Source organism: Lupinus angustifolius, chromosome LG05, assembly GCF_001865875.1.
Source record: "Lupinus angustifolius cultivar Tanjil chromosome LG05, LupAngTanjil_v1.0, whole genome shotgun sequence".
In the NCBI taxonomy this organism is placed as follows: Eukaryota; Viridiplantae; Streptophyta; class Magnoliopsida; order Fabales; family Fabaceae; genus Lupinus; species Lupinus angustifolius.
In genome coordinates this window covers 18,907,440-19,051,618 of record NC_032013.1, presented here as the reverse complement: position 1 = coordinate 19,051,618, position 144,179 = coordinate 18,907,440, and the positions used below count along the sequence as shown (strand labels likewise).

The 144,179-nt window shown below is 33.4% G+C and overlaps 4 protein-coding genes across 11 annotated transcripts; 2 read left to right on the top strand and 2 right to left on the bottom strand.

Moving 5' to 3' along the window:
- Positions 19,608-24,118, bottom strand: LOC109347974 (50S ribosomal protein L15-like). 2 transcript variants are annotated; one of them, XM_019588135.1, is made up of 5 exons: positions 23,986-24,118; positions 22,625-23,091; positions 21,050-21,133; positions 20,880-20,969; positions 19,608-20,295 (listed from the first exon to the last, which is right to left on the bottom strand). In XM_019588135.1, the coding sequence occupies exons 2-5, from the start codon at positions 23,024-23,026 to the stop codon at positions 20,029-20,031; spliced, it is 843 nt and encodes a 280-aa protein (XP_019443680.1). In that variant the 5' UTR covers positions 23,027-23,091; positions 23,986-24,118; the 3' UTR covers positions 19,608-20,028. The 2 variants fall into 2 exon arrangements, with proteins under 2 accessions (XP_019443680.1, XP_019443681.1); XM_019588136.1 differs by having other exon boundaries at positions 22,625-23,040.
- LOC109347973 lies at positions 45,705-48,727 on the top strand. Of its 2 annotated transcripts, XM_019588134.1 has the most exons (6): positions 45,705-46,568; positions 47,056-47,113; positions 47,219-47,302; positions 47,387-47,522; positions 48,236-48,573; positions 48,604-48,727. In XM_019588134.1, the coding sequence occupies exons 1-5, from the start codon at positions 45,911-45,913 to the stop codon at positions 48,524-48,526; spliced, it is 1,227 nt and encodes a 408-aa protein (XP_019443679.1). In that variant the 5' UTR covers positions 45,705-45,910; the 3' UTR covers positions 48,527-48,573; positions 48,604-48,727. The 2 variants fall into 2 exon arrangements, with proteins under 2 accessions (XP_019443679.1, XP_019443678.1); XM_019588133.1 differs by having other exon boundaries at positions 45,706-46,568; positions 48,236-48,727.
- LOC109347972 (nuclear-pore anchor-like) lies at positions 62,095-98,878 on the top strand. Of its 2 annotated transcripts, XM_019588131.1 has the most exons (48): positions 62,095-62,539; positions 63,394-63,540; positions 63,654-63,752; positions 64,293-64,421; positions 64,523-64,615; positions 64,707-64,772; positions 68,268-68,357; positions 68,449-68,526; positions 68,794-68,903; positions 69,888-70,008; positions 70,104-70,196; positions 71,164-71,212; positions 77,997-78,100; positions 78,181-78,249; positions 80,601-80,741; positions 80,825-80,929; positions 81,025-81,138; positions 82,299-82,374; positions 82,964-83,016; positions 83,746-83,819; positions 85,032-85,134; positions 85,225-85,359; positions 85,469-85,567; positions 85,636-85,677; positions 85,761-85,814; positions 85,942-86,121; positions 86,204-86,254; positions 86,938-86,988; positions 87,753-87,836; positions 87,916-87,990; positions 88,073-88,257; positions 88,342-88,444; positions 91,527-91,643; positions 92,390-92,482; positions 92,829-92,987; positions 93,073-93,126; positions 93,610-93,723; positions 93,862-93,939; positions 94,228-94,377; positions 94,477-94,548; positions 95,031-95,186; positions 95,264-95,317; positions 95,437-95,524; positions 95,648-95,715; positions 95,809-95,937; positions 96,310-96,414; positions 96,545-96,719; positions 97,449-98,878. In XM_019588131.1, exons 1-48 carry the CDS (start codon positions 62,234-62,236, stop codon positions 98,753-98,755), a joined length of 6,198 nt encoding a protein of 2,065 aa, XP_019443676.1. In that variant the 5' UTR covers positions 62,095-62,233; the 3' UTR covers positions 98,756-98,878. The 2 variants fall into 2 exon arrangements, with proteins under 2 accessions (XP_019443676.1, XP_019443677.1); XM_019588132.1 differs by lacking the exons at positions 62,095-62,539; positions 63,394-63,540; positions 63,654-63,752; ... (2 more) ...; positions 64,707-64,772; positions 68,268-68,357 and having other exon boundaries at positions 68,508-68,526; positions 71,151-71,212.
- On the bottom strand, positions 108,589-113,022 carry LOC109347971. 5 transcript variants are annotated; one of them, XM_019588126.1, is made up of 10 exons: positions 112,659-113,021; positions 112,539-112,613; positions 112,304-112,374; positions 111,962-112,127; positions 111,783-111,859; positions 110,773-111,210; positions 110,178-110,696; positions 109,877-110,089; positions 109,643-109,795; positions 108,735-108,978 (listed from the first exon to the last, which is right to left on the bottom strand). In XM_019588126.1, the coding sequence occupies exons 2-10, from the start codon at positions 112,558-112,560 to the stop codon at positions 108,883-108,885; spliced, it is 1,755 nt and encodes a 584-aa protein (XP_019443671.1). In that variant the 5' UTR covers positions 112,561-112,613; positions 112,659-113,021; the 3' UTR covers positions 108,735-108,882. The 5 variants fall into 5 exon arrangements, with proteins under 5 accessions (XP_019443672.1, XP_019443671.1, XP_019443673.1 ...); XM_019588127.1 differs by having other exon boundaries at positions 108,589-108,978; positions 109,676-109,795; positions 112,539-113,022; XM_019588128.1 differs by having other exon boundaries at positions 109,694-109,795; positions 112,539-113,022.

Here is a 144,179-nt window from a genome sequence, read left to right as displayed (position 1 = left end):
CTTCTTTATCTTATCAATATCTTCAATGGTTTGATCTTCCATGAACTTCACATCACGTCTTATAATAAACTTTTTCTCAACATGATCATACAACCTGTAGCTAAATTCATCTTTACCATAACTGATAAACATGCACTGCCTTGTCTTTGCTTCCAACTTGGACCTTTCATCCTTGGGGACATGCACAAATGTCTTGCAACCGAAGACTCGCAAAAGATCATACTTGACATTCTTGCCAAACCAAATCTTGTCTAGCACCTTAGCATTCAGAGCAACTACAAGACTAAGATTAATATCGTGCACTATCGTGTACAAAGCCTCACCCTAGAAATGTTTAGGTAATTTTGCTTCAGAAAGCATGCACCTAACTCTTGGAACCAGAGTTTTTTTCATCCTCTCCGGTAAGCCATTAAGCTGAGGAGTCTTACGAGGAGTATTTTCATGTCTAATACATTGCTGCTTGTAGTAAATAACAAACGGTCCATAATACTCATCATCGTTGTCATTACAAATGCATTTCAGCTTCTTGCCAGAGTGTCTCTCAACCAAAACATAGAATTATTTGAACTTTTCAAGCACTTGGTCCTTTGTCTTCAAAGCATAGACTCAAAGCTTTCTTGAATAATCATCAATAAAAGTAACAAAGTAAAGTGCACCACCAAATGACTTTACCTTCAATGGACAACAAACATCATAATGCACCAATTCAAGCAACTCTGACTTCCTTGAGGGAGGATGTTTCTTAAAGGATACTCTAGTTGGCTTACCAGCCATGCAATGAGAACATTTCTCCAACTCTACACTCTTCAATCCTAGAAGTACATCCTTTTTGGCTAAATAATTCAATCTTTTTTCACTAATATGATTGAGTTTGTGGTGCCACAAAGAAGCCTCCATATCCATGGCATTCTTTACCAACCAAAGCTTTTGTCCTATACAGTTTATAAATTTTCTCCCCTCTAGCCACAACCATGTTACCTCTAGTGAGTTTCCATTTTCCAGAACCAAAATGATTATCATAACCACCATCATCAAGCATCTTCACAAAGATCAAATTGAAACAAACATCTAGAGCATGTTTAACTCCTCCCAGCAACAACTACACTCTCATGTTGGTATGCAAACAAATATCACCAATACCAACTACCTTTGACACACCATCATTACCCATCTTCAACACTCCAAAATCACCAGAAGTGTAAGATGTGAAGAACTCTTTCCTTAGTGTAACATGCAGTGTAGCACCACGATCAATTATCCGCATACTCTCATGAGATACAAGATTAACCGAATCACGGTCACAGGAAATAATAAGATCGTCACAAGTGGCAGTAGTAACACGATTATCATTACCATGATTCTTCTCGTTCTGCCTGCCCTTCTTGTCTTTGTTCTCCCTTTCTATTGAAAATGATTCTTATGTATGTGACCTGTTTTGTGACAATAGTGACACTCCACATTCTTGTATATGGACTTGGACTTACTTCTTTCCTTTTCTCTATCACCTTTCAGTTCCTTTCTATGAATTTTCCCTCTGTTTTCAGTGACAAACACCTCGGAATAAGATGAAGTACCATGTGCCTTCCTTCTCATCTCCATATTCAGAATACTTCCCTTTATACTCTCCAAAGAGACAACACCATCAGAGGTTGAATTTGTAATTGAAACTCGAAATGTTTCCCAAGAATCTGGTAGACTATTCAGTAGCCATAGTCCCAACACTTCATCATCAAACTTGATACCCATTCCTGATAATTGATCAAGGAGGTATCTATTTTGACTAGAAATAATATTTTGAAGCCAACGACGAAATCAGAAATTGATTCCGAGTTACAGAACTCAAAAACTGGGCGAACAATCGATAAAACGACCTGAAATTGTCTCGGAAACTTTTATTCTCCAAAAATCTTGAAAAAATAGGAAAAACAAGAATGTTATATCTAATTACTTAATTAAACGTGGTTGGAAAAACACAGTGTTATATATCCAAATCATGTATAGGCATCCAAAATGGATCAATATCAGACAATCTACTATCTTCCTCGGGTGTAGTCTTCTTTATCTTATCAATATCTTCAATGGTTTGATCTTCCATGAACTTCACATCACGTCTTATAATAAACTTTTTCTCAACATGATCATACAACCTGTAGCTAAATTCATCTTTACCATAACTGATAAACATGCACTGCCTTGTCTTTGCTTCCAACTTGGACCTTTCATCCTTGGGGACATGCACAAATGTCTTGCAACCGAAGACTCGCAAAAGATCATACTTGACATTCTTGCCAAACCAAATCTTGTCTAGCACCTTAGCATTCAGAGCAACTACAAGACTAAGATTAATATCGTGCACTATCGTGTACAAAGCCTCACCCTAGAAATGTTTAGGTAATTTTGCTTCAGAAAGCATGCACCTAACTCTTGGAACCAGAGTTTTTTTCATCCTCTCCGGTAAGCCATTAAGCTGAGGAGTCTTACGAGGAGTATTTTCATGTCTAATACATTGCTGCTTGTAGTAAATAACAAACGGTCCATAATACTCATCATCGTTGTCATTACAAATGCATTTCAGCTTCTTGCCAGAGTGTCTCTCAACCAAAACATAGAATTATTTGAACTTTTCAAGCACTTGGTCCTTTGTCTTCAAAGCATAGACTCAAAGCTTTCTTGAATAATCATCAATAAAAGTAACAAAGTAAAGTGCACCACCAAATGACTTTACCTTCAATGGACAACAAACATCATAATGCACCAATTCAAGCAACTCTGACTTCCTTGAGGGAGGATGTTTCTTAAAGGATACTCTAGTTGGCTTACCAGCCATGCAATGAGAACATTTCTCCAACTCTACACTCTTCAATCCTAGAAGTACATCCTTTTTGGCTAAATAATTCAATCTTTTTTCACTAATATGATTGAGTTTGTGGTGCCACAAAGAAGCCTCCATATCCATGGCATTCTTTACCAACCAAAGCTTTTGTCCTATACAGTTTATAAATTTTCTCCCCTCTAGCCACAACCATGTTACCTCTAGTGAGTTTCCATTTTCCAGAACCAAAATGATTATCATAACCACCATCATCAAGCATCTTCACAAAGATCAAATTGAAACAAACATCTAGAGCATGTTTAACTCCTCCCAGCAACAACTACACTCTCATGTTGGTATGCAAACAAATATCACCAATACCAACTACCTTTGACACACCATCATTACCCATCTTCAACACTCCAAAATCACCAGAAGTGTAAGATGTGAAGAACTCTTTCCTTAGTGTAACATGCAGTGTAGCACCACGATCAATTATCCGCATACTCTCATGAGATACAAGATTAACCGAATCACGGTCACAGGAAATAATAAGATCGTCACAAGTGGCAGTAGTAACACGATTATCATTACCATGATTCTTCTCGTTCTGCCTGCCCTTCTTGTCTTTGTTCTCCCTTTCTATTGAAAATGATTCTTATGTATGTGACCTGTTTTGTGACAATAGTGACACTCCACATTCTTGTATATGGACTTGGACTTACTTCTTTCCTTTTCTCTATCACCTTTCAGTTCCTTTCTATGAATTTTCCCTCTGTTTTCAGTGACAAACACCTCGGAATAAGATGAAGTACCATGTGCCTTCCTTCTCATCTCCATATTCAGAATACTTCCCTTTATACTCTCCAAAGAGACAACACCATCAGAGGTTGAATTTGTAATTGAAACTCGAAATGTTTCCCAAGAATCTGGTAGACTATTCAGTAGCCATAGTCCCAACACTTCATCATCAAACTTGATACCCATTCCTGATAATTGATCAAGGACACCTTGAAAATCATTCAAGTGATCTGAAATAGAGGCTCGTTCCTTGTACCTCAAAATCATCAAGGAATTCAACAAGTATAATTTATTATTCCCTGATTTAGAAGCATACAAGGATTCAATTTTCTTCCATAAAGATTTTGCATTTTCCTCATTAGCAATGTGATTGTAGACATTGTCTTCTACATATTGCAAATGAAACAACAAACTTGTTGATGTTGATAACTCCAATCCTCATCAGACTTGGACTCTCACTTCTCAATAGCAAACACAGGAATATGCAAATTCTTCACAAATAATAATTCTTTCATTTTTTCTTTCCACAAGTGATAATTAGTGTCATTCAAACATATTATTCTATGTGTATTTATCTCCATCATTCAAGCAAGTCAAATAACTTCAAATCCCAAAATGCTTTGATACCACTCTAATGGGAAATTCAACACAATAATAATGAAAACTCTAATAGAGTATATGCAGCGGATAGTAATTTCCCCAACTTGGTAGAATCTATGAGGAACAATAACAAATAATGCACTAACTAAGAACACACAAGGGATACCATAATTTTAACGTGGAAAACATTTCCAATGTGAGAAGTAAAAACCATGGGCATATGCCAGTCAATCAAGCTCCACTATGATCAAAATAGGAATATAAGAGTATCTTCAAAATACAGCACAAACATGCTCAACAATACGGCATACAATAGAGCAAGAAGCTTGAAAATGAGAACAAGAAAAACCATAAAAACAGCTGCTATAATTCTACCACCTCGGATGTCATCTGGCCGATCCAACTGTCCAGAATGAAGTATTATAAGCTGTGAACATGCTGTCCAAATTTCAGCTGGATCCAACGGTGAACAAAGATGCAGTCACGAATTTCTCACAGTTGCTCGGAGTTCTTGCGGGTTGAGTTTTCTTATCTTTTCTCACACTTTTCAATTGTCTCTTTTTGCATAAATAGCCTTCATACCCTTGCCACATCTGACCCCTGTCTATTAAATTAAGTGGGACAAGTGAGCTATGCCCAACTGGGTCTTTCTCCATATAGGAAGGGAGCCCAAACCCAACACATTTCACATGTACATGTCAACACTTCTTATTAAGTAATTGAACTTTTTACTATTATAGTTATCATCTTGTTAGGAAAATTCGAATTTGATAGTTTCTTATGCAGAATAGTCTTATACATAAACTTATTCAAAATAAACAAAAGCATTTTAACATGAATTTTTTTCCTAGTGGAGCATTGATATATCATATGAATCCTGTTATTTGAATATAAAGTTTTGAATTTGGGGTACAAAAAAAGGCTAAAACACACTATATTGTGTCCTTGTTTTGATATCCAAGAAACATAATTCATTTTATATGGTACTTATAACTGTTAGATATTTCTTGAAGATTGGTAAAATACCAATTCTAGAATTTTGAATCTCATGATGCTCACACATAATATAAAACAATGATACAAAGTTATACCTGAATTCATGTTCTTTGGTCTCCTTTGATATACCTTTTGAGAGAGTTTTGGTATGATGGTCTTCCTCAACCAAATCCTTAATTTCTTTTGGGACCTTCGTTTTCTCTCTAATAGGGAGAGGTGAAAAATATGTGTAATTTGGTGTATTGGGGACCGTTCCTTATGTGTTAATTTATAAGGTTCCCATTATCCCCTATAGGTCAACCGTTTGGATATCCACTCATTAAACCCATATATGTTATGAGTTTCATAAGTCTTTTAGGATGTCATTAATTAGATCAATTGTTTTATAACCCAAAATAAATAGTCAATATAATTGTATTAAATATATGATGCTCACCTTAATTAGAAATTATGAATTTCTAACAATCTCCCACTTGGGCTTCATATTTTTCTTGGAACAATTATATCACATATTCTTTAGGCGCGCATCTGTATGCTATTTATATTTAGACTTCTCCTTAATACAATCTAGTTAATCTCATATATCAACTATGGAACCACCGCAACCTTCATGACATTCAAACATTACTCGACCACGATGATCACCATACCAATATACTAAATGACATAGATCAAATATGGATGAGTGACATGGAAATTTCATGCAATGTGATCTTAAACATGTCTATTTCCAACTGGTTTTTCTTTATTCTTTAATGAGATCAATCCAAAGTCTTTAATTACAACACAATAGTGATAATACACAAGTTAAAAATATAACAATAAACCATCAACTTTATTATACATAAAACTATATATGACATCCAAAGTAAATCATAAAACATACAGATTCTCACTGAACTAAGGTATCCTAAGGACTGGAAAATCTCAAGTGATAGGGCAAATCTCAAGTGCACGATTATGCCGTCAAGTAATAAAATATCGATCCCACAAGGACTGGAAAATTCCTTTAATTATAACAACTAATTTATACTTAACTCAAAGATGTATTAAAAGTGAATTTAGAACAATTGAGCAATTGACAAGAATAATAATGAAAATATTAAAAAGGGTTGAAATCTAATTCAGGAAGAGTTCCCAGGATAAGGGTTACCTCCTTTACACTCGCAAATCCTTGTTTTGCTCCTTTTCACGAACTTTAAGTTGTGAGAGTGAATTGCTCTCTGATATGTGTCATCCTCTCTCGAGCTCCAACATGTGTACTCAATTGAAGTCGCACATACTCTCGTGGCACGGTTATCAATCAAATTCTTTAATTGGATCTTTCTATCCAATCACTTTGTAGCAACCCAAAGTGAATTCCAGAAACCCCCGAGAATCCTAATACTACTCTCGTGAATTAGGATTCTAGTTTGAAAAACTTAATGATCAAATAGTTGGGTTCACCTCTCCGTCCTTCCCCAATGTATCTAAGAGGTATAATTTGTTAGTCAGACAACTCACACGAATAAAACTCAGTTTAATGATTCAAATCACAATACTCAATAAAAGAGAAGGAAGAACAAGTGTTTATTGAATGTAAAAGGGCATAGCCCCAATCCTAGAAACAAAAGGAATTACTCACTCATAATGAAGAAGAGAATACCAAAATCTAAATTAGAGAATTCTAATGTAAAATGTAAAGTCCTTGAGGGAGAACCCTCATTTATCCTATTACAAAATATTGGGCTAAGTCCAACAAAACAAATCTAAAAAATAGGAATATAATATAACATCTATGACTTCGTTTGGCCCTTCAATTAGTCTTCACATAGCCTCAACAGAGAATTTCATCTTCTTGCACCCAATCTCTACTCTTTTTGGCTTTAATCTATTCAAACTACACAACATAACCAAAAACACCCGCTCAACCCGAACAAAGAGAAATAAAAGCTAAAAACAATCATAAAGTCCTAATTATGTCAAAAAATGCAAGTTAAATGCAATGCAAATTTAGCATAATTTCACACTCATCAGACACCTAAAAATCGCATTCAAAGTACCCAACGATCTCTAAATTCTCCGACATCCGATGAGTGGACATGTACTCATTTTTTCTCTTTAAGTAATGCATAACACGTTTGAATGCCTTTCAGTGTTGCATTACAGGATTGCTCAAATATCTTTTCAAAACTCTCATAACAAACGCTATATCAGGATGTACACAAACTTAAGCTTACATTAGACTTCCTACTACATATGTATAAGGAATCTTTTCCTCTTTTATCTTTCAAGGTTATTTTTGGAGCATTGTTCGAGACTAAACTTGTCTCTCTTAGCTATAGGGGTATCCACTAGTTTACTATCTTTAATGCTAAATCTATTAGGACTTGATCTATATAACTTTCTTGTGACAACCTTAGGATACCTTGAGAGCAATCTCTTAGTATCTGAATCCCTAATACAAAAGAAGCTTCCACAAGATCTTTCATTTCGAAATTATTCATTAGAAATCTCTTGGTCTAATGCAATAATCCTATATCACTGCTAGCAAGTAGTATACCATCAACATATAATACCAGGAATATAAGTTTACTCCCACTGAACCTATGGTACACACAACCATCAATTTTATTTACCTCAAAACCATATGAGGTAATAACTTGATGAAACTTGTGATTCCATTGACGAGAAGTTTGTTTAAGGCCATAAATGGATTTCTTTAACTTGCATACCATAGACTTTGAGCCAATTGACACAAAGTTTCCAAGTTGCACCATATAGATCGTTTCTTTAATGTTACCATTTAGAAACACAGTCTTAACATCCATCTGATATAACTCTAAATAAAAATGAGCTACTAGTGTCAATATTAGTCAAAAAGAATCATTCGAAGATACTAGAGAGAAAGTTTCTTTATAATCAATATCTTCTTTATGAGTGTAGCCTTTAGCAACTAGGCGAGATTTATATCTGTCAATATTACTCAATGAATCCCTCTTGGTTTTAAATATCCATTTGTAACCAACATGTTTCACACCTTTAGGTAATTCGACAAGATCTCAAACATCATTATCATGCATAGACTTCATCTCATCCTTCATGGCATCAATTCACTTTTAAGAGTTAGAACTTTTTATGGCTTGACAGAAGTTCAATGGATCATCCTCTGTTAACCTGATGTCATCCTCATGTTCTTGAAAAAGTACAATATAATCATCATAAATTGCACTTCTCCTCTCTCTAGTAGATCTCCTTAATGACACTTCTACTTCTTGAGGTTGTTGAAATTGTTCTATAGGTACTTGGGGGAGAACCTCATTGTTGTCTTGCTCTGGAATATTGTCAAGGACAATATTCTGAATATTATCTTCTATTACCGAATTTATTCCTTGAATGGTAATAGGCACAAGAATTTGTTCACCATTAGTAGTGACATGTTCTTCCTCAAAGACCACATTCCTTATGTTCTCTTCCTTCCCAAAATCAACTTCCTCAAAAAATCTTGTATTTCCTGTCTCAAAAAAAATCTTGAAGTGGGATCATAAAAATATAGCCCCGAGAACGTTCAACATAGCCAACAAAATAGCATCTAACTGTTCTTGAGTCCAGGTTTCTTTCATGCGGCCTATAAGATCGCACCTCAGTTGGACAACCCCAAATGTGCATGTGTTTTAAGCTTGGACTTTTATTAGTTCAAAGCTCACATGAGATTTTGTTAACTGCTTTACTTGGCACCCTATTAAGGATGTAAACTGAGGTCTTTAATGCTCTCCCCCAAAGAGACTTTGGCAAGGAAGAATGACTAATCATACTTCTCACCATATCATTAAGAGTTCGGTTTAAGCTCTCAACAACACCCTTCATGCTAGGTTTGCATGACATAGTATATTGTAGAAAAAATTCAACATTCTCTAAGGAAAAACACAAATAGCCCTTTCACAACATCCTTATTATTCTTTTTTTTTCTTATTCTGAGAGGTCATAGTCAAATGAGTACTTTCAGTCTTATATCTCTACAATCTTTCTATCTCTTGCACACAATGCGATATAAACTCTTTGAGAGACCATTTTTCCTTATGATTGTTATAGCTCACATTGGACTGATTTATCATTCACATATACAACTTTATAATAATCACATGTATACCATCACATGCGTGTATATAATCCGGCCAAATAATAATCTTCCTTTGGGCTGATTAATAGTCGCATGGATACATATATGCACTAGCATTTGACATTTATTATGAATAATTCACAACAATAACAAAAAGATGTCACTTTGGCAACTTCTTGTTTAATAGGTTCACTTAAAATGTCAAGTAATTTTATTTTCTAAAAGAAAAATCATTTAGTTGAGTTTGATTCAACATAACCTTAATCGAAAACATATATTATTTATATCCACATATAAATACATATATACATTATAGCGTATTGGTAGCATTGCATCATTCTCATCACAAGAACTACATTTCGAATTCTAGTGATGATCCTTTTGAATTTTCCATAAAAAAAGATACTACCATTTTATACATGACTAAACATTTTAGGACACACTATGCAAATGGAAATAGTGCTTCAACAATAGCAACACCTTAATAATGCAATCAGCTACCATACAATGCAACAAACCATAAGTGTTACAACCATTTAAATAAACAAGTCAAGTAATATATATAAAACAAGACATGTTATAGTGCTTCAACAATAGCAACACCTTAATAATGCAATCAGCCACCATCCAATGTAACAAACAATAAGTGTTACAACCATTTAAACAAACAAGTCAAGTAATATATACAAAAACAAGACATGTTCACATAATAGACCTATCACAAGATACATAGCACACCATCAATTTCTAGTCTTTGGACAGAGAAATTAATTGTAAGTGGTACTCTCAATGTAATGATCAAATATTAACAATTATTTCTGTCAAACAATAGCCTTTCTTTGGACCGACTATTATTCACATGAAAAAAACATCATAATTATTACTTATTTATCATTACATGTATGTTATTACTTGACCAAATTGTGTCTTCATTTGAGACGAACACAATTCGCATAAATAATCTCATACTCATTTGTGTAATCCTAATGAATTTCCACAGTAGAGGTTAATTTGGCAACATATTGCATCAATTAATTCAAAAATAATTACCAGACAAAAGGAAAACAATATAGGTCCACTATAAAAAAATTATGATCTTGGAATTAAAACCTTCATATTTGATATCTTTTATGATTAACAAATCTAGTCTAATAATATAGTTCCAAATCAAAAAAAGATATATTACATATATATCAATACATAAAAATGGATGTGATCTTAATCAAATACAATATACATCGAGAGTAAAAAAACATAAAAAAAAAAGATGCAAATCATTATAAAAAATTACAAATTGAATATGATCATGCATATCTTAAAACATATATGTAACACTATATATACACTTTCACACACTAACATAGTAAAGTGTATATAATTTTAAGCATTAACCATAACCATTATATATATATATATATATATAATACACTTTACAATTTTGCAATTTGTTAAACTATATGTATAAGGTATATATATATATATATATATATATATATATACCTTATACATATAGTTTAACAAATTGCAAAATTGTAAAGTGACAAAAGTCAATGTCCAACAGTAAGGCATTAGTACACATATAATATACATATTGCATAACAAAGTCATAAAAGTTAATACAATGTTCATGCACAGATCTGAATATCAACAAATGTTGCAAGAATTCATAAACAAATTTCTCATAATTCAATAAGCATAAGGGGATAAAAGTTATCTTCATTATTCATAAATACCTAATTTCCATAACCAATAGCGGAAGCATAAAAAACCCCAAATTGAAAAAAACTAGGGTTCATAAAAAAAAATTGGGGAAAAAACATCTTTAAGAGATAACCATAAAATTCAGAACCTAAAGCTCTGATACCACTTGTTAGATATTTCCTGATGATTGGTGAAATATCAATCCTAGAATCTTGAATCTTATGATTCCCACACATAATATAAAACAAGATGGTCTACTTCTTTGATATACCTTTTGATAGAGTTTTGGTATGATGGTCTTCCTCAACCAAATCCTTAATTCCTTTTGGGACCTTCGTTTTCTCTCTGATGGGGAGATGTGAAAACTATGTGTGATTTGGTGTATTTGGGACCATAATCATTCTTTATGTGTTAACTTATAGGGTTCACATTATCCCCTATATGTCAATCGTTTGGGTATCCACTCATTAAGCTCATATATATTATGAGTTTCTGAAGTCATTTAGGTTATCCTAACGCAAAATAAATAGTCAATGTAATTGTATTAAATATATGATGTCCACCTTAATTAGAAATTATGAATTTCTAACAATAACAACAAAAAATTTGTTTAATTAAGGGTATGATAAGGAATTAATTCATTTTAAGGTGCATGATTGTCCATCTCAACAAGTGTAACTGCCAAAAATCAAACATTTGACCTTTGGTCTACCTAGAGATCTAGTGGGGCCTTATACTACTAGACCAACATATTATTGGTTATAACAATTCATAATGATGCATGAACCATTTGGAAAACTTAACTTTACCTTATTTCAATATAAACTAAGAAAAACATGAACATTACATTATAATTAGCACATTATTGTCAAATTAGAGAGAGATAAGGAGAGAATGAATAATGTGGTTACTCTAATGGCACAATCATGAAAATGAAGGCGTATAATGGAAGGTGCCAAGGTAAGATCTTTCTTAACCCAAACAGCAGTAATTTGTCAAATAATAGCTTCAGCATTTGGGCATGTCCATGATAGTGATCAACAGAAAACAATGCTTCAGAGGATAATAAGGAATTTCTAGAAGAGAAGCCAAAATGGTGCTCAAGTTCAAGATAACCAAAACAAGGAACAAAGAAAAGTAGTGGAACTTCATGTTTTGTTTAGTTGCTTAGTTAATTCTAGCATATTATTGTGTTGCAATATTTGATGCATTATGTGAGTCATGCATGTGTATATAAACAAGGGAGTGAGAAAACATGGTAGATATTAGATATTTAAATTTATCATTTTGTCATCAATTGTACCATAACATAGATATTTTATTATCTTTCCTTTTTTGGCAAATATGTTAAGTAACTACCATAACTGTTTTTCCTCTTTTAGCAAAACAGTTAGCTCTTGTATATAACTAGCTTTCATAAGCTTGGAGATTCATTGAATGAATTCAGAAAACATGAATCATGCCAAATCCAATGTGGTATAAGAGCAAATTTTGCTCTGAATACCGCTGCGAAAACCATCCAAATTCATCCTTCAATCTTCTTCTTTTCTTCCTACGATTTCTTCTTCACCTCTAATTCTTCTTCTTTCAAATCTTCTTCTCTTCTTATTAATCTCTTTCTTAATCATAACAATGGGATATTATGGATCAGATTCATAAAATACCTCACACAATAATGAAATACAGAACCCTATAAATCATTTCTTTCTGCATCCAGGAGATAATCCAGGATCAATTCTTATTTTAACGCCTTTAGATGGAACAAATTACAATTCATGGAGTAGAAGCATAAAGTGTGCATTACTTTCAAAGAACAAGTACAAATTTGCTGATGGAACAATTTCAGTACCAAAATTTGATGATCTTGTGTTTGATGATTGTGAATGGTGTAATACCATGGTGATTTCATGGATTACAAGATGCTCGACAAAGCAAATAGCACAAAGCACAATTTATATTGAAAATGCACAATTGCTATGAGAAGATTTGAAAGAGAGATTCTCTAAAGGTGATTACTTCCGCATTTTAGATTTATTGCAAGAACTTCATTCAATTAAGCAAGGTGAGAGAGATATTTCTAATTACTTTACTGATTTGAAGATAATTTGGGAAGATTTAGAAGATCTAAGACCTATACCTTCATGTACTTGTGTTGTAAGATGCAAATGCAATATGATAAAATATGTGAAAGAGCAAAGAGAGCTTGAATATGTGATTTGGTTTTTGAAAGGATTGAATGATGATTTTAGCAATACTAGATCTTAGATCTTATTACTTGAACCTTTACCAACAATCAATAAGGCTTTCGCATTGTTGCAACAGCAAGATAGGCAATTAGCTAGCGTTAATACAAAGATTATGTTCAACTCTAATGAAACAGAATCCGTTGAAAGTAACAAAACATCAAACAACAATGCACAATGGAGAGGTGCCCTTGGTAGAGGAAACACATATGGAAGAAATGGTATGCATTCAAATAGAGGTAGAGGATTTGGCAGAAGTTATGGTTCAAATAGAATTAATAACATTAAAGTATGCACTTATTGTGGAAGAGAGAGGCATATAACTAATATTTGCTATAACAAACATGGTTTTCCTCCTAATTTTGGCAAACAAAGAACAAATAATAGTGTTGTTAATAATATTGAAAGCACTGATTCAGTTTTGTCTAACAAAGTGCATGATTCTTTGAGTACATAAACTAACACAAAGGCTTCCTTGAGTTTTAGTCCTGCACAGTATGTTGAAATTGCATCTTTGCTGAGCAATGTTGGTATGAACAACTCTGCTGAACACAAGGTGAACCAACTTAGCATAATGCCACTTGATCAATCAGATGCTTATAAGGATTCAGGTAACATCAATCCACGGATACTTGATATTGGTGCTACTGATTATGTATGCCCACATTTGTCTAGTTTTACAACATATCAATCCATTAAACCAATAGTTATTAAGTTACCTAATGGATCGGTTGTTACAGCTAGACATTCTAGCATGGTTATGTTTACTAAGAATTTGATGTTGCACAATGTTCTGTTTGTTCCTGAGTTCAATACAATCTGATCTCTATTCATAAGCTTGTAGTTACATTACATTGCAGAGTAATTTTTTATGGTTATCAATGTATGATCCAGGATATGCGTACCTTGAAGATGATTGGACATGCTAAGGTGCACAACAATCTCTATATTCTTGGGACACCTTCAAGACCTTGCATACCAAATATCTGTCTAACTAATTATGTTTCCAATGTCTCTCCTTTTGATTTGTGGCATTTTCGATTAGGACACCCACCCATCCATTGATATTTTACATCATATTTGTAAAGATTTCTCCTATGTACATTTTGATGCAAAAATAATTTGTGAATTTTGTCATATGGCAAAACAAACAAAGCTGTTATTCTCAAACAGTGTGAATAAAACTTTGGCACCATTTGATCTAGTTCATATGGATATTTGGGGTCCTATAGTTGTTCCATCTATTCATGGATTCAAGTATTTCCTTATTGTAGTTGATGATTATAGCAAACACACATGGCTATACCTCATGAAAGCTAAATCTGAAGCAAAAACTTTAATGCAAAATTTTGTTGCTCTTATTCATACACAATTTCTTAAAGTGATTAAAATCATTCGCACTAATAATGGGGTTGAATTTCACTTTCCTGTTTTCTTTGATAAATTGGGCATCATTCATCAAACATCATGTGTTGAAACTCTGCAAACAAACTCTATTGTGGAGAGGAAGCATCAACATTTACTCAATGTCACTAGATCATTGCTATTTCATTCACACCTTCCTAAAGCTTTTTGGTCTTATGCTGCACAACATGCCACATTCTTCATCAACAGAATTCCTAGTCCAACTATTCAACACAAGTCACCTTATGACATGTTGCACTAATGTAAACCTAACCTCACTAAAGTCAAGGTGTTTGGATATTTGTGTTATACCTACATTGTTGAATCATCAATCTAAGCTAGATGCACGAGCCGAGAAATGTGTTTTTCTAGGATTCAAATCAGGGGTGAAAGGCTATCTGTTCTTTGACTTGCAATCTAGAGACATTTTTCTCTTCAGGGAATGTTCAATTTTATGAAAACCAGTTCCCTTATTCATCTGCTGCTCACATCCCTACTACTGAAATTCTATCCCCTGATACATCTCTTGATTTTCTCCTTTATGATATCCCTTCTCAACCACTTATATCATCTGCCCCTTCCCAAACACCAACCTCTAAATACATCCCACCTCCACATTCTTCTACTAAACTTCATACACATACTTGTGCACCTAACCCAAACACAACCACAAACATAAATCCACCTATAGTCCATACGTTTCTACAAACACATAACTCACCTCCTATTAGAAAGTCCACTAGGAATCGTTATCCACCTCATACCTTCATGATTTTCACTGCAATCTTCTCACACAAACTACAGCTTCTACTCCCCATGTTGTTCATCCTCTATATTATGTCTTATCCTACTCATCTATTTATTCTCACCATCTCTCCCATATACTTTCTATTTCCACACACATTGAGCCAAAAACATATCATCAAGCCATAAAGTCCCCTGATTGGATTGCTGCTATGCAAACTGAACTTACAACATTAGAATTGAACAACACATGGAGCGTTGTTGATTTAACAAAGGACAAGGTTCATATTGGCTCTAAATGGGTTTACATAATTAAATATAAGTCTGATGGTATTGTTGAAAGGTACAAGGTCAGGTTAGTAGCTAAAGGCTATGACCAAACTAAAGGTATTGATTTATTGGATACATTTGCCCCTATAAAATTAACCACTATGAGACTTGTGTTAGCCATTGCTACCTCTGAAAATTGGCTTTTGCATCAGCTGGATATTAATAATGCATTTTTGCATGGGGATTTGACAGAAGATGTGTATATGCTTATTCCTCAAGGAGTCATTAGTTCCAAGCCTAATCAAGTTTGCAAACTCCATAAATCCTTTTATAGATTGAAACAAGCTAGTAGGCAGTGGTACAACAAGCTCTCCACCACTCTGATGCAGATGGGTTATTCTCAATCTACTCATGATCATTCTTTGTTCACCAAGAAAAATGGTACTCAATTCACTGTTTGCTCATCTATGTGGATGATCTTATATTAGCTGGAAATAGTGATACTGAAATTGCATTTGTCAAATAGCATCTTCATGATCTCTTCAAAATTAAAGACCTTGGATCCTTGAAGTATTTTCTTGGACTTGAGGTGGCTAGGTCCAACACAGGTATCAATATATCTCAATGAAAATATGCTTTAGACATTTTGGCTGACACATGTTTTTTGGCATCCAAACCTGCCACTACTCCCATTACTAAAAGCACTGTCCTATTTCAAGACTCATTTGGTCCATATTCAGATCTTGCTGCTTATAGAAGGTTGGTTGGAAGGTTGATTTACCTCACCAATAACAGGCCTGATCTCAGCTTTTCTATCCAGCAATTAAGTCAGTTTATGAATCATCCTACTAATACTCATCATCCGGCTCTCACACGCATACTCAGATACATTAAAGGCACACATGGGCAAGGCCTTTTTTATCCATCCAACTCTGCATTGCAACTGAAAGCATTTAGTGACTCTGATTGGGCCACATGTATTGATTCAAGACGCTCTATTTCTGGTCTCTGCATCTTCCTTGGAACTTCTTTAATTTCCTGGAAATCTAAGAAGCAAACTACAGTGGCTAGATCTTCCACTAAAGCAAAATATTGAGCTCTAGCTGCTACCTCTTATGAACTTCAATGGTTAATTTTTCTACTTGATAATTTCCCCATTGCATTCACCAAGCCTTCTCTTCTCTTTTGTGACAACAATTCAGCTCGATACATTGCAGCTAATTCCATGTTTCATGAACATACTAAACATATAGACATTGATTGTCACATTGTGCGGGAAAGACTCAAGGCTCATCTCTTCCACTTACTTCCAATTCCTACAAAAGAGCAACCTGCCGATTTATTCACCAGAGCCTTGGATTCTGTCACCTTTTCCTATCTTCTTGCCAAGCTGGGTGTTTTGAATATTTACTCCCCAGCTTGAGGGGGGTATTAGATATTTAAATTTATCATTTGATCATCAATTGTACCACAGTATAGATATTTTATTATTTTTCCTTTTTTGGCAAGTCTGTTAAGTAACTGCCATAACTGTTTTTCCTCTTTTAGCAAAACAGTTAGCTCTTATATATAACTAGCTTTCATAAGCTTGGAGATTCATTGAATGAATTCAGAAAACATGAATCATGCAAAATCCAATAGTGGGCACTAGGTTGAAATGCAAACGTGTAGATTTGGCCCTTGGTGCTATCAAGTATTTTTCTAGGCTTATGAAATGGTTCTATTTGGTGAAGAACTAAGCAGAGATGTGAAATCTTATGTGAGAACTGGCTTGAGTTTGGAATTATTGAAGTCAATCAAATGTAATATTAAATTCAGAATCTGCAGTTTTTATTTTTGGTGTAGTAATTTGAGTGTAAGTCTCATGCACAAATAGTGGATTGTGTGAAACATCCAAAAAGGTTGTGCTTTTGTAGTTCTAAGTTAATAACATGCGCTTTTGTACAGAGGAATAAATATATGTTCTCTTAAAACATGTCTCAAATCATATCTTACACTAATAATAATAAAAAAACAGACAAAAAATAATGAATATTTTAATTTTTCAATTGACATGATATATTTTTATTAATGTGGACAACAAATCTCTATTCGATACGGAGATCTAATGGTAAGGGACTTGGTTTTATTAAAAAAAGATTTTGGATTCTAGTCTTAAAGCCTATTAGAAAAAGTGGTATGAGAGTTTTGGATGGGGATCACTTGTCTTCAACGGTGTCTCGTTCCATGTCCTAAGTCAATCATATATTAACGCGTGAATAAATGAAGCACTCTGATTAGTTTGGGACATAGAGTGAGACACCGTATGGGACGTGTGATCTCCATACGAGAGTTTTATCCTCTTAAATGTTGTTCTCCACATACTAAGATTATTTAATGTCTAATGTAACTTTTGTATAAAAGAAAAGAAAAATAGTATAATTAGCTAAATGTACAGAATGTGAGTAAATAACTAAAATAGTTTAGAAGTGATGCTCCTATAATGTTTATAATTATCTCCTTTTCATTTAAGAAAGCTAGGGTAAATGTGGATATAATATAGAGGTAAATGTTGATGATGTATAAGGAGATTAGTAAAGGGAGCCTTGGAACTATTGCTTGCAATTGTGACAGAAAGGTGCTAAGGTGGAGTGAGAATGGAGAGGGAACTGCCGTAAAAAGTAAAGGAAAAGCAACATATATTGAAATCACTTCCCTCTCCATTACTTGAAAGGAGTCTCACTCGCTATGGTGTTGTTACTTAAAAAAGCCAAATTAAAGTAAGAGGCCTTAGCCATTGCAATGCACTTTGGGCTGTGTGAAGATGCATTGGAACAAAATGATTGCAAGAAGTTAGTGGACGAATTAACTCGTTGCTACTTGTTAGTAACTCTTACACTTCAGATTTTGTGCTAAAAATTACCTAAAATAATGAATTTCTTAAAAAAATTATAAAAGTGTGGCTGAGATTGTTGACTTTTTATAAAAGCAACATATATGCAACAAAAATAATGCATTAATGTTATGGTTGTGGGCCAACCATTGTGGTTCACCTCACCAGACCCAACCTTTGTAACCTTAGTGCATAGTTGAAATAACACAAGAAGCAGCAGGAGCAACAACCACTGAAGTAAATCATGTATCAAGGAGAAAGTGAAGGAGATCACAAGAATAAAGGACCAAATCACAGTTGATGAATGAAGCTGCCACTCGATACTGCTACCTATTCCTTTTTTAATTAAAAAGTAAAACGGACCGGAAAACCGAGTTATTCCGGTTTTTACCAGTCCAACCATTTTTTTTGCCCGTTACACCATCTGGGTAGTGGTTGGACTGCCTTCATATCATTGATAATAGGATTCGAAGTAAAAAAAGTGACTATTTTTTATAGAAAATTATGTCAATATTAATACTACAGAGTTTTAGACAAATACAAGAATATGAAAATAAGAAAATTATGATATGATTTATGGCTAATTGACCTAGGCTAGTTTTTAAAAGTAATTATTAAATAGGTCTGTTTTGGAACAATGTACCACCTATAGACTGTTTAAAAAAATAATATTTACCACCTATAGGTTGTTTAAAAATAAGACTTATTTGGCATAATTAGCTAAAAAGCTAAGAGTTAAAATCTCATGTATAAGCTAGCTAATCAACTAGCTTATAACACTTTCTAGAAGTAAAAAGTGTTCTATACTATACACACACATATAAGAGAACAGTTCTGTTGATATAAAAAGTATAGCATTCTCATAATAACATTCCGACTTTCTAATGTTTGATTGAGCCACGTTAACCTTAAATTATTACTCATGCATAATAAATGGAGAAAAAATACCTATAAATACAATGATCACCAAATAGGCCAAAAACATCATACTCAATATGGGAGAAAAGTGAAATATTGAATTGAACATAGTTCTTGCAATTTTCCCTTAATAAAGAAGCTTGGGAATGGAATGAAAAGACAAAGAATGGAATAGAAGAAAACATGCCACTACATTGTTTGATAGTTTCAAAAGTTTTAAGACAAATCATTGACATTCTACCCCTTCCCAAACATACTATCAACTTTCAATAGATTTTGGAATGACATTCCTTATTGATCCTTCAAATGCTGAGATACACCTACTCTAAGCAAATATTCAAGTAAACATAGATGTGATCACTTCATTGACCAACACCAGTTCTTAAAAAGAAAAGATGTTGAAACATAAAATAAACGATTTTTCATTCCATTTGTCCCAATGGAAATTCATTTATCCCATTCTGAACTAATTGTCTGTGCATTGCAAGAGACTGCATAAAAAAACTTGAAAGAGGGCATCATAAATGATTAGAAATTCATATAAATGCTAACCAAACATCTCCCATGGTTAAGTAAGAGGCTGAACTTGAAGATCCTGGCTTCCTTCAACTAAAAATGGAATTGGCTTGGTTGGGGCAGGCAGCCGACCGATGCTATCAACTTTATCCTTTTGTTTTGGAGGAGGTCTGGCTGCTTTGGGCAACAATCTGCCCTTCTTTTCAAACCACTCAGGTTTCAGCAGTGCCCGGAAGCCCAACTTATTGTAATACACCCTTCTGACAGAACCACCAGCTGCTTCAACTGCCGCCTTAGCCCTAACAGTGACCCTTGATACCTGTAAACTCACTATGTTAAAACAAATTCTTTTATAGGAATACAGAGTTAACAACTTTTTTCTGTCCTTGCACAATACAGAGCCATAATCCCATATTATAAGAGTAAGTGTACAACGCAGAATGGGCACATCTCTCAGATGCCTTGTTTGAAACTTGAAAGTACAACAAGAAACCAAGGCTAAAGAAAATTAGCATATAAACTTCAAAGATATAAGGAGAATACCAACTATGTTGCTAAAAAAATCCAAGTTTGATCCAATCTCAAGCCAAAACTTTGTTCTTGAATCTTTAGACACCCTACACCCTCCTTATACTATTCTAGTCGCAATGGTCAGAATCTGAAATTCTCCACCTTCGATGGCTTATCAGGCAAATAGAAAAAAGATACTGTGGGCTCTCAAGCCAGCATCATAGATATCATGATTTATTCCACGAGGGCAATAATGATGAATTGTAATGACCAACAGTCTTATGACATAAGGAAAAAACACAGAATAAAAATAAAACCGGTATTTGAGATTTAAGAATCAAGAAGCATGATTATGATCCTCAAAACAAGAATACCCTTTGAATCAAGGTCTACCTCTAGATGAATTGGCCACTCGATCTGCTCAGCACCACGCCCCATCAATCTCACTCCATCTTTTATTTGCTTCCCTATTGCCCCAGTATCCTATGGTAACAACAACAACCAAGATGAGAGGAAGCACATGATGCGAAAAATAACATTTTAAGTGAGGCAAGTCACAAAACCTTGAGTGTCTTCATTGTAATCAGTTCAGAAGAATCTATCTTCCCTGCATTGATAAGCCACGCAATTTTTCCTAAACCTACTGGCTGCGAGGAAAGATATAAAAGAAGTTTAAGACTATAGGCTACATAACACAGCTGGGAGCAGGATAATATATTGAGGTCGAGAAACTCATAAAATAACATTTTATATGAAACTTCAACAAAAATTAGTAGGTTATTTGAAGTTTGTCAATGCTCAGACACCCAAAAGCTGAAATCTATCAACAAGAGTGCACTCCAAAAATGGCAGTGTCTTGCTATAACAACAGTCACAGACAAACAGTTAAAATACACTAGGGAATAGTCCCTTGGATACAATAAACCTTGACATGCATCCATGGTGATCAGCATTCACAATATTTCTAGTGCAGATCAAGGTAGCAATATGGAAAGGGNNNNATACGGGGGGGGCATTAGAAAGTGGTAATAAACATGCACTGAATGCTCTAATTTTATTGAATAACCACATAGAAATTCCTCTAGTTACTGATCACAGTGAGAAACCAATACCTCAGAACCATTACATCAGAAAGAGAGAACTCGGAAACTGAAAAAGAAAGCCAAGATAGTAACACTTTTTTTTTATAAGAGACAAGATACTACACTTGACTACAAGTCTCAACCTTCCTCCCAAATCCTCACACTAATTGCTTACCTCTCCCTTTTGCCTCCTCTCATATAAACCCATGTCTATTGGTAAAAAGGGCGGCCCAATGCACAAGGCTCTTACCTAGTGGGGACTAGGGAAGGTAGATGTATGCAGTCTTACCCTCACAAGAGAAGAGCTTGTTTTCAATATTTGAACTCATGTCTATTGGTAGTGCAAACTATTTTGAGCCTTGAAACAAAGCTGGTCCTAGACAGCTAAAGGACATATAGTATTCAAGGTGGCAAAAGTATTAATTCAGACACGTTATCTGCTCTAGTTAAATACTCTAACAAAATGGTTGGCAAATGGACCAAAATAGGTATTTTTCTCTTTTCCCACAGTTAGTGTGCAACTAAAGCATAATAGAACTAAACCATGAAATGGTAAAAGAATGTGCACAACAGTAGGAATTCTATTAAAAAATGGTTCTATGACCAATGTGATAAGTGACAACAGAACAAAGATATAAAGACAGAAAGACCATGATAAAAGGATAGAACCCTGCAGGATATTCAAGAGATCCTACTCCTCTCCAACATCACCTAAAAATCCATATAACATCTTAAAAGACCCCCTATTTATATTCAACAATTTCCCCAATTAAAGTTAGTATTGTCTTAAAATCAGACAATTATTAATAACAGAATACTAATCCTATGTTCTTATTAGCAACATAATACTAATCCTATGTTCTTATTAACAACAGAATCCTAATCCCCATGCTCAGGTATATAACAAGGAATACAAATAATTTCATGCCAAAAGAAAGTCTACAAATCTACAAATTTGATTTTCCCTATATCCTGAGGTTTTAAACAAAAATAAAATAAAAAATAAAAAATAAAAAATAAAAAATAAAAAATAAAAAATAAAACATAAAAACATACCTGAAATGTAAGGCTAAATGGGTTCTTGAAGCCACGTTTGGGCATTCTTCGACGAAGCGGAGTCTGGCCACCTTCAAACCCCAATTTTGAACCTTTTCTGGCTCTCTGGCCCTTGTGACCCCTCCCAGCAGTCTTACCCTTTCCAGACCCAATACCACGGCCCTTCCTCGTCGGCTTTTTTCTGGGAATATTATCTCTCAGATCATTCAAGCTCAAAAGACTGTAAGCTCTAAAACCTAGAAAATCCACTGCGCCATTGGGGTTAAATGTTGCACAAGGGTTGGATGAATGAGGAAGCTGCAAGGGATGAAATCGGGCTAATGGGGATGTCAGAATGGGTTTGCTACAAATTGAGCTTCTGATGGCGAACGTTGAGAGAGCAGCGAGCCTTCTGCTAAGCATTTTTCTTCTCTAATCTTTTGCCAACAAAAAGGGTGTACCAACTTCAGATGGAAACAGTTTTAAACCTTGGGCCAATCAAAATAGAACAAAGTAATGTCACAAAATCAAATAAATAGAACTGCTTTTTTGAAGCACTAAACCAAATTTCTGATTAATTGAAACAAAGTCATAAAATCACAACATATATCCCTGATACAGAATGGGGTTTGTCACACTGTGTAAGCAAGGCTACTAAGCCATTACAATTCCCAACCAAAAAAATATAAAAAAAACAAATTGTTTAACGTCCAAGTTGCCTAATGTGCGTAACCGTTAAATGCTCAAAACAAGGATATGACCTAAATAACACCCAATAATGAAATCAATAACCCCTAACATGAAATATGAGTTATAAACTCAAAAAAAAACACAGGGCCACAAGGAAAAGTATCAGCTCACTTGGGCAATAAAACAAACACTGCATTACATCCAACAATGAAATCAATAACCCCTAACATAGAACACAAGCTAAACTAAAATAAAAAAGACCTACATAATTAAACAAACCATAAGGCATCAAGGAAAAGAGTCATCTCACTTAGGCAATAAAACAAACACTACATGAGCATCATAGCTAAACATTTTATCCACCAACAAACCCCCACCTATGATATTTGAATGCAAAAAAAACTAAAATTATAATGGAGATGATCCTTCTTCCCACCGACTACCAATAAGCCAATGCACATGAACACTCAAGCATTTTATCAAACAACTGGTGATCAAAACACTAAGCCTCAAAACTGTTCTCCTTAGAGCATACAAAAAATACCCATTTGGTCCCTGGATCAAGTATGAACTATGTAACCCGAATAAACACTACAAGCACTAAACCAATGTATAAGGGTCATATCAGAATCTCGAAGAGAAACGTACTAATGGAAAGAGAAGATGAAGCAAAACTGCTATAACCCTTTTACCTTGTTTCTTAAGGAATGATAAGTGCTCTTGAAGGTTGGTGGTCAGAAACGGAGGCTGAGGGTGGCGGGGTTGCTCTATAGAGGTTTAGAGTTTAGAGAATACGGTGGAAATGAAAATTCTTAATGGAAGAAATGAAAAGGTTTATTTAACAAAAATAAAATAAAATGATTTTCTCAATCTCAAAACTTAAAACAAAAAAGTATATTTAATACTAACTATTCTGATATATTTTTTATCTTACTATATTAATCTCTAATAATTTTAAATTATCAATTTAGTCTCAACAATTTTAATATAAGAAACGTAATATTCTTTCCATCCATATCTATTAATTAATGTTAACAATTTAACCTACATGTATCCTTAAATGCTAATATGACCATATGTCTTCAATTCATGTTAATGAGTCATTATATAACATTTAATTTTTTATAACAAAAACTATATTTTAAAATAACATCATTTTAGATTTCTTCTTTCAACTCCACTTCTCTCTTCCATTTTGAACACACTTCTCTCAAATCTCAAATGTTTATTAATGTAAGTGTTTAATAGAATTATAAAATTAAAAGAAAGCTTATGGAAATTATGGAAATCAATAAGATCTTATAAAAAGATTATAATTCATTTTCATAATTTGTTCAATCACAAGTAAGTTTTTCTGATATTACTTGAAAATGTTAAATATGAAAGTAGGAGTAGCCATACATATTTGCTTGTTGTAAATTTGGAGTCCAATATGTTTTTAGAATATGGATTTAAATCCAGAAAGCAGTATATTTATTTGTGAAGATAACCTTAATATATATCTCCTCATTATATATTAGGTGAGAGCTTGTTCATTTAGTTACCTTTTTTATTATTACTTCTATTTTTCAAAGTCTATATTTATCTTACGGGTTATTGAAGTAACTACTAAAAATATATAGATAAATGTTGTTAGGTGTGAGATGGAAAATAGAGATATATTTGTAAAGATCCAACTCCTACATTATCCTGCCAAACTCATAGAAATATTAAAAGTAATGATGGTGGTTGTTTTTAAGGTTGTTTTTAATGGAACAAAAATAATTTTATTTTGTTCTTCGTTGTGTCATTCTTATTTTCTATTTTTTGTTTTTAAATAAGAATGAATATTGATTGTTCTTAGTAAAGAGAATGTGTTATAAATGTTGTGAGAAAAATGTAAATGTTATCATACCTAATTAAAAATAAGAATAATATGTACTATTGTGTTATTCTTATTTAATAGAGAATTGTACTAAATTATAAAATAATGTGTGAGACCTAAATAAGATTTAACATATTATTTGTCAATGTGTTCTAATGTCATGTTCTATTTTTTTAATGATGTCAAATTATATAGTCATATTTAGAGGGAGTGCTTGGCTCCACTAATAGTTGTATATCCATTCCGAATAACAATACACCCAAATTAAACGACCAAGCATTTAGTGCCCACCCACAAGTGTATGCTACCAAACATAATGACCAATTTGGATGAACATGCTATTGTTTCCACTTACTTCTTGTTTGTCTGTCTATTTATCACTTAATGAATGAGAGGATAATTCCACACAAAGACTTAAATGAAGCTCCTACTTGCTTCTTACCCTATTTTCAAACAAACCTCCCCCTCATTTATCAAGAAAATGATATTTAACAAGTACAAGGGGTCACATCCATCATTTACATATAGATATCTACTAACATTAGTAACATATGTACGACCAATAATAATGTTATCATATATATATATATATTAGCTACTCAAGGTTGAACAATTTTCATATAAAATTTGTGAGAACAATAAATCTAGGTCTTACAAACAATCATGAATGGTTATAATTAAAAGTTAATAATAATCATTCAATCAAGATGTAGTGGTCCATTCTAAGTATTCTCATATCTCACAATAGCACATTGTTCAGTAGTTCCCTATATATATAAGGAGTTACTCAAGTGAGAACAGTTCTCATATAAAAATTGCGAGAACAATAAATCTGGACCTTACAACCAATCATGCGGGTTATGATTAAAAGTTAGTTATTGATCACATGATAGTCATGTACATCTATCTTTTGATGTTAACTGTTCAATCAAGATCCAATTGTATATATTAAGTGTTCTCATTTCTCACAATAGCACATTGTTTTCACATGAGTAGCTCCATATATAAGGAGTTACTCAAGTGAAAACATTTTTCGTATAAAAATTATGAGAACAATAGATCTGGGTCTTACAAACAATCATGAATGATTAGGAATAAAAGTTAGTAATTAGTCACATGATAGTCATGTGCATGCATCTTTTAATCTTAATCACGCAATCAAGATGTAGTGGTTCATACTCAGCGTTCTCATTTCTCAGAATAGCGCATTGTTCTTACGTGAGTAGCTCCATATATATATATATATGAGGGAATAACTTACATGAGAATATTTTGCTATTGTGATAAATGAGAACAATGAATATGGATCATTGAATTTTATTTGAATGGTCAAGATTAAAATATGCATGCACATGACTATCATGTGACCAATAATTAATTTTTAATTCTAACCATTCATGATTGGTTGTAAGGCCCATATTTATTGTTCTCACAATTTTTATATGCGAAATGTTCTCACTTGAGTCAAAATATATATATATATATATATATATATAATATATATATAAATTGCTTAAATTTAACATGACAATAAAGTCTAACACTTAAAAAAAGTCCCAAATATTTGTTTATAGGCTTATATTTGAGGTATTAGAAGGGTTGTTTTTTATCAACTATAAGATTTATTAATAAAGAGATAAATAAAATTTAGCAGAACAAATGATACTCATATTCACTAAATCCCTACAATAAACAAAGAAGAAGACAATTTGAAGGGTTCATCAACCAATCAATTAGAGAAAAAGAAAAGAAATGGAAGTGGACATTGATAAGACTCCAAGAATGTAGTAAAATAAGTTTCACCATTTCATCAAGGTGAAAACACATGTTTTCAAAAATACATTTGTTACTAATATTCCAAAGAGTCCAAATTGTGACAAACCAAAGTCTTAGAAATGGTACCTCCATGATTCGTGCATAAACTTGCAAGATGACACAAAGAGGTGAAAAACAAGTAAGGCATAAGGATTTTATTGGAGGAAAAATGATTTCAACGATTTATTTATAAAATACAAAGACAAACTATTTATAGTAAAGAATCCAACTACCCAACTAACTAAACCATAACCAACTATTAAAAAATAGAATGACCCAAAAATAACAGAAAAATAATATACAAACAGATTGCTTGAAACTTAAGCAATACATGCGCAAATTTGGCTACGTTGGCCTAAACATGGAAGCCAATATGGCTCATTGGCTGATCAAGAAGATTAGACTCATTGAGGCTGGATGAATGTAATCGAGAGGATTCAATCTGATGAGCATCAGACCCATTAAGATTGGATGAATGAGTTTGGTGCATCAAGGGTTGGATTTTGACCGAGGCTTCTGTTCCTTGGTGCATCTGCTTGACTGCTTGGTCTGTCGGAGCATGTTGCATACTCTGCATTATGGCCAAAAGTTGTTAGAACATACTTCACAAATGAAGCAACAACTGACTGGTCCTTGAATTGCAACCTGCCAAGGTGAATTAGTTTGTTAGAATGCATCATATTTAAAAAAAGAGTCATCCACAAATGGTTTTTCTTGTTGTCCATCCATAAAAAAGATGCATGAATTGAGAAATGGGTCTTTACTTCACTATGAATAATAGAGATAAGACCAAAGTAAGAATATAGATTTTGCCAAATGATATAGGATGTTGGGAAAGAAAAAACAAGTGACTAGTGGATTCCTCCAACTCACCATAAAGAACACACAAAAAGGAGTCTTGTACTCCTAAACCCCCTCTATGAGCTAGGTTGAATTTAGTTGGTATTTCATCCAAAACAATTTTCCACACTAGGCACTTCATTTTTTATGGGACATTACTCGCCCAAAGCTTCTTGATGAAAATGAGATTGTGGCTTCCTTCCTCTTTTTTCAAAAATTGGTATGCGCTCTTGGTCGAATACTTCCCACATTTGTGATGTAACCAAGTCAAGTATCTTTACTGTGTTGTTTAGGTTTAAAATTATGGATGATTCAATTGTTGCATCTTTATCCAAAACCAACTGAAACAATCTTGCAAAATAGCAAAACAACAACACTTATTGGGTATTAGTCCAGAATTTACACTAGTCCAGAATCTCATTTTCATCAACAACAACAACATCTTTATTCAATTGTTGCATCTTTATCCACTCCCCACCCAAACGTTAGTCCAGAATTTACACTACGTCAAAATAGCAAAATAACAACACTTAAAATTGTCATTCAACAATGCTTATTTGACGTTGTCAATGTGAGTGCAATAGAATATAGGGTTATAATCAACAATGCTTTTGAAACGGTGTAGAAAATAAATATTTAACCATACTCACTGAAGCAAGCGTTGTTAAATGTCTACTTTTAAATAAGGCAAAATCTTTCTCGGACATTATACCAAATATGTAACAAGCATCCATATTCCACCACATTTATCAGAGATTTGACAATATAAACATCATTATGAAAATCCAATTCATAAACCATTGCATGAAGTAATCTCCTTTAGTTCAAACTCATTAACCCATAAGATTATTTGCACTAATGAAAGGGACGAATGTGATGAAGATGTAAATGACAAATCTATGAATTTCTTATCTCCTTTAACTGAAGAAATAAGAAGACATAAATGCATAGTTTAGATTCAACATAATAAGAATCAAATTAAAATTTGCATAGAAAATAATAGTCAAATGCAATAAATACATACAAAGATTGTAAGTTTGGTAAATCACCAATAGCTTCACCTAGTTTCAACATTGACATTTCTTATATTATAAAATAAATAGTTAACATAGATGTAAATGCAAGCAACAACAGTGAATCAAAGAAAAATAAATAAGGTAAAATAAGATAATGATTCACATTGTATTCGAAAATAGAAACCAAAAGCTAATAACTTGCTTGAAGAGAGAAACTAAAAGGAGAAGAAGAGTAAGAGAAATAAAATACTGAATAATAAGTATATTATTGTATGGGGAGTTTTGTTTTTAAATATGCAAAGATTCGTGCTCACTAAAACAAACACTTTTTGAATATATGTTTTTTAATACTGCTTATTGTAATGAACATTGTTGATATGTCACCTTTAATGACACTAATTTAAGCAAACGATGTTAAATAGATTCAAATCAGGAGTGCTTGCTTAAAAAATAGCTGTAAAATATCAAAATTCTTTAAAATTATTTAGTTGTCATATTATGTTCAAATTTTGATAATGGAATGACTAATAACATAACATTCTATTTTAATAATATTGGTTGGTGATTTAGAATATTTTTGAAATAATAAACAATTGAATTTTTCGTATAACCAAGTTGTGTTATATATGAAAAATTAGCATATGAGTCTCTATTAACAATTTAGATTATTTTCGTGTAATATTTACTCGAGTTATATCTTTCAAAATAAAATTAAATATTTTCATAAATACATATTAAATGATAACTAAAACAAACATTTTTTGAACATATGACTTTTAATAGCTCTTATTAAAGCAAACATTGTTAAATGTGTGACTTTTAAGAGCACTTATTGTAATGAATTGTGTTGATATGTCACCTTTAACAACACTTATTTAAGCAAACGATCTTAAATAGATTCAAATCAACCGTGTTTGCTTAAAAAATGTTATTGAATATCTTAGGCAAATATACAAAAACACTTCTTGAAGAAAGCGGTGTTAAAACTATATCCACCTATCAAATTTAATAGCGTTTGTTTAAAGAGCGTTGTTAATTACTTTCTATATTGTATTTAACAATATTGTGCTAGAAAATGTTGTTGAAGGACAATTATTAAACGCGAATTTTGGCGAAGTGTTAATAGAGGATCCACATCCTAAAGACCTATGGAAACCACCATCTATCCATCCACAACCAATCCCTTCCCTATTTTGACTAAGATTTCCTAATTCTTTCCACCAAGAAGAACCTCTCCTGTAACATCAAAAACAACGTCTCCTCTACTTCTTAAAAACTCATCCCCATATCTAGATCTTAAGACTTTCACCCAAAGAGACTATCTCTCGATTAATAATCTCCACCTCCATTTACCTAAAAGAACTAAGTTGAACACAAGCAAATTTTTAACCCCTAGACCCCCTTCTTCTTTTGGCTTACAAACATTCTTCCACTTTACCCAAGGAATGCATTTTCTCTCTTACCGCTCCCCAAAGAAAATGTCTGTGTATCTTATCAATCATATTAATAACATAAATTAGGGCTTAAAAAGGAGAAATAATATATAGATAAGGAGCATAATACTGATTTAAGGAAAGTTACCCAACCACCAAAGGATATGAGCTTATGCTTCCACAAAGATAGTTTCTTTTTGAATATATCAATGGTTGGAGACCAAGTGGAGAGCCTTTTAAAATTAGTACCAACAGGAGTCCCCATAAATTTGAAGGGAATAAAGCTAACAACACAATTTAACATTTCAACCGCCTTCATAACAAAGTCTTGATTTGACTTAAGATCCATGAAGCTACTCTTGTGGAAATTAATTTTCAACCCGGAAGCCAATTCAAAACATTTTAAAATACTTTTTAATACCAAAACATTATGTTCAGAGTTCTCACCAATTAGAAGGGTGTCGCTCGTATATTGCAAATGAGAAAGAATCACATCATCTTTCCCAACCTTATACTTTGTGAATATGTTCTTTGAAACTATTGCTCTCATTATATCGCTAAGACCTTCAACAACAATTAGAAATAAATGGTGCAATTGGATTCCTTGCTTCAAACCTCTAGCCAGAGAAAACTCTTTAGTCTGACTTACATTAACCAAAATGGAAACTGAGTTTGAATGAAGTAAATTTTTAATCCACATCCTTCACTTAAGACAAAAACTCAATCTATCCATCATATAAAGAAAGAAATATCTCAGTTCATCGAGACTCTGGGCTATTTTTTTTTTGGATTATAACATTAAACGAAATATTATTACACCCTCTAGGTAAATTCAGAAATGTATAAAAGTCATCCACCTCTTGAAGGGTTGTTGGTGGTGATCAGAACGAGTAGAAGGGGAATGAGCTTTGTTGTTGTTTTCATTATTTTTAATTGATTGTTTTTCCCAACATAAATTATCTAAAATTATGGAGTAAAAAAACGGTGAAATAGAAAGTTAATGATGTTGGAGAAGTTAAAGACAGAAAAGGAACACCATGGTCAATTATTTATTGTATGTGTTTCAAGCATTTTCCAGAAAATGATGAGACGAAGAACCTGCATGTGATACTAACGGTACCGGTTATTATGAACATGTAGTTAAATAGCAGATACGCTTTATTTATTGTATGCTTTATTTATTGATACTTTTTAATAAACTTTAGGATTACATTTTTAGAATTCATTATTCATCCAAGTTGAGAAATTGAAGGGTAACGAGTTCAAAAGAGTTACGCAATTGTTTACGTGCATTGATGTATACTTTTTCATCTATATACTTTCTTTTAAAACTTTCAATTCTGAAAATTGATTTAATCCATCAATACCTATGCGATGATTATATTTTATGAAATATTAAAAGTAGAGATAATTTTCTTTTAAAATAGTACTATATAATGATCTTAATTTCTCACTGCTATATAAAATACAAAAATAGATTGATCCAAGATTTTCAATTCTTTGAATCTGATTTTGAGTGTTGAAAAAACTTGATTTACAATGTACAAGTTCAACTGTAAAAGTGTCTAGATGATAGTTTACAATTTTATTTAATCTAACAACTTGTTTTATAATTGACCCAAAATATTTAAATCTAGTAATAACTTGTAGTATTTTATAATTGCAATAAAGTTTACCCATATTTTACTAAACATACCTTCTATATATTTTATATTACTTTGACGGAAATCCAATATGAGATTTTCAGGTCACTCATTTACTCTCATCAAGATACACTTAACCATGAATTTAAATGAGATACTTTCTACATTAGAAATGTGTTGTATGAAACAAGGAGAAGATATTTCGTATTCCTTAAGTAACTAGATATTGTTTCCCCATGTCCATATTCTTCTCATGAGAACGTACCACGTAGTAGATTGCAAATAATTGAAGTGCACATGATTTTCTATCCTTTTACGAAATAATATCCACATCATCGATACAAGACAATTATATGTGAAAGATTTTTTATTATATGTTGTATCATAATTATAAATGAAAGATGATGATTCATGATCATTGGTGAACATCATAGATATTTCCCCGCATGAATGATATATGCGTTGGGGTGTGAATGTGTCAGAAAAAGATTTACTTCGCTATGAATATCATTCCTGTGCTTGTAGTCCAAGGAAAAATCATGCACTCATATATATTGGTAATTATGCAAGAAATCACCCCAAGTATTCATTAGGGTTTGGGTTGACAAAATATATAGCTAGTTATAAAATATTTGTATTATTTTCACACAAAAATACAATACTAGAAGTCGTGTTGCATTATGGAAAGAGCACATACTTGGAGAGACTAGAGTACTGAATATATTCACAATAAAGTAGGCATTATATTAAATTATAAGGGTATAAAGTAGGCATTCTATTAAATTATAAGGGTAAAGGCATATTGAGAAGGAAAAAATGTATATAATGATAATGTATGAGTTTGACGTAGAGACTAGTTGCATCATTTACCATTCATATTTAACATTATGGACTTTTCTAAAAAAATAATTCAAATAATGGTATATAATACAAAAACTGTATATAAAACTTTACATCATTAGTATATAAATATTAACTCTGTTATGACAAATATGAGTCATGGTGGAAAAAACAGGGCCCAAATGTTTTAAAATTTCTAATTGTATGAAGTTTTAAAAATAAAGTTTCACCAAAAAATACCAAATTATAATTATTTTTCTAAAAGTTGGCAACATTTCTCCTATTCTCAAAATTTTATTAAATCTTCAAATCCACAACAACATCCACAAGTAATAATAACAATAGGAAATAGGAAATAGGAAACCGAGATACTAAGCATTCCTTTGTATGCAAGAATTAGTAGGGAAAGAAGAAAGATTTAATGTTTTTTCCTCTTGAATTACATTTGAATAGAGGAGAAAATAAAATTTTGTAGGATTCATGTTGAAAATAATTCTCTCCTTAATGCAAAGAAAGTAGAGGAAAGAAAAGAAGTGATCCACAATATTGATATATATCATAGTTGATTAAGTCACACATGTTAATCGATTATATTGATATATATCATAATCGATTAAGTAAAAAACGTTAAAACATTAATTGATTATAGTTTGTTTACAGAGTTAGTTAAAACAATTACAAAGTTAGTTAAATTAGTTATTCTCTTTGTTAAGTAAATGTATAAATACTTCTTTAGCTTTCTGTTTCTGTAACTGAAGATTTTAGAATGGATAATACAATGAATTTCTTCTCTTGTAATTCACAATATGGCAACAGAGCTAGTCTTTGATTACCAGAAGTTGTGCAAATCATTCTTCCTCTCAAAATTCAACACTCCTTTGAATTCTATTCTCGAGAAAACTATCATCTTCGATTCATATTTGTTTCCTCTTATTTTATTGCAAATTTTCTTCTATCTTCATATTTGACACTTGATATTCATCATCTTGTTGATCAATCATGGCAAATCAAATGAGTTTTGAATCAGATAGAAAAACATCATATTTCTTCAACAATAGCGATGTGTAAAGTCCTTTCTATTTGCATCGTGGAGAGAATCCAGGAGCAGTTTTGGTAGCACCTCCATTGGATGGATCTAACTATCTTTCATGGAGTAGAAGTATGAAACGTGCCTTAATATCTAAAAACAAGTTTAAATTTGTCGATGGTTCAATTTTTACGCCTGGTTTAAATGATCTAGAATATGATGTTTGGGAGCATTGTAACACTAAGGTGATTTCATGGATTACACGATATTTATCTTCAAACATAGCATAAAGTGTTATTTATATAGAGAATGCTCAAGATTTATGGCTTAATTTGAAATAGAGATTATCTAAGGGAGATTATTTTAGAATGTCAGATGTTCTTCAAGAACTGCATTCAATGAAACAAGGTGATATAAGTATTTCAGGTTATTTCACATATTTGAGGATTATGTGGGAAGAATTAGAAGCCTTAAGACTAGTTCCAACATGTGTGTGCATAGTAAAATGCAAGTGTGATATGATGAATGATGTTAAACAAAATATATATAGAGTATGTGATTTATTTTCTGAAAGGTTTAAATGACGAGTTCAATACTATAAAGACACAAATATTGTTAATGGAACTTTTACCAATGATTAATAAAGTATTCTCTTTAGTTATTCAATAAGAGAGACAACTGATTGGAATGAGTTTAATTGCTCCTAAGACAATGATTAATGCTACTGAAACTGCTCCAACAACCAATTTTAGAACAAATGCATTCAACATAGATGGTTTTGGAACAAATGCATTCAACAGAGGTGGAATAAGATTCACACATAATCGAGGAAGAAATAATGGTAGAGGATATGGAAGAAGTGGTGTATCAACAAAATTTTGTACATATTGAAGAAAAGAAAGACATACAATAGAGACATGATATCTTAAGCATGATTTTCCACCATACTTTCACAATAATAATAATGGCAGACAAGGCACGAGTGCTATGAATAGTGCTATGAAAAATGATTCAGAATCAGAGGAACTCATGGATTCAATGCCACTTGGTAATCACAAACTTTCACCTATTCTTAACTTTAGTGCAGAGTAGTGTGACCAACTTGCAGCCTTACTCAAAAACTCAAATGTGTCTAATTCCTCTACTCACAATGTCAATCAACTAAATCTTATCTCAAATAATGGGCCTCAAATTCATCATTCAAAAGGTGAATATTCAGGTAAAACTCAATTATGAATTTTAGATTCTAGAGCTATTCATCACATTTGTCATGATTCATCTTTGTTTATGTCTTATTATTCTATTAGACATATACATGTCAAGTTGTCTAATGGATCAATCGTATATGTTCATCATTCTGGAACTGTCAAGTTTTCTGAGTCCTTCATTTTGTATGATGTTCTGCTGATTCCAAATTCCAAATTTAATCTGATATCAATAAGCAAACTAACAACATCTTCAAGTTGTCAACTAATCTTTGATGTTTCCAAATTTGTAATTCAGGATACGATTACATTGGAGATAATTGGAATTGCTGAAGTGAGAAACAACTTGTATGTGATAAAATAACTCCACCTTGCAATCAAGACCAAAACAACAAATCCATAATGCCAACACTGTCATCCAAAACACCAACAACAATGCACCTTTTGACCTATGCTATTTTAGATTAGGTCATCCATCTTCATATATTTTACATAGCATCTACAAACTCTTTTCATATGTGAAGTTTAATAATAAGATTACTTGTAATCATTGTCATTTTGCTAACCAGTCTAGATTACCTTTTTTGAGTAAAAGACATATAAGTTCTGTTGTTTTACAAATTGCTCAAATGGATGTATGGGGTCATCTTTCAATTAGTTCTATACATGGTCATAAATATTGTCTTACAGTTGTCGATGATCACAGTAGAAATATATGGACTTTTTTAATGAAGTCAAAAGTTGAAACTAGACCCATAATGAAAAACATTGTGACACTCATTCAAACACAACATGAGAAAACTATTAAAATTATAAGATCAGACAATTGAAGTGAATTTCATGATCCTCAATTTCTTAACAACTTAGGTATTGTCCATCAAACCTCGTGTATTGAAATTCCTCAACAAAATTCTATGGTTGAGAGGAAACATAGGTACATACTTAATATCACTAGAGCCTTGCTTTTTCAATCCCATTTATCTCATTGTTATTGGTTTTATGCTCTACAACATGCCACTTATCTCATTAATTGATTACCAAGCAAGGTTCTATGCAACAAGAGTCCTTATGAGATTCTGAATAAAACTTACCCTAACTTGTCTAATCTCAAAGTCTTTGGTTGTCAAGCTTTTGTAGCCACATCTCCTCATTACAGAAATAAATTAGCATCAAGATCTCAAAAATGTATTTTCCTTGGGTATAAACAAGGAACAAAAAGTTTTATCTTGCTAGACTTGCATATTAGACATATTTTCATATCAAGAAATGTCATGTTTCATGAAAACATTTTCCCATGTTCATCACATAGTGCGTACATTCATGACATTTCTTCTAACAGTCCTGGCCACAATGACTTCACCTTTTCCACACCTTTTTTGTATTACAACATAGATTCATCACCTATCTTATCCAACAATATTCCTTCACAATCCCATACCAACACTTCTCTCCCCACTAACCAAAATTCACAAGCCTTTCCAAATACTATACCTCTCACATCATCTAATCCAGCAATGTCCTCATCACCAATCACATTTATCCCTCAACCAACCCTTACAACTAGAAAATCATACAGAATTTGACAAGCTTCTACATATCTTAGAGACTTTCATTACAACGTTCTCACTTCATCTCTTCCATCATCAACAAAAGGTATTTTCCATCCTTTGTCATTTGTTTTGTCATATTCCTTTATTAATAAGTCATAATCAATCATGTTTTGTCTATAAGTACTCAATTGAACCTAAACACTATATACAAACTATCAAATCTCATAATTGGGTCAATGATATACAAGATGAATTAAATGCTCTAGAGTTAAACAATACTTGGAGTTTGGTTGACTTACCTAGTGACAAGGTTTCCATTGGTTCCAAATGGGTTTATTGAATCAAGTACAAATCAGATGGCAATATAGAAAAGTATAAAGTCGGGTTTCTGGCTAAGGGATACAATCAAACATAGGGGATTGATTTTTTTTATACCTTTGCTCCTGTCACCAAACTCACCACTGTGAGACTCCTATTAGCCATAACAGCTTCTCAAGGTTGGTTACTTCACCAACTTGATGTCAATAAAGTCTAATAAAGACTCAGAGGAGGATGTATATATGGAGATTCTTGATGGTGTTACATCCATAAAGTCTAATTAAGTTTGTAAATTACATAAGTCTCTCTATGGACTTAAGCAAGCTAGGCAAAAATGGTACAACAAATTATCTTCCTTCTTAATCTCTTTGGGGTATACACAGTCTTCTCATGATCATTCTTTGTTTACCAAACAAAATGTTGCTAGTTTCACTACTCTTCTAGTGTATGTTGATAATCTGATTTTGGGAGGTAATGACAATACTGAAATTGCATATGTTAAGCATCAACTTGATTCTATGTTCAAAATTAAGGACTTGGGTACTTTGAGGTACTTCCTTGGATTAGAAGTTTCCAGATCACACAATGTCATCACTATTTGTCAAAGACAATATGCACTAGATATCTTGGCAGACACTAGTTTTCTTGCTTCTAAGCCAATGTCTACTCCATGGTGAAAACTACACATCTCTGTCAAGATAACACCAAACTAGTTGATGATCTTGTTTCCTATAGAAGATTGGTTGGCAGACTTTTATATTTGACAAACACAAGACCACATATTTCTTACTCAGACAACAATTAAGTCAATTTTTGGCAGCTTCTACTGTTTTTCATTTTCAAGCTCTTACCCGAGTTCTAAGATATATCAAAAACATTTTAGGTCAAGGGATTTTCTACTCAACCAACTCCACTCTGCAACTCAAGGCTTTCAGTGATTCTGATTGGGGATTTTGCCTTGACTCTAGAAAGTTTGTGTCAGGATATTGTGTTTTCCTTTGTGATTCTTTAGTTTCATGGAGAACAAAGAAGCAAACAATAGTTACGAAATCCTCTTCAGAAGTAGAGTGTAGAGCTCTAGCTGCCACTACATGTGAACTTCAATGGCTCACTTATCTTCTTCATAATTTTCATATAAACGTCATTGCCTCTGCTCTTCTATACTGTGATAATGATTATGCACGACACATTGCTTCCAAATCTGTTTTTCATGAGAGGACTAAACATATTGACATTGATTTCCATGTAGTCAGAGAAATATTACAGGTCAAACTCTTTCATCTTTTGCCTATTGCTTCTACTTAAAAATTAGCTGACATATTCACCAAGGCATTAGATCTTATTCCCTTCCATTATCTTCTTTGCAAGTTGGGAATAATCAACCTTTATTCTCCAAATTGAGGGGATATTGATATATATCATAATCAATTAAGTCAAACATGTTAATCAATTATATTGATATATATCATAATTGATTAAGTAAAAAACGTTCAAATATTAATCAACTATAGTTTGTTTACAGAGTTAGTTAAAGCAGTTACAAAATTAGTTAAAATAGTTATTTTCTTTGTTAAGCAAATGTATAAATACTTCTTTAACTTTTTGTTTCTTTAACCGGAGATTTTAGAATGAAAATACAAAGAATTTCTTCTCTTGCATTTGGCAATACACAATGAAAAAAATACATTTCACTTGTTTTGTTTTCTTATACATATTACTAGCCAATAAACTAATTGATTTCACAGGAAAGATTATTGACAATTGGATTATAATGTGTAACTTCTTATATTTTCAATTATAATATTTAATTTAAAATAAATTTATTATGTTGAGAAGACATTTTATCATTACATTATAATTCTTAATTATTTAATTTACAATAAACATTTCTTATTCTCTTTAATGTATGGAAATTTTATATTCTTAATTTCCTATATTCTCTTTATTTACTAGATTGTTGGAATGAACTCACCCTGTCTAGCCTTAGGATGATACCTATCATTTTGGCACGACCATAACATATCTTTAGATCGGGATTAAATATTACTAAATCACAAAAATGTGAAGAAAAGCAAAGCAAATCATATGCGATTTATATCAATGAAAAGTAGTCATAAGGTTGCCTTTCATATATGATAACCTCTACTCGTTCCTTTGTATAGTTTTTCCAACTTCTGAAACTTAAATTACAAAACTTCATTATCAAAACGAAAACATGGTAATAATTTGTCAGAAAAATGTGCTTTGCCCCCGCAGAAACACCAAAACCAAAATTAAAAAACAAAACAAGTAATAAATCGAAACGACTATGCGATAATTGTACGTTAGCGTACAAATAATTCAGCTATAGTGCTTGGAATATTGTACTTGTTGTGTTTATTTTTTCTTGGATCATGAACACACCACATAAAAACAAAGTAACCTGTGATCTTTTTTATCTGTTTTGCTTTTGTGCAAGACAACTAAGTATTGTCTACAACATAATCCACCTTTGCATATTATTATACATTCAACATTGACAACCCCGAATAGGCTGCATTTGTTCACTATGACCTTCGCTCGTAGGGGAAGAAGAATAGTAATAAAATGTAAAGAGAAGAAATAGATTTTGCAAATCAAAAATCAAGGAGTGCATGTTATGGAACTATATATATATATATATATACATATATGTATATATGTATATATGAAGAAGGATTCACTTACTTCAAACTTACTCTCCATCCTAGTCATCAATTCTACGGACATCTAATGATTTAGATCTACTCATTAATTTAAATAATTGGATTTCCTTAAAATTGATGGATAGGATAAGGAGTAAGTTTAATCCTTCCCCTATATATATATATATATATATATATGTATGTGTGTGTGGGAAATTTATATGATACATAATCAATGGTCTCAAGTATATTTATATTCAGGGAGTCATAAGGTGGTCTGATGATGAAGAGGGAGGACTTCAGGAATGATGTGAAGGAGGTTGATAGTGAAGTCTCACTCAGAACAAAATACTTCTGACTAGTGAGAGATACATAACACATGAAATGGTACAAACTTTGGGACAAAAGATATGTACATATAGAAATTAGACATAATAAAAGTCAATGTTTTAAATTGGATTGTAATTCTGGTTATGAGATTTCAAAAACCATCATGATCGGGGATCCTCCAAGACCTTACCGGAGCATGAGAAGAGTAAAAAAGTCATAAATAAGATATCACATTTTAAACCAAAACCTTACAACATTAGTTCTATTAGTATTTTTCACTTATGAACTCTTTCACTTTTCACTTTATATTTATTGTGGGACTTCACACTTTAATATACCTATAATTATATTTGTAACCAAAATGTAAAATCTCGATTACCATCCATGAAATGCAAGATTGACATGGGCGGATTCATAATAAGCTATATCAACAATGAAAGACATATTTGTACAAAAGGCTTCAGTTAGATTTGAGAACCTCCTTGTTATTACATAATCTATAAGTATTTATATAAGTGCTATATGATTTGTCATGCCACTCTAACTTTGGTGAGTCTCCTAAACCCAACCCCACATAAACTTTATTTCACACAAAAATGTTGACTAATTTTTACAAGAAATTTCACCGTTAGAATTATTGATACACAATTGTAAAATTATCATCAATTGATAAGTAACATATAGCAATTGTGCCGAAAATGATAATGATATTGGGCGTCCAAGAAACTAATATTCCTTAGAAATTAATCCAAATGATCAATATAACAAATGTGATGACAGTTAAGGATTAAAAACAAATAATTCAAAATGGAAAGTCTCTCGGAAAGTATCATCATGTGCCTTGATCAATGAAGAGAATGAGAACAAAATAATCCTTATATGAGATTAATAGACTTCACAATTAAAAATGATAAAGAAAGAATTTTTGTGTTCAATTTCATGACACAATAATTCAAATGGAAGCGTCAAAGAAATGAGAATCATGTGCCTTTTATCCTAAGAAAGGAAACAAGAGTAATAATGGGAAAACAAAAAATTGCAAAGCGTGTATTAGAAATTAAATTGTCATGGCATATTCTAGCATTTTAATGTTGTCATTTCATCTACACAAGTCATTATTAATAAACAATTATTGAATTTGCAAGTCGGTTTATAATCACATGGGATGTCTCATTTGTAGGGCGAAGTATTAACAGAAGTTGAGGCCTAATGTTGGAGGATGAATAATGTGGAATAACTATCTCTCTATATACCCAAAGAATAATAATAATAATAATAATAATAATAATAATAATATATTAATTGTCAAATAAACCAATTGCAATTATCATTCACCGTGAGAAATATGTGGTATCCTTCTGTTTTATTCATATAAAATATGTGGGATATTGAATAAATACATAAGAAAAACATTGAACATCTTGATGATTACCCAAGTTGTTTTTCACCAACTATTTTCATTTAACAAAAGCATATGAACTCTTGCATTGTTGCAAAATCGATTCTTTCAAAATATAATATGCAAGGTTTATGTGATTTTAACTAGACAAGTAATAATATTTAGTCAAAGAAGAATCAATCACGCACTATGAAAAGAGAAGGGAATATAGCCTGTAGGGCATTTGAAAATGTGATATGCCTTATGCTTGGATGGAATGAAGAGGTTTGTTAGATAACAGTATATCTTCCAATTCTCTGCATGCTTTCATAGTTGGTAAATACATTACAAGATTACCTATAACACTTTATTTGGTTGGAGTGAAAATGGGTAGAAGGAAAGAAAGATAAAAAAAGATGAAAGAAAAGAGAATTTATCTCAGATATTAGAAGGAAAGGGAAGAAGATCACATGTCAAGTTGGTGTTGTAACTTTGTCCCATCTAATAGTGTAGAATTACGTAATGCTCTATTTTATTTCAATAAGGAAAATAAAAGGACACATAAGAATAAATATTTTTAATTACATATATGACACTATATTATTAGGTGAAATAAGGTTAATAACACTACTTTGCAGATATCTTCATCCCAACAAAATGGGAGATAAAACATAAAATGGGAGATAAGACATGATTTTTTACACAACATTGTCTGAAAAACTGTTATACTTTAGGGACGATTAAAAACTTAAAAATAAAAATATCTCATTCACTATGACACTATTATAATAGTGGTTAAGATTCTCAAATTTTAATTTGCTATGTTGCAGCTTTTCCCACTTCCACTATTTTTTCCTCTCAATTTTTTCCCATTTTCTATTATTCTAAACAAGTAAAAAATTGTTACCCTTTCTATTTTTTCCTCTTATGAATCACTCTTTCCTCATTATTTTTCAAACCAAACACATTATAAAATAAGGTACCTTTCCTAGTTTGTGCTACATTATTACATAATAAGGATATGTCTAGGGTGTCTAGGGATAGGATAGGCATTATATTGAGTAGCAAGAATTAGGTTGAATTTGAAAAATGGCTTGATCAATTATTTCAGTTTTGTTTGTTGGTGTAATTTTACTCTAATTTTATTTTACTTATTCTATTGAGCTTGGCTCCATTTCTTACCCAACAAAAAAATTAATCTTAATCAATTTATAATATAATTTTATCAACAATGAGTTAGACTATTGATATAAAGTTTCGTACATTTTGAAATATCATAAAAAGACAAAGATAATTATTGGATTTTTGGGTGTGACTTGTTGGATGAAACTTCCATACTCTTAAACTCTATTTATAGTAAAAGTCCATCAAAATTAAAATGATTTTTGTTTCTCTCAATTGCCGGTGTTTCTGTGGAAGTAAGGTTTATTCAAATGTGAAGTGTCATACTAGATATGCGAGAATGTGTGAAATAGTTTATAAGTGGAAAAAACTCATAACTAATACTTTAAGGTTTGGTTCAAGATGTGGTGTATCATTTGTGACTCTTCACTCTTCGAATACCCTGATAACAATGGAATTTTTCGATTGTTGGAGGCTCCCCGATCGTAGTCTAATCCAACAAGTGATATTAGAGTAGATGGTTTGGTTGGGACATGGTGGACTCAAGGGGGAGCGGATCAAAAAGTATGTGTACCCACACTTGAGGGGAAGATTGTTCGGTTTATTCATTTATGAAGTCTCACACTGAATATGTGAGAAAGAATGAAAGAGTTTACAAGTGGAAAAGACTCATAAAACTAATGCGTTAAAGATTTTGGTTTAAGGCATGATGCCGGTTACAATCTGATCTAACAAAGTGAACCATAAACAATGTTTTCCATATATTTAAGATCATCAAGTCCAACAACCCCTTACACTATGGTTAAGAAAAATAGCAATCTACCAACTCTATTTGACTTTGTTGACAAAAAAATTTATATCATGCATTATTCCAATAATTAACTGATTAATACTGCATTTACCTATTTACCCCACAAGCCTTTACCCCATACATTAATTATACCTGAAGTGTTCCATACGTTTTTTCCATAGAAAAACTATGGAATAAAATATATTCTATGCTTGCAGAGTTGCAGTTACTCCCTCTGTTCTTTCCATATGGAATAGTGAAGTGTCACTTGGAAGCAAAGATTTCTGAGTGCAGTAGACCTCACTAGAGCATGACAAAGGTAAATTCTGTTTTTTTGTTGTATAAATTTATTCAGCTTATGGCTAACGAATTAATATCTTACAAAATACGTGGTTATCTCTCCAATAAATATTTTTCTTAGAATTTGAACTTTTGACATTTTATTTTATTTAGGGATCTAGTGAGGTTTTGCACTAATAAACTAACTTTTTACCATTAGAGGTGAATAATGTATGTAATAGCATGTTTCAGAAATCTGGACAAAGTCAGTACTTTTTTTAGATCAATAATGTTATTTCCTGGAACCATAATATTTTTCTATGAACAACTCCTTTAGTTTTCTAACTTAGGGGACATCACATTTACTGTTTTGCATTTCTATATGGTACATTTATTCTAACTTTACATCTAGTAGACAATAATATCCAATTTCACTCACATTTCAGAGATTACTATTTGTTAAATCACTAAAATAAAATTGAAACATTTTCCTTTTATAAGATCTACTACTCTGTAAGGCATCAAAGAGATAGGTTATTACTTATTAGTTATTACTAAAACTGCATCTAGAATACATCCATAAGACTTTGAGCACAAGAATTTCATGGGATCAAAATCAATAGCCCAAATTTCTCTAGATGAGTTAAATGAAAGATCAAAGATTTTCATCACTGATTTATAGAGCATGTATTTCATTTTATCAAGGAAAATAACGGGCTCAAATTGAAATATAAATTTTAAATCATTAACAAAAAATAAATAATAATAGGGTAAGTTTGGAACAACCGTAAAATTGTTACTTAGTAGCTATGAGATCATGGATTCAAATTCTAAAAACAGTCTTTCAGCTTGTGTGGTGAGGCTGCAATGACTGGATCACCCATTTTTTAGCAGAAGAAGAAAATGAACTGTTTCATCAATTAAAGTGGTTGTCTAGCTTGGAATCCTCAGAATGGTGATGATAAATGAATGTTAGTCTAATGGATAGAGTACAATTTTGTCTTCTAAATGGATTTTAACATTGCAATTGTAAGCCTAAATTGCTTTATAGTAAAAACCACTAATGAAACTAATGTGACACTAAGTTTGCATGGAAGATACATAAACCAGAAGTTGGACATAAACATGAAGAAAAAAAAGTTGAAGTGTCATCAAACCCCATAAAAAGTTTCACATGACCTCATTCTCTCTTATTATATGAGTTACAATATCATTGTTTTTGGTCCAAATTCTCTCTAGTAATAGAGTGAAGTGCATAAGAAAACAAAGGAAAAAATGATATGATATTGCACTTTTACTCTTTAAATATAATATAATGACGCTTTTATCTTTGAATATAAAAACAAAAACAATAATTTAATTCTCAGATATTGGGGACGATTCTTTTCCCATTGATATTCAATCCAGAAGGACCTTAATTTGTTCATAGTACTCACTTTGTATGGTTCTTATAAAGGTAGTCATGTGCTTCTAGCCCAAAACTGTTTGCACCCTCCCATCCACACACATAGGGAGAAAGAAAAGGACACTGAGATTCCAGACAGATAAAAAGAAATGGACCCAATGATTGGTCTTTTTCTTCCATTTTTACCTTTCTTATCCATCACTCCTACATTAAAAATCCTTGAGAAGTCACATATCTACTGCATACATGAAATGAGGAATCAGGAAGCTACATGCAAGAAAACACATCATTAATGATTCCATCACAGCACAACATTCCACCCAACTAATCCTCTAATAACCTTCCTTGATTCTCTCCTAACTGAAAGATGATATTTCTAAATTATAATACCATTATACTAATACTTTTGCATGTGCACTATGTTATCGTCAACTAATCTCTTTGAAGGCATAAAAATTACCAAAATGTGAGTATACTCCTCATAAAATTGATTTATAACAACAACAATTATTATTAACTTGAAATTATGTGTTTAAATTCTCAAAACAGCCTCTTTGTACAACAGTAAGGTTGTTGCTTAGTAATTGTGATATCACGGGTTCAAATCCTAAAAACAAAAATCTTTTTCGCTTGCAGGAATAAGACTACGTACATCTACCCTCCCATCCGAGATTCCACTAAGAGTATGTTTGCGAGTTTGATTTTGGAGAGGAAAGAAGATAAATAGAAGGTTTGATAGTCATCTCAAAAGTGTATTTAATAGCTCCCAAGTTCTACTCTTCCCTCCTTTGTCCTCCAAAATCAACTCGTAAACAAAACTTAAGTGTCCAAAATTTAGAGCCCTGTCACATTCACCCCTCATGGTATAGATTTGAAAAAGTAATACCCTCACAAGAGGTTGTATGGCAGATACCCACCTTCCCATGTTACAATTTCCCTTATACATGTCCCACCATCCCCACATTTTATAAAACCCCACAACCCTCCCTTCCATCTCCTTCAATCCCTCATTTCCTCCCTTACCCTTTGATCATTGTGCCATTGCCATTACATCCACTTTATACATATTAGTCCTTTTTCATACTAATTAGTAATCAATATGTGCAACTCTAAGGCCAAAGTGACTGTAGGCTTAGAAATCGCTACCACTGCCACTACCACCACCACTATAACTGCGCCTCATATGGCCAAAATCAACGACAGGCCGGTTCTTCAACCGACCTGTAACCGTGTTCCAACCCTCGAAAGACGAAATTCAATTAAGAAAGTGACACCAAAGTCACTTTCTCCACCATCACCACCACTTCCGAGCAAGACCTCATCATTGACACCACCAGTTTCACCAAAGTTGAAGTCCCCAAGGCCTCCGGCTATAAAGAGAGGCAGTGACAACAATGGGCTAAACACAAGTTCTGAAAAGATTGTTACAACACCAAGAAGCTCCATAAAGACTCCAACTTTGGAGAGGAAGAAATCCAAGAGTTTTAAGGAAGGGTCCTATGGAACAGGCTCTATCATTGAGGCATCATTGAATTACTCTTCCTCTTTGATCACTGACTCACCAGGGAGCATAGCTGCAGTGAGGAGGGAACAGGTGGCATTTCAACAAGCACAGAGAAAAATGAAGATTGCTCATTATGGAAGATCAAAGTCTGCAAAATTTGAAAGACTTGTTGTTCCTCTTGATCCTTCAATCACTCTTACAACAAAGATAGCTGAGGAGCAGAAGAGATGCAGCTTTATCACAGCCAATTCAGGTATTTGATAATAAACTTAAGGTTCTGTTTACGAGTTGAGTTTCGAAGGGAAATGACACATTTAGAGTCATCCTACAAGGCTACAAGTGTATTACATGGTTCTCAAGTCTTTTCTTTCTCTGTTTTTCACTCCAAAATCCAACTCGCAAACAAAGCCTTAAATGAGATTTTGGGTAAACAACTTAATTTGGAATAAGCCTTTTTATAAGCTTATTGAAATAAGCTAAAAGGAGTGTGTAGGACATCATTAACTATTTCCATAATCAATTTGTACAGATTTATTTTTAGAAATTGTTAATATAACCAGAAATGCCGATCCTAGTGAGAATAAAGGCTTGATTGTTATTGTTCACATAAAACGAAATAAACTCTTTATAAGCTTTCACAAATGCCATATTATTACAATTCATATATGTTTTAAGTATTGATTTTTATTGCCATATTTGGAAATAGAATGTGCTAATCTAATGTCATGTTTGAAAAACAGATCCTATCTATATTGCTTATCATGATGAAGAATGGGGAGTTCCAGTTCATGATGAAAAGTAAGACACTACTTTTCCCTTTTTCTGCAACACCCAAGTCACACCAAAAATTGTACAGAGAAATATTGATGACAAAAATTGACATGAACTCTATTGTGAAATCAGGATGTTGTTTGAACTTCTAATATTATGTGGTGCTCAAGTTGGATCTGATTGGACCTCAACTTTGAAAAAAAGACTAGATTTCAGGTTTGGTTATGATAAAACTCCTTCATATGCATATATTTTTGGTCCCTCAAAAGAAGGAAACTAATAATATTAAATCATGTGCAGGAGTGCATTTTCAGAATTTGATGCAGAAATTGTGGCCAACTTGACTGATAAGCAAATGATGTCTATTAGTTCAGAATATGGCATTGATATAAGCAAAGTTAGAGGAGTTGTTGATAATGCTAACAAAATTTTAGAGGTAAATATGCAACCATTGAGCCTAAAAAACTGTACCCTTTTCATCATTCTTTTCTACTTGGTCTATCTTCTTTTCATATTATGTCCCCTAAAACACTAGTTTAATTAACTTTATGTGAATATTCTAGTAGGAAATAACAGATTAGTTAAAGAGTATTAATGATGACTTGTTCTCATCTGCATCTTGTTATGCTCTATTTAATTCACCTATTGACAACAAAGTTAGAGACAAGTATGTTCCATGGTAGGTTAGGAGTTTTAATTCCTGGTCCCACATGAGCTGATTGATCTCTATACCAAATTTTAAACTGTAGCTTAATTCAAAACCGATTTGTATAGTACATTATACAATTTTAGCTACTATTGTTTTACACAAGTTAGAGATTAATCTTTACTAAAAGAGAAACTTAGTCTTATAAAGTTCTTATTCAAGGAAGGGTCAAACCCAAATCCACTATGTGAGTCTATAGTACCCAAACTTACCTCAAATTTAATTTCATGATTCGAGAATGTGACCTTCTTATCACATGGCAACAACTTTAACCTTAAATTAGTTTTTGCCGAAATATTTTTTCCTTCTAAAAACTAGTAGAATAGAAGGCAGGAGGAGCATTTGTCTAATTTATTTACTTTTAGCTGATAATATAGATCATGCTATAGACATTTCTAGTTATGAATTTGCTAATATATGCTTTGTAAATTGGCTTATTACAGGTTAAGAAGAACTTTGGTTCATTTGACAAGTATATTTGGGGGTTTGTAAATCATAAACCGATCTCAACTCAATACAAGTTTGGCCACAAGATACCAGTGAAGACATCAAAATCAGAGAGCATAAGCAAAGATATGGTTAGAAGAGGTTTTAGGTTTGTTGGCCCTACAGTGATTCATTCATTCATGCAAGCATCTGGCCTCACTAATGACCACTTAATAACATGCCACAGGCACTTGCAATGCACTTTATTTGCAGCCAAACCACTTTGTACCGTAGAGCCCTCTCTATAGATCCAATTCCATCTGAGAAATAAGGAACAAGACATCAAAGTTGTTATATATGATGAAGATCATATGTAATGTCCTAAGTCCTAACTATAGTTTACTTTTCAGTTAATTGTTGTGTACAATATTATATAGAACTGAAAGGGTTTCTGATTTGTGAGGTGTTGTGACTTGTGAGAAGTTTAATAATAGTTTGGGTTTGCTTTTTCAATGCTTAGTTCAGGAACAAGAAAAAATATATTATTAGAGAGAAGGAAAAAGGGTTAAGGTGGTGTTATTAAGTGGATAGAGGGTGTTAACATGTGCATGTGCACTTAAGAGGCAAGAGCATGTGTTGTGTCAGTTTGCTTTTTAGTCCATGTGACCCATCAGGCTTTGCATTATTTGGTTCCCTTTAACAGCCTGTGTAGGATACTTGTAAGAGGGTTGTGTAGGACCACCTACCCTTACTTTTCCTTCTCTTGCTTTGTTTATGGAGTTGTTATCTTTACTGTATTCTCTAACTTTCTGACATGGGTTATATATATTATACCCTTTGGAGTTGGTGTGGATGTTTTGAGTGGCCTTCAATACATTTGTCATGTGCTTCTGTACTATTTGATTACTAATATATACCTTTTTCAAAATGTTAAACAGATAAGATAAGTGTTGTTTTGAGTGGCCTTCATTATTATTTTTTAATATTATCAAGGTATCCCCTCAGAACTAATCTTTTTTCGGTGTGTAAATGCCCCTCTCAACAAGTGTTACTTCCAAGAATCAAACTTTTTGATCTTTTAGTCATTCTAAGAATCCAGCGGGGCCTTACACCACTAGACATTAGTGTTGTTGGTGGCCTTCACTATATTTGATTACTAATTGTTAGGACTAACTTCCCTAACAATTAAGGTTGTAAATGCATAAGAGGTGACTGGCATAATAAGTGACTGACACTAACAACCTGGCTAGTATAGCTTCTTATGTAAAAGAGTATTTATAAGAATAAATGGCCAATAAATGAAAGGTAGTTAACAAAAGCTGTAAAACAAATAAGATTCTACTTAAATATTGAGAAAGTCTTCCCTTTTTGCAAGGTATAAGCAACTTGTGATCCATAACTAGGCACAAAACACTAATTAATTATCATTAACTGTAAATTCAGATAAACAAGTATAGACTCAGAAAGGGGAAATTGTTCGATTCATGAGAGCAACATTTTTTAGGAGGGCAGCCATGCATCTAGTAAAAGATTAATTCTTTATCCGTATAACATAAATGGATACTTTGGTTATACCAAAAAAAGTAGACCCCCTATTTAGCATACGTGCAAACAAACATTAAAATTTGATGTCATTTTATGAATCAGATGCAGATAGGTTTTAGCTCATCCATAACAGAAATTTCAATCATGTGTAGGCTATGATTAATATGCATAGTCTGCAGAAAATGATAATGCACATGAATCATGACCTTCACATTCTCTGTATTCTTAAAAGAATCATCTGAGTACTGTTCTTTCTGACTTGTTTCTAAATCTGAGGTGAAACAAAAAATAAAGCACTTTTATCTGATTGATTGGCTGCATTGTATGGAGTTTGGGGCTGCTAACTTCTTTGCCATACCTGCAGAGACTGAAAAAATAACTTATATTAAATGATATCCTTCTTTATATGATATAACACGCCAAGAGAATGAATCCTTCATATGAAACTTTTACCATATCAGATATTTGAACAGAGATATGTTGTTAGGGTGTTAACCACAGTGGCCAATTCTAAATAAATTATAAAATATTAAAGGAGAAGATAATTTTTATTTGTCCTTCAATCAGTTAACATACTTTAAATATGATTGAATAGGAGGTTGTTGTACATTTTATTTAAAATAAGATAAATAAAATTCTATTTCTACAAAACATAATTGAGTGAGGATACATTTATTATAACTCATCATCTTAACCATCAATTTTATGGATATCTAATGGTTTAGATCCACTCAGTAATTCAAATCATTGGATTTTCAAGTAAATTTAAAAAACTTAGTCAAACTTAGTCATAGAATAAGTGTCTCAACATAATTTAACCATAATCTTTATGTTTGATTGGTGGGTGAGTTATTCTCTTTGAATCTGGATGTAGTATCCTATTAGGCTCATACAACCCAAGATATGCTCAACAACCTAAGTTTGTGTTTAAATCTTTCTTCATATGATTTTCTTCATAACTAATAGACTAGTCTTCTTGTGGCTAGTAGTTGTAAACTTGTGGCCTAGTGGTAGCTACGAAACCGTATAGAAAATTAATTATGAAATATATGAATTTTGTTAAATGACTAAATATGTAGATAACTAAATATTAGTAATCCTGTAATAATTATTATTTTATAGTTATTTAATATTTAGTTAATTATATTTAATTTATAATTAGTATTTTAGTGTGTATAACTAAAAGCTATAGTTTTTAATTCATAATTAGTATTTTAGTGTGATAAAATTATAAAAGGACAAAATTGAGAAATGAATTACTGAAAACCCTAACAGTTTTGAGAAACTGCTTAGAGTAGATTTCTAAAATTAGCTTTTAAACACTATCAATTCCATTTTTTAAAGTTACAAGTTGGTATTGTACATAGTTGAGTCCTAAAAACATAGACCAAAGCAAAAGCTTAAATTTAGTAAAGAAGTTAGAAGAAACACATAAATAATTTGAGCTTTAATTGGTTAGTACTCTCTAAATTAGGGGTGTTCGCGGTCCATTTGGATCGGTTTTTAAGCAAAAAATCATCCGATCCAAACACATAATTAGTATGCGGTCCGATCCGGTCCGGTCTGGTCCATTTATATTAAGATGTCCGATCCAATCCGGTCCAAATATTATATGCGGTTTCAGTTCGATTTGGATCGGTCTTGTTTTTAGATATTAACATATAAATCCCTTTTATTTCAACCTACAACACCAACAAGGCAGCAACCAGAATAATGAAGAAACGTTTGATTCTTTTAGTAGTAAGATTAGAAACATCAATATAGGCTAATGATCCAATCATTTTTAACAATTCCATGATTCAATCAATAAAAAAAACAGCAACGCAACAACAAAAAGTAAACAACAAAATTAAGGATTCTGTAGTGAACATTCAACATCTATCTAGTGATTCTGGAGGAATGAACAAAAATTATTTTCACTGACATCTTACTTTTCCTCATCACAATGGAGGAATTAGGGATTTAGGAATGAGGATAGGGATTCTGCAGTGTCACTGTCTATCTCGAATACTTTAGCAAAAATTAGGAGATACACTTAACAATATCGGTCCGGTCTGGATCGGTCTGGATCCCAGACGTAAAACCGAAGACCGGACCAGACCGATCGGTCCTTGAAAAATAAATCCAATACGATCCAAATAGATTCAGTTTTTGCGGTTTCGGTCTACTTTGGATCAGTTTGCGATTTTTGTTTTGGACCGGTCTGGATTTGAACACCCCTACTCTAAACTATTAAATAAATCACTAAACTGAAAAGATGTAATTTAGTCCCAACACTTGTTAATTTTTTTAAATGGGTAACCGTTGAATTTCATAATGGTAATTACAAACCAATAAATTTTCTTGCTCTTGTTTAGATGCTAAGAAAAATATGTATACGTTCTTACTGTAGTTGCAGCAATTCTAAATGACATGAAATAATATTTACTGACTAAATCACGATCATGTCGCTTTTTTAAGATGTTTCGTGACATTGTCTAAAATTTGCAAACATGTTATCAACCACGTCGTCCCTAGGATAAAACAATTCAGATCTCTGTTGTCGAATTCTTTCTGCATACTATAAGAACTGATCTCGAAAACACCCACGACAATATAGCTATCAGTATCAATTCTCGAAATTCCAACAATATGGCTTCCACTGTCAATTCTCGAAATTCATACAATATGGTTACTCGTGCCAATTCTTTTCCCACAATACTGACTATCAGTGTCAATTCTCGATATGCTCATAATTTGGTTGCATGTGTCATTCTTAGTGTCACAGAAAGATATTGGCAGAAGTTTGCTGGAAATGCATCGACGAAAAATATGAGAGAGAAAGAAAAGGTTGAATGAAAGCGCATTCAACTTTAGGCGAATTATAATGAGGGGAGGAGACATCTATTTATAACATGAGATTTTTCCAAGTTCTTCATCTCTCCTATGTGGGACTTGAGAGTTTTTTAGATTTAACACTCAAAAGTTAGTAATGGCTTCTAGCAAATCAAGTTCCAACAATCCCTCACTTGAAATTAAAAAACAATTTTTGAGAATTTTTGTGATCTCAATAAGATTGTGTATAAACAAATGTGTCACGCGACTTGAACCTTTGCACAGTGAGTAAGATCTAGATTTTATTAGAGTGACTCTTAGTCTTGAACTCTATCTCCAACATCAAATCACACACCACCTTTTCAAATGTGTATTCTGTAAAGCCCAAGCGTTAAAGGTCGTGCACGTCTATCCCAATATAGTGAACACTCTAGAAATTTATGCCCCTAAATTTCATAGGAAGCGGCCCCCACTTCCACATTCACATAGGTGAATCTATCGAGAGTACTCTTGTAGCCTAAGTACTTCACTCCAATTGGAGTATATATCTCATTAAGAGTTTAACTCATTCTTACATATGCTGCAGGAATCATGTTTCTCATAATTTTATAGCATGTTCATTCTCATATCACTTCACAACTTGTTATTACCTATTGAACCTATTTCTTGGAATCTCTAATCAGTTAGGTCGGGTTACCATACTCTTAGAAGTATTATGAACTTTCTCTCCAGCTAGCCCTTTCGTCAAAGTATCTGCTAAATTATTCTCAATGCGTACATGATCCACTCTAATAGCTCATATAGAGAGTAACGCTCTAATGGTGTTGTGCTTACAACGAATTTGCCATTTTTTACTGTTATAAAAGCGATTCTCAATTTTTGCAATAGTCGTTGTACTATCACAATGGATCAACACAACTTGTATCAATTTTTCCCATAGGGGAATCTCTCCAAGCAAGCTTTTCAGCCAACTTGATTCTTAAATAGTTGTTTCTAGTGTTATCATCTCAACGTTCATAGTGGATTGTATAACACCGTTTTTCAGAGCACTTTTAATTAAGTAATTACTATTAATGGATTAATTATAGAAATTAATAAGTAATGTTTTAGGCTAAAATTCAGTTGAGTTTTAGTCTTGTATTATGATTTTCTTGCTTGCCCTATTTTTTCAAGAGTTTTTGGAGAATAAAAGTTTTCGAGACGATTTCAGGTCGTTTTATCGAGTTTTCGCCCATTTTTTGAGTTCCGTAACTTGGAATTGAATTCCGATTTCTCCGTTGGCTTCGACATATTATTTCTAGTCAAAATAGACACCAATTTTGTCCATAACTCATCTCTAGATGATTTTCACCTCAAAATTCAAGTTTTGACGTTTCAGGCAAATGTCCTAAATCCGGAGATTGTATATTTCCGGATGAAATTATCCAAAAATGTTCGGACAAGACGTTTATCGGGAAATTACATCATATCAATAAAGTTAGAAGTCATCATTTCATGAGTCACTTACTTATTATTACACAAGTAATGCAAAAGCTTCCAAAAGCCCCTAAATCACTCAACAAATCCTTTCACTCCACCACGATTAGACACATCACCTATGCTAGTCTAAATCTACTTATTTTACATTAAATTTTCTGATTTGATGATGGTGATGGTCTCCTATAAATATCTCACCCCCATTCTCTTATTTTTACACTAAATTCCATATACAAACTAAGGTAGTCTTTTATTTTCTCTTCTTCATCTTATTCTCATACTTCATAAAAAGTTATAAGCTTTTATTATGTTGTTCATAAAGTATAGTTTATATTTGTCTTTAAGCATTTTATGAAGGCATAACTAAAGGGGGTGATAATAAAATCATATGAACTTTTATGTAGTTTTTGACTTTTGTAAATCTTGAAATTTCTTCATTGTTCTTAGATGGAAAAACTATATCTTTGGACAAGGTTAAATGAGTTATTTGTTTGGAAATATTAGAAATTATTGTTAGGAAAAAGTTTGTATTTTATTCTTGAAAGTTTATGATGTTGATGAGTTGTTGTTGAAAATGTTTCATTTTTAGAAAGTATTATGTTTTAAAAGTGGTTTAGCATATTTTACTCTTTGATTTCCAAGTTAAAATAATTATTTGGGATAAAAGATGATTTGTTAAAGTCTGGACTTCATAAACTTAAAGTATTATGAAGTTTTGGATATTAAAGTAGTAGAAAGTCTTACCTTAGGATTTATTTTAATGACTATGAAATTAACACTTCCTAACCCTTGAGGTTTTTCCTAAAAATTTAAAAGGTGTTAAGATGTTCATAAAAAAATGTTGTATTTATTTTAATTGACTTATTTTAAAGTGGTACAAATAACTAAAAGATGTTTAGTGTAAAATATTAAATTAAGAGTCATTCTTTTTTATGATTATGAAAATAATACTTACTAACCTTTGATGTTTTTTCCTAAAAAATTAGGAGGTGTTAAGATGTTCATGAAAATTTGTTTTAGTAGTATACTTGAAATAATGAGATTTACCTAAAAGTCTTGACTTTATAAACTTAAAGTGTTATGAAGTCTTAGATGGTAAAATGATTTAAAAATGTTGAATCTTAGTTAAGTGAACTTACTTTAAAATGGTAAGATTTACTTAAAAAGTATTGATTTTGTTTAAATTGACTTACTTTAAAAATGATAAGTCTAGCTTAATGATCTTATTTTAAAAGATTAGTTTTAGTAAAAATGTCTTACTTACAAAAAATAAGATTTTTGAACTATCGGAAAAATGTAATGAAGTGAAATACATGTCTAGAAAGGTTTTGTCTAAGGAAGGACTTGATATTTTAGGGTGTCTTTACGACCTACCTCTCTTTCCTGGGAACTAGCCTGGTGTATATCCACGGATTACGACATAATTCCGGTATAAGTTTTATTGTAAATCCTACTTTAAAAAGTGTTATTTGATTGTAAGACTTTCAATGACAAATGATGATTCAAAGATATTCAACCTTGAATCGGATGGACGAAAGCAATTAAATTCATTTTAAATCGGGAGTTTTATCTTCGTGTAAAAAGTTATTTCGTTAGTATAATAATTATTGTCAGTTAACTAATTAACGTTATTTTGGTGTAATGAAGAGTTCGAGAGGAGATCAAATCAAGTAAGCTCACCTGCAAACAGAGAACCTAGCGACCTGACACACAAGTGAGGGAGAAAACATTGTGACACAATGGTGTCTGAATATGCATCAGGATCTCCAAACTCCCTCACAAGTTTGGAGTTGCCTTGGTTATTAAGAATTTCGATTAAGTACAACAATATTTCTTATACTGATTTATGTTATGTTTATATATGCAAATACCATGTTTACTCTTGAATTATAATCTTTGAATGATTATTATGGGAATGATAATATTTCAATGATAGTTATGGGAATGATATGTATGTGATAATTGTTAAATTCAAGGTTTAAAAACATGTGATATAAATAGAAATATTTTCCTTGAGAAAAGTAATTAAAATGATATTCATGCTCTTATCGTTGGAGCGAGACAAGTCTCGCTTGAGCAAGAAGTGTCTAGGAAAAATAAGTGTTTTAGCTCGGGGCGAGACATCTCTCTTGAGCTAAAATAGGTACCAAGAGAACTGATTGTTTTCTCGCTTAAGCCACAAATGCCTAAAAAATGGATGTGCCCTCACTTGAGCAAGACAGCTCTCGCTGGAGCGAGAGGGCTCCATATAGATATGACTTCTTTTTAAGTCGTCTGAACGATAACTCTCAGATATATGAGAGCCTAATGGCATGTTTGCCATCAAGAAGTTGTAAAGGTAAATAACTATATGAAATTCTTGAAAGTAATATAAGTAAGGAATTGTTTTGTTAAAGGCGAGGCCCGAGGGTGTGATATTATGCCCACGCAGCGAGATCGTTTGACCGTAAGAGGCTTGGCTAGAGGAGTCGTCCAGGATGATTCAACGATGGTTCGCAATGGTGTTGAGAAGTGTTATGTTGTGCTCATGCAGCGAGATCGTCTGACCATAAGAGGCTTGGCTTGAGAGTCGTCCAGGGTAATTCAGTGATGGTTCTTAGTGGTGCCGAAATTATTCTCTTTTTGTTTATATGTTAAGATTGGGACCCACTAGAAGCATTCTCGATGAGAGATGTCTTAGAATGGGCAGATCGCTAGAAAAGATGGATTAAAATACATAATTTGCTAATTTAGGTTAGGGTGCATATCCATGGTCAAAAATAAAGTAGTGGAGAGAAAATGTACGGGAGACGAATGAGCCCCGAGATGTTGAGAGGGACGATGTTGATGGCGGTGATTCATCAGCAAAGTCTTGAGGGAGAGTCTAGGTGAGACGAGTCCCATGTATTCCTGGATGAGGTATTCTGTTGGATCGGACAGTGCTCACAGCGTACACTAGACGACCTCTGACAACCCCTCTTTGCAATCAGGATCGATGAGAGGGATGCCAAAAGGTGTTTGATACGACACCGTCCTGAAATGGACAGTTCCGTTGGAACAGATCGATCATATATCCTTGCGAGGAATAATTTTGGTGTGATCAAATCGGCTTGTTTTGGGAATTGTACTCTCAGTTATTGGGAGGATAAAGGAGTAAGGATGGTGGACTCATGCATCCTTGATTCTAAATTCTCGAGTTTTATACTTCGGTCATCGTTATTATATGCTTGTATGTTCACATGATATATCTGTACTAGTGTGTTGTCTTGTGTATTATTCCGTGTAATTCCACGACGTCGATGACAAGTTTTTCATAGATGTTTTACTCCTTCATGGATGTTTTACTCCCTCTCTTTTCTTCTGGTGTATTTGTATGCATGTTCCGATGGACCCATCAGCACTGATCTGAGGTTATCGCTTCACTATGTCCCAGGAGAGGACATGGAGTATTGAGGGTAATCGACACACTTACACAGGTCCTTGCAACCTGTAGCTGGATTGGGTAAGCAATGACTTAGTTCTGCATCTTCCACCTTACTACGCAGTTCAGGAGGCATCATTCACTTTGCCCAACCGAAGACCTGCAACCGCCGGACTTTCTGTATCGGTTGAAACTCGAGGCGTACCAGAAATTGTTAAGACCTACCTTAAACAGGATTAACATCATCAGGATCGGCACCAAGAGAGACAAACGGGGCCATGCCAAGGGGTACACCTCGGAGCCCTTGATGGATTGGGGAGCGGATAAAGTGGAGGAGGAGGAAGTCAACGACGACTGTGTAGAGCTTATCTGCATAGAGGATTCAGTTGAGGTCATTGAGATCTCTTCTGACTCGGAAGTGGAGGAAGACCCTAGCGATGCTTCCAGTGCACCTCCGGTTTAGGAGGTTTCTCTTTTGTTTTGTTGTGATATGAACCTGTGTGAGGTACTTTTTGTAATGCCAATGTCTTTTCTTTGTATTTTCAGTTGTTTTTTATTTGTGGCGATGATTAGATTTCGCCCTGTAAACAATTCTGTATTTGTTCAAGAATTTTATGAATTAGGAGTATTTAGAAAAGAATTGTGTTCATTTAATTATCTTCAATGTATTAAGAATTTTATTTCCGCAATGTTTAAAAATGTGACGTCTTGAAAATGGAATAAGGTAAAAGTCAAAATGATTTGTAAGTTATAAATTACAAAAAAAAAAGGGAAATAAAAATTTATCCATTTTTCTAAGAGATTAAATATGAAATGATTTTCGGGGCGTTACAGATTGAGCTAAAATAGTTTGTTTCTTGTTAGACTCTAGATAGTCCATATTAACATTATTGACTTCTTGCCATAAATCAGCATCGAAAGAAGTAAAAAATTCTTGGAGAATTAATGGATCATCCTCCAATATATAGACCATATAATTAGGTCTATAATCTCTAGTATTTCTTACTTTCTTACTTCTTCTAGGTTCTATTTTAAATCTTTCATTTTTTATCATTACTCTAATCACATGTATGTGACTAGTTGATGTGTCATCACTATTCCTCAATTTAAAAGGGAATTTCTTTTTCATTGAAATCAACATCGTTTAGACTCAATAATCATTATTGCGTTAAGGTCATAAAAAATGTACGCCTTGTTGTTTAAAGTATATCCGACGAGTACACATCCATAGGCTCTGTGAGTTTAACTCTCTAGGAGCATACCATCAGAAATAATTTCATGAGCAATTTTATGTATCTTATTGGACTAAGACTTTACTGATTTATCATTAGTCATGTGATACTTAAGGTAATGACTAACTACATATTATTTAGTCTCAGCTTCCTTAGTACCATATTTCTTTTCAAGTGCATACCAAATTAATTTTGTAGACTTGTATAGACTGTAGTAATCATAGAGATCATCAGACAACCCATTCAAAATTAAATTCTTACAAAAGTAATTATTTTCATTCTAGAGAACTATTTCAATATCTAGTTTATCATTTCTCTTTTTCAGCTTTTTTCGGCAACACTAGGATAATAATTTTCAGAACGAGAGCAACTTTTCTCATAGTGAGGAAAATTTTCATCTTATGTTGCCACTGTTTGAAATTTGTCCCAGCAAACCGAAATGGTTTATTCAGGTCAAAGCTGTTCGGTCCACTAATATTATCTATGATAATTGCAATTAAAACGTCTTAAAATTGTTGTTACCGTAGCTTGCAACAATTCTAAATGGCACGAAATAAAATTTATTGGCTGAGTCACGACCATGTCGCTCTCTTTAAGACATTTCGTGGCGTAACCCAAAGTGTGCAAATATACTATCAACCACGTCATCCCCATGATAAAACAGTTTAGATCTCTCTTATTGAATTTTTATTGCACTGTAAGAACCAATCTCGAATACACCAACCACAATATGACTATCATTGCCAATTCTCAAAATTCCCACAATATGGCTATCAATGTCATTTCTCGAAATTCCTACAATATGGCTACTCGTGCCAATTCTTTTCTCACAATACTCACTACTAGTGTCAGTTCTCGAAATGCCCATAATATGGTTATTCATGCCAATTCTTTTCCCTTAATCTGACTACTAGTGTAGTTCTCCAAATTCCCACAATTTGACTGTCTCTACCAATTCTTAGTACTACGGAAAGAAATAGGGAGAAGTTTACCAGAAATGTATCGGCAAAAAATATGAGGGAGAAAGAAAACATTGAATGAAAACACATTCAACTTGAAGTGAATTATAATGATGGGAAATGCCTATTTATAACATGGTATTTTTTCCAAGTTCCTCATCTCTCTTATGTATGTAAGTTATTTTTTTTTTCAAAACTCTTCTATGTGAAACTTGAGAGTTTTTTAGATTTAACACTCAAATGTTTCCACTAATGGCAATATCTATCTCATACAAAATCTAGATTATTATTTTTCATCTTTTATCCTTATACACATCCCCAAAAACTGATTTAAAAACTAAGTGACAATTCAAAATTGTCGATTATGAAAATATGATTACTATTGATTAACATAAGATAATAACCCAAACTTTTTTCACTAAATCTTTTGCATTAGATGTGGTGCTATATAAATTAAGGAGCCAATAGTGTATCATGAATAATTAGGATCACTTTTGAAGTTAACGTAGAAAGTTTCTTTCGAAAAATATTGTCCATGTCGTTGTCCTTGACTATGATTTATAGTACAGATTTCAAAGTTTGACTTTTGGTAGATCAGTAGCTCGTAATTATATGTTGTTCTGTTTGAAGTCCATGACTTAAATTATTGAGAAATTCATTGTTACCATAAAATATCCTAGGAGTGCATGGTAGTTACTATAGATAATCATGCATCATACCATAACATTTTAGTTCCACATCTTGATTATTTGTTAAGAAAAATAATATATTCTTCTACTAAATGTTCTTACCCACAAGAAAGTGACATATGTCACAAAGTGATACTTTATTTATTAATTATTAGCTTACAAGTTACACGTATCACTTTCTTGTGCATAAGAGGATTATTAGAAAGATTTAATAGAAGGATATAACTTTACTCTTCTCCATGGTATTATCATGATACTTGTATAACTGATGTATTATACACATTTCATTATTTTATGTATAAGTACTTATTCTCCTAATAATATTTAAGGGAACATGTGGCTTCCGAGGAAAATACTCATGCATTAGTCCAAATAAAAGGAAAATCTATCAAAGTTTTATGTATCTGATTTTTGTAAGTTTGATAACCTTCTATTATGTTTGTTTTAAAAACTTATAATTGATTTACTTTTGGATTTGAATTTAAAGTTTACATGAAGGATTGCTTCTAACATAATTGACCCCCCTAGTAGCCTATATTTTGAAGGAATAAAGATCCGCTATCTGAATTCGTATCTCATATAATGTCTCACATCAATGATAATATATTATTATTATTACAAAATTTAAACATTCATTTATATTATTATTGGTGAGAAAACACTATATGATATAAGACCCAGAACAAAAAAATCTCTGTTCATTTTGAAGAGTCAGGATATTATAGCTTGATAGTGCATATCACCATATTCATAAGAAATTGTATTCATGCCGGAAGAAGAAATATTCCTTGAATTGCACTTTAACCAACTAAGTATTTGTCGAAGAAGAAGTCAATAATAGGTGTTAGAAAACATACAAAGACCAACTCATGATGAACTTGAAGATATTTAGGAGCAATCATGATATAAGCCCAAAAACAAATGATCAAGCTTGAATATGTAGATAAACTCTACTAGCTTAACTTATACTTTGATAAGGTTGTTTTGATTGTGTCTATCAAAGTTTCAATTAATAGATGAGACACAAATATAAGAAACCATATCTAATATCAATATAGATCTCCTGTCAAAGATCTTATCCCGTACGATGTTCTCCACCAATGATAATAAAACAAAACAAAAATAACAAAAGTTTAAACTTGTATTGTCATAACATATTTTTATTGACAAATAACATTGTATGAGATAAGGTCTATCTGATATGCTTAATTGTGTATGTTGAAAATGGATAAAGATCTTCTCGAGTACCGGGGAATTCAGTACCGGACGAGAATTGTAACAAGTAATAAAAAATTTCAACGACTATGATTTTACATTATTTTTCAATTAAAATAAAAATTTAAAATATTTTTTTTCTCTTTTTAATCCAGAGTGTAACACTAGAGAGAAATGGATTACATCTTTTGTTCCATAAATTGTGCTACTTTATATGCAAGAATCGCAATCTCAATGATTTATCAAAAAAATATTTAATAATTAAACTTTAATTTAAATACATTTTTTAAATCAATCACAAGTCTATGATATATGAAATATCACATCACTCCTTATGAGACAACAAATGTTTCCCAATAGAGAATTAGTACACAAGATAATTGTGTATTATATTTTATTTAAATTCCAACTCTGTTGGGCCTTCCCATTAGCCCAACCCAATATAAATTTCCAATGAGCCCAACCAAATACAAATTTCCAATAAGCCCAACCCAATACATTTCCAATGAGCCCACTAAAAATTCGACACTGATTCTCCCGATTTACAATTTTCAATTGCGATTCTCTCATTCCCCATTTTCCAAATTCTCTTCGTTTATATTCCTCTTCAAATTCTCATTTCCCTCTCTCTCTCTCTAAAAATAACCACCAGTTTCTTCCCAAACTCTCCGTTTAGGGTTTACCAATGCCCTTATTCATCTCCGACGAGGAGTTCTCCCGGTGCGCCGGTGATACCGCCACCGTCGCCGCCAAGGCCGACGCCTTCATCCGAGGCCTCCTCCATGACCTCGACACCGTTCGTGCTAGGGCTGATGCCGCAGACATCAACGCCGAGCAGAACTGCTCTCTCATCGAGCAGAAGTATCTCTCCCTCGCCGCCGAGTTCTCCAAGTTCGAGTCTCAGGTTTCGGAACTCCAATCCTCCCTTGATCAACGGCAACGTGAACTTGCGGAAACGCAATCTCAGAATCATCAAGCTAACTTGAAATTGGTACTAGCCTCATGTTCTCTTTGTTGTTTTGATTTGTTTTAATTTGTACCTTTGTTTGAGGTTTATTGTTTTTAAGTGATTATTTTGATTAAAAAAGCATTTCACATTTGCACATTTGTTTAGATAGGCTTTCACAATGAACAAAACTTTTTCAAAAAAGAGAGGTGGAAATTAGCTTTCCTGATAAACTATGGTTTTTAGCTTTTTTTAGTGTTTTGGTAAACAACTTAATAAGCGCTAGTTCTTATAACATTAGAGTTTATAATCTTCTATTATATTTTTTAGCTTGCTTCATACCTTCTTTGGCAACACTTACTGAAATAAGCTAAAAAGAGCTGGCATGAAGGATATAAGTTATTTCTAAGAAGCTTCAGCATGAGTGCATATATAATGAGAGAAGCTAAATAAGCTTTCTATTATCTCTTCCAAACAGCCCCAAATTCGTTTTTGCCCGTCACTGTGCATGGTAAGCATTTTGCAAGACATGATTCCGAATGACTGAATTCGACTATAATTGAGATCAAAGTTAAGTGATTCATGTTTGGTTGATTTATTCTAAAACGAAATTTGGTGGAAAAGTATGTGTAAAAGTTTTAACTTTTAACTAAATGCAAAAGTTGCATTTTCTCACCTCTCGCAAATGTGATCTCGAGACCCAAACATGATTCTTTATAATTTCCAAACACGTTGGCACAATGTCCAAACTATGTTTTATCCTCAAACGCGATTTTAGAGGCTCTGAACGTGAACCCAGAAACACAGTCAGAATTGCATTTTTAATCCTAAACAAATGGGCCCCACATTTCTGTTATTACTCTCGTTGTTGTGGTTTGATGGTGTTATTTGGTTGTTAGGTTGAGAAGGATAGGGAGATAGAGAGTTTGAGGACGGAGGTGGGGGAACTTCATAAGTCCAAGAGGCAGTTGATTGAGTTGAATGAGCAGAAGGATTTGGAGATTAGCGAGAAGAATGCAACCATCAAGAGTTATCTTGATAAGATTGTGAGTTCCTTTGCTTTTGGTGGTGTTAGTATTGTTGGTTTGGTTTTGTTTTGTAGGTGAATACTTGTAATGATGCTTTCTTTCTTGTGTTTGATGGTGTGGTGTTGTTGAAGGTCCGTTTGACTGAAAATGCTGCTCATAAAGAGGCCCGTTTGAGCGAAGTTGAGGCTGAGTTGGGGCGATTGCGGTCTGCTTGCACCCGATTCCAACAGGTATTTTCCTTGTTGTTTTCCTGTATTTGTTATTCTTTTGATTTGTTTGGACTCGTCTGATTTTTAGGGGATATTATTTTCTGAAGTTCTCCAATGAAATTTGGATAGTAAGCTATATGTGTCTAAAATAGTTTAATCATGGAAACAATGTCTTCACATATGAGGGTAAGATTACATACATCTACCCTCTCTAGACTCCCACTAGTGTCATGAACTGGGCCACCCTTTATACACTTTTGCCTGTGATAATACTATTGGCACTGAATTCTTTGACTGATTGACTGTGTTTATCTCTTAATATTTCATTTCTAAGTGGATTATATTAATGGCATATACCAATGCCAATCATAAAAAGGGCATACAGTGATGCTAATCAGTTTCTCACACTTCAATTGAGATGTGTGAATTGCTGTTGTTTTAAATGGGTGTCAAAATACCTCTATCTTAATTTATTGATCTTGTTTGTTGTGCACATTTTCTTGTTTCATATGTGAAAACTAGTATTTGCTTTCACTATAACTATACAATGTTTGCAAGCAGGAGAAGGATATTCTTGAGAGGCAGAATGCTTGGCTTAATGATGAATTGACTGCTAAAGTTAACAGTTTCTTTGAGCTCCGTAGAAAACACACAGACTTGGATGCTGATATGTCTTCCAAACTTACAGATGTAAGCAAGTTTAATATTTAATAGAAAATTACTATTTTTTTATTTTAGTTTCCTTGTCGTTTGCCACTTCAATATTTTTGATTTATTGTAAACATTTTCAGGTAGAGAGACAATTCAGTGAATGCTCTAAATCTCTACAGTGGAACAAGGATAGAGTGAGGGAGCTAGAAGTGAGGCTTAAATCTACACAAGAGGTTGAAAAATTCAACTAATTTTCTTAAAATATGAATGTTGGGTTCATTTTAAATCAAAGCAGGCTTATCCGTCTTCCTTTTTCCTTTTAAGGCACTAATTTCTGCTAAAGATGCTGCCGCAACCAATGAAGAGCGATTATCTACTGAACTCTCCACTGTGAGTGCTCTGGGAAGGCTTTGCCACATTCCCCCCCCCCCCCCCTATTTATCTTTTTAGGCATGGATTTAATATGGTTAAGTTTCAAATATAGCTTCATGGCATGATAGTGGAATTTATTGGAGATGGATGAGGAGTCAAACAAAAAAGGCGATTATCATGCTTGAAAACAATGATGAAATAAAGGACGATGCGAAATAATAGATCCCTTAATTTATCTAAGAGAAAAGGGGGAGTACGGTTCCTCCAAAGCATGAAAAGCTGATTACACAAAGGAACTGAGAAAATTTGAAATTCACCAAGCTTCTCAACCTTTTTGTATACATTCATATTGTAATTCATTCCAAGGAGAGTTCATATACAACAACAAATGAGCCTTAATCTCATTAGGTGTAGTCATTTACATAAGTCAAACGACGCCATAATGATTTATCACAAATCATGTTCACCGACAAAACATTAATCATTAAATCTTTCCTAATCATTCCTCCTATAGCTTTTTACCCCTATCATCCTCTAGAAATTGGACTAACCCTCATTTAATCTACTCTCCTTAGTGAGACTTCTATTAATCTCATGTACATATGTCCATACTACCTATAAGATGCGATTCTATCATCTTTTCTACAACAATAACTACTATAACTTTCACCCTAATGCATTAATTTGTAATTTATCTCCTCTATTGTGTCCACTTATCCAACATGATATTTTCATATCTATTACATGGAATTAATTCTTTTGTTGACATGTTACTTCCCAACATTTAGTCCCATATAACATCACAGGTCTTATAAATGTGTGATAATACTTCCTTGTAAGCTTGAGTGACACCTTTCTAACATTTATGACAACTAAATATTTAGTCATTCATCCACCCAATTGAATTTATGGTTTACATTTTTGTCAATCCCCCATTAGGTTTTATAATTGACTTCAAATACTTAAATATAGTGACATATAGTAAGATATGATCTTTAATCTTTACCTTTATAATAGTGTTTGTCCATTTTTTGCTCAACTTATACTTCATATACATTGTCTTACTTTAACTTACAAGAAAACTATGTGCTTTTAAAGGTGAGTGGGGATCCATTTATTCCAAGAGTAAGTTTTTTAAACTCACTCCCCATCCTAGCCATCAATTTTATGGACATTTAATAGTTTAGATTTACTCACTAATTCAAATCATTAGATTCCCCAAGAATTGATGGCGAGGATGAGGAGTAAGTTTAAAAAACTTACTCTTGGAGTAAGTAGATCCCTCCCCTTTAAAGGTTGTCTCCACATTTCTAACTTTCCATTTTATTCATTTCTTAAATCTATAACTAGGACAATATCAACTACAAAAATATGGATTGTGGCACCGATTATTCAATATGCTCAGTAAGCAAATTCAAAACCAATTCAAACAAGTGGTGTCTCAATGTTGACCATTGATGTTTTCGTATGGCAATAGGAAAATCTTTTGAGACCTCATCTCGTGTTCACACATTGATTTGACCATATCATACATATCCTTGATAACTCGAGTGTAGGCCATTCATAAATCTTTCTTATCTAGAGCTTTTTACAATACCTCTCTAGGAACCTTATCACACACTTTCTCTAAATTATTGAAAATTATGTGCATATCCCTTTGGCTCCTTTGATATCTCTATCAATGGTTGTTGCAAGTATATAACTTTGCTCTCCTAGAACGTTCGATGCCTCATTAAATATATTATCTAGTTGAACCGCTATCATCATCTATCCTTTTCAAAACTTCTTTCACGTCCAATTCTCGCATTCTACGATAAAGGCATAATTTTTTTCCTCCTCTTTTGTGTTTACTCTATCAGAATGAAAGGAATCATGTTTATCATTGAAAATCGTGTGAAAGTAGTTCTTCCATCTTTGCTTAATATCTTTGTCATTCACCAAGATTTTTGCATCTTCATGTTTAATGCATTTCACTTGGTCTAAGTCTTTTGTCTTTCTTTCCCTACCATTTGAAGTTTGTAGACACTTCTTTCCCCTCCCTACCTAGAGTTTTGTATAACCCATCACACACTCTATCTTTCTTTTGCTCCTCGCTTTCTTTGTCTCTTTCTTAAATACGTTGTATTTTTCCAACTTTCAAAATTTTTATACAATGACCATGCTTTATAACATTTCTTTTTCACTTTAACATTGTTTTGAACACTTTTGTCCCACCACCATGGTTCTTTACCCTCTTGTTGAATGCATCTTGATTAACTTCATATATTCTTTGCTATGTTTCTAATTCCTTTGGCCACCTACTCCTACATATCGGTATTCAAAATCCTTCCTCCATAATCCTTTTAATTGAAGCTCCTATGTTCCTATTCCTTCAATTTCCACCATTCGATTCTTGAGACTTTATCTTGACATTTTCTCACTATTCTACTACTAGCCTTGACACTCATAACCAAAACTCTATGTTAGATCGTCAAACTCTCTCCAGTTATGACTGGGCAGTCTAAGTATAACTTTCTATATGATTTCCTTATGAGAAAGAAATCAATTTAAGAATGTGTAACCTAGTCTTATTATATATGATAATATGCTCTTCCAGTTTCTTAAAACATGTCTTGACTATTGTAAAATCAAAAGTAAATAAGAAATCTAGAATAGTCCTACCTTCTATATTAGCTTCTCCTTGCTATAACCCTCATGAAAACCTTTAAATCCTCTAGTTTCCCCCTACTATGCCTTCCAAATACTTTCAAAATCATATCTTGTGATGTTCGTCTAGCCCTACCTAGGGTGAATAAGCACTAATCTCATCATAGGTGTCTTTCTTTGTTACAAACTTTAGCCAATCTCCTATTCTTTTTATATTTACCACATCCTTCTCCCAATCTTTATCTACAATTACACCCACTATATCTCTCATCTTGTCTTAAGACTCTTAATTGTGTACCATAACTTAAAACTTGGAGCGTTTAATTTTCTTGTCTTTCCTCAATCCACTTAGTTTCTTGTAGGCACATGAAATTTATCCTCCTTCTCCTAATCACCGTGTCTATTGGTGATTCTTACATATCACTTACTTTTCATATGTTAGGCATGTTTTTATTAGGTTAACCTGTCATATAATGAATGTGCCGGTTATTTTTATGGGGCATTTTCTTTTATGAATGTCAAATATTAGATGTCCTTTTGTGATATTAAAGTAAACTTAATGAGAGTGGGGAGTTGAAGTACAACCATTATGATAATAAGAGATCCTCCAAAGCAAGGAAGTGATAGACAAATCCTACTACCTTTGCATATATGAGATAGTAACTCCCTTGTCTGAAGCAGCTTTGAGCAGAACACCAAAGAAAAGTGAAAAAAATAACTACCCCAACTCATGTTTGGGAGCACAAATGTATATTTTGTGAGAGTACAATTTTATTGACAAGATATACACTCTGATGTAATTTTCAAGATATTCACATTAATTACTTGTGTATTTTATTATGCATTTGGACTGTGTCATGTTTTTAGGTTAATAAGCTAAATGAGTTGTATAAAGAAAGTTATGAGGAATGGTCAAGAAAAGCCGCAGATCTAGAGGGTGTGATAAAAGCGATGGAGGTGAAGTTTGTTTGTTATTATGCTTTTTCTGTTGCTTGAAATTGGTCAAATTAAAGTGCTTGAATTTCTAAAGTCACCTGTTTTTAAACAGTTACACCTAAAACAAGGTGAAGATGTTTACAAAGAGAAGCTTGAGAAGGAATTATGTGCTAGAAAACAGGTTGAAAAGGTATTTTATTCTTTCCCTGTCAGTGTTGGTGCTGTGTCCTTTTTTGGATTAACATGAAATGAGTAGTTATTTTTTAATAGATAATGATGAGATAAACTTGCTACTAAATTGGATACTGTGGGTCTGTAAGCTAGAAAATGTTTAGGTCATTATAGGTAATTCTTGAAGATGGTGAATACTGGGATGACGTTGGGTTGCTCCCATTTGATTTGTTCTGTTCTCAAATGTATAACTAAGAATGCTTTATATCTATCTGGGTGCTTTTAGGAGGCTGCCGATTTGAAGGAAAGGCTTGAGGAGTGTGAAGCTGAAATTCAGACAAGGAAAAAGGCGAACGAGTCTAATAATCTTTCACTCACCAGTTTTACTGCTCATCCGTATGTCAATCATAACCTTTTTGCTCCTTTGAAATCACAATTTACTCATCTTCCCATGGTTTTCCAGCATGTGTTCCTTTTCACAGTATAAGTTGTTGACACTGTCAAGCCACAGAGATGCAGTATTGTGCCACATGTTTTCTGTTACATTGGTGTTATTGTCATCCAGATAACGCTAAATAACTTCATGCCATTTGAAATCTGATTTCCCACCCCCCTTGGTTTTTTAGCTATGAGGAAAAATGGGATGTAATATGTTAAAATCTGCCACTTCTCCTCTGGAAGATGTCATATGGTGGTGAGGATTGCTGCCCTTCTACTGTTGTGTCCGCTGTTGGTAACAGTGATCTAGGACATTAATTTGTTTATGATGTTAGATTGTGATTTTTCCTTGAGGTTTTGGGGGATTAAGGTTTAGTTGTTGATTTTGGGGGAACCAGACCATTCTGCTATGCTCTCTGCTGTTGACAACACTCATTTTGGTCATAAATATATGGTGGTTATTTGATTTTCCCCTGAGGGGTTAATGTTCGTTGACAGAGCTAAAAGTCAGATCAATTCCTTAATTGCTATATCTTATTTGATGGGATATTCCTTTTTTTTAGAGATTGGAAATACAATTATACAAGTTAGAGTAAATGTTTCCAGTATTTGTTTTCGTTCTTGATTGATAGAAATTCTGGTGTTTTGTGGGTATGCAGCTGGACAGCAGAAGTAGATAATGATAATTTTTTCTTCCATTGTGAAATTATGCAAAGGCAGCATATTGTATTGAATCTCTTCCCAACTGTATTAATGATAAAAATTATGAATAGACTTAATCATGGTCTTGATTTGGGGATGAGACATAAGTTGATGTTTGTTCAATCTGTTGTGTGATTTTTCACTGACATATGTGTTGACAGTTAGTTTCATGGATCGTGTTTTATCGGTCATGTATCAACTAACCTGGAAAAAGTTCCTAAAACCTTGTTTTATTTACAGGTGGTTTGCATCAATTGAAGTTGATAACATGGTTGATGAAAATAGCGCAATAGTCCCAAAAATTCCTGTTGGTGTTTCTGGAACAGCATTAGCTGCTTCACTTATGCGAGATGGATGGAGTGTGAGTTATCGAAGTTTTACTTTTCATATTGGTGCCCCTTTTTCATTTGGTTTATGCAGATGAATATTCTCACTGTCTCCCTCTATTTCCTGAAGTTGGCCAAAATGTATGCAAAGTACCAAGAGGCTGTTGATGCATTTAGACACGAACAATTGGGCAGGAAGGAGTCAGAGGCAATTTTGCAACGGGTATGGTTGGCCTGATGCATATTTATATTAATAAATAATAATTCCAAATGAAGGGTAAGTGATGACAACCATGGTTTTGAACACCAGACTGGGCTGACTTGGATAGATCCATATGTCAGACTGGTCAAGCTTAACAGATACTGAGAAGTGGCTGTCTGACTGAACCACGGGTCTAATGTCAGTGTTATTTGATTATTTTCTAATTTGCTTAAAAATTGATTAGATGGGAAATGAACCTGGATCAAGTTGAAGCTAGCATTCCAACTATTTAACTAGATGTTTTGCTGTAACTTTTTTCCTTATTTTGAATAATCTCATTTATAAAAAGTTTAAGAAAATGAAAGAGATAAAATAGAAAGAGAAAGAGAGGGGTGAGAGAGTTTCAGTGAGAAAGAAGATTTGAAAATCTGGTAATTAACTGAATGGCAGCTTTACAGATTTTAGTATCTAACCATCTATAGTCAATACCCAGGGTTTACAACATTATTCCTAATTATAACTAAATCTAGAAAATTAAAATTGTATAAACTGAAGTATTCATTTCTATACTATATTAGCATAATACCACGTATTGTAACATTTCCCCCTCAAAGTCATTGGGTGCTACAGAGTATATGGATCAAACACCCCCGAGTTTGTGCATCAAAGTACAAAACAGAAGGTTTGACAGTGCTTTAGTAAGCACATATGGTCTTATGCAAGATAATGACAGACACGGGGTTTTCATCTAGGACCTTTTCTTGACCAAAAACGACATCCATCTATTTATGTGTAGTGTTGGAATGTAGAACAGGATTTTGAGATAGCTGCACTGTTCTTAGACTATCACAATGAAAAACCGGGAGAGGGATTGGAATTTGATACTTTCAATTTTTTTGCTCTCTATAATTTGTTGAATAATATATACCTTCCCCCCTCCCTGCCTATTATGTTAATGTTGATGCAATCTTCTAGTAACTTTTTTCAGGTTCTGTATGAGTTAGAGGAAAAAGCAGAAGCCATTGTTGATGAAAGAGGTATGCCTTGTTCATTGAATGGGAGTTTAATAAACACACTGTGAATTACTAAACTATGAACAACATTATTATTAAATCCCAATTCCAAGACTGTTGTCTATCATGAGTAGAGAGGTGAGAGAATATGAGGGAGGAAAGAGAACAGAGAGGCTTTTCTTGATTGAAAACTGTATATATTGTGAATGAATAATGATATACACATAGGTAACCTGTTTATATTGAGTGTGAACTTGTGAAGCCGTTTCTTACGGCTATCAATTCTGACAAATTCCTAACTGGCTTCTTACAACCCTAACCACCTTGCTTAGTCAGCAGGGAGCTATGATACACAAGACATTCTAATACTGTCCTCAAGGATACAAGAAATATACACCTGCATCCTGATTCTAGCACTTCTTTTTTGTCTATTATCGGAGAATAGGTCCTAGTTTAGTTTGTTATGCTTAGATGTAAGCCAACTGTGTTAGTTAGGCTTAGCTCATAGCTTCAAAACTGGATCTGTTAGCTTAGCTTGTCAAGGACTGCTCTATAAATAGAGTTGCCTATCATTGTAATACTAACTTTCAGAAATAGTAAATTCAGTTTTCAGTTATCTCTCTCTATCGTAAGAGGCAGTTATCTTTACATGATATCACACCATCTATGGCTAGCATAAATGTTCTTTGTTCTAATGGCACCCACCACTCTTCCACCATTCACCACCTCTTCTCCAACTGCAGCTTATTCCTCTTTGTTCTTTGCCTCTGATTCTCACTCTTCCTCTACTTTCAATCAAGCTCACTGAGAATAATAGACTTTCCTGCCCACATACTCATCACCAGCAAGGTATAGTTGAAAGAAAGCATAGACATATAGTGGAAACAAGACTTGCCCTGTTAGCAAATGCCTGCTTGCCCTTATCTTTTTTTGGCAATATGCCTTTACCACTGCAATATATCTAGTCAATAGACTGTCTTCTCTTACTCTAATCAATCATTCATCTCACACACTACTTTTTGCTGCCAATCCTGATTCCAGCACTTCTTTTTGTGTCTATTATTAGATAATAAGTTTTAGTTTACTTTGTTATGCTTTGATGTAGGCCAACTATGTTAGTTAGGCTTAAGCTCATAGCTGTCAAAGCTAAGCGAATCTGTTAACTTAGCTTGTCAAGGTCAGCTCTATAAATAGAGAGCTGCCCATCATTGTCATAACTAACTTTTAGAAATAGTGAATTCAGTTTTCAGTTCACTCTCTCTCTCTCTCTATATATATATATATATATACATGTATATGTCAAGTGATAAGGCTCAAACCAGGCCAAAGATTGTTAATGTATATAAAAGGGGAAAAAAGGGAGTTTGGTTGAAATAGAATAACCAACTTACCTATTATACCCTTGGGTAGTTAGGCAGTTAAGCTTCTATAAATAGAAAGCTGTTAGAGGGAAGTTACTCATTGAATTAGAGAGAGAATTCCAACTGATTGTGGAATCAGTGAGGGTGTGGATTGAGGTATCCTTGTACACAGATAATTCTTCTTCTTTTTCTTCTTCTTCTTCTTACATTCAATAAAATACTCTATAAAACCCTAGCAAAATCCAATTGATTCTGGTTAGGGGCAATTCCTTTAAATTCTGTTCTATAATTGCAATCATTGATACCAGTGTTTATCACTGGTATCAGAGCACCGTTTCTGGTGCCTGAGGGAAGTGAGAATCACCATTGTTTCCACCGCAATAGCCTATGGTTTCTACGTGAAGAATGTCACGAGAAAACGAGAATTGGGAAGAGATGAGACAAGAGAGAGAAGAGCTTCAAATGCGAGTGAAACTCAACAAGGCACACATGAAGAAAACAGAAGAGTTGCTAGAAGCTATAGCCTCGAAGCTAGGGATTTCAAGTGGTAATCAATCCGCAGAGAGGAGAAGCGAAAACGAGGAAGAGGTAGAAAGCCATAAACTTCCTTCAAGTCACGATAAATGGAGGAGACTTGAGATTCCAATCTTCTGCGGTGATGATGCACATGGTTGGGTGTAGAAATTGGAGAGATATTTTGCGATGCGAGCCATCACAAAGGAGGAGAGGATGCAAGCAACAATGGTTGCCCTTGATGGGAAGGCTCTTAGCTAGTTCCAGTGGTGGGAACGATGCAATCCCTCACCTACGTGGAGTAGCTTCAAGATAGCCGTGGTAAGACGTTTTCAACCCTCTATGATACAACATCTCTTTGAGTTGTTGTTGTCCTTAAAACAAGAGGATAGCGTGGAAGCATACATAGAAGAATTTGAGAAGTATGTAGGGGCTTTGCAAGAAATCAATCTAGATTTTGTAAGAGGGATCTTCCTAAATGGGTTAAAAGAGGAGGTGAGGGTAGAGGTAAGGTTGTATGAGTTGGGAACTTTACCTGAAGTGATACAAAAAGCCATACTCATTAAACAGCAGAATACAATGATGAATAGGAGGCTTAGTGGGGGTTATGCTAAATCTGGGATTCCATACAAGAACCCAACTTACAATAGGGTGGTACCATTGGATCCATCTACTACTGGTAGTAATAGGAGAGAGGGGTTATCATCAGTTGGTAGTGCTAGAACTGTTCAAGAAGTTGATAGTTCCAGGAATAGAGGGGAGTATAGGAGGCTTACCAGTGTTGAGATGAGGGAGAAAAGGGAAAAGGGACTTTGCTTCAGGTGTGATGAACCGTTCACTAGGGATCACGTTTGTAAGAATAAACAACTAAGGATGCTTATTCTTGGTGAGGGGGAGGAGTCAGGGGGGGAATTAGAGGTGGGGCAAGAGCAGGATGTCCTCAATTCCCTATAACTATCCCTTTACTCAATGAAAGGGTTCACTTCCACAATCTTGGAAGATTAAGGGGACTCTGGGTAGTAGATCAGTAGTGGTGATGATTGATTGTGAAGCCTCACATAATTTCATAGCCAAGGAAGTAGTAGAGAGTATGAAGTTGAAAGTGCAAGAGACTAAAGCCTATATGGTGGAGGTTGGGGATGGACACAAAGTGAATTGTCATGGGAGGTGTTCACAACTCAAACTGACTCTACAAGGGTTGGAGGTGATTCAGGATTTTTACCTATTTGGGTTGAAAGGAGTAGATCTGGTGCTAGGTATTGAATGGCTAGCAGGGTTTGGGTGAGGTCAGTGCTAACTTTGAGAAGATGATTCTAAACATCAATAAGGCAGGGTCCACATTTACTCTGATGGGAGATCCCACTTTGACCAGGACATAATTATCTTTGGGGGCCCTCATGCAGGTACTTATGGAGGAGGGGGAGGGCGTTAGTGATCCAGTGTGATACTCATCAACATTCCCAGGCTAAAGAGGTTGTGCCCATAGAATTGCAACAAATGCTACTCTAGTATCAAGATGTTTTCCAGGATCCTCATGGGCTCCCACCCTCAAGAAGGCATGACCATGCCATTCACTTGAAGGAAGGAACTGAGGTACCTAATATCAGACCTTACAAGTGTCCACATTATCAGAAGGATGAAATTGAAAGTTTGGTGGCTGAGATGATGGCTGCAGGGATAATTAGACCTAGCATCAGTCCCTACTCTATCCCTATTATTCTAGTAAAGAAAAAGGATGGAGGATAGAGGTTTTGTGTAGACTAGGGCACTTAACAAAATTACTGTGCCAAATAAGTTCCCAATTCCATTGGTTGAGGAACTACTTGATGAACTAGGGGGTGCAAGGGTGTTCTCTAAGCTAGACCTTAAATTAGGCTATCATCGGATAAGGATGAAGGAGGAAGATGTTGAGAAGACAACCTTTAGAACTCATGATGGACACTATGAGTTCTTGGTCATGCCATTTGGGCTGACCAATGCCCCCTCTACCTTTCAATCATTGATGAATGAGATCCTGAGTCCTTATTTGAGGAAGTTTACTCTGGTGTTCTTTGATGACATCCTAGTATATAGTTCGGATATGGAGACTCATAGCCAACATTTGCAAACTTTTTTGGCACTACTAGCAGAACATTCTTTGAAAGCCAACCAGAAGAAATGCAGTTTTGGCCAGAATAGCATTGAGTACCTAGGCCACATCATTTCTGAGAAGGGGGTTCTTAGGCCTCACTGGATATTACAGGAAGTTTATCCAAAACTATGGGAAGATTGCTAAACCCCTAACTGAGTTGCTAAAAAAGGACTCATTTAGTTGGACTCCTGAAGCTATTACTGCCTTTGAAGAGTTGAAGAAGGCTATGACCACCCTACCCTTACTAGTTGTCCCTGACTTTAACAAGGAGTTTGTAATAGAAACAGATGCATCTAGCAAAGGGTTAGGGGCAGTCTTGATGCAGGAGGAGAGGCCCCTAGCCTTTTGGAGTCAAGGTCTGTCCTTAAGGGCTCAACAAAAATCTGTGTATGAGAGGGAATTGATGGCATTGGTTCAAGCAATCCAGAAGTGGAGGCATTATGTGGTAGGAAGGACATTTCATCATAAAAATAGATCAGAAGAGTCTCAAGTTTTAAACTAAGCAGAGGCTTTTCTCTGATGAGCAATTCAAATGGGCAGTTAAGTTGGTGGGATTAGATTTTGAAATCTAATATAAACCAGGGAGTGAAAACTCTATGGTTGATGCTCTCTCTAGGAAACTTATGTACTCTGCCATCTCAATTATCAGTAGTGAAGAGGTAGACCTATGGAATCAAGAGTTGCAATAAGATTCTAAATGGAAGAGGGTCCTTCAGGAATTGACTGTATCCCCTAATTTACACCCTGATTTTGAGTTGAAGAAAGGGATTCACTACTATAAGGGGAGGCTGGTCTTGTCCAAGTCATCCAACAGAATTCCTATCATTATGACTGAGTGCCACAAGACTCCTATGGGAGGCCATTCTGGCCATTTCAGAACATACAAAAGGATTTCTAACTTCTGTTTTGGAAGGGGATGAGGTCAAACATTAAAGGGTTTGTGGAGATTTGTGAGGTGTGCCAAAGAAACAAGTACTCTACATTGGCCCCTGCTGGGTTATTACAGCCTATTCCCATACCTCAAGAAGTATGGATGGATATCTCTATGGACTTCATAAGAGGACTACCTAAGGTCAAAAGTAAAGATAATGTTTTTGTAGTGGTGGATAGGTTTATCCAAGTATCCTCATATGTTTGCTCTGGGTCATCCCTACTCAGCCAAAGATGTAGCTACCCTGTTTCTGAAGGAGGTGGTTAAGCTACATGGTTTTCCTACTACTATAATTTCTGACAAAGACTCTGTATTTCTCAGTCAATTCTGGAAGGAAATATTCAGGGTGGCTGATACTCAACTCAAATTTAGCACCTCCTACCATCCTCAAACTGATGGGCAGACTGATGTGGTTAATAGATGCTTAGAAACCTACCTCAGGTGTTTTGTGGGACCAAGGCCTAAACAATGGTTGGAGTGGCTCTCATGGGCAGAGTTTTGGTTCAACTCTAACTACAACATTTCAGCTGGGATGACACCCTTTAAAGCCTTGTATGGCAGGGAATCACTCACACTCTTGAAGGCAGAGGTTATTCCCTCTAAGGTGGATGAGGTAAATAGGTTGTTTGCTCAGAGGGATGGGGTATTGGAAGAACTAAAAGAGAATTTGCTGAAGGCCCAGAATTTGATGAAGCAGCAAGCAGATAAGCACAAGAGAGCCTTGGAATTTGAGTTGGAAGATTGGGATATCTCAAGGTGCAACCTACAAGCTCAAATCATTGGCCAAACGACCATATGCTAAGCTAGCCCCAAAATATTATGGCCCTTACCAAGTGATTGAGAAGGTGGGACCTGTTGCTTATAAGTTAGCATTGCCCTCTCATGCCAGGATCCACCCAATGTTCCATGTGTCATTACTGAAGAAGTCCTTAAAACCTCAACAACAGCCTCAACCCTTGTCTCCAATGTTGAATGAGGAGTTGGAATTAGAGGTCATTCCAGAAGACATCATGGATCAGAGGACAGATACTCAGGGGAATATGGAGGTACTAGTCAAGTGGAAGGATCTTCATAATCATGACTGCACATGGGAGGACACAACTACCCTACAAGCAAGATTTTCAGATTTTCAACTTGAGGACAAGTTGATTCTTTTAGGGGATGGTATTGATAAGGCTCAAACTAGGCCAAAGATTGTTAATGCGTATTAAAGGGGAAAAAAGGGAGTTTGGTTGAAATAGAATAACCAACTTACCTATTATACTCTTGGGTAGTTAGGCAATTAAGCTTCTATAAATAGAAAACTGTTAGAGGGAAGTTACTTATTGAATTAGAGAGAGAATTCCAACTGATTGTGGAATCAGTGAGGGTGCGGATCGAGGGATCCTTGTACACAAATAATTCTTCTTTTTCTTCTTACATTCAATAAAATACTCTATAGAATCCTAGCAGAATCCATTTGATTCTGGTTAGGGGCAATTCCTTTCAATTCTGTTCTATTATTGCAATCATTGATACCAGTGTTTATCATCAAGAGGCAGTTATCTTTACAATGTAATGTTAATGGGCCTATAGTGGGTGGTTGCTATTGTTGTGCTTGCTGCTATACATTGTCATTTTATAGTGGCAGTCTAGCTATCTAATTCTTTTACTTGCACTGCTCCTTGTGAAAAAAATACCAAGGTTTGGCAATTCATTGTGGAGTTATTCTGTGGTGGATAAGGTTTCCGAATTTCACTAAGAATGTTTAAGCAAAAACATTTCTGCAGATGTTACTGTAGGGGGAAGCTATGCAATTGTGGTCATAGTTTCCTTGTTCTTTATCACTGCCTTAGCTTTTCAACTAACTTAAATATTTTGATGTTCTTGCAGCGGAACATGAAAAGATGGCTGACGCATACTCATTGATGAACCAGAAATTACAGAACTCTCTCACTGAAAACACTTATTTAGAGAAAACCATCCAGGAACTGCAGGTTTACAACATAAAATGCAGTTTCATATATACCTTTTTTTGTGTTACATATATAGCTATGCTTACTAATGTTTCACACAGGCTGACCTCAAAAGGAGTGAACGGGATTATAATCTTGCTCAAAATGAAATCAATGACCTTCAAAAACAGGTAAAAAGAAGCACTCCCACAGTAGTTGACTGATTTTATCCTTTTAATCAAGTTATATATGTCTGTGTTTAATAATATTTTTATATTATGTGGTGCTCTTAGTTTCCATACGGTACCTCACTTGTTCTTACATTGTTCTGCTACCAGTTCTTTGTGCCACTCCTTGTTTGGGTTTGTGGGTGAATATTGGGTGCATCCTAGGTTAGGTGAAACTTTTATTGTTAGCTTTCATGATTTTAGTAGAAGTTAAGCGGCTAAATGGGGTGAGTAAGTAGAAGGGGATGTTTCTCATTCATAGATTTCTAAGAGGGTAGTTTCTGTAAAAAGAAAATCCTTGGAGGAGAATTCTTTCTCCTATTCGTTTCAATGAAATTGCCTATCTCCTTTTCTCTGTTTCTACCAATTACTCTGGTTTTTTATTTGGGTAACAAGCAAGGTAGTCAAAATCACGATCCCACTCATGAGATCGCACAATTTTACGATCCTCAACCCCCAACCCGTGCTCGATCTCAGTCTTGGGTGCGCCTCCATAGGATCGGGTGGGATCGTCGTGCAGGTACGTAAAACCGGTGGAATCGACGAGCCCACCAATCCCTAAATCTCTATCACTCATTCCTCTCTCTCACAGTCTATGCTTCACGTCATCTCTCTCTCTCTCAACGCCTGCATTTCCAGCAGTCTCCAACTTGAGCTTTAACTTCAGTGCCGTCGTGGGTAGAGAAGAGGGTTAGAGAAGAAGGGTAACCGGGTCATGTGTGACCCAGTTTGTTTTGAAACCCTAAATTTTTGTATTTATAAAAAACAAATCTGATGGGCTTTTGACCCAGCCTTTTAAGCCCAGTTTCTTTTTTAACCCCACAAATTTCTTAAAATGTGAGCAATAGCGGTAAAATACTAAAACCCTATTTTGTAGTTGGAATTTTTGGAGTTGTATTATCTTGCATGACCTTTAAAATATTATATCTATGACTCTATGACTTAAATATATATTACTTCATAATTTATATAATATTACCTTATAATTTATATAATATTACCCCATAATTTATATATAATATTACCTCATAATTTATATGGTTTTTATTTATTTTTATGACTATCTTTAATATTATGACTTTTGAAATATCAACATATTTATGAATATCTATAGTATTATATACATGAGTTTTTATGAATATGTATATATATGTGTGTGAATTACTATGCATATACATATATATACTAATAAGTAAGATCTTACGAGTCGTGTTACGATCCTACGTTTACGATCTTTGACTCTCCTCCCGATCCTAAGTAGAATCTCGATTTTAACTTCCATGGTAACAAGCTTTCTTCTAGTATTTTGTTCCTAATCTCATTGTAAAAGAGATAAACAGAATGGAGAAAAAGAAGAAAGCTTTGGAACTGTAATTTCTATTTCTTAATCTCGAATGGTTACAAGGATAATCTGGGTATTTATACTAAACTAACTGGTGTCAGCTTAGCTGCCAGATCAGCCAACTTACTAACAACTAAACAAGTTAACTATCTCTATTTTCTAATGCACCCCATTAAACTGAGAGTGGTTGTACAGATTGGAAGAATCAATGACTTTGAGATGCTTCCCGAGTGAAAGAAATCTTGATGTAGCTAGAGGTTTAGTTAAGATATCTGATGTCTGGAGATGGTTTATATCTGTTTTTCTTATTCGCTCCTTGTATAACTTGCAATTAACCAAGATCTCTTTGATTCCAAAGCTTCTCTATCCACACCTCAACTTTTGGATTTAGTCATTCTATTAATTCATCAATTCAGGCTATATCGTATGAAGAAAGCATTTGTTGTTGGATTGGTTGTAAGATTATCCATTAAATATGTAGTATGCCTAGACAAAAGGTGTAAACACTCAAAGTCATGCTTCTTTGCAAACCCGTAGACCATAGTTATAGAAATGTCTTTTGTTACACCACCTTGAGCTAGCAAATTAGTTGTACAAACATGCATGTCCTTCACAGAATGACTACATGCTATGCAGACTCTTCTCTCAAGACTCTAGAGCATTCTCTATAGCATCTTATCATAGGCTTTTTCTTGATCCATAATAACTACAATTTTTATTTTTTTGTCTAGTTAATTATCATCATGAAAACAGCATTTCCGATGCTTGTTTTAGAAGCTAAAAATTATAGCTTGTTATATTTTGTTTATTAATTTTGTGTTGGAAAAATTGTATTTGATCACACATAATTTAAGGTTATATTATTGCCATCAGGATAATGGTTACTACTTTTGTCTTCATAGCCTTGTTTATGGTTTAGTTAAGTCACCAATGTTCTTGTACTATTACATTAATAATCATTAATTCTTTACAGGTGACTGTACTTTTGAAGGAATGCCAAGAGATGCAACTTCGAGGTGGGTCAATTGAGTATGATATTGTTGATGTTACTGCAAGTATTACTTCAACGACAACTACAGAGACTGAAGCTGAAAAAGTCATCTCAGAGCACCTTGTAAGATATTTCTGGCTTTATTTTTGTTTCTTGACCATGTATGTTTCACTGTTACATCTATTCACTTGAATTTTGGGAAGCAGTTAACTTTCAAGGGCATTAATGGACTAGTCGAGCAGAATGTCCAACTTAGAAGCCTTGTACACAGTCTTTCTGGCCAGATTGAAAATCAGGAGGTGGAATTCAAGGTTGGTTGGAAAGGAGTGTTTTTGCCATTTGTATGCTGCCGCATGTTCGGACTATCAGAATATCTGGTTATAGTTTTTGTGCTATTAATTTTTAGGAAAAGCTTGAAATGGAGCTCACAAAACATACTGAAGCAGCTTCTTCTAAAGTTGAGGCTGTTCTGCAGAGAGCCGAAGAGCAAGGGCATATGATTGAATCCCTTCATACATCTGTAAGCTGATGTTATTGTGTTTGTTTTTTTTGTTTTGTGGTCTAGGTAGTCAATGGCTACAATGATTGAATCCCTTCATACATCTGTAAGCGGGATAGCAGGTAGTGAGATGACAAGTACAGTACATTAATAAAATATGAAAACAATTATATTATACACTAGAAAATACAAAAATACAAAAAAATGAAGACTTTTATAATTAATATTCGAAGTTCCTTTTTCACTAAATATTAGATGCTTTGATAAATATTTCTATTAAATCGATGAATCATGGTAAACATTATGTTATTTTATAATTATTATATTAGTTTGATTTTAGATTAGATATTGAATAAATACATAAGATAACTGGTTAATAATTACTTGTGAAGGTTATTATATTTATTAATCATTTGTAGAGGTTATTATATTTATTAATCATTTAAAGAGAGAATTATATTACCTCAGGATAGGAATATGATAGAGAATGCAACAAAACTTAATATGTTGATACGAGGTTCACAACATTTAGTACTCAACGCAGAGAATAAGTGGAGATTATTTTTGGCACCTCACCTCCATTTCCTACTTAAAAAACATGATGGAAATGCGAAACTTCTAGAAATTTCAGAGCCGGGCTAGTGGACCTGCCCAATACCTGGAAGATCACTTTAAAATAATTTGCAAAACCCTAACCGACACTTTAAAGGTACCAGGTTGTGCGGAATCCTACCTGCTTGGCTGTTCGACCCAATCGTCTGATGCAACACAAAATAGCGGAAAACAAACTTGTTTTGTGATTCTTGCAATTCCAGTGATACAAACACAATAAAATAAGAGGATCCAAATTTCAGAGAGTGGAGGTGGCCGCTAGACCTGAGATTTTGCCAAAATAGAGGCCACTATCTCTCCATGAGTGGGTACAACTGCCGTCTGCACTGCAATTTACCGTCTCGTGGTGTTGAAGGGTCGAAAACCACCTATTAACTTAGTTTTTGGTTTATTATGAGATCAGCTACCAGACCTGCATATCCCTAATCGTAGTGGCAAAGGCTGTAACTGTTGGGCTGAATGTCCTGATTTATAATGTTTGATCAGTATGTCGAACTTCCAGTATTTTCATTGTGTGTTGTTACTAGCCACACCTCTAAGTTTGCATGTGTTATTGATGCTTGTTGTAGGTTGCAATGTACAAGAGGTTGTATGAGGAGGAGCATAATAAATTACCTCACTCCCATTCTACAGAAGCACTTGCAGGTTCCAGAAATATTTATTTGTCCCTTTTACTCTAGTCTTCATATCCCCCTTTTATCACAATCATTTTTTAGTGAGAATAAGGGCTTCATGGAATGACTGATATTTTCTTATACCTGAAAAGAATTTGGCAACTAGTTATATCGGTTTGTATTAAGGTTTGAGAGTTCTTTATTCCCCAGTAGACTTTTCATTTGTTCATCTTATTTCAATAGAGTGTTGAGAGTGGTCACATCCAATAGCATATTAGTATCACCATAAATAGTGGCAAAGTATAAGACTTAACCTACTTGTGAAGTTCATTAAATGTGCAAAAGTTGGGTGGAGAAGCCTAGGGAAAAAATAGGATTTTTTGCAGTTTAATGTTTTCTATTTCTCCCTTGTTACTGTTTCTTTTTTTATTTCAACATGTTATCCTTGCACTTGCATGTAACGCCCCTCATTTAACCTATCTTAATGATCTGATTAAGTATATAAGCCTTTTTAAATTAACTTTGTTGCTCTTCAGTTGATTATTCTTGTATTATACTATTAATTGTTTGTGCATCTTAGATAGTTGACATCTTACATTAATTGATTTTGAAAATTTCAGCTGTTGCAGAGGTTGGTAGAATTGATCTTAAGGCTTCCATAGAAAGCTCACAGGTATATTTGCTGTTTGGACTTTTTGGAAAATTTCTTTTATTTTCATGCTTCTAGTCATAGTCATCTGATACATGGTTCTCTTTGATACGGGTGTAGGTACGTAGTATGCGGTACCTTACCCTATCAAACACTGGTACACTAGGGGTATATTCAGTAGAGTTTCTATAGCTCTTTGCACAACATTTTCTAGTGTTGCTTCTTGTAGGTTGAATCAACTTTTGTTTCATCATAAAGAAATGGATAAAAAATTGTTGTTTGTTGTAACTCATTCATGTAAGAAATGTACATTACCAATTATTCTTGTTTTCTTTTGCATAAAATGTAAGTAAAAGCCTGGTTTATTCCTTAAAGGGAATCAGTTCGCAAAAGAACCACAAATTGGTACGAGAGAACCAATTCGCAGTTTTCTACCAAAATGAGGGAATTGTGTTTCAATGCTTCTAGTTTATATTATAACATGCCCTGTTAGACAAGAGCCCTTCGGGCTTGGAGTGTGCATAATACATGAGCCCATTCTACCTTTTACCATACTAGTCCATCTTCTATAGCTTCTTCGAGTGGCTGACATCAGGCTATTTAGAGCATAATGGAGCGATCACCATATCAGGTCATAGAAGTTTCGGTATCATGTTTGGCATTAAATCTGCGAAGGGCTTACCTTGTTAGTTGAGCAGGCATGAGTGGTCTAATATCTAACACTTCTAATATATGTTGTTTTCATTATTATAGGAAGCTGCTAAGAAGTCCTTTGAAAAAGTTGCAGAGCGTGTGAAATACCTTGAGGATGATTTAGCTAAGTCTAGGTAATGTTCCTTCCTAACTTGGTGTAGTTTATGGTGCATCATAATTCGTGTTTGTTGTATAATATTGCCTTATTATTATACCATAATTTTAAGCAATGCATAATTTGAATCAAGTTGCCAAAATACTATTAAGTTGGTCAAACGAAAAGACTTCCATAACCTATTGTTGTCCTTTTATTCTTTTGGTTTTTGCATAATTTTTTGTTACTCTAGTTCTACCATAATTACCTTTTTTGTTGATACAAGTTTGATGTAATGTGTAAAGGACAACAAATTGGTTTTCAAAATCTATCAACATAGTCTACATGATTATAACTTATATATAAGAATGGTTGCTTTTAGTAATTCTCGTTTTCATATGGAATAGTATTAATTATCTGCATTTTGGCTAATTAATATGTTGATGTAATGATTTAAGCATGTAATGAGAAAATATTTTGTAGAAACATAAACTTAGGTATATGCTATTGAGTTAAGCTGTAAACGTTACATTTATTACTAAATATAAGCTTGCTGTTGTGAAGCTCCCACTCAAATTGTGTGGGTATATATTCTGAAAAGCAGCCTTTTCATCCTTTGGAGGGGGCTGATTCCAGGACCTGAACATTTGACCTGTCTGTCACATGTGAAATTTCATCATTCACGTCATGGCTCTCCTTGATTATTGGTTACTTTTTAAGCTGATTCCTGGTTTTATTAAAATGGTGAACTGTTATTGAAATTTTTTACCGAGGGTGAGACTCAAAGCAATTGTAAGATTGCTTGCCTTGTGACCGGAGGTCATGGATTCAAATCTTGGAAACAACCGCTTCATTTGCGAGGGTGAGATGCACTCATCTACCCTCCCCAGACCCCAGTATTGGGCTGCCCTTTTTGTTCTTGGTATTTTTAGCCTTTTGTCCTTTGTGCTGATTAGTGAGAAGCGCTTTTGATTCAGGTCTATGAAAACTCGTCTTTTGTATGAACAATAGATGTAATAATGACGTTTGAAATTCAGGCTGTCATTACGCATCTCAAGTTACAAAAACGTTCCTGCATATCATAGAACTATAGATAAAACTTCGTTCTTGATTCTCAATCTTCCATTGTATTTTTTAAAAACATTTATAACCAATAACCATAAGGTTTATTAGATGAATGATCTGTTACTAGTGCTGGAAAAAAAAATTATTGCATAATTTGATTTTTGTCTGGGCGTTACTATATGTCCAGGAGTGAGATTATTGTATTACGATCAGAACGAGACAAGATGGCACTTGAAGCAAATTTTGCTAGAGAGAGACTTGAGAGCTTTATGAAAGAATTAGAACACCAGGTAATTACATGTTTATAATAATAAATTCTTTCTAGTTGCTTGTCTGTATCTTACGTATATTTGGATGTCGATTTTTGCATGACATCTTAGAAAGCAGAAGTCAATGGCGTTTTAGCTAGAAATTTGGAATTTTCTCAGCTAATTGTCGATTACCAGCAAAAGCTGCGTGAAAGTTCTGAGTTACTAAGTGCAGCTGAGGAGCGTTGTCGGAAACATTCTATGGAGGTTAGGATTTTATTCTAGTTATCTGTTGATCTTTTTAAAGTTTTGTTAACTTTTTATATGTTATGAACTTGTTTATTTTATTTACTCATTGCTTACCTTTACTTGTCAGTTGTCTGTTTTAAAGCATGAAAAGGAAATCTTATCAAATGCTGAAAAGAGAGCATCTGATGAGGTTCACAGTTTATCTGAAAGGGTGCAGCGCTTGCAGGTGAGGATCTGTTTTGATTTGATTTGATATACCATAAATTTTGCATATTCTTATATGTAATGTTTCAGGCTAGCTTGGGTACCATACAGAGTGCTGAAGAAGTTCGAGAGGTTGGTAATTATTATTAATGTATATGTTAGTATCATTTTTCTTTAGGTCTATTTGGAAGTTTGATATGATTTTAAAATTACAGGAAGCAAGAGCTTCAGAGAGGGCTAAGCACGAAGAATATGTAAAGAAATTGGAGGTGTATTTTCTGTTTCCTTATGACTAATACGCACTAACTGCTAAATTATATAATTTATTCATAAAGAAGTAAATGTTTTGCATGTTTGTATTTAATGATTGGATATCATCAATGGTACAATTTTCAGAATGAATGGGCAGAGGCTAAGAAAGAGTTGCAGGATGAGCGGGAGAATGTGCGGAGACTCTCACTAGATCTTGACCAGACATTAAAAAATTCTCTGAGACTGGTTGAGGATATGAGCAAAGAGTTAAATAATGCATTGCGTGCTGCCACATCGGCCGACTCTAGAGCTGCTGCTGCTGAGGTACCTCTTTTAGGTTGCTATCCTCTGTGTCCCTTATTCCTGTCAAACTGTTAAAAAGACTAACTTTGATCTCTATATGCAGGCTAAGCTTTGCAGTCTTCAAAGAAAAATGGGTTCCACTGATGATGATAAGGTTGTTTTTGTTAGATTTGTATTTTTTTGACAGTTATCACTTTAGATTTCTTAGGCTTTACACTCCATAAGGTTTAGAGTGTGTTTAGTTCAGATTATTTTCATAAAAAAGCTATTGGATTATGATTAATTTTTTGCCAAACACCTTGAGGCTTGAGCTGTAGAAATATGCTTATTTGTTTTATGAGTTGAAATGTTTGGGGACAATGGAAATGCAAATGTTTTATATCTCTTTTATTTTTTTAAAGAAATTTTTTATTAAGATGGACCTATGAAATATGGAGGACAATATATATCCTTAAAAACGACAGCAGCAGAAGATGATAGAACAAAACTTAAACAAAGGATATCAATCTTACTGTGCTCTCTAATCTATCTGCAACCATGTATATCTGGTTTTCTAGTTGAAACAATTAAATTTTGTGCTGATTAACAGTTACATGCACAGAAGCAACCCTATTATTCTATGGTACCTGCTTGATCCATGATGTTGTCTTTTTTGTTTTTTCTGGATTGTTAGGAACGAAAGTTTGTTGTCCATTATATTGAAGTCCAGTTCGAGTGTATGGTTGTATAATGTTGTGCTAATTGTCATTTGAGTGGTGGTTTATTGTACATGTTCACTTCCCTATAATCACAATATTAAATCTTTTTGGTTGTAAATTCTTCTATTATTCAATGTAGGTTGCTGAAATGGATGGTGCTAGTGGACCTTCCACTTTGTCCAGTGATGAGGTGGGTGTAAAATTTTATATTATAATGCTGTATTTGCTTGTGCTATGTGTTTTTGCATAAATGATATGGGGACATAGCCAATGTACACAGTGGTCAGTTTAATAAACTTTGCAGTAAAATGATGTTGCATGGAAGCTCTAGAATTGCCCCTATACAACTGGTTGTGGGAGATTGCAAATTTGATTTGCAAATAATTAGAATCCCCATTCCCACGGCCTATCACCTCTTTATTAAACTTGTTGCACGTAGCAAAGCAAAGAACCTATTGTTCACTGTCAATTCTCACCCATTTATACACACACTGATATATATGTATATTTATACACACACATATATAATATAAGAGTTTAAAATCTACGCACTGTCAGCACATCATCCACCATTGGTTTGTATTACTTTTGTTTGAGAGCCAGTGGTGGTTAACATATGAATGGTGAATGATTTGCTAATAGTGTAAAAAACACTTACATTGTCAGTGTATACATATTAAATCCATAATATAAATTAAATATTGGTTCGGAAGATTGAGAGCAATAGATTTGCTTATTACTTTGTGATTGGAAACAATACCGGATCCGATGAGGTCAATGTCTTTTTCTGAGTGTCTCTTATCCTCATATTGTTTCTATGGAGGGTTATCATTATATAAACATAAAGGAATTAAACCAACTAAAGGAAGAATTTTAATACGATAAAATTAATATTATTTTTTATATTTTGTTATTCTGAAATTATAGGCATGTTCTTGTAATGACTTGATGTAGGTTGTTGCTGAATTGCAAGCTGCAAAGGAGGAGATAGAAAAATTGAAAGAGGAAGCACTTGCTAACAAAGCTCACATGCTTCAGGTTATGATATGGTTCCTCCAAACAAATAACGTTAAATTTGTACCTTAAACTAAATGTGTGTTTACATTTTACCTTGCAGTATAAGGGCATTGCTGAGGTGAATGAAGACGCACTGAAACAGATTGAAGTTGCACATGAGAACTATAAGATAGAGGTATTCTAATTTGGTTGAATCTGAAAAGCCATTTTCTATTGTATTAATGTATAATGTCTGTCTCTTTCTTAAATACATGTAGTCTGACAAAGCAAAGAGAGCACTAGAAGCTGAACTTCATTCACTTAAAGAGAAGGTTTCAGAGCTTGAAAATGAATGTAGTTTGAAATCTGAAGCAGTGACTTCTGCAACTGCTGGAAAGGAAGAGGCTCTAGCATCTGCATTTGCTGAAATTACAAATCTGAAGGAAGAAATTTTATCCAAGTCGTAAGTTATATATTAAGACTGCAGTGGTAAACTCATTGCGTGTTAGGCTTTGTACTTACCCATTACATTTTTTTCTGTCTACAGTTCTCAAATTTCAGAAATGGAAATTCAGATATCTGGCTTTAAAGAACACCTGGACAAGGAACACCAGAGATGGCACACAGCTCAAAAAAACTATGAAAGACAGGTTAAAACATCGTTGATTATGTAGTAAAATTGTTTGTTTCCATTGTGGCATGGATGTTGTATTGGAAGCTGAATTTGCTCTGTTATCTGATTTCTTTTTTAAATCTAATTGAAACTAATGACTAATATTTAGATCTAAGTGCCTGGAAATATTTATGCTGATGTTGCCCTCAATATGTTATCTTAAATGTTCATTTCAAGGCAGATGAATAATCAGAGTGTAATTTTCTCCTGTTTGATGAGAGAAAAAGAAAAGAGAGAGAAGACAAAGATATAAATAATGCTATATTTTCTCTCTTTTTTGGTTATTTAGAAAACGTGAAGAGATAATGATGCTATTTTGCAATGGACAAGAATGCCTTTGAAATAAAGAGAAGAGAAGTTTATTGCATGATTTTTCTGTGTGGTAGTTTGATAAAAGAATTAAGTGGACCTTGCCCTTCAGAGGGCTTAAGTGAGGATGTCTGCCATCTGGTGATCACCAGGAACATGTTCTACAGCAAGTTTCTTACTGATAACCTTCCCTCTTACCCAAAACAAGTCTAGCTCAATATGTATAGTTCTTGAGTGGAGAATAGGAGTTGTTGATCTGTATTCAAGCTTTTGTAACAAACTCAGTATCCACATTATTTCACATGCTGTGTTTGCCAAACATCATTATTCTGCTTATGCACTAGACCTTCCAACCCATTCTTGCTTCTTAGACCACCAAGAAACTTGTTTGTGTTCAATTTAAATACATGAAAAAAAAGTTGGGTTTTCTGTCATCAAGACCTGTTGTAGTGTTGCCCAGTCAAGTCATCCCCCCGACACTATAGAAAATTTATGGTCTAGTAGTTGTGATTCTTTTTTCGGTTAGTTTTCTGATTGTCGCCTTCTTTCTAAGTTGATTCTTAGTCATTGTTGTCATCTTACTGTTAAGGATTATCGTTTCCGGTACTATTTTATCTTTCTTCCAAATTGGGTGCATATGATGTATATACTCGAGCTTGAAGGGGAGTCTTGGATGTAGGACTGCGAGGTGATTTAGATCTTGTGTGGTTTAGATCTACCGTGATCTAACTACATTTAGTGCTTGTGTTGATTAAGGTTCTTCTCGAGGCTCTCGATGTCGACCTGATTATTGGTTAAATGATGTTGGTCTTTGCTTGATGGTGCTCTCTAGTTCTTCCTTATTGAAGATTAATCCTCAAATTTAGTCCATGCTGTTTGGTGTTGTTGCCTTTTGTGCAACCATCATTCTTGTTAATCTACTTTTGTCCATGGTGGTTAAGCTTGGAGATAGCTTTTGTCATTGATGTTTAATCGTTGTTTGCTTCTGTCCATTGTAGTAAGCTTGAAGATAGCTTCTGCCATGGATGGTTAAGCTTGGAGATAACTTCTGCCATGGATGGTTAACTGTGTTGTCTTTTTCTTCTTCTTCTTCTTCTTCTTCTTCTTCTTCTTAGAGCTTGAAAAGCTCATCATTGAACAATCCATTTCATTTGTGGTTTAGAGCAATTGTTCCATTACCTTAGACTACCTTCATCATAGCTATTGTTTCATCATGTTCATTGCATATTTCTTCAACGTTTGCAACCCTTTGAAGCCATGTTCGTCAGATTTCATGTAATTATTATGATTACTTTCCTTTTTAAAGGGATTACTTGTAACATGCTTAAAGCTTAGTATGTTTTAGCTTGATGGTGTATTAGAATATATGCAAATATTTTAGAAATATTGAATTATACTATAGAGAATATGTAGATGATACATAGATATAGAGATTACATATCATATTATGATGATTATATCTTAAGATTTCTTAGAATATTTTAGAAAATCTTTTAGGATTGAGGTTACTTTATTTTATCATTTATGATTTGTTTTCTTATTTAATTATAAGTAGTATTAGTATAAATAAGGGTTAGTATTATATCTTTTGTATCACAATATCATCACATCATCAATTACAATATTATCAATATAATTTACTATTTTAATCATTCCCTTTTCTCCTTCTATACCTCAAACCTATAATTTCAACAATGGTGTAACCAGAGGCAAAGAAGGGGTGGAATGCTGTGGAGAACCCTCATCAGCCATGAAAATTGATTAATAAGGCTATACTATCATGTTAGAAACTGAATATTGAAGAGAGATAGAGAGAGATTGATATTGAATCTATTTTCTGTTTATGACAGTTAATAAATACCATGTGCTAACAACTATTTAAAGTAAGTGATTGTAGTATGTTAACAAGTATTTCTGTTGTGATAAACTAAGCTACATAAGATTAAGTAGTCTGTTATCTTGTTTGTAATTTTTTTAGGGGTGATGAATTTTTTTACATTTTACCCAAAGAAGTTAAAATGAAGAGTCACAATTTTAAAATATATAGATATATTGAATTATTATTAAATTTTGAATTTAATTATATTATTTAATAATTTGAAAAATAAAGATGCAATATTGAAAATTATATTATAACAACCGTAAAAATGGCTCCAGTGTCTGGCCCTCATAAGCCTTCCATGCTTGGAGGTCCACTTTTGTCATTTTATCCCATTTCTTTTGTCCCATTCTCTCGTTCTACCCAGTTGTGGAGAGAGGCTTTATTCTCTCTTTCTTATTTCTCTAATGAACCAAGCTCGGGAAATGCATCAAATCTTTTTTATGTGTACATCTAAGTTTTTCTGCTGAATGTGTGCTTTTGAAAGTGCAGGCTTGGTTGTAAAACTCAAAAGCAGAAAGCTGAATGAGCCACTAGGTGGCTGATTTATGATCATAATATAATAATAAAAAATCTCAATTGTAAATAAAAACAGAAAACTGCCTAATGACCCCCTCTTAATTATTTACTCTGTATTTTGTTTTGTTGTCTTGTTTTTAGTTTTTTATTATCATCGGTTTTAAGGGCAGGTTCTTCTCCTTAGTTCTGCTTTGGTGGCAATAAATTTGTTCTGTTATCTAATACATTTTTTAATTCTATTGTTTAGATATTTATGATCATATTTACCAACTGTGGAGAGATGGCACTCTTTGCTAATTTTGATTCCTTTTTTCAGTATTTCTAATGTTAGAAGACATTTATTATTGCTCAGGTTATTCTCCAATCTGAAACAATTCAGGAGTTGACAAAAACATCTGAAGCTCTAGCCTTACTGCAGGAGGAGGCATCTGAATTACGTAAATCAACTGATGCTCAAAAAATTGAAAATGTAAGATTCCCTATTTTGTTTTACCATTGTTTTATTTCAATAATTTAGTACGAGTATATTTTATTGTTTCTTCCTGTTTATTTTTTTTTAAATTTCCCTGGTTGTTGCTCTGCCTTATAATTTTTCATTATATTCTGCTGCTCTGCTTCTTGGCTGTGATGTGATTTTTAAGAAAGTTACTGCTTAAGTCCTAGTGATTTCTCTGTATGAATTGTTTGAGCAATTGCTACTTGTTTGGGGCGCATATAATATATGATCATGAGTAAAAGTTGTGTTGAACTTGTCATCATACTGAGTGGAAGCTATGCAAAAGGCACTACTGAATCACTATCAGAGGTGCATCAACAGAAGAGTAGATCAAAATAAGATGATGATACTTCTATAATAATTAATTTAATTAGCACATTTAAAAAATGGGCTTTTATTTGGATGCAAGTGAAGATAATTAAATATGAGGGAAATGGCATTTATTTATATAATGTTTAATTGTTCACTTGTCGTTTTCTCTTCACCTTAAGTGCTTGCGTTTTACCGCTGATTTTCCTTTTATTTATATTATTTTTCGATTCATTCAATTGTTTTGTTATGATGCATCATTTGCTATCAGTTTCTTTCCTTTCATATAAAAAATAAGTTTCAAATCTGAAGTTATAATTATCATTTGCTATCAGTTTCTTTCCTTTCTTAAAAAATATGTTTCAAATCTGAAGTTATAATAAATATCATGTATGTATTGTGTTTGAAAGAGTGAACTAAAGGCTAAGTGGGAAGAAGAGAAGGTTGCGCTGGAGAAGGCTAGGAGTGATGCGGAGAAGAAATATGATGAAATCAATGAACAGGTGATTGAGAATATCTTTTTATGACTTTTAAGTTTTTTTTAATGGGCTACAGTACAAAAGGAAACTTATACAGTGAAACTATGATAACCTCAACTATACTTAATAAGGTTTTATTGAACTTTTTTAAAATAACAAGAAATTATGATATTTTTATGTTATGTGATTGCTTCCTTAATGATCACAAATTTTTATTGTAATTTGATTAACTCTGCAATGGGTTTTAAAGTACTGATGTCCATCATTGGTTGAATATGTGAAGGATGAAGCATTCACAATCACTTAGTTATTCCTCTTGCTATGATTATATTAATTTTTTTACACTAACAATATCATCAATGTTCTTCAGAATAAAATACTGCATAGCCAACTTGATGCTTTACACATTCGGTGGGCTGAGAAGGAGCGTAGTTATGCCGGTGTTTCATCTGGAAGCAGTAGTGCAGATTTATTTGGTGATGCCAGCCTTCAGAATGTGATTAATTATCTTCGACGTTCAAAAGAAATTGTAAATTTCTTTGTCTGGCTATTTTCCCCCTTTCTGGCATTTGCATCTCCATCTCGTTATCTAATGCCTTTTTCTACTTTCACAGGCGGAAACAGAAGTTTCATTGTTAAAACAGGAAAAACTGCGATTACAGTCACAGGTAGAATTGTAAATTCTTTGATGTATTTTTTGTAACATGACATATGATGATATGAACATTAGTCTTTTGTGAGTAATATTATCGTTTATCAACATTGATGTTGTTGGGTTCATTAACAATAAATGCAGCATGCATTTGAAACTCAATTGGATATAAGGACTTTATTTTTGTTGTACATGTGTTGGGGAAGACATGAAATCTGCTGTCCCATCCCATGTGGCACTTTATATGTTTAGTGAAGAAAATATTGTTATTAAATATTTGAATAAAATAATTGTTCTATTTTTTTATGAAATCCCAAGAAGTAATACACTTTTGTGAGACATCATATTTTATCCTGTTGGGGGAGAGGTTCCCTGCTCAATAGTTGGAGTTAAAATTACTGAAATTGATTTTTGTCCTCAGTTTCTTGTGATTGTTCCAGAAACTCTCACTTTGTGTTTTTAATTGCATATTTTTCTTGAATCTCTTTTTCCTCTATAGCTTGAGAGTGCTCTGAAGGCAGCAGAGTCTGCACATGCAAAACTAGAAGCTGAGCGTGCAAAATCAAAATCATTTTTGTTCACTGAAGAAGAATTCAAAGCATTGCAGCTCCAGGTCAGGATCTATTTTTTCCCGTTATCTATGATAGGGTTAATGATAACATAACAAGCTGATGTGTTTCAATCTAAAGGGTTTCTTAACAGCTTCTATGATCAATCAAATAATGACCTGCTTTTCAAAATTATTTTGCAGGTTCAAGAAATGAATTTACTTCGTGAGAGTAATATGCAGCTCAGGGAAGAAAATAAGCACAATTTTGAGGAGTGGCAGGTACTAGATGTCAATTATAAATTCCCATTTTAATATAATAAATTCATTAAAGTTGCTGTATGCAAATGGTCTAGATATAAAGTACTTTCTTAGTACTCTTGTCTCTCCTGGGTGTTTCTATTGACAAACTGTGTTACATGTATCTCCATCATCAACTGATTTGTGTTGACTTTGTAATATCCTGTCATGCGGTTTATGGCAGATGACTTTTATATATCGGTAACATCTGTTGCATCATTGTAGCGTTTCCCTATCACTAATATCATAACTTTCTTGATTTCATATTAGAAATCATGTGAACAAGCACAAAAGGCAAGAGCTGAGATAGAGAATCTTGAGAATCTTCTGAGGCAAAAAGAAATTGAGCTGGAAGGTCGTAAGAATGAAATTGAAGCACTAAAAATGGAAAAAGACCATCTTAATCACAAGGTTTCTGAGGTATTGTTTTTCGGAACACTGAATTGAATTTATTACCACGTTTTATTGTGTTCTTGTTCCATCTTTATTCCTTTTCTAACTCTTTTCATTTCACTTCAGTTGATGGAAAGGAGTAAAAATGTTGACCTGGAGGATTATGATCGAGTGAAAAAACTTGTTAGAGATTTGCAGGTTGTATTTATAATACTTGTTCATACGAATTTATATTCAGGTCTCTCTTTCAGACTTGCGTCTGGCAATTGATCTTCTATGTTCCGTTACTTCTTATTGTCAAAGTCTGTCAATCCCTTCATAATGTTTGGCCTGTAAAGTACATTCTTCCTATTATATATCTTCAAAACTTTAGATGTTCCTGTTGCAGTTCTCTATTATGTTCATCATGTGTACAAATTGTATCTTGCGATGCATTTCTTACTTAAGCTGGTGTGTTTATTTTAGTCATTAAGTTGCATTTAACTTCTTAACATGTTCATAACTCTGAATACAACTAATTAAGTTACAGAGGTAGGGTGTAGATGCTATCCAATACGAGTCGTATGCTAGTAAAATAAATCATTTATAATACTTTTTAATGTTGTTTTTTAGCAATACAATATTGCTTGGTTATCTTATTTGGTTTGTCTATTTTAACTTCTATGCACGTTATCTACCAGGATAAACTAAGAGATAAGGATGCCCGGATAGAGGAATTTGCTAAAATTGTGTCGGAGAAGCAGGTTTCAGTTTCCCGTCTAGAGCAAGACCTTTCAAACTGTAGATTGGAATTTACTGAGAAAGAGAAGAGAATTAACGATATTCTGCATGTTGAGGTGCAGGCATATCTCTATCTTAACAATTCGGAAATATTTTTGTGTGTACATTTGTTTTATTTTGTTTGATTGAACAGGCTAGCCTAAAACTGGAGGCGGAGAAGCATAGGAAACTGTTGGCTCAGTTTAAGGTGCACATAAGTTCTTATTCATAAAAATTAATTGTATTATTCCCTGTTGGTAACTGTATTCCAGATTATATTTTGTTGATAATCACACTACTGTTTTGTTTCCTTTTCCATTCTTACAGAAGAGAATTGATGTTTTGTCGAGGGAAAAGGAAGAGCTGGGGAAAGATAATCAGCAACTTGCTAGGCAATTGGACGAAATCAAACAATGTAATAATAGCCTGTTCTTCTTCCAATCCCTCCTCCCCCCTGTATTCTTTTTGCCCCAATAATTACTGCCTATTTTTCTCTTTGTTGCTGTAATTTATTTTAAAAATTGATGTTTCATATCAGCCAAAAGGTCAACCAGTGATACAACTGGTGAACGTGCAATGAAGGAGGAAAAGGACACCAGAATACAGGTTCATTTGCATTTATCTTCAAATTTTTACCTCTCTTTTTTTGGTGATGTGTGATCCTGTATCTTGATGTGTGTTGCTATTTCTGTTTGTTAGATTCTGGAAAAACATCTGGAGCGTCTAAGAGATGAGTTAAAGAAAGAGAAAGAAGACAATCGCGTCGAGCGAAGCAGACGGCTGAAGACTGAAAAGGCTATAAAGGATTCTTACAACAATGTTGAGCAGGTATTTTTTCCCTCCATTCAATTACATTGTTTTATCACGTCTTAAAAATTCCTTGGCTAGAGCTACATGTCCTACAACCATGTTTTTTTAATATGGTCTTAAGACATTAAAATACTTAGAAAGAAAGTAGATAGAAGTATAGTGAATTGCTTGGTTGTGTGGTACAGCACTTTAATCAGGGTCACATACAGGGGCGGACACTGAAGTTGTTTTCTTGAAATCCTGAGTTCGAGCTGTAATTTAGTGAGGCTTAGATGCAGTCCTATGTTCATACCACCTACTGGATAATTATTTAAGTGTTCATCTGTCTTTATTACCTATGACTTGATAGTCATTTTCCCTCAGTCCTTTTGTTAATCTATTTTCTTTCAGGAAAAAACCAAGTTTATTAATGAACTTGAGAGGCATAAGGAGTCTTTGAAACAGTTATCCAACGAAGTCGAAAAGCTTAAGATTGATCTGAGCAATCTTCCTGAGGTGATGATGCAAAACAATGTTTTTTTTATGATCATGCTCTTATCACTTTTATTTTTGTTGGTCATTTATTTTCAGCATAGCTGTTCTCATTGTGCTATTGAATATATTTTCTGTGTAATCTTTTTCTTAGGGAACGAATGCGGCTCAACTTTTTTCTGGATCCAGTGTTGATGACTTTGTTGCTCCATATATATCTGCTGTTGAAATTTTTGAGAAGGAATCTCAGTCAATGTTTTCTGAGCTTGGTGGTCGGGGAAATGTCGGAGATGCATCAACAGTACCAGACAGTTCAGCAGCTGCTACAGGTGCTTTTATTAACTCTGCTTATAATGTGCACATGAAGATTGTTGAAAAACAAGAGCACCTAATATGACTGCAACCTAGCCTATATTGTCCCCTTAGGTTATACCTTAATGAGCTAGTGATTATGTAGGCCAAAGACAATCACAATTCTAAGCTTAGTGTAAACTATTTATCCCTTCTCCCGTCTTGTTGTGTTTCAGATTTGGTTCTCTTCCAAGCCTTAGTTATATTAAAATTATTTCCAAGCCTTAATTTATAATGTAACAGTTACCTCATTCTGAGAGTCCTCAAGCTCGAACTCCTATTTAAGTATTCAATTTTTGTTTGTGGCAAGCAATTAATCCAGCAATCAACCGGAAATAACAACATACACAACCATAATGTAATACCTCAAATTAAAGTCAGTCGTACTGCATTGGTGAGCTACTGTCCATAGTCTTGTTCTGTTCAGCAATATATACATATAAGATGGACTCCAGCCAATTATATACAGCACATACAAGTCCAAAATATGATATGTAGCAAACAGAGACTAATACTAGGTGCATGTCTCAAAACTACATCATTACCCCGTGTCTCAGACAAACATACCTCAGTTAGTTCACATGTGCGAAGTTATTGCAGCTATAGATGCAAATAGAAAGGGTGGACAGAATATGTTACATAGAAAGGTTCTCTATGTAAGCTAATCCTATATCCCTGTATATATTATGGAATGCCTATACATGCAGGTTCTCTAGTCCATGCTCAGCCCCCTGCGGTGGCCCCTGGAGAAAGCAGTTTACCACCTAAACCCACGGTAGATAGTGAGAGGAGACTTGCATTGCCCAGAGCTGGTGTTGAAGCCCGTAAAGCAGGTAGGAGATTGGTCAGGCCTCGTCTAGTAAAGCCTGACGAGCCACAAGGTGATGCAGAAATGTCTGATGCTGAAGGACCTGGGGGAAAGCCTGGGCCTTCTGGTGACACAGAATCCCAAAGCAGTGCTGCTCTATCGTCTCAACCATTAGCTCGTAAACGCATTGCTCCTACACCCTCTTCTGAATTACGTGAAGAATCAGCCACACTTGGTGAGAAGAGCTCTGATGTAGTTGCACCTGTTTTGAAGAAGTCAAAAGGATCAGAGTCCCCTGAAGTGAGTGCTGAAGAACAACCTGCTGCAACTTCAGAATTCACTGGAAGTCATCCAATCACTGAAGAATCATTTGATGGGGGTGAATTACGACAAGGCCAAAATGAGGAAGCTGGTGAAGCTCAGAATGAAGATGGTGAAATTGCTGTAGAGAGGGATGAGGAATCCAAAGATCCACAGCACATGGATGATACTAGTCAAGAGGAATTACATGGTGACAGAACCGGCATTTTAGAAGAGAATCTGGACCAACCATCTGAAACAAAAGTGGTGACTGATGATGCGCATGGGGATCACAGCGAGCCAGACAACCAACAGTCAACATTGGCACCAGGTAGTGAGAAAGAAGAGGGAGAAATGTTTCTAGACAGTGGAGATCTTGAAGGTGGTAGTGATTTATCTAACATCGCAGAAAACCAAGAGTCTCGTGAAGGTCAATCGGAGCCTGCCGCAAGCCCTGAACCTTCTCCTGCCAGGGTTGATGATGAAGCTCTAGAGGCTGGCGAGATTTCTCCTGAACGTTCAATGGATGATAAGATCGATGAGGGTGACATGGTCGAGGAAATTGTTGATGTTACTGACCCAACAGTAGTTGAAAGTGATCAGGTTGCCGACCCAGCACCTGTTGCAGGTGAGAGCAGTTTGACAGGTAGTGCTGCAGAAACTGGTTCCTCAAAAACCAACTTGCCTGTTCCAAAGCAAGGGACTACCTCTGAAACAGAAGATACAAAGCAGCAGCAGACATCACCTAGTATGTCAACAACCATTAACTTGTCAGAGAGAGCCCGACAGAGGGCTCAGTTGAGAGAGGCTGGTAGAGGTCGTGGAAGAGCATCTCCTCGTGGCCGAGTTCTTCGGGGTCGAGGCGGTCAAGGTGGACGTAGAGCGCCACCATCTGGCAATGCCTGAATCAACAAATTCCGCCGTCTATAATTAGATGGTTAAAGAAATTATTTGACTTGGTATTGGTCTTTTAATATTTAGCTGTAAATTGGGATCAGTTCTACTGTAAATACAATTTTATTGTCCTTCAATTCCCCTTTCTTTCGGATGTTGCCTTCTTTTTGTTTATCTGACATTTGAATTTCATTTTGCTGATATTTTTTCTATTAGTAATAGTTGTCATTGTTAAAACCTAAATTAAAATGTCTTCAGTAATTAGACCCAACATCTAGGCGATGATTATCATTTGTACCAATTAAGTAAACGTGGTCACGACATGGTCTAAAAAGTACAGTAAACATTCATATAGTATTTATCTTCTAATTTACTCAATTTATTAGTTTGGACAGTTGAAAAAATTGATGTCTAGTATTTGAAGATTCAATTTTAAAGAGTGTATGTTGGAAATGACATAATATTTTCTTGATTCCTTAACAGGTAGCCCTATTCGTAGAAGCAAATGATTATACTTTTGGCTAAAATGTTCCACATATATATTAACGTATAACTTTTATAAGCAAATGATTTTTATTTCAATAGAGTACTAGATGTTTCCAAGTTAAAAGTTATCATGAATTAGGTAATTGAGACATGCAAAAACTGAATTCTTACAGCAGTGAGCAAATGATATTTTAAGAGAACTTCTATTAATAAACCATGTCAAAATTTTACTTCAATGATATCAATCAATCTTTCCACACCGAAACCTTCATTCCTGAAAATAATTCCCTTACGAGCAATTGACTATATGCTTCCAAATACCCTATAGAATGGGACATTGAATAAATAAATGAGTTGTTGGTTCAATTTTATTGGCACAAAAGACACAGTACTCTACCTGCATAACTCTCATAATCAAATTATATTTTTTTGGCAACCATCCATGAAACGTTTTCCAATTGAATACAACATTTGTACAATGCCTTATTGCATTTTCCTTTAGCATCAAGGACCAAATACAACCTTGTGAAAATATCCCTTACCATTTGTCCTCCAATTTTTTGTATTATTCCCTCTCCAAATTCGATTAGCTATGCACATTACAAAGAACAGCATAGCATCTCCATATTGCACAAATACCACCAAGAAGAACTCTTGCTCCAATTAGAATCATGATCATGTGTACAAGTAATCTCCAAAACCATTTGCAAGATTAAGCAGTAAGCAACTCTCCACACCAGGACAAGACAAATGTCAAGCATACACATTAACTTGCCAACTTGACCGAAGAAGCAAGGCCAAGATGCCTAGCAAGACCAAGCTAGACTTTGACCGAGGAAGCAAGGCCAAGATGCCTAGCAAGGCTAAGCCTAATTCTGACCAAGGAAGCAAGGTCGTGATGTCCACCAAGGCCAAGGTGTCTAGGCCATATGACCGAGATTTTCATAGGTCTTTTGGCCAAGTCAGTCATGGGCCTTCTAGTCCAAGGCATGGACCATTTGGCCACTCTACTTTGCAAGCCACACTTCAAGACCAACTTGACAAACTTGTTCCAAACTAGTTTGGCAGCTCTGGCCATAACAACAATAACTTGTGCAACAAGAAACTTTAATCTTTCTTGTTTTCATGTATTAATCACTTGAGTTTTTTATTATGTTTTATCATAGGTTAGTTGGATAGGTTCTACTTAGTTAGTTTTAATTATCAATATAGTTTTTTCCTTCTCTTTGGAAGGTGCAAGTGTATATTCACATCATCAATCGAACAATATTTAAATTGAGTTCTCTTTCACACATATCTTTCATTTTCTTCATATAGTTTTCTTCCAAGAACTAGTTCAGGTTCTTGTTCTTCTTTTCTATTAAGAGGCTCATTTTCTCATATGGTAGAGCTCTTTTGTACAAAAGAGCTCTGCTACATTTAATGGCATCATTAACACCTTCAAGTAATACACCAAGCTAGATGACATTATTCATACAAGATAACAACTCACCATACTATGTACGTCCATCAGAGAACTTAGTAGTGGCTCTTATTTCACCTCTGCTAAATGGACAAAACTATCGCCATTGGGCAAGAGCCATGAAGGTCAGCCTTAGCACCAAGCAAAAGCTGCCATTTGTGGATGGAACCATTAGAATGCCCCTCAAGATAGATCCTATCTACCCAACTTGGGAAATAACAAATAATATTGTCATATCCTTGATCAATAAGTCAGTCTCACCCTCAATATCAAAAAGCATCATTTGAATAAAGAAAGCATATGAAGTTTGGGATGAGTTAACGGGAACCTCTTTCAAATTGTTGAGCTCCAAGAATCATTGGTAAATTTCAAACAAGATGAATTAAGTATCAACAATTATTTCATAGAAATCAAGTCCCTATGGGATGAATTTGACAACCTTACACCATTGCTCATATGCAACTGCACAGACACATCTATATGAACTACTGAAATATGTACAAAGAAACACAGTGATGAGAACATATTTATTATATTTTTGAAAGTCTTAAATGATGTATACTCTAGGGTAAGGTCTCAGATTATGCTTATTGAGCCTTTATCAAATTAAAGCAAGGTCTTTTCAATGATCATACAATAAGAGACATAATTATATGGGCAAGATTTAGAAATCAAAGCAATGACAATTGCAGACAATTGGAGAAAAGGAGGATTGTCAAATAGGGATCAAGTCTTGGAATTTACATGAAGTGAGCAAGTGAACTCCATTTCAATCAATTTTATGAATGAAGAGGCTCAAAAGGAAGAGCAACAACAAGAGTGATCAAGATAATACTATCTTTGGACTTAACCAACAAAAGTACCATGGCTTAGTGAACATGCTTCAATAGAATAATCCCATGACAAGCACATCAAAACATGAAGATCACAATGTTGGAAATGTAGGCAACATTCTTTCTGCAGCTACAATACATTATGAAGAGGAAAATCCAGGTAATCCTAAAAGTATACCTCAAAATTTAAAATTTATCTTGGATTTTAGATAGTGGAGCAACTGATCACATATGTTCCACTCTACTTATACTCAGCATATTACAAAATTAAACCAATAAGGGTAAAATTATCCAATGGAAATCAAGTAATGACTGGAATCTCTGGCACCATACCTATCTTGCAAAACTTGGTTCTACATAATGTATTGTACTTACCATCTTTTTCATATATCTTTTGTCTATTCCTAAGTTAGCCATGGATATTTCATGTATCATCTGCTTTAATGAATCATTTTGTAAAATTCAGGACAAAAATACTTTGAGGATGATTGGTACAAGTAGGATCATCAAGGGATTATATGTACTAAAAGCTGCTACTTTTCATCACAAAGTAAATTCATTTTACACTCAAGAAAATAATATTTGTAACACTGAACTATGATATTTTAGGCTAGCACATACTTTTGAACAATGTATGAATGTCCTTAAGAAACAATTTCCTTTCATTACTTTAAATAAAAACAATATATGTGATGTATGCTATAAGGCAAAACAGAAGAAGTTTTCCTTTCCATTAAGCAAAAATGTATCTTTGCAAAGTTTTGATATTGTGCATGCTGATATTTGAGGCTCTTTTGCCATAACTTCTATACATGAACATAAGTATTTTCTAACAATAATAGATGATTGTACAAGGTTCACCTGGATCTTTTTATTGAAAAATAAATGTGAAACATCACATGTTTTACAAAATTTTGTCACCTTAATTGAAAATAAGTTTTCCAAAAGAATCAAAACCATAAGAACAGATAATGGCAAGATATTCTTAATGGAATCATACTATTCTAGGAAGGAATTCTCCATCAAACTAGTTGTACTTATACTCCACAACAAAATGGAGTAGTGGAGAGAAATCACCAACATCTATTGAATGTAGCAAGATCTGTGCTAATCCAAAGTCAGGTATCAAAGGTATATTGGTCATATGCTATTATTCATGTTGTTCATGTTATTAATTTTTTGTTTACACATGAATTTCATGGGAAATCTCCTTTTGAAACTTTACATGGTAAACTTCTTGACTTACAACACCTTAAAGTGATTAGCTACCTTTCCTATGCTAGCACAAAAAGTCACTTTAGGTCTAAGTTTGATCCTAGATCTACTAAATGTGTTTTCCAAGGCTATAAGGATGGAACAAAGGGTTATATTGTTCTCAATCTATCCACTAGAACCCTACGAATCACTAGGAATGTTGTTTTTCATGAGGTTGTTTTCATTTATAAGACTAAGCCTGACATAAGCAATGAGGTAAACAATACATATCCCCCTTTATTTGTGACTCATTATGAGGACCTATTTCATATTCCCCAATTGCATTCCGAGCCACAAGCTCAAGCCACCAATAGTCTTGAGACCATAAGCTTTGATTTTCTCTTAGATCACACCTCTCCCTCACAGCCCACTAACTCCAAACTTAGCAACAATAGGATAAGTCATAGGATATATAGGCCTCCTTATCTACAGGATTACCAATGTGCTCTTGTAAGCAAGATAGATCCTTATAGTTCTTCTAAGTATCCCATATCATCTTACATATCCTATAATCAGTTAACTCCTAGTAACAAATCTAGAGTTCTCTATCTATTAGCACTCACATTGAACCTATGAGCTATGCTCAGGAAATTTTATATCCTCATTGGAAAGATGCAATTACTGCTGCGTTAAAAGTCTTGCAACTCAATAATACTTGGACCCTTACTGCCTTACCCAATGACATGAATGTTATAGGATGCAAATAAGTTTTTAATATTAAATATAAAGCAGATGGGAGTATAGAAAGGTACAAAGATAGACTTATGGCAAATGGTTATACACAAACAAAAGGAATTGACTATATAGATATTTTTTCTCATGTTGCTAAGATTGGCACAGTTAGACTTTTGCTTGCCTTACCCTCTGTTCACAAGTAGCATCTTAAGCAATTAGATGTTAATAAATTTTTTTTACATGGATACCTTAATGAGATTGTTTTTATGACCCCTCCCTCTGGTCTTCACACTCATACTCCCAACCTTGTGTTCAAGCTTGAGAAATCCATATATGGCCTCAAGTAAGCTAGTAGGCAGTGGTTCTCTAAACTTTCCAATTTTCTAATTTAGCATGGATACAGAAAGTGCAAAGGAGACCACTCTTTGTTTGTTCATTAGAAATCTAACATCTCTGTAATTGTTGTCCTTGTTTATGTGAATGATATAATTCTCTCAGGGAACAACTTTAGTGAAATCAACCACCTTAAGCATTTGTTAGATCATACTTTCAAGATTAAGGACCTAGGGAACCTGAAATTCTTCCTTGGTTTTGAAATTTCTAGAAACCACATTGGAATTACCATGAATCAAAGAAAATATGCATTAGAAATCATTTCTGATGCAGGTGTGCTTGGCTGCAAACCTTCAAGCACACATATGGCACATGGCTCTCACTTACAGCAAGACAATAATGGTGATTGTACTGACCCTCCTACCTATAGAAGACTAGTTGGTAGGCTTATCTATAATAAATACAAGACCTGATCTCACCTTCTATGTCTATTAACTAGCTCAATTTATAGCCATGCCTAACAACTTACACCGCCAAGCAGCCATCCAGATTCTAAGATACATTAAAGGTTCTCCTGCCTTAGGCATCTTCTTCCCTACTTATACCAATGTACAACTTAAAGCCTATAGTGATAGTGATTGGGCTTCTTGCCTAGACACAAGGAAGTCAATATCTAGATACTACATCTACCTATGCAGATCCTTAATCTCTTGGAAATCCAAGAAATAGAAAATTGTTCCTAGAAGCTCATGTGAAGCTGAATACATGGTCATGGCTTTAACTCACATGGCTCAATTACCTTCTGGAAGATCTCCAACATTCATATTTTGAAGTTGCATTGTTATTATGTGATAATCAATATGCCTTGCATATTGCCTCTAACCCCATTTTTCATGAAAGAACCAAACATATTGAAATAGATTGTCCCACGGTTAGAGAGCAATATGTCGGTGGTAAGATTAAACTAATGCATGCTCATACTCATTTGCAGCTAGCAAATGCTCTAACTAAGGCCTTTTGGCCAAAGGATTATGTCTTCATTCACTCCCAGCTTGGGTTGCTCAACATATTCGCCCCAACTTGGGGGGGGGGACATATGTCAAGCATACACATCAACTTGCCAACTTGACCGAGGAAGCAAGGCCAAGATTTCTAGCAAGACCAAGTCAGACTCTGACCAAGGAAGCAACGCCATGATGCCCAACAAGGCCAAGGTGTCTAGGCCATATGACCGAGATTTTCATAGGTCTCTTGGCCAAGTCATTCATGGGCATTCTAGTCCAAGGCATTAACCATTTGGCCACTCTACTCTACAAGCAACATTTCAAGACCAACTTGGCAGTCTTGACCTAAACTAGTTTGGCAGCCCTAGCCATAATAGCAACAATAACTTTTGCAATAAGAAACTTTGATCTTTCTTGTTTTCATGTATTAATCACATGGGTTTTTATTTTAATTATGTTTTATCATAGGTCAGTTGGATAGGTTCTAGTTAGTTAGTTTTAGTTGTCTATAAATAGCTTTTTCCTTCTCTTTGGAAGGTGCAAGTGTATATTCACATCAATCAAATAATGTTCAAATTGAGTTCTCTTTCACACATATCTTTCATTTTCTTTCACATAGTTTTCTTCCAAGAACCAGTTCAGGTTCTTGTTCTTCTTTTCTATCAAGAGACTCATTTTCTCATTAAACAAGTCATGTTCTTAAGTCTTAACAACTAGCACCATCATTTTTTGTTTTACAAATAACATTTCATTTCACCAAGCAACCTCCATCTTAGTCGAACTCTCACCGAATTGAGATCTTCTATCCATTTTCTTATGCCTAACTCAATACCACCAATAGTATTATCAAATAAATATTAAATTATTTTTTAAGTTAACAGTAAGTATAATTACATTTAGCACCTTGGAAATAAGATTGAAATTACGTTACTCATTCTTGAGAGAAAATAAGTACCATGAGTTTTAGAAAGAGTTGAAGAGTCGGTGGTCCTTAAAAAAGTACTAATGTGTTTTGTCTCAAGAAAAAATATTAATCATTACCATCCTAGTTTAGCAGGCAAAGTTTTTTAATTGATCAAGTTCCATATTCAATGGCAAAAATACTCATGATACTTGTCCTTACTCGATCTTAAATATATGTCCTTATCCAAACCTATACCTGATGAAACCGACAAGATTCGGAAACAGTCATGATCTGGCCAAACCAATTGAACAAGTAGGGTTGATCATGTTCACTCCTAGCTACTAGTATTAGGGGTTTAAATCTTCTCTAGTATTGGAGGATCCGATATTCAGTGAATCATGACAAATAGCAAAAACAAATTTTTAATGGTCCAAATTTCTAGTTATTTTTTAAAAAACAAATTAGAAAATACAATATCTTATTTCCCATCAATTTCAATACTGGAGAGTCTAGTACGAGAAGACCAATTCACAATAGTAAGTTGCTAGGTGTTGTTGGATTTCATAAATTTATTTTTTAATTAATACTATACATATATTATAACCCTCTTATTACTTTAGATTATATAATTTATTTTTATTAATATTTGATAATGAATTTTAATGATCAAACTATACTAACAAGGTATCAAACTATACATATATTTTAAGCACATCTTCCACACACTAACAAAACATTAATAATAAATGTCAAGTTAAATGAACTCAAATATATACGATATTTTGTGTTGCGAAACTTTTAATTTTTTTTTATTCCATATCTTTTAATATTTTAGAAATTCAACACATACTTATATTTTATTTTTAAATTATACTTTTATTTATAATTTTTCTTTTTCATCACATATTTCTTTATTTTTTTAATTTAGTTTTCAGTATACATTAAAGAGAGCTATTTTAATTAAATTGTATTCAATTTTTATATTGTTTATTAACTATTAAACTGGAATTGGGTGAATAACGTTTAATATTAAAACTTCTAGAAGGGATTGAATAATCTTGAGCGAATAATTCTGGAACTGTGTGCAGAACTAAAATTCCGGCTTATAACCTTGACTGATAATTTTGTTTTTGTTTCTGAAAACTTAAATTATCATAGCATTCATATTGGGGAACAGTTTGAGCAGAGAGGATGCGTGCAATCAAATCAAACTTCAATTGAGTCTCATAATTCTTCAAAATGTCTTCATTTTGAAAGACAACAAAATTTAATTTGCCACTATCCATTTCAGCCTTCCACGGACACACTACAGATTATGTATATTTAGTTTGTCGGTGACATTTTTAGTACCCATAACAAGGTATCAAATCAGACCAAATACATTGCGGGAAGTCTAGCCTAACTAATAATGATGTATCGCTTGATTATATTCACACCTGAAATTACATGAATCATCTTTTCTTGTTTACAACTATACGGGTGATCCCTAATGTATATGTTATGAAGAAAATACTTCATTATTTTTGGTTTATTATAAAATGTATTAGTAACTGTTTTTTTGTACATAATGCAAATTCTAAGGATATATGTTATTTAAATGACTTTTATAATATATGATATAATGAATAAAAAATAGTGAAGATGTATTAGCTTTTATATTATTTTAGTTTGTCTTTACTGTATCCCATATTTTGTATACTTAATAAAAAATAATGAGATGTATTGACTATTATATTATTTCGATTTGTCTCTACAATATACTATATTTTGTATAACTTAATTATATTTATCACATTTGTGTTATACTTATCTGTCATATATGGGTAGTCAGTATAATACATGTATATACATTATGGGTGGTTTGTATAGATAGAAAAAAGAAAAAGGAAATTTGTGTAACTTCACTAAAACTAAGAAATATCAGTATAATTTACTCAATAAAATATAACACGTTACTTATAAATCAATCATTAATTGAATCATATAACACATTTAGTTTTTAAATAGTGTTTGAGCTGTCCAGAATGTGTGTTATTTTATGTATCTCATATTTATTATTCATTTTAATATATATTTAATTAATATTTTATTTTTCTAACGATAGAAATAAAAAATACATTGAGTAGCACTTGAAATATAATCCGATCATATTTCATTCTTTTTTGGGTACATGTCAAATGTCACATTCCATTTTTATTCTTTAATGTTTATACCCCTTATGGTTATCCATGCAAATTCAACACTCAATTTCAAATTACAAAACACTAACCTTAGGGAAACATGTAATAATATACTCCAAATACACCTGTGTAAGGCCAAGTCAATAAGGCAATGACTTTAGGCCCCTCTTTTAGAAGGCTCCAGGTTTTTTAATAATAATTTAAACTAATAGAATAATAATTACTTGCTAAATAATTCTAATTTATATATCTAATTAATTTGTTTTCTAGAAAAGGCTCTTAACTTATGAGTTCCCCTATTCTAATAATATTATATTAGTTATGTATTAAATGAACAATTACCATATTAAATTGCAAAATCTTTACATTTGGTGAAATCTTCATATAAAAAATAAATTTCAATGAAATCATGATCGGTTAACAAATTTTTTTAAGTAAAAAGGTCTTATCTTAGACTCCACCTTATGTCTAAATAAAATAAACTTTGGGTAGCCACTATCTAAATAATGCATGATTACAAGTATCCAATTCCAATAATTTTCCACTATCATCCATTAGAATCCCATAATTTTCAACATATTACTATTGAGGTGTCCCTTTCATGATATTTATTATAATGTTAAATTTGTCAACTACAAGAGAATGTAATAACACTCCAATAACAAGTAACCAAACTTAACATATATGTGCAAAACTAAAAATATAAACTAAATGAAGTAAAAGACATGTGCTTTCATGGCACTGGATAAATACCAATAAGCTTGTCTATCCACTTCTAAAACTTCTGTAGTTTTGTACAATTTTGGAACCCACCCAACATTTAATTTCCATGGATGATATTATTCTTTTGTTGTTTTTTCTCCTTCTAAAGCATCAACAAGAATTTTGTTTAGAACTTCCAATTTGTTAATTTGATAAGCACTTTTTACTTTATAGTCCAGATTGCAGTGTGTACTGCACTTCTGATATGGCAGGGTCCTGAGCAAAATCATTAACCAAACATTGTTTTCAGTCCTTCACTTTCTCAACCAACTTGGGATCCTCCTTGTTCTTGGTAGTTGATAGATCTATTGACTCAAGTGCAGTCCTTAATTCAACTATGTGCTGCCAACAAAATTAGATAATATGTAAGTACAGATTTAAAGCATTTCATAATAAGGGTGGTTCAGTGCACGAGTCTCTCACTTAATGGAGTCTACAGAGGGTAGATGTACATAACCTTACCCTCAAAGGTGGAGAGGCTTGTTAGCAACAACCTTACCGTTGCGCCAAGCTCACCCACTAAAGCATTTTATAATAATTAAATAAAGAACTTACATTATGAATAATATTAAAGTCAAGAATAGCATAACATGGCTCCAAAGTCTAAAAGATTTATTTGTTTATGAAATTCCCATATCCATCAACTTTAGAATCTTAATACCACTTGCATTTATCAAATATTGCAAAAATAATTCTAGCTCCTCCAGACATTATTATTATTCTGATGTGTAAAGAATAGTATAACATGCTCCAAAGTTTAAAGAGCTATTTGCATATGAAATCCCTACCCAATTATTTTGTAAAGAGTATCAACTTTAGAATCTTATCAGTACTTGGCAGATGTAAAATATTGCAAAACAATTATAGCTCTTCCAAATAGAATTATTCCAATCTGGTCCCATTATGACATGCACTCACTTATCCACAGACACCAATATCAATTATATAAAGGAAAGTGGGAAACTTTGTAAGAGTTTTGTATTAAGATGGCAGTATAAGACAATACTTGTTCACTGGTATGGGGCATGGATTGTCTTACTTTCTTCTCCAGCATTACCTTCTGCCGGCTTTCATAAAATTCGAAGTCATCTAATATGGATGTTTTTGCCACATAGTTCTTAAAAATGTTGAGCATTTCAACACCATGTGGAAAACTCACCTGAAAGTGGAAACATACAAGACAACAGTAAGCATACGGAAGAAATCACAGACGAAAAATGAAAACATGAAAAATGAAGACCTCTTGTGTATCTCTACTATTTGTGACAGGCTTGTGATCATTATTCTCAAGTATTATATGCCGTAACTGAGGATTTGGAACATCTTTTATAATGTGCCATTTGACAGGTAAATATCCATTCCATTTATCTTGTTGCCAGAAGTCCATGCTTTTATTGAAATCAACCGGTCCAATCATTTCAGCTATTCCACAAAATTGACCGCTAGCGTTGACCTGAAGTCAATAAATTACAACGAAAAAAGTGAGAGGGCATCATTCTTATCTGTCAATAATTAAATGGAGATTGAACTCTACAGCGTACCGAAAAGAAAAGGAACACAGGGCACTTGTTTCCTTTGTCTTCCGTTCGCTTCTGTGCATCCTGAAATGCACTATCCAGACGCTTATTGCCATTAGGAGTACTAGCCCAAACATTGTACTTAATGCTCTTATGTATATCATCTTCACTGTATGATTTGATGACAAAAAATAGTGCATGATCATATTTGGTTGGGAAATCGGGTAGGTTATATTGATCTATTCTGATTCTGCTGCTACCAATTCCACTTCCATCTATAGCCAAGGTTCCCGCTGAATTACCTCTGGATATTGACGCACCTTTTGCATTAGATGTTCTAGGACCCTGATTCTGCTCATTAAGTGGACCACCAACCTTGCTTCTCAGTTTTAACTTATCAGTACTAATCCAACCCTTTGTGTTTGATTTCACATTAAGCAAGTTATTCGGATAAAGGAATCCACTCTTTGCTTGATTGCATGCGGAGAATTTGTTAATGGGCAAGCAGCCCTTTGCTATCGTATCTGAATGGAGAGTTGGTGCCTGAAAAACATTATAAGCTTATTAGAATAGTTGAATGTTAGATAAACCGAACATCAGAATGCAGAAGTAAGCTTACCTTGTTTACATGTTTTGGCTGGATGCGGTTAGAATGAGTTGAGGAGACATCTAACAATGTCGAGGAACCCTTCACTTTGGATTGGTTACTAAGGTTAGGTGGAGGTGCAGACTTGGACACAAAGCTATTTGCATGATTCTGTGAAGACAAATTAGATCTACCACTCGGTTTCTCAGTCAATTCATTATAACCATTTCCTTGTGACCCATCTTGCATGGTTAGAGACGAATCCCATGTATATGCTGATGGCATAAACTCGCCATAAGGTAGAGAAGCTGGAAAATAACCGGGTGAACCAAGGGGTTGTTGAAAGATCGAGCCAGGGGGGTACAAATACTGTCCATCAACACCTGTCGGACTCAGAGGAAAGTATGAAGAGTAGCCAGTCTGATATCCTGGCATGAGATAGACATAAGATCCATTATCTGCTTGCATGACCTAAATAAAGCAACAAGAAAGAAAAAAAAATGTATTCAGAGATCAAATAAACATAGGATAACATTAAAAAGATCGGTGCCGTGACCAAAATTAAGAAAATGAAGTGCTACATATTAAAATCCTTTTTCTTTCTGTCAGGAAACCACTTTTTCCCTGAATCCAAAAGAGTTGTTAAGAAAGGATGTCAGCCACTTAAGTGGTAGTTAAAAAACCAATAATATTGTTTTCATGTTTGATAATATATGATAAAAGAAACCAATTACATGGGTTACATTCAAGCAAAAATCAAATCCGATCCCAAATGACTATCACGCCTTGCTTGACTCGTGTATGAATCCAAATACTTTTTTAATCTTCAAAACATTTTTTATGAATCTCGTAAACTTCAGGAAATGAAAATATTGAAAAATGAACAAGACAAACTATCAAATTAAAGTAGAATACCAATGAATTTACATAGGCATCACATGCATGGCCAAAATTGATCAGATATGCAATGAGTCAACCATATAGAAAGGCCCAACAAAAACATCAACACCACACCGAACCATGAAACAGCTAAGGATACTTACAGGATACTGAAGATCCATTGCGTCGGCACCAACATAGTATCCTTGGCTGTCTGAATCTCCATAGACAGCACCATAACCTGTGACCATTCTACCGTAAGAAGTGAAAACATAAATATACAATCAACCGAAAATGAATAAGGAACCATTGGTGGAAGGGTCTTTGACCAGATGCAGCTAACCTGGATAGTAGTATCCATAATAGCCACCAGCAGTATAAGGAACATTTTGATCTGTGGAAAGGTATTCATGATCCACATCCCCTTCTTTAACACTTCCAGATGCATCTCCTATAGATGATACACATGATCTTGCATCAGATGGAGAATTTGCACCCTTAGAAGGAACCTGAACATACACATCCAGATTCATAACTAAGAAAAACATGTGATTTTTCATGCTTCATACATAAATAACCAATAAAACAGTTTAAAAATTAAAAATTTCAGAAATCCATAGCCAAAGTGATATTTAAAAATCACATGCAACAAAAAAGGAACAAAAGGGGTTGAAATGGGAATTACCATATTGGAATTATTGAGTTCAGATGTTGAAGAATCACCATGATGCTTCTTCCTATCCATTTCATCAGCAGCTGTTAAAAGCAGGAAAAAAATTCAGACCATTAAAAATCTCTCATTTTTTCATTATTTTCATCCAACCTTGAACAATACACCAAAAACAAAAGAAAAAATAAATGTAACCATGCAAAATATGTAGAAAACAAAAGAACTTAGCAGAAAAAAAAGAGGAAATTACTTTTTTGCAATTGAGCAGCCATGGAAGTATAACTTGACCAGGAACTATCAGCTATATAATTTCAACAACAAGAATCTCAAAACCCCTTTTATCACAAATAATTTCTCAACCTCTAAAGACCAAAATAAAACAAAAAACACAACTGGATATATCTTCAACTGGGCAGGTGAAAAAACTGAAAGTAAAAAACAAGACAAGATAGATAAACCCCACAAGAACTCACAGACAGAGAAATTCTGGGTATGGATTATTTTTCCTGTTTTTTGTTTCTAGATTTCTGGGTGTTGGAAAAAATCACAAAAAAATCGGAATTTGGTGTTAGAATGAGAGATGGAAAAAGAAGAAAATGGAGAAAAACACGGTAATCTTTTTTTTTTGTGGTTAGAAGATTTTGGTTTGAATAGAGAACCTATTTAAAATGATCTTAGTGAACGAATGGAAGAGAGAGAATCTTCAGAACACAACACAACATAGAGAGAGAAGATGAACGAATGAAGAAAAAGAAGAAAAGTGGCATCTTATGAAAATAGGAAAAAAGGAACGGTAGAGAGAGATCCACGTCATCAGATTTTTTTTTAATGATTTTTGATAATTAATTAAAAAAGGAATGAAAATAATATATTACCTCTTTCGTTTTGCTTATATCACTGTGCCTATCAGATAACTTCACCGCGTAATTCAAAAGGTGAAAAATTGCTTTATCTGTCTCGATTAATTAACCGCGTGAATTCAAAATGAGAAGTATTAAATTAAATAATAAAGTATTCTAAAATGTCCAATTAAGTGTGACTCCAACAATAGGTGTAATAGATGTTCATTTAATGAACCATATAGGATAAAACCATAATTGTTAGTCTCATTATTATAAATGAATATTTTAAGAAAAAAAGACATTAATAGTGTAATAGTTTTTATATTGTCAGTACACCAATTATCATTTATTTTTAATCATCATTTATTTTCTATAATTATTGAATCTCTCTTAAATAAAAGTAATTCATATAAATGGTGAATGATGCACTAATTGTATATAAATCTTTATATTGTCAATTACACTTAAATTTTAAAAGAAATAAAGTTGTATCCAATGAAATATGTAGTTACATAAAATAAAAAAAATATCTTCGTATATAATAGATAAGTTGAGTTTTGTTTACCTATATTAGGCTCTCAACAAGATTTGAAAGAAAAAAACATATATAATATTTGAATAAAGAATAATCTCATTTTTATTTTACTTTTGATAAAAAAATTCTCCATTTTTTATCAATTTTATTTAAATTAAATTCAAGTGTTTAACAGCTCAAAATATAAACAAATTACATACTTATGCACATAGAAAGAAATGAGTTGAGTGGAATTTGATTTAGTTTAACTTGTTAAAGATTAATTACAGCCGACAAATATAGGATAAAACCAAAATTGTTAGTCTCGTAATTATATGGATATTTTAGTAGAAATAAAATTGTATCCAAATAAATGTATAGTAACACAAAAAATAATGAATTATCTCCTTATATAAGAAATAAGTTAAGTTTTGTTCACATTTATAGTGAACTAATAAACTAATTTATCTCATAATATGAGAATATACATTAGTCTGTATACAAAAATATACAATTGAAAATTATCTGTAACTTTCAAGATTACTATTTTCATTTTTATTTTACTTTTGGTTAGGATTTTCCCCAAAATTTTTTTATCAATTTTATTTAAAATAATTCAAGTGTTTAAGAGCCCAAAATATAAACAACTTACATACTCATGCATATGGAAGAAAATGAATTGAGTCGAACTGGATTCATCAAAGATTGATTCGAGCCGAGTTCGATTCCAAACTATTTTTCAGCTCAAGTTTGATTCATGAGTTTTTGAGCGGATTAATGAACTCATGTTGTTCATTAGCACAAATTTAAAGGGCTACATAGGATCAGTGAATTATTCATACACATGTAGATAAAGTTTGTGAATTTTAATAATAAATGTAGTTAACAATTATAACTCATCTATTAAAGATTGATTGCATGTACATGTATGTATAAAACATGACTCATGTGAGAATAGTTGTTATTGTGATAAATGAGAATAATTAATATATGTTATTGAATCTTATTTTAATTGCGAAGATTAAAAGGTAAACACTAATGACTTTTTTAAGTGAGGATGTGACCATTAAGTAACTTTTAATCTTAATCATCCATGTATAATTGTATAGACCTGATTTACTATTCTCGTAATTTTTATATAAGAATTATTCTCAATTGAGTCACTCTCGTAGTCTCATGATTATTTGAGTATATAATTGAGTCAGCTCATGAACCTAATGAAACAAAGTGTATTAGGTTCAGGTTCGGCTCGTTTATTTAACATATTCAAGTTCAACTTGTTTGATTCATGAACCAAATTTATCGAAGTAAACAATAAATCTGTAAGACTGAGATGACAACTAAGAGGGGGGTGAATTAGTTGTCTTAAATGTATGACAGATTTTTTCTGCAATTTACAGAGTTAGTGGCAGCGGAAAAGTTATGCAAAAAAATATCAAGTAAATTTAAGGAGATAAAGGAGAAGAGAGTACTCAGAAATTTTTATAATGGTTTACCTTCTTGTCCACTGAAGGTTACATATAGTACTCTTGTAGCAAAATAGAGTTCTTCACTAGATATTAAGAGTAGTAATTACAAGTTCTCACCCCAAGACTTCCTTGTACCTTACTCACTCTCTAATACCTATGTCACTCTTTGGAAAACAACTTTTCCAAATGACTCTATCCCCTTTCTTATCGCACCATTGGAAAGAAAGTATTTCACCAATTTGAATGAAGAAAATTTTAACAATAGCAAGGATTGCCTTTACAAGGTTTGAACACTATGATCTCTTGCAATCCGGTAACTCTTTATATACTTAGTAATAATGCTCAAAAGGTTTGAAAAACTTTGAAATCATACTTAAAGCAACTTCAGAAAATTTAATCTGAAAGTTATGAACAAGTTGTAGAAAAAGTAATTCAGAAAATTTAGATTGTGTATATGAGTTGTGTTTGTGAATTATGAGTTTCAATGCCTTTAAATAGGCTTTTCAATCAGCCATAACACCTCTATGAAAAGGTAGGAATTGATTGGAATGAAACCATTTCATTTGGGGTGAAAGTTGTGCAGTTTGAATCTTAAAATCATGTGTAACAGCTCTTAGTAATCCATTACAGCCTCGACGTAATCGATTACCCAAACATTATATCCAACTGAGTAATTGATTATCACACCATGTAATCGATTACTCAAAGGATTTAATCAATTACCCAAATATTTTGTCAAACTGAGTAATTGATTACCCTAGTGTGTAATCGGTTACTCAAATATACTGTAACCTTGTAGTCGGTTACCCAAAGAGAGTAATCGATTACCGTGTTCAGTTTTTGTTGGGTAACTCATTTCTCACTCATGTAACATGTTACTTAGTTCTGGTAACATGTTATTTAGTCACAGTAACATGTTAGTTAGATCCAGTAACCTGTTACACAATATTTTGAATTTTTTTTCATTTAAACTTGTAGTTTTCAATTTTCTTTTTAAAATATTTTTTGAGCATTACTACTAATTGTATTTTAGAGTATAAGGATAAAAGTACCTATAGACTTAGACTCTAATTTCTTTGAAGCTTTATTTTCATTGTCTTCATAAGTATTCTTCTTTTTCTTCTTTATGTGATGTTGGTGTCTTCATCAAAACCGTGTTAAGGCCAGGAGCAAGATCTTATTCACAATCTCCCCATTTTTTATGATGACAAACCAATATCTTCTTGACAGTGTAGTTTCATGAGAGTAGCATACTTTTTGATATTTTGACATGACTTGAGTATGTTCCCCCTATTTTGTATGCTCTCTCTTTGATTTGGAGTTATGTGCCTGAAATAATTTTAGACAGAAAATACACTCTCCTAACTTTTCTCCCCATTTTGACTTCATCAAAAAGAAGAAAAGCCAAGAGTCCAACACACATAATGTATATAGCAAACACAAATTTAACATAGCATAGCAGAAAACTAAAAGATGTTCATACATTGTTCAAAATAAAGCAGAAAACCCACAAAAACAAATTGTCAATAATCAAGCAACATTACAATCAGAAATCATAGATAACAAATATTCTAAGACTCAGGCTCAGTGTTATCGTCATCAAGGTCCATGCTATTGATCTTATAGGAAAGACGTTGAAGTTCAAATTGGACTTGTTGATTTTGAGCAACAAGAACATCCATACGATTAGAGATATAGCCTCGAAGAAAGAATAAATCGTCCATGATCATTTGGTTGGTAGGGATGGCAGCAGTTGAAGATGACTCAACATGAAATTCAGAAGGTTAATGCTCAGGAGGGTTAGCAGAGACATTTGCAGCAGGTGCAACCTGTCTATCACTTTGATGCTTATAGATTATATCAATTGGATATCGAAAGAAACCCATTTTGTGGATCACATCCACATCGATCTTAAAATTGCATGCATTAAGTGTGATTTTGGACTCACTAGTAGTGGATACACCAAAATGCTCAAGTATGTTGGTTATGAAGATTGCATAAGGCAAGGGGCTGCGAGTTTCACGCACAAACCACATTTGTTTCATTACTGTCAAAGCCCAATTGGTTTGAAGGTTATGCTTAAGGGCATACATCAATTATAGTTTCATGTCATTAATTTGATAACGATTTGAAATTTTTGGAAGAATGACATAGCTTAGAAATTAATGAAATAAACGATCTTCGAGATTGAGATTTCCTACATGAAGGATATCTCTACTCTTTACAGTTCCACCTAAAGCATGTTGCTTATGTATTTCGATATCCCATTTAGAGAATCTACACATAGAGTAGTATAACTCTTTTCTATCATAATTATCTCATTCATGCAAGACCGAAATCTTTTATGATACCTTGAGAGGGTATATTACAACATATTGAACTGAAGGTTTTAACATCTAAAACAATTTCTTTTCCTTTCATAGAGGATGTTAAACGGTTTTTCCTAAAGTTCAAATTGCAGTAAAATACTTTAACAAGTTCAGGATAGTAGGCATTTGATTCCTCACATAAATCAAAAAGATTTTGTTGCTTAAGTAGAATAGGGAAATGGAAATCTTCAAACTCAAAGTTATTGATATTACCATACTTAGGAGCAAAGATTGAGCGTCCAAGAAAATGCTCCAAGAAGACTTTGTGTTGTTCATCATTGACGAGTAGCCGTGCCAAATCCAGAGGATTAGCTTCAAAAGGTGAAGTACCTTACTTCTTTTGAGACAAACCAATACATTGCTTCTCAGCCCTCGTTGATGAAGCCATAGATTGAAGTTTAGAAAGATTAGGTTTTTAGTGTTTGAGAGATTTGGGGATTTTTTATTTAGGCCACTAAACACAAAAGTTATGGAATGGAAGTATTTAGAATTGAAAATGTGATATGAAATGACTCAAAAATCACAGAAATCGGATCAAAAATGAAATTTTTAGAGGAAAACTAGAGTAGACACGAAAAGAGGGGTTTGAGGAAGAAGATGAAGTGTTTGAAAAATGAGGAGAGAAACTTAAATACTGGTTTGAGTAATCAGTTACTCAACATAAAAAATTCCCAGATTTCAAACATCAACCTTAGGTAACCGATTACACAGGTGGGTAATCAGTTACTGAAAGTTTCTGCCAAATGTAGTAATCGGTTACTCTCTAGAGTAATCGATTACTGACCCCATAGTTTTGAATCTTCAGGCATACTGATGCCTAGTAATCGATTATTGACCCAAAGTAATTGATTACATACCCAAAAAATTGAAATTTTTTAAACAAAATTAAGCAATTTAAAGTACAAGTCGGCATAAGATAAACACAATGAAGCAAACATATAATCATATATAAGCATTTAAGACAAGTAAGCTTCATTAAGTATGCCTAATTCTCGTCTAATTTTATAGAAAGGTTCTTTTGCCAAAGGTTTAATACATCTGCTAGTTGGTCATGAGTATCAACAAATTCCACAGTCACATCTTTCTTTTGGACATGGTCCATAAGGAAGTGATGTCTTATATCTATGTGTTTGATTCTAGAATGCATTACTGGATTCTTTGTGAGATTTATAGCACTAGTATTGTCACATTTTACGGGAATGTATTCTAAGTCTAAGCCATTATCTCGTAATTGTTGTTTAAGCCACAACACTTGGGCACAACAACTACCTGTCGCTATTTACTCTGTTTCAGCAGTACTTAGGGTAACCCAAGCTTGATTCTTGCATGACTATGAGACTAGTGCATTTTCTAATATATGACAAGTACTACTTGTGCTTTTTCTCTCAGTTTTGCATCTAGCAAAATCTGAATCTGAATATCCTACCAAATCAGATATACTTCCTTTTGGATACCATAATCCAACGTCAGTTATGTCTTTTAGACATTTCATGATTCGATTTGAAGTCCCAGGGAATGCTCTTATCCGAATCAACCTTCTTGAGGAAAGTAGGACATTGGAACCTCATATGTCCTGACTTACCACATTCATGGCAAGTGAAGCTCTATTTAATCTTACCTTTTTTGGTTGACTCCAACGCTTCTTTCTTATGGAAACGTTTGAAGCCTCCTTTCTTTAGAAATTTTCCGAATTTGCGTACGAGAAGGCTCAAAGTTTCTTCGTCTACATCTTAATCAAATTCATCTTCTTCTCTATCTTCTGTGAATTGAGACGTTGTTGCCTTGAGAGATATACTTTTCTTTTTGCAATATGATTCTTCGTGCATAGTCAGGCGTCCAAGCTCCATTTCATGCTCTTGAAGTTTTCTGAACAATGTCGCCAAAGGCATGGAGTCAAGATCCTTTGATTTCATAATAACTGTTACTTTTGGTTGCCATCTCCTATCAAGACAGCGTAAAACTTTGTTAGTAAGCTCTCCTTTGTTAAACAATTTATCCAAAGCAACTAAATGGTTAACTATATAAGTAAAACGTTTTTGCATATCACCAATGGATTCATTTGGTAACATATGAAATAACTCATATTCATGTGTCAGGGCATTCAGCCTGGCACGCTTGACTTTTCTAGTGCCTTGGTGAGTCACTTGTAAAGTGTCCCATATTTCTTTAGCACTTTGGCATTGCGAAACCCGAAAGAACTCATCATAGGATAGGGCCAATGTGATGATATTTTTGGGATGCAGGTTATACTGAACATTTTTGCGTTCATCATTGGTCCATAGACTTTTCGGTTTATCTTTCGGTTTATCTTTCGGTTCATCATCCACTAAATGTTGTGGAACGAAGGGCCCGTTGACTACGGATTCCCAAATATCCGAGTCGGTGGCCTCTATAAAGATTTTCATGCGAACTTTCCAGTAGGCATATCCTTCACCACTGAATACGGGAGGGCGGTTAATGAATGCATCATCACCGCCAAAAGGGTTGGTGGAATCCATTTAATTTCCCTAACGGATCATGCATATATGATCCAGCTAGCATGACGTACTAGCTCTGATACCACTTATTAGGTATCAGTGACAGAATACACCTAGAAGAGGGGGGTGAATAGATATCGCAGTTCCCACTTACCGTTATTTGCACCAAAGCCCTATTCTGAAAAATTGCCTAGTTAATCGATTAAAGTTATGACTTAATCGATTAATTCGCATAGAATTAACAGTTGTTGACTGGTTCAATTATACAGTCAATTACAGATTATACAGAAATGATATAGCAGATATATTTGAACACAAATGATCTTTATTTGGCAGTAATGATATATTCAAAATATCAACTACAATAGGCAATTAAAAGATACTGAAAACAGTAAAGAGATAAGGGAAAGAAACAGCCTGCAAAAAGGTTTTTATACTAGTTCATTTTGTGGTCCACTACAAAACTACATCCAGTCCTCCCCTCTGATCCGGGAGATTTTCTTCACTAAAATTGAAACCAATGTGTCTTACAAACACACTTCCAATTACAATACCTTGAACGCTCCCTTCTTGAGTTCCCAGAACCTCTACCTTGGTTTGACCTTACCCAATCACCTAAGAAAACATTTCCTACGATCTAGCCCCGTCCAAGAGTACGCTCTAAACTCAAGACCTCCAAGTCTTGGTGAAGACTCTCTAATCTCTTTGGTGGTACGACACCAAGAGACGACTTTCCTTGTTACAAAAACAACACAAAAAATAGAGTAATGTGAAGCACTAAAATAGCTCAAATATTACAAGAAAGAACAAGTTATAAACCCTATACAAATCTCAAAATTACTATGAACATGTATACGATCAAAATCATGAAGAACATGTAATTTCTACCCTTAAGAAATCTTTAAACAGTAGTGAAAGAATCCTGCAAGAACAAGATAGGATGAAGAACACATTTGATAATATCCAATGGATGACATGTTAATCCCTAAGCATAATACTATCTCACTCTAATCTCACATGCAATTCTCTCTGCCTATATGACATACATGAACATGAAAATATGCAACTTAGCAATTCTAATATGAATGTGTGAATGTATAAAATCGTATGTGAAATCTGTTGAAAATACAGTTTATATAGAAAAGCTGTTTTTCACCTAGTTAATCGATTATGTTGCCTGTTAATCGATTAAGAGGCTGTTAGAGAGTAACTAAAATATATTTTTCAGTTATCTGTTGAAACTGTTAAAAACTATTTTCACGTTAATCGATTAAAGCTTCACTTAGTCGATTAACTAGCATATTTTTAGTTAAGATGTTAATTGGTAAACTACCTATATGTTATGCTTATCAACTATACATGTTTTACCTTTATGTTATGCCTAAAATGCACAAATAACATGTATGATTAATGCATGAACATATAATAAACTAGATGGACTGTCTCATGTAAATGATATGATAGTTTTTAAACTTTATAAGATTTGCACATAGGTTTACCTAACCTAGACTTAATAACTAAGACACATCTAATAACCTAGTCTAGACATGAAGCTCTTGCATCTTTGGCATGTTGATTTGTTGACTTTAAGCTTTCACTAAGTCCTTTGTGTTCATCAAATCATAGGCAAGCTTAAGTGCTCTCTTCACACATTGCACTTTCATAGATGTCATCCACTATCTTATTCTCTTTAGGCTCAAGTTCCCATACAAAGAAGAGCCGCAATAGAAAATCATTCTTAGGCTTTGAAGTGAAAACAAGAACATTTAGTGTACCAGGTTGTTCTGTTAGAACTTCAATCTAGTCTGTGGTGTTGAAATTTGTGTCACCACCACCTGAGGTAGAAGCATAGATATGAGTTTCCCACTTTTATTATAATTGTTGATTGGTTCAGAGAAAGTGCGGTTTACAACAACTACAATGTAGATTCTTCCATAACCCCAATATGGGAGGATCTTTTATCTAAAGGTGGACATTAATTTTGACATGTTCATTGTTGTGTCGTTGGGGTTTATGTTTTGTTATCGGTGACACTCGTATGTGGGTTTGGAATAAACATGAAGATGCTTAGAATATATGCCAATGATTACAAGAGCCTCAACCTAGAGTTGAATATGAGAACTAGTTATCCTACATGGAATTCTCTGTGGAATATATGTTTGTCATACCATCTTTTGGTTCTTTCTTTGTAAGTGCGAGCATTCTCAAAAGCATCCAATCACAGTTCTTCCAACTCTTGCAGTTGGAATTTCCTCTTTTCTCCAACAACTTTCAAATCAAAGTTTAGCAATTTGACTGCCTAATATGCTTTATGCTCTAGTTCCCCTGGAAGGTGGCATGGCTTACCATAAATCAACTTGATTTGTGATATACCAATAGGTGTTTTATATACAGTACGGTAAGCCCATAAAGCATCATCAAGCTTTGAGGACCAATCTTTATTGTTCCTAGACATTGTCTTCTCCAATATGCTCTTAATCTCATGATTTGATAATTCCATTTGACCACTTGTTTGAGGGTGGTAAGGAGTACCAACTCGATGAGAAACACCATACTTCTTCAAGAGGTTTTAAAAATGTTTTTCAATAAAGTGTGAGCCTCCATCACTAATAACCAGCCTCAGGACCCCAAACCTTGGAACTATGGTCTTGGTAAATAGTTTAATGACCCTTTTAGCCTCAATGTGTGGAGAAGAAATTGCTTCCACCCACTCAGAAACATAATCGACTGCCACTTAGATATATTTGTTGTTGTTTGAAGTAGGAAAATGTCTCATATAGTCAACTCCCCATACATCAAATATATCCACCTCAAGGATGGGGTTCATTAGCATTTCATGCCTTTTTGATATGTTCCTCACCTTTTGGCAAGAATCACATGTGAGAATAAAACTCCTTGCATCTTTGAATATGTGTGGCCAAAATAAATCATATTGGAATAGCTTTGCTATTGTTTTTGAAGTACTAGCATGGCCTCCATAAAAGGAAGAGTGACAACAACTCAAGATCTTTGACACTTCTTCTTCTAGAACACATCTTCTATAAATACCATTAGCAAAGAGTCGGTAGAGGTAAGGATCATCCCAAATATACTTCTTCATATATGAGAAGAATTTCTTTTTCTATTGCGGTGTCATTTCAGGTGATAGAATCTTGCTGGCCAAATAGTTTACAAAGTTAGCATACCAAGGTGCCTCTACAATGTCGAGGAGGAAGAGTTTCTCATCAGGAAATGAATCATCAATAGATATGTCCTCCTCCCCTTCAATTAGATTTTCAAGTTGAGATAAGTGATCTTCAACTAGATTATTTGTCCCCTTTCTGTCAACAATCTCCAGATCAAATTCTTGTAGAAGGAGAATCCATCGGATGAGACGTGGCTTGGCTTCTTTCTTATTCATCAAGTATCTCAGGGATGAATGATCATTATGGACTATAACTTTAGAACCTACTAGCTAGGACCTAAATTTTTTGAAGGCAAACACAACAACTAGTAGCTCCTTCTCTGTGGTGGCATTGTTGGCTTGAGCTCCATCAAGTGTTTTGCTTGCATAGTAGATTTCATGCATCTTCTTGTCCTTCTTTTAGCCCAACACTGCCCCCATGGCATAGCATCACACATCACTTCAAAAGGAAGATTCTGGTATGGTGATTGCAATATTGGTGCAGTGACTAATGCCTCCTTCAATCTGCAAAGCAATTCTAGACAAGCAGCACTAAAATCAAATGTAGTATCTTTCATTAAAAGGTTAGAAAGGGATTTCGCAATTTTTGAAAAATATTTTATGAATCTGCGGTAAAATCCTGCATGGCCTAATAAACTCCTAAGACCTTTTATGTTAATTGGTGGTGGCATATTTTCTATTACTATAATTTTTGCCTTGTCTATCTCTATCCCTTTTCCTGAAATTAAATGCCCCAACATAATACCCTCGCGCACCATGAAGTGGCGTTTTTCCCAATTTAATACAAGATTCACTTCCTCACATCTCTGCAATACTTTGTCAAATTTGTTAAACAGTCATCAAAGGAAAGTCCATAAACAGAAAAATCATCCATAAAAACTTCCATTATGTTTTCTATAAAATTAGAAAATATTGCAGTCATGTATATTTGAAAAGTGGTTGGGGCATTACATAGCCCAAAAGGCATTCTCCTATAGGCAAAGGTGCCATAAGGACAAGTGAAAGTAGTTTTCTATTGGTCTTCAGGGTGAACGGGGATTTGATGAAATCCCGGGTACCCATCTAAATAGTAGAAATATTCATGTGTAGCAAACCTTTTAAGCATTTGATTAATGAATGGGAGAGGGAAATAATCTTTCCTAGTAGATGTGTTTAATTTTCTATAATCAATGCACATTCTCCAACATGTGACTATTATAGTTGGTATTAATTCATTTTTCACAACAGTCAATCCTCCTTTTTTAGGAATCATATGAACTGGGATCACCCATTCGCTATCAGATATAGGATATATTACCCTAGCATCTAAAAGTTTTAGCACTTCTTTCCTAACAATTGAAGTTTTAGTCTCCTCTGGTTTTCAATTGAAGTTTTATGGTAAGGTTCCATGAAAATTCTATGCATGCAAAGATAAGGGTTTATGCCCTTTATATCATCTAATGTGTATCCTATTTTATTCCTATGCATTCTTAGGATCCTTAGCAATTTTCCAGTTTCCAATTCATTTAATTTAGCATTAACAACAACTGGATAAGATGAATTTTGTCCAAGAAATCATACTTAAGGGTGGAGGGGAGTGTTTTAATACAATTTTAGGTGCTTTCCCCTCCTCCCAATCTTCATATTTGGGCATTACCTTCAAGGTCTCATCTTGTAAGTTGTGAGGAAGTGTTGGGCATGCATTAAGAAATTCAATAACCTCAACCACTTCCTCATCAATGCCCGAAGTGTCACCATCTACTATGTATCTCTCTAAGGGATCCTTAGATTGCACTCTAGTTGCTTCCTCTTTCACAACTTGGTTCAACATATCAACCCTGAAACATGAATTCCCAAGAGAAGGTTGTTTAATAGATTTAGCAATATCAAATTCAACTTTTTCATCCCCTATGCTTAGGGAAAGTTTTCCATTCTTTACATCAATTATAGCACCAACAGTAGTCAAAAAGGTTCTACCTAGTACGATTGGGATTTGTGAATCCTCTTCCATCTCTAGCATTACAAAATCTGCTGGAATGAAAAATTTCCCAACTTTGATAGGAACAGCCTCCAAGATGCCTATAGGGGATTTAAATGACATATCCCCTAATTGAAGTGGTATAGTAGTGGGTTTTAGTTCACTCACTTCCAATTTTTTGCACACGGATAAAGGCATGAGACTCACACTTGTCCCCAATTAAACATAGGATAGAAAAACTACTAGAATCTTTTAATTTAGGAGGTAATTTATTTTGAATTAAAGCGTTGCACTCCTTAGTTAATGCAATTGTTTCATAATCCTCTAGTCTTATTTTTTAGATAAAATATCCTTAAGAAATTTTGTGTATGCAGACATCTTCTGCAGTGCCTCAATAAAGGGTAAGCTGATATAATTTCTTAAGAATATCCAAAAATATTCTAAATTTCTTTTCTAATTTTCCCTTTGCTGATTTTTGGGGAAAAGAACTAGTGGTACATATGATGGTGGAGCTACATACTTAGACACATTTTCAAAATTTTGCTCCTCTTCAGGGGGGTTGTATCTCAGTATGTTCCTCTTCCACTTGTGCATTTTCCTAATTTAAGGAATATCACATAATTCCTTTCGACTCCTTAATTTGACAGCTTTACAATGTTCATTATTTGGATTTTTTTCTGGCTGTCCTAGAAACATCCTCGTTTGTCTATTAGGATTACTAGCTTGTTGGGCAATTTGTGTTTCTAGCATTTTACCATGGATGGTCAGATTTTCTATTTTATAATTCAAGTCATTGAGCATGTTTGAAAAACATTTATTAATCATGACTTGATATTCATGAAATTTATTTTGGTTAGCAAACAATTTTTCCTGACCTTCCATTAATGTTTTAAGAGTATGGTCAATAGGAGAAGATTGTACCTGTGGAAACCTTGTTGGAGGTTTCCTGTTACCTGGTCCATCCTGGTATTGATGATTCAGAGTGTTGTTTCTCCTCCAAGAAAGGTTGAGATTGTTCTGTCTGTATGGTGGGTTGAATTGTTGCCTGCTCCTCTCCTTATAGTCATAGTAGTTGCACGATTCAGGTTGTTCATTGACCAATGCTCCATGTCAGGTCTAGTGAAGTGTTTGCATTCAACCACTCATGACCTTTTTCTCCGCATCCCTCATAAGTTTCAGTAGGATCACAAGTTGCAGTAGACCCAATAACATTAGCATGGTATTTTTCTAGCTTTCCAAACCTTTGAGAAAGGTTCTCCAGCATGGAAATTACCTTCTCCATCTAATTGCCTGAATATTATGCACTAGAGTCTCTTCTTGGATTGTGTCTCCTCTCATTTGCCCATTGCTGACGATTGGAAACTACATTCTCTATGATCTTTGAAGCAACATCAATTCCTTTGCACATAAAGGTGCCACCTACTGAAGAGTCCGACAATTATTATGATGAAAAGTTTAGCCCACTGTAGAAGTTCTGAACCAGCATCCAAGGTTGAATACCATGACGAGGGCAAGTTTCAGTCAACTCATTTAATCTTTCTCATACTTCAACAATTGACTCCCCATACTTTTGACTGAAGTTCTAGATGAGGTGCCTATAGTGCACAGTTTTGGAAGGAGGAAAGTATTTGTTGAGAAAAGCCTCCTCCAAAGTTCGCTACGTTGCTTGAATTTCAACATTTTGATTCCTTAGCCACGTCTTAGCTCTGTCTCTAAGGGAATATGGAAACATGCAAAGACGAATGGCATCTTTAGAAACTCCATGGATCCTTACAGTCTCACAAAATTCCAAGAACTGATCAATATGGGCATTTGGATCTTCATGAGCTCCTCCTCCAAATTGGTTTTGCATCACCATTTGGATCAGAGCAGATGACAAAGAAAAGTTCTCTGCCTCAATAGCTGGGTCGATTATTCCAAGACGTGAACTACGAGCATTAGGGGTTGCATAGTCGCAAAGTGGTTTTTCATCTCGTTTAGCCATTGTACACGCGCATGTCTTTCTCCAACTCTTTCTCTTTGTTGTCTTCTTCTTCTATGGAAAGTCTTTTCTGGCTGTGAGTATTAATTTGAGCTTTGCATAAACTAAATGTGCAACCTACAGAGGTAACAAGAAATAGGAAAACGTGTAATACACTAGAGTAAAGTAATGAATTAATTGAGAATTAAAGAAATTTTGACACAGTCCGCGGAAGCGGCGCCAAAAACTTGATAGGGAATCGCAAGTGCACGATTATGTCGTCAAGTAATAAAATATCGATCACACGAGGACTGGAAAATTCCTTTAATTATAACAATTAATTTATCCTTAACTCATAGGAATTAAAAGTGAATTTAGAACAATTGAGAAATTGACAATAATAATTATGAAAATATTAAAAATGATTAAAATCTAATTTAGGAACAGTTCCTAAGATAAGGGTTACCGCCTTTACACTCGCAAATCCTTGTTTTGCTCCTTTTCATGAATTTTAAGTTGTGAGGGTGAATTGCTCTCTGATATGTGTCATTCTCTCTCGAGCTCCGACACATGTATTCAATTGAAGTCACACCTACTCTCGTGGTACAGTTATCAATCAAAACCTTTACTTGGATCTTTCTATCTAATCGCTTCGTAGCAACCCAAGGTGAATTCTACAAACCCTTGAGAATCCTAATATTAGTCTCGTGAATTAGGATTCTAGTTTGAATAACGGAATGATCAGATAGTTGAGTTCACATCTTGGTCCTTCCCCAATGTATCTAAGAGGTGTAATTTGTTGTCCAGATAACTCACACGAATAAAACTCAGTTTAGTGATTCAAATCACAACACTCAATGAAATAGAGGTAAGAACAAGTGTTTACTGAATGTAAAAGGGCATAGCCCCAATCCTAGAAACAAAGGGAATTACTGACTCATGATGTAGAAGAGAATCTCAAATTTTAAATTAGAGAATTGTAATGTAAAGTATGTAAAATCCTTGAGGGAGAACCCTTATTTATCTTAATTACAAAATATTGGGTTAAACCCAACAAAACAAATCTAAAAATTAGGAATATAATATAACATCTATGACTTTTTTTTGCCCTTCAATTGGTCTTTGCATACCCTCAACACTGAATTCAATCTTTTTGCACTCAATCTCTACTCTTTTTTACTTTAATTCATCCAAACGGTACAACATAGCTAAAAATACTCGCTCAACCCGAACAAAGAGAAAAAAATTAAAAACAATCTTAAAGTCATAATTATGTCCTAAAATGTAAGTTAAATGCAATACAAATATAGCATAATTTCACATTTATCACTCGATCAAAAAGTTCTCATCGAAATAGACCATATTTAACCCCGGAAAACGATTCCAAACCATTGTAAGACCAACATTTGCCATAGGAGCAATGAACTTTGGGGCCCAACATGCTACCGCTACGTAATGATCAAAAAGCATCCAAGGTCCACCTCCAATCACAGTTTCACAATCTGCCATCAAGTCAAATTTGACATAGTAGAAACCATGATCAACATCCACCATATCAAAACCCCTTGTAGCTTCCAATTTTTCTTGAGTCTCTCCTTAAACATGTTGTAACCTAGGGATTTACCCACCAATTTAATGACCAAAGCATCTTCCAAGGGGCACATAATTCCTGGAAGACTGGATGATTTAAAGGTATGTGTGGAACAATGACGTTTCCTTTCTCATACACAATTGACATCAGATTTTCAGCAATCAAATCTCTTTTTATCATGGGAGCTGGTGCATTATTCTGATCCAATACCTTATCTTTAAATGACACTCCCTCCCAAACAAAAAGCCATAGAATTGAGTCTTCCGTCAAGGGGTTTAGATGATACAGGTGGTGTTTCTAGCCTCTGGGTAGAGAATTGCATGATCACAAAACTTACACAAACTACCATAGAGTAGAAATTTTTTACAAACTTAAAGACTTCAGGTATATTTAATTAATAGAGCAAAAAATTGTTTATGTTCTATGTAATTATTATTGCTGTTAATTATAAATTATTAAAATATCATATTGTTTTCATTCTATTTTCTTTTTTAAAATAAGGAAATTACCGTTTTTACTATTTTTCTGTAAAAACCTTTTAAAAAATAGGAGATACAATGAAAAGAAAGAGAAGATTTTTTCATCATTGATAATTATAAAAATATTTGAAAACGTTTTAACAAACTAAACAACCCCTTATATTCTTATCAAAAATAAAATAAAAATGTAATTGTTGTTGAGTGTTCATGTTGGTCTTTGACTACTATCATCACCCAAGTAAGGCATATATATTGAAATATAAAATATTCTTAAACCTAACTCATCTCAACTAATTAGCTTAATTAAGTAATAAGCTGGTTTGGTAAAACAAAATACCTCCACAACAACGGACACCATTAAGTCCTTAACTATATGATTTAAGATTTGTCTGAAATTGTTTTTTAATTGTATTAAAAATGAATAATATAAATCAATTATCAGTAACTGTAAGCTTACAAATTATGCATTTTACTATGGAAGACAATTTTACTCCAGCTGGATAAGATTGTGATGAGTGATAAAACTTTTCAATATTTAATGCAATTTTACATGGAGAGCTCAACTTCAAGACCACATATGCGGTTGATTTTTGAAGTTAAATAAAGATAATAAGTGAATTTTACATTACATCCCAATCCAAAATCTTAATATATTTGTTCTAAATCTACTTACATGTTATTTATCATATCCACTACTTAGCGATGTGATTGTGAGATTTATTCTACTTGAAATATTCAAAATCTCCCAATTAAGTTTGAGTCTTTCACATATTGTCCCTCCCATTCACAAACACCACTTATCTCACAATTGTCAAGGAGACTTCCAACACAAGGATTCCCACATGGATCTTTCATTTATTTATTTTGTTACTTCAATACTCATTTCGGTCATCAAATCACCATTATCTATGATGCCATTTGTTAGGAAAAGGGAGTCCAAAGCATATGGGAGTTAAGTCTTCTTCCATGAGCTAAGTAAGGAATGATATAAGTGAACTTCACATCATATCTTCACCCAATACCTTAAAGAATTAGGTATATGAGTCTATCAACTTATAAATGATCTTGACACATCGCTACTTTCAGAACAAGAGATTTCTTTGCTACCACGCATTTAAGTGCCAAATTAGCATAATTGAACTACCACTTTTATGATACTTTAACTCATATCTTAGTTCAAATTTTGGCAAATTGATCCTAAAGCTTAACATATAATGAGAATTATCGGATATTACTTTTAGTGTTTGTGCACGCCAAAACCGGAGGATTTACTGCAAAATGTCAGGTTTTCACACAAGAACAACTGAGGTCTAGGTAGAAGTCACGCCCAACTCACTAGTCAGACCTAGAAAGTCACGCCCAACACAATCCCTGTGTCAAGCAGAAATAGCATCCTACAGAATCATGCCCATCGCAATCCGTGCAAATTTTGTTGTATCAATGTTTCAAATTTGCCCAACGAAATGTCCGAGCTAGGCGAAATTGGGCAATTCAGCCTAGCAAGGAGTTGTACCAAGTGCAACTTGGCTAGCTAAAATGTCGAAGCTCAGCCATATGAAGTTTTGCGCCCAATGAATTCATTACATTGGAAGAAAATGGCATTATTCAAACTCTTTAAAAGGGGATAAAGTTGGACATTTCAGATACATATTCGAGCACAACACTTTCTACTCGAAATATTGTAAAGTCTTATGTTTGTTTAGCTCCATTTAAGGTGTAGAAGCAAGGAGTCAAGGCTAGAGGAGCTAATCCATGCTCATTGGAGTGGTAATTCCTTTTCTTATGAGTATATTTTTCTCTTTTAGTTAGTTACCATGATTATTAGTAGCTAAATTCTTCATTGTTTAGATTGAATATAATATGACCTTGATGTATACACTTTGATTCAGATTTATATTATTTTATTATGTTTTGATTCTTATGAGTTGATTATATGCTTTAATGCTTACTTTAAAGATTGACAACCTTTCTTATGATTGTAAATGTATAGAGAAATCCTCATTATAATTAAGATTTTTTCAACTCATCGCATTAATATAATTGTTTGACATAGATTTATATCAATTAGTCACATTATGCATGTTATTCTTTTAGACCTATAGGTGTGTTAACGATTCATAAGTATTCGTCTTGTTAATATAGTTGCTAGACATAAAATTATATTAATAAGTTACTAATATGACCAAGACATTGGTAATTAGTACATTTGAGGTGTTGCATTAAAACTCAATTTCACAAGCATAGTTGCTAGACACAAATGTGTGTTTTGTGAAGCATAATTCTTCAACTTATGAATAGAGTTGTTAGACATAGAGTTTTATTTCATTAACTACTAAATTGAATGAATATTGTTGAATCAAGTTTGTATTCGGACAACCAACCAAAAACCAATTGAAACACTAGTATCAAGCAAGTACTAGTGGATTCAGCAATCCTTTTATACTCATTTACCATACCCAATTTAGTAATTTAATTAACCAATTTGTCAATTAGTACACACTCACACTTGAAAAACTCAACAAATTAAAATTAACCCATTGGTTGAGTTATGCATTCTATGGTCCAAAAATAAGCTCATTTGGTAGAGCTATAAGAAATGAAATGTGACCACCTAAGTTCAAATTCCAATAATTGTACAATGTCCTCCAGTCAAAAACTTTGCCTCAAATAAAAAACAAAATTAAATCCAATAGGATTTGAACTATTGATAATCCAAAATGTTTATCAACCCTCCTTATTAATCAATCAAATTTTTTCCCTTCATTTTATGCAATTATCTAGGAGTTTCAATAGCCTCCCCAAAGACAATGTGGAATGATAAGAAACATATATTGTCAATGTCGTATGGCTAGGGTCTTCGTCCTTAGACACCAGATCTTTGTTTCAAAAAAATTATATTGGAGAAATCATAGCGCAATGTTTGAAATTATTGTTTATTAATAATCAATAATATTTAAATTTTATAAATACTTTATTATTTATTTTAAAAAGTCACACTTAGAGGTGACAAACTTATCCACAATCCACAATCCATCCAAATTCATTGAAGCTAAATTCATCCAAATTCATCTGTAAGAACTAATGGATTTAAATGGATATATCCAATGAATATTGTTGATAATAGATGGATTCAAATCCATCCATTATATCCATTGAATATTCATTTGGATGTATATCCAATCCATCCAAAAAATAAAAACAAAAATAAATTTGTCCCATAAAGCAACATGCAAACCAAACATGCTAATATAAACAAATGTTATTAGTATCAGTCAGAGTACTGAGACTACTGATATAGTGACATGGTGGTTTAACTAGTGGTTTACTATTAAATCGCATACCGGTAAAGTTAGATATTCATATATTTTATACTAATATTAATGTTGAAAAATCAATAAAGAAGACAATAATTATTTTTATTTATACCACTTGTTAAAAATGTATAAAAAATGTAGTAGTTGTGTGCTTGATCATTTATACAAATATTTTGGTAAAAATAAATCATTTTTATTAAAAAAATAATTTTAAATGAAATCAGTCGGTATGACTGATACGATTCACTTGAAAATTAGCCAGTGTGGCTGATTTTTACCAATATAATTGTATGACCGAAATAAATATTGTATTGTAGCGGTATTAAGACCGATTCATCTGTTTACCGGTTCAACCAGTTTTGATACTAGTGATATAAACTACTCTCTTCCTAACAAAAGGATTCCTTCTACAATATTATCATTTTTATCAAATCATTCTTTCAAAAACATTCAATAAGGATTGGTATAACTTTTTGTGTTGTGATTGAGCACAAGAAAAAATGTATGATTACATAATACAGTATCTCTGATCTCACCTACATTTTTGTCTTTCAGAGCTTTCACATGTAAATTTAAATACTGAAATTTTTTAAAAGTGTTTTAAAAAAACATTTTTAAAATTTTTTTAAAATTTATTTTTAAAAATGCTTTATTAAATAATAATTTTTAAAAGGATTTTTTTTTCCTTTAAAAAATGCTTTAGTTCAATTTAAAAAAAATGAATTGAATATTCATTCATCCAATCTATTAAAATAGATATATGGATGGAATGAATAGATTAGAATCTATTAGATATAGATGGATTAGATAGTTTAGAAATGTAAAGTTTTAGATTTATATGGATTGGTGGATGACTTTTCATCCATCTGATCCAAAAAATAAAACATTGAAGTTTCACATACCATTTCCTTTATATATTTCTTCATTCCATGTTTAATTATTGTCATAAATTGAGTGAAGAAATAAAATACTTGGTGAGAGTCAATAGACTATGCTATTAAGCAACCTGTATTCAACTTTCACAACTATTTTCATATACATTCCTATCTGTGTTTTGTATAGACAAGCACGTCCTTCCTTGAATATCTATAACTTATTGTTGCTGTAAATCTGGAATACATCTTTAGTCCCATATATAATTTTTGTTACTTTATGTGCTATGAGCTGCGATTAAGTAGTTGAACAAAATGTATTGAAGTTAATTTTAATTATTAAGTATTTTTCTAATCAATCACAACTTATAGCATATAAAGTAACCCACATTTTAGGACAAAAGATATATGTAAATCCTACCTTTCTTTACCAGGCAAAAACTAAACTGAACCCTTTATCACATTCTCTTCTCTTGGTTAATTAAAAAAAGAGCCTTTATGATGAAGGAACTGTGTTTTTGATTCTCTTTAAAATTTACATTTTGAAAGATATATGAGAAATTTCAATTATTAGTGGGGAATATGAACATAAAATGCCATTACAGGAAAGAATTTGTTCCATGCCAATTTCAGTTTTCTTAATATAAAAAAGTAGGTAGCTAAGTGGTATATGTTGATGTATGACCCACTGAAATTATTTAAAAAAATAACTTCCAAATTATCATAATATAATAATGTGATGACATATGAATAGAAAAGTTAGCTGTCTTAAGATGCAATAGTCGTTGAGATAATAATATGGATGATAGTCATGTATAGCTATATTTTATTCTTAACCATTTAAATAAGATTTAATGATCCATGATTCTTATTTTTCATAATAACACACTGTTCTTATATGAGTACAACTATATATATATATATATATATATATTAACTTAATTATATGTCAATTGTGCTAATGAGAAGACTTGAGTCACTTAAATATGAGATCTTGAATTTGGTTTATATACAATTATATATAAAGAATATTATTATAGAGTAGTGCCCCTTTAAGTGCTTGACCATATCCTAAAAGGAGAATTTGTCAGCAAATTAAGCAAAATTGTGTTGAGGGCGTAGTTTAATATAGGAAATTAATTCTCATTTACTTTTTTTATCTTTCTGACTTCATGGTCATTTATCAAAATTTTATGATAAAGGTTCTAATATTTTACTCTCAATAAATGTCTAATTAACATAGTTTCTTTTTTGGGTATAATGTTAAGAAATTTTATGATAACATTCTATCGTATTTACTACACCAAAAAAGAACATTGTTTTCTATCAGGATTTTATACAAACATGTTTTGTCATAACTAGAAATCATAATTGTTTGTTATAAGAAAAAGTTTTCAATTTAGATTGTATAGAATATAACTCGTTTTTAAATATAGGCTTGCATGTTAATAATATTTTAAAATATTATTCACAAAAACATTATTTTGCACTCTACTAGGTTGCAATATGATGCAAGTAATGGAACATAAAAGAACTTCAACTATCTCTTGAAAACAGAATAAAATGAATAACACTTCTATAAAAGAATGTGAAAGAAGGAGAATCAAAAAAGATGAATGAATACTTTGTATATTATTGATTAATTTTACAAGTATCAACTAATCTTATTTATATGGAAGATTAGTTGATTAAAAACCTAATAACCTAACTATATCCTACTTCTATTAACACACGTGATTGAATAAAGGAAAATTTAACAATAATTGGGTTGCTTGTGGCTTATCTGGTGCAAGGATGTGTGAGTGAGGCTTTATGTCTTCGGTTACATGGGTGTTGTATGTATGAGTCATTTTATTTGGCCTGTTGGTGCAAGTCCTTCGGTCAGCTTTGGTTGTCTTAGTCTGCTAGAGCAACTTGGCTTGGAATTCTTGTGCATTTACTTTGCTCTTGGCTTGGTCAGAATTTCATGCATCTCGGTCAGCTGGCTTGGTCTTGGCATGGCAATTTGGTGCATTTCCCTTGGTCATGGCATGATATTCTAGCACATCTTCCTCGGTCATGGCACTAGCATTTTGGCATGATAACTTGATCATGTGGGCAATATTGTTCAATGATGCAACATGTGATGGTGAATCATAATTTCCATCTAATACCCCCCTGAGATGGATGGTGGAGTATTCCTTTGGACCCAATGGCTTAGTTAGTGCATCTGCTACTTGGAGTTGAGATTTGATGGGCAAAAGTTTGACCAATCATTTGCTGCATTTCTCTCTTATAGTGTGACAATCTAACTCAGTGTATTTAGTTCTTTTGTGAAATACAGGGTTAATGGCAATATGAATAACAGATTGATTATCACATTAGAGTATGGTAGAAGTAAAGTTTAAATGCTATAAATCATATAACATAAAATTAAGCCAAGTAATTTCACAAGAGGTAAGAGCCATAGCCCTATATTCTACTTCACAAGAGCTCCTTGAAACAGTTCTTTGTTTATTTGATTTCCAAGAAATCAAAGACTTACCTAAGTAAATGCAAAATCTACTTGTGGATCTTCTAGTATCAGGGCAAGATGCCCAATCACTAACACTATAAGCCTTAAGTTGTAAGGAAGAGGAACTAGGATAAAAGAGTCCCGATGATGGTGTCCCCTTAATGTATCTAAGGACTTTCATGGCTGCTGAGTGATGAGTGAGAGTTGGTTGTGCCATAAATTGAGCTAACTGATTAACAGAGAAGGTCAGGTCTGGCCTTGTATTGGTTAGGTAAATGAGTCTCCTTATTAATCTTCTATAGGCATGTGGATCAGGGTAAGAATCAATGGAGTCTTGGTATATGTGAGTACCATGTGTCATGGGTGTAGAGGATGGTTTACATCCAAGTAGGCCAACATCAGAAAGAATTTCTAATGCATATTTTCTTTGGTCGATTGAGATGCCACTGTTATTTTTGGCAATCTCAAATCCCAGAAAAAATTTCAAAGCTCTAAGGTCTTTGATTTTAAAAGTGTTGTCTAAAGAAGATTTGATATGGTTGGAGATTGTTACTAGTGAGTATGATGTCATCCACATAAACAAGTAAAGCAATGATGGATGATGTGGATGACCATTTGGTAAAGAGGGAGTGGTCACCTTTGGCCTGGTAGAAGCCTTGCTTAATAAGAAAGCTTGACAGTTTTGCAGACCATTGTCTGCTTGCTTACTTGACTCCATAGAGTAACTTTTACAATTTGTAGACTTGATTAGGCTTTGAAGATGTGAGGTCAAGAGGTAAAAGCATGTAGACTTGTTCCTTTAAGTCACAATGCAAGAATGTATTTTTAACATCTAATTGTTGTAAAGTCCAGTTATGAATGGAGGCCAATGCTAGAATTAACCTAACAATTGTGAGTTTGGCTACATGAGAAAAGGTATTGATGTGGCCAATCCCTTCAGTTTGAGTATATCATTTGGCTACAAGTCTTGCCTTGTACCTCTCAATAGTGCCATCAGGTTTGTATTTGATTTTGAAAACCCATTTGCAACCCATGAGTTTCTTGTTGTCTGGTAGATTAGAAAGAATCCAAGTGTTATTTTGTTGTAGAGCATTAAGTTCTTGATGGATGGCTTCCTTCCAATGAGGAAATTTGATCGTTTGAGTATAGGTTTAGGGTTTAGTGTGGGCATTAATGGATAAGGTGCTGGATTTGTGTTTAGAGGAGAGTTTGTGGTATGATATGTAGGATGATAAAGGATAAGGGCAGTGAGATGGAATAGTAGAGTTATTAAGAAGAACACAATGATAATCCTGTAGATATGAGGGAACTTTATGTGTTCTAATATTTTTTCTAGGTATGGAAGGTTGAGATGGAGGAGACAGAATCTCAGTCATATCAAAAGGTTGAGGTGGATCAAATTGGTATTGGTGTGTTGGAGTGGTTTGGAAAATATCTTCATAAAGGGCAGAAGATGGTGTGTAATCTATAGGTTGAGGGAAAGTGTTGGAATTATCTTGGTGGATAGAGGTATAAGGAAAAATATGTTCATGGAAAAAGGACATCCCTACTTATCTGTATAGCTCTAGTTGAAAGATTGAGAGTAATATAACCTTTGATTCCTTCTTGAAATTCTAAGAAGACACACTTAGAGGACCAAGGATCAAACTTATCATTGAACTATTTGTTTGTGCTAATAAAACAAAGACAACCAAAAACTCTAAGGTTTTGGTAATTAAAGTTTTGTCCATGCAATAAGGCATAAGGAGTTTGATTAGAGAGATTAGGAGTAGGTAAGGTATTAATAATATGCACAGAATGTCTAATAGCATAAGACCAATATATCTTGGGAAATTTGCTTTGGATTAATATAGCCCTTGCTATATTCAAGATATGTTCATGCTTTCATTCCACAATTCCATTTTGTTGTGGAGTATAGACACAAGAGGTTTGATGTATAATTCCTTTAATATCATAGAAATCCTTAAGGGTAAATTCAGGGCCATTATCACTCCTTACAATCTTTATGTTTTTAGAGAATTGAGTATGAATCAGAAATATAAAATTTTGCAGAGCAGCAAAAGCTTATGCTTTATTTTTCATTAGAATGATCCAGGTATACCTACTATGATCATCCATTGTAGTTAGAAAATATTTATGTCCATGTATCGAAGTTATAGGAAATGGACCCTAAATATCAACATGAATTAAATCAAAACAATATTGAGAATGAGTGTTGCTTAAGGGGAAAATGGAACTTCTTTTGTTTAGCTTGATGGAAAATGTCACAAATGTGACTTTTATTTGAAGTAACAAATGGAAAATTAGATCTAATAACATCCATTTGAGGGGGATGAGCTAATCTAAAATGTCAAATGTTAGACTTAGAAGTAATAGTTGAGTTTGTCACGGAAAATTGTACATTGTAATCAAGCCTAGCTCCCTTCAACACATACAATCCTTTTGATATCCTAGCTATACCAATAATCTTCAAGGAATTCTTCTCCTATATTTTGCAACAAAATACATCAAAGAAGAGAATACATGAGGAGTGTGATGTCAACTTTGGTATGGATAGTAAGTTATAGGAAAATGAGGGGAGATATAAGTATTATAAATGGTCAGATTATGAGAAATAGGAATGGTGCCTGAAATAGTGGCTATGCCCTCATGACCATTTGGTAATCTGACCCTTATAGGTCTAATTCTATGATATGCAGAAAAATAGGAAATTTTAGATGCAATGTGGTCAATAGTACCACTATCTAATATCCATTGAGGTTCAGGCATAACTTCTTCTTGTTGATCATTAGGCAAAGATGTAGCAGAAAGAGTCTTAGTCATATCTGAACTAGTGGATGGATCATCTTTCTGTTTGTTTTGTTGTTGAAGCATGTTGGTAAGTCCTTGATATTGAGTCTTGGTTAATCCAACATTGGTGTCATCTTCCTTTTGTTGGTCTGTGTTGAGATCATACTCATGTGCAACAACAGTAGAGTTGACTTGCTCTCCTTTGGTGAATTGGAAATAGGGTGGAAACCCATGTAGCCTATAGCAAACTTTAATAGTATGCCCTAGCTTTTTACATTGAGTATAATTCTTACCTGAATTTGAGGACTTATTCAAAGACCCCCTCCCATATGAAGTTGAATTGCCTCTAATAATTCCTCTACTTTGAGTTGTGTTTCTACCATATGGTCCATTGCTCTCTCAATTGGTGCCTACATTAAGGGTCTTGACTTCTAATTCAAGACCATACAATTGGTCTTCTTGCTGAGTTATAAGAGAGTGTACCTTACTCATGTTAGGAACATGTTCCATTAACATAATTTGAGACCTCACACCTGAATATGTGTCATTCAACCCCTTTAAGAACTTGATGACTTTGTCTTCTATTCTGAACTTCCTACTGTCACATGTGCAATTGGGAAGAGGCTTGAAGATTTCTAACTCATCCCAGAGTGTTTTCATCTCAATGAAGTACTTGGATATACTAAGATCTCCTAGTTTGTAATTGGCTATGGTTTCCTGAAGATCTGCAATCCTAAAAATATTTCCTTGGGAGAATTTTTCTCTAAGCTCCTCCCATACTTTATAGACTTCGTCAATTCACAAAATACTTTGAGCAATTGAAGGTGAGACATACCTTGTAATCCAAGATATAACCATGTTATTTGCTCTTTCCCAAGCTGCATAAGTTGGATCTTGCTTCGAGGGCATTTGAAAGTTGTCATCGACAAAGCCAAGCTTCTATTTGGAGATGAGGCTTACTCTCATGGATCTGCTCCATTGATGGTAATTGGCACCATCAAGAAGAGGAGAAACCAGTGCAATCCCTGGATTCTCTGATGGATGAATAAAGTAAGGATCTTGTGAAAAATATCCTTGTGGAATTGTGGGAAAAAACTATTGAAGACATCTTGGATGTAGCAGAGCTCTTTTAAAAGAGCTCTAATACCATAAAAGAACTTCAATTATCTCTTGAAAACAAAATAAACTGAATAACATTCTATTATTGATTGATTTTATAAGTATCAACTAATCTTATTTATATGAAAGATTAGCTTAATAACAACCTAACAACTTAACTATATCCTACTTCTATTAACACACGTGATTGAATAAAGGAAAATTAACAATAATTGGGTTCCTTGTGGCCCAAGTAACTTAAATTGCCATTGCCCAAGTTCTTCTAGTCTAATGCCTTGGTGCGTGGCTTATCTGGTGCAAAGATGTATGAGTGAGGCTTTATGTCTTCGGTCACATGGGCGTTGTATGCCTGAGTCATTTTATTTGGCATGTTGGTGCAAGTCCTTCAGCCAGTTTTGGTTGTCTTGGTCTACTGGAGCAACTTGGCCTGGAATTCTGGTGCATTTACATTGCTCTTGGCTCGGTTAGGATTTCCTACATCTCGGTCAGCTGACTTAGTCTTGGCCTGACAATCTGGTGTATTTCCCTCGGTCTATATTCTGGATATCTTCCTCGGTCATGACACTAGCATCTTGACATGATAACTTGGTCATGTAGGCAAATCTTGTTCAATGATGTAGCATGTAATGGTGAATCATAATTTTTAGTAGAACAAAATATTTTGATTTCAATTAGGTAGCAACAGAACAATAAAGTTACGTGGTAGACCGGTACTTATACTTTTAATAGTGACAACTTCAATGATTCAATCCTTAATCTATTATTGTTTTTAGTTTAGAAGCCGTGTTGTTGTTTTCTAAGTGAAATAATGTTGTATTTTATATATTTTGATTTTTCAAAGAAGACAAAGATGGAATAAGAGGTTACTAGAACATTATATTTTATGATGGAGTCATTATTAATTAATGAAGTCAATTTTTATAGATTAAAAACATATTTTGGTTTCTCAAAAAAATTGTACATATTAATTTGGTCACGAAAATTTTGAAAACAAAATAACAGTTCCTAATAATATGAAAACCCCAAAGTGATCCTATAAATATAATTATAAGTTACATTAGATATTTTAAACATTTTTATGACTTTTAATATAAACTATTCCGACTCATATTTATGAATTTTAAGTACTAGTTTGATTTTTTTGGACAATGAAGTTGGTATGTGAAAATTATTAAAGACCAAAATAGTTATTTACTTTTTTATGTAAAATTTCTTGATTAATTATCATTTTATAATATATGTGAAGCAACTTTTTTCCCACACGTGTTTAATCTTTTATATCCACATCTTTATATTAGTCTTTTTGCTATTAATAAGAAATAAATATTGCATTAAATTTTTAATTAAAATTCATTTTTTAATGCGACGATTTCTGGTTATTAATAAAAAAAAGAGAATAAGATAGAATGATGAATATGTTTAAATAATATTTAAAATTTATGTATTAGATTATTACGCATTGTGAAGGTGAGTATTTGGCATGAAGGGTAAGGATTCCCAGCCACCTATTACTCCGTAGGTATTTCGCGTGGTGTGGCCTGCCATCAGCCCTATCTCTTATTATATTATATGTTCCTCCATTTATTATTCTGAATAAGATTCGTTAGCTTCATCTTATTAATAAAGTATTCGCCTAATAATATAAAATCTTATTAAATTTTAATGATAGTCAAAAAGTTAAAGATTTAATTTCTGAGTGTAATATATATTAAAAGAGATAATTATATATTCTAAAAAAAATTAGTTTATTCCCTATATGATAAAGAATATCTTGGTAATACAAAAAAATTAATTTTTATTTACAAATAAAGAAATAGAGTGTGAGTTGCCACGTTTGGTGCTCAACATGGAGACCACGTGTATATCTTTTATGACAGTGAAAATGCCTAAGTGGGATTGGATAATTGAGAACACTTCTTCACATTATGTTCCACTTATTATATCATTTCCTAATATTTTATTATCATAGAATGGAGCACAATGTTTGATTTCATTCCAAACTGAAAAGTAAATCAGAAAATTGAAACCCGATGAGAAATGAATACATTTAGCTAACATGATAATGGTTTAGTGGTGCAATGATCCATGAGATCTCCAATGTCAAAAGTTCAATTCTTTAAAGTGATATTTATTAGAATGAGTAATCATAAATTTCGAAAGAGAATAATTTCTTACCAAAAAATAAAAAAATATACTTGGTAGTACAAAAAAATAAATACATTTAGTTTCATTTTCTAATGATTGGATTACTTGTTTAACTTTATTTTAAAGATTAATTCAATGTACCCTACTACTCTTAAGAACAATATTTTGGTTGTTGTTGAATTTATTTTTATTTATAGCAATTTTATTTTTCACAAGTTATGTACTTGTCTTACTATAGCTCTGTTTTTTTTACAACAGAAACTAAAAAACCACAAGTGTTATATGGTCCAAATATTATATAAGTCTTTCATAATAAAATTTGATTAAATACTCATATTTTTCAATCTTACCAATTTTGTGTCTGAAAAATTGAAAAACTAAAAATGGTCTCCAAAAACTTTAAGCATATTTTACAACAACTTATAGGGACTAATATGACTCATATCTAAAAATTTAGAGACCATTTGAGTTTTCCAATTTTTGAAGATCAAACTAATAAAGTCGAAAAAACAATAGACAGAAATGAATATTTATTCTAAAATTTATATTATTGACCATTCACATAATCATGATAAAAACTTACATAACAGAAGAAGAAAAATTAACACTCAAAACGAGTTTATGTTATACATCCCAAAATAGTAATTAGAATCCCAAGGTGGATTTATAACCTTCTCCATTGTTATAAAAAAACAAATCATGAGCAAACTTAAATAATATTCTTTTAAACATTTTCATAATTTTACTTTATGAGTAAGGAATTAATTTTTTGGGATAAGTATATGTTACTCTTAATAAGTGTAATTTTTAGGGATATAATATTTAATTTTTATACTATTTAGAAATTCAGTAATGTCTTAAAAAATTAGACCAACTATTTGTTGTTTATGAAGTTTAAAATAAGTAATGTTCAAGTTTAAACTCATTTTTTAAAATATGAACAACTGTATGATACTTTATTTGGGCCAAATGTCCTCTTCTAATAATTGGGCCTACTGTTAGATGTCTCAAATACACAAACTTGTTTGAATAGCGAGTTTAATAGACCTGTCCAGAAATAAGCACTTCAAAACAGGTGACCTTATTAATCTGCATGACCTAGGAGCTCATGTTTTCATTTTGCATTCGAAAACATTAATTATGAAATAATATAAAAAATCACGTATTTCAATTTAGGCTAATTTATCTAAATAATACAGTTTATTCAAACTAATTTACTAAATCAGTTGCTGTAAAGCTATATCTAGTATGATCAAACAAACTATTTACAGATTTCTCATTAATCAACCTAACTATTTACCAATATAATGTTAATTAAATTAACCTGTTTTTTTTTTAATTATTTTTAACCATGTCACATAGTTGGCGCTCTATTTTTTATAAAAAGAGTAAATTACACGGATATCTCCTGAATTTTAGTAAAATTATAAAAATTATCTCACTTTTTTAAACCTACATAAATCACCTATAATCATATACATATATTACTCCTGTATGATAGATAAATGTATTTTCTTAAACAAAAATAATGAGTAGTGTAATTAAGTCAAACAAAATATAATATATTATGAATACAAGTTCAAATATTATAAGAATCAATGTCTATTCATTATTTTTGGTTTGTTACAAACTGTATCAATAATTCTAAGAAAGTGTCTAAGTCACTCTTATACTGTATTATAACTAATCAAAATAATGAATAGACATTGACTATTATACTATTTGAATTTGTCTTCACATGATACCATGTTTTATTTAACTTAATTACACTTGTCATCATTTTTTTGTTTAAAAAATTACATATATCTCTCCTACATGGATAATCACTATAAATGTGTGTATATATATATATATATATATAATTAGAGGTTATTTATATAAGTGTAAGTTTTAAAAAAGGATTGATAATTCATGTAGTGTTAGTGGGAAAGCAAAGTAATGGAAAGTTATCAACAAGATATTGGTTCAGTGGTGTAAGGTCTCATTGGATTCTCAAGGTCAATGATTCGATTCTTGTGAGCGACATTTGTTGGGAGTGACAAACACAAACCCTAAAAAGTTTAATTCCTTATCCAAAAAATGAGAAAATACTCTTAGTAGTACAAAAAACAACCGAAGTTTCTTTATTTCAGATTTGGGTTTCTACGAAAAAGAGATAGCATCTCCTATTTTTTATTTAAAGAAGGCAGTCCAAAATATGTTACATGTGCCATGACATTAAATATTATTTCGGTATTACCAAATATATTTCCTAATCATTTTGGATGGTGACTATCCTTTACAACAAGTTTTGTTCTTAGAAATTGAACGTTTAT

Bases quoted from the DNA above. Each gene is read 5' to 3' on its own strand.
- LOC109347972 (XM_019588131.1), top strand. From the start codon at position 62,234: ATGCCCTTATTCATCTCCGACGAGGAGTTCTCCCGGTGCGCCGGTGAT. The intron at 86,122-86,203 runs GTACCTCTTTTA...CTCTATATGCAG, and splicing joins CTAGAGCTGCTGCTGCTGAG to GCTAAGCTTTGCAGTCTTCA. The intron at 86,989-87,752 runs GTGGGTGTAAAA...GACTTGATGTAG, and splicing joins CCACTTTGTCCAGTGATGAG to GTTGTTGCTGAATTGCAAGC.
- LOC109347973 (XM_019588134.1), top strand. From the start codon at position 45,911: ATGTGCAACTCTAAGGCCAAAGTGACTGTAGGCTTAGAAATCGCTACC. The intron at 47,303-47,386 runs GTTTGGTTATGA...AATCATGTGCAG, and splicing joins AAAAAAAGACTAGATTTCAG to GAGTGCATTTTCAGAATTTG. The intron at 47,523-48,235 runs GTAAATATGCAA...GGCTTATTACAG, and splicing joins ATGCTAACAAAATTTTAGAG to GTTAAGAAGAACTTTGGTTC.
- LOC109347971 (XM_019588125.1), bottom strand. From the start codon at position 112,560: ATGGCTGCTCAATTGCAAAAAA. The intron at 110,090-110,177 runs GTACGCTGTAGA...TATTGACTTCAG, and splicing joins CTGTGTTCCTTTTCTTTTCG to GTCAACGCTAGCGGTCAATT. The intron at 108,979-109,642 runs GTATTGTCTTAT...TTTTGTTGGCAG, and splicing joins TGCCCCATACCAGTGAACAA to CACATAGTTGAATTAAGGAC.
- LOC109347974 (XM_019588135.1), bottom strand. From the start codon at position 23,026: ATGCTTAGCAGAAGGCTCGCTGCTCTCTCAACGTTCGCCATCAGAAGC. The intron at 20,970-21,049 runs GTTTTGTGACTT...TTGTTACCATAG, and splicing joins TTACAATGAAGACACTCAAG to GATACTGGGGCAATAGGGAA. The intron at 20,296-20,879 runs GTAGACCTTGAT...GTGAGTTTACAG, and splicing joins AGTGGCCAATTCATCTAGAG to GTATCAAGGGTCACTGTTAG.